The sequence below is a fragment of the Pecten maximus genome, chromosome 6, assembly GCF_902652985.1.
Source record: "Pecten maximus chromosome 6, xPecMax1.1, whole genome shotgun sequence".
In the NCBI taxonomy this organism is placed as follows: Eukaryota; Metazoa; Mollusca; class Bivalvia; order Pectinida; family Pectinidae; genus Pecten; species Pecten maximus.
The window spans coordinates 1,639,069-1,783,247 of record NC_047020.1 but is presented as its reverse complement, the minus strand read 5'-3'; the positions used below and the strand labels follow the sequence as shown (position 1 = coordinate 1,783,247).

The 144,179-nt window shown below is 38.2% G+C and overlaps 3 protein-coding genes across 4 annotated transcripts; all 3 read left to right on the top strand.

Moving 5' to 3' along the window:
- Window positions 1–55,157: 55,157 nt before the first annotated feature.
- On the top strand, window positions 55,158–68,672 carry LOC117328695. 2 transcript variants are annotated; one of them, XM_033886183.1, is made up of 5 exons: window positions 55,158–55,305; window positions 56,142–56,232; window positions 65,864–65,994; window positions 66,173–66,334; window positions 66,956–68,672. In XM_033886183.1, exons 1-5 carry the CDS (start codon window positions 55,230–55,232, stop codon window positions 67,174–67,176), a joined length of 681 nt encoding a protein of 226 aa, XP_033742074.1. In that variant the 5' UTR covers window positions 55,158–55,229; the 3' UTR covers window positions 67,177–68,672. The 2 variants fall into 2 exon arrangements, 1 of the variants encoding a protein (XP_033742074.1); XR_004533010.1 differs by lacking the exons at window positions 55,158–55,305; window positions 56,142–56,232 and adding an exon at window positions 58,804–58,826.
- Window positions 68,673–76,928: 8,256 nt separating this feature from the next.
- LOC117328693 (fibrillin-2-like) lies at window positions 76,929–143,850 on the top strand. Its single transcript, XM_033886181.1, has 24 exons — window positions 76,929–77,066; window positions 81,046–81,219; window positions 81,510–81,674; window positions 81,993–82,328; window positions 82,679–82,810; window positions 83,746–83,862; window positions 110,550–110,678; window positions 112,084–112,212; window positions 115,402–115,530; window positions 115,756–115,881; window positions 118,706–118,831; window positions 119,172–119,336; window positions 119,603–119,719; window positions 121,932–122,057; window positions 123,377–123,502; window positions 131,850–131,978; window positions 132,506–132,631; window positions 134,627–134,749; window positions 135,123–135,278; window positions 136,892–137,023; window positions 139,160–139,282; window positions 139,701–139,826; window positions 142,149–142,379; window positions 142,642–143,850. The coding sequence occupies exons 1-24, from the start codon at window positions 76,976–76,978 to the stop codon at window positions 143,157–143,159; spliced, it is 3,852 nt and encodes a 1,283-aa protein (XP_033742072.1). The 5' UTR covers window positions 76,929–76,975; the 3' UTR covers window positions 143,160–143,850.
- Window positions 87,251–107,527, top strand: LOC117328694 (gastrula zinc finger protein xFG20-1-like). Its single transcript, XM_033886182.1, is given in 4 exon segments — window positions 87,251–87,397; window positions 101,037–101,162; window positions 101,164–101,937; window positions 101,939–107,527. Coding segments are annotated over 3 exon segments (2,652 nt in total). The 5' UTR covers window positions 87,251–87,397; window positions 101,037–101,042; the 3' UTR covers window positions 103,697–107,527.
- Window positions 143,851–144,179: the final 329 nt, after the last annotated feature.

Sequence of the window (144,179 nt, the reverse complement as noted above, 5' to 3'; positions counted from 1 at the left end):
ACGTAATAGTAAAATAACAACGACTATGATAATTAGCATTGCCACGCCCCCTACCACTGATCCCACCACCGTTGGTACAGACAACTGCTCCGGGCTTGTTGATGGAGACAACTCGAGATTGTTCACACTTTCTTGAAATGTTGTCAAAAGCCCGCTATGAGTTGTTACTACATGTCCACGTCGAGTTGTTTGCTGCTTAGAACTGTTGTTGTCCTGAATAATGTTGTTTGTAATTTGTTGATTTGGTGTCATACCGTCAGTGGTAATTATAGATGTGGTATCTAGGATGTTGAGTTCCGTAGTAATTTGTGTAGATACAGAAGTGTTCACACATAACGCTGGAAGTAAAGTATCACAGGGTAACACAACAGGTATCAGGTGATTGTTGGTGAAGTTGACTGCTACACATCTGTCATTAGTATTCGGGGGATGGCCCCATAATGTGTACGTCACCGCAAACCCACCAACCCAATAGGTTGAACGGTCGCTATGTCTTTTGGAACTCATGGATTTATTTACAAACTGTAAGTTTTTTTTGTAGCATTCCGATAGGGAATGTAACCAATCAAAACAATCCAATATGATTTCAACGCTAGTAGTGTGCGATGACCAATAACACAGAGGCTGGTACCTTTCATTACAGCTCCTGGCAATAAACTGTTGTTGTGGTTTGTAAGTAACCGCCAGACAGTTACCGTAACCAGATATGTAGCTTGAATCATTTTCCACACTGAATTGACACATACAGTGATTAGTTACATTGATGGAATCTACAGCCGTTCCTCTCCCACAATAAGTGTACTTTGTATCGTAACATTCCCCCGCAATACAACCAGACGTTGTGACTGTAACATCATTGTAACAAACACACCTATCTCCTGTCAGGACGAATCTACTGTAATTACAATATCGTAAACATTCCTTAGCCGGGTCTCCAGGTGACGTCACTGTTATACCGCTGCCATTGTGTTTAAATGTTCCATAAAAGCAGCCCCCGAAATTAATCCAAACACGTTTAACGTGCGCCGCGATCCACGCCGTCTGATGCGTCCCCAAGACCGTGCTGCCAATATCTTTCTCAGCATCTCCTGTGAGGTCGAGGCCTAAAATTGAACACCTAAGGTCGCCTGAGGCATCGTTCCATGTTTGTTGTCTAGACAAATAGACCGTTTTGTGGATTTCACATTCACTTTCCACAGACAACAGTAATAAAACACACAGCAGTATCACCCTCATTTCTCTGTATTGTGTGTTTTACCTATGAAGTAGCGATTTATCTAAAGTCATTCTCTTGTTTTGTCAATCCAAAAAGTGAACACAGTTGGTGGAATGTTTAAAACACTATGCGGATCGGTTTGGCTGGTACAGGTAGACATCACGACCATGAAAAGTGAGTTTGTCTTATCACTGTGTGACAAACACATTGGACCAGGAAGTAGGAGAGCAAGAGCAACGTGTTGGTTTATAAACCACCTGATAACGGGTATTTATAAACATTAACAGATCAATAATTACAATAAACTTCAAACGCCGAAATTGTCGACATTTATGTTTCTCTCCGCAATAATATTTAGTGCGCTACAGCACGTGTGTTTGTATGTAGCAACTTATAATCATTCAAACAGAGTGTCACGTGATGTTTTGTCGTGGTATCTCCTTATCATCGTAAATTCACTGCGTGAGTAATTTCCTCCATAATGATAATAGAGGTGTTTACATATGCTGTAAAGAACATGTTGATTTATACATACTTATGTTGTTACGTACAGACCAAGTACGGTAAGGATCGAGATTACCACAGGTACTTTTTTATCGACACATTACTTACCTCACTATAGATAGTTTTATGGTTACATACATAATCTGTGTTTGTAGTTAAACTTGCTTTGTTTCGTTTGGCTCTTTTCTGTTAATTTTTTTTAACCCATATGTAAACAACCCACCCTAACCAGGACTGGAGTAGGGGGAAGACCTCGTTTTTGTAACCAGTCACTTACTGGGATATTTTTGTTGGTACCTTTTGTGTTAAGTCGTTGCGTACCATATCATGTTACTTATTGATTATTACCAATAGGAATACATATAGAAATTACAACCCGCAGTCCTTGGACGTTAAACAAAATAAACCAAACCAAACCTATTGGGATATGGTTAAATGCACAAGTGAAATTAATGTCCATTTTGAGAAATTCTAAAAATTTTGATTATCTTCTATCAAAACATTTGATTAGTCTTACTCTTTGCACCACTATTCATCATCCCAACGTTAAGGAACTCATTCGTCCTGTTGTGATGAGAGCATTGTTTTCCGTGAAAGGCAAACGTCGTTATAAGAAAATAGTTGTGAACTATATGGGAACATGTTCCATTTGATATACTGTTAGGATCTACAGAAATTACCTTAAAGATACAAGTGTGAGAATGATTGAAGTTCTGATCAAAACCGTTTTTGTTCTTATATCATACCAAACACCTGGTCTTATTCTGCTTACGCTTTTTTCGTATTTTGACTTGGTTATGTAAAGTTTGAGATATAATTCTCAGTGTTCTCTGTTCTGCGTTTGAGCTAGAACTACAGTTTCGTTATTGTAACGGTATTCTATTTTGTTTTTATATATTGAATGCTCGATGCTTTCTTGTGATTCATGACTATCCTTTACTATGACTGACCGAATACACATTTTATTATATTTTTTACTAGTGAAATATCCCAAAAATATTCATTCTTCTTTTTGCTAATTTTACCGAGCAAAACAAATAGCAAGCAGCATGGTCGCGTCCGGTTCTCTGCGTTCAAAGTCAGACTGAAGAGAAAAGAAACTTACTGTTATATGATTGATCATCACCAGGACCTCAAAGTAATCCGCACACATGTCCGGACTTTCCCTCCCTAGGTCTACTAGATACGCCAATTCCTTTTTTTGTAACTTATATTTATTGAATACAATGATGCATATACATGATAAACAGGGCACATTGTGACATCATTACACCTTCTATGTACTTACACACATCTACATAACACCACTCGTACATCTGCCAATACATTGGTAAAGCATGCGCACACATAAAGAAGAAATTATATCTAATGATCATTATACAACTACATAACACCACTCGTACATCTGCTCATACATTGGTACATAAGCACATAGATACACAGGAAATTCTGTATAATGATTATTACATCACTACATAACACTACACGTACATCTGCTCATACATTGGTACATAAGCACACAGATACATAGGAAATTCTGTATAATGGATATCACACACTCCAATTATGCAGTGAGTACTGGTAAATATGGTATAACAATACTCCAGGCATGCAAAGCGATCATTGTACACAAACACCAATATATACATTATGATTACTCACCATACAATAGAACATACATATTCTTGTTTCATACCAATGGAACATACATACCGTACACGCGACAATTTACGCGAGGGGGGAATTTCCGCTTATTACTAGGATTCCTTTTAATCGCGAAAATTTCCACCACGCGTATTATTGATATCAATTTGCGTAATCTCAAACTACAAACGAAGGTTGATCGATCGCGAAAATTACCCCAGCGCGTATAGTTTACACATTGAAATCGCGAAAATAACCACGTTTACAGTTTTCTTTTTGTATACCAAAAGAACATACTTGTTGTCTCATACCAATAGAACATACATATTCTCGCATACCAATATAGAACTTACATACTCTCGCATTCGAATATAAACATACATATTCTTGCACACCAATAGAACATACATGGTCTCACATACCAATAGATTATACATATTCTGGTGTACCAATATAAACTTACATATTCTCGCACACCAATTGAACACATATATATTCTCGCATATAAGGAATGATAATTATTTATACTTTTATTATAGCCTATAGAAGTTTTATGCACATTGTATTTTGTGTTTAGTGTGTTTAGAACTGAAAGGAAGAAAAAAAGGATGAGCAAAGCATCCAGTGGTGTTTCAAAACTTTGCAGTAACAATTAGAAATTCTGGACATTCCCATAAAATATGAGAAATTGTTTCTCTTTCATAGTATGCAAAAAGATGAGGTAACTACTCCAATTTTACACAAAAATGAGTTAGTTGTTAATATGTGATGTAAAACCATGTATTGGAACCACTGAAGCTCTGTGTAACTAGTTACAAGAAAGGATATTTTAAAATATTTCTCTAAAATTTGTTTATCTTTATTATCAAAATCATTCTTCCATTTGATAGCATCTTTGGGAAGCAAGTCAGATTAGATCAAATCATTATAGAACATTTTCGAACTTTTTTTGTTTCTTAAAAGACACCAATTTGGAATGAGCGCTCAACATGTGGTAACTGGGTTGTTTTGACGGGACTTTATCAACTAATGTATTTTGAGTATATAACGGCATCTTTTGAAAATTAGTCTATATATTACACCTAGAATTGTCTAGGCTTGAAAGTGGAAAACGGTAAAACCATGTTACAGTTTAATAGTAATCATAGTACTATTTTCTAACGCCTTGTACTATATAAACAGTCTGACATGTTCAATGCTCTTTGACACACAAAGCGATGTCACCACTTCAGTTCTCAGAGTCTACATCAATGTCATATTGCCTAAGTTTGATTGGTTTTGAGAGAAAACACATTATGCATTAATGCATTAACACATCGATATTTTGTTTATTTGACTCTCTTATTAGAAATTTATTTAATGTTCGTTTATTGCTTTTAATGAAAACGCTGATGTATCATATCTAGACGGGGACAGTACATTTCAAAATTTAAATTGTAGCATACCTATTTGTTTGACCAAACATATAAGATCAGTTATGAAAAACCTTTTACAGTAAGTTCGTATTTTCTCATGTATATGTTTCTACCTGTTTTGATACATCCAGACGTTATTACATCATGTATACTGATTTTTGTTTACATTAGATGAGGTTGATCCAGTTGTCCGTACTCGTGTTCATCCTTGGAGGGTTGAGCTAGTCCACAGTAATCACTTTCCTGAGTCTGTTTTTCAAATATCTCAAGTTGCAAGACAGAGCCGTTGACATAAACTGGGTCGTCGCCATTATCTAGTTCAGCATAATTGTGTGTTTCCGTACTACTAGAGCCTTCTGACCTGTCAGTCCCTCTGATGTTACAAATATGTGTGCTCTCATAAACGTTTTCGCCAGCTTTTACTTGTGATTTGGAAATAGTTATGTTCGTTCCGTCACTACCGTTGGCATAGAGAGACGAGGAGTTCCGATCTTCTGTTCCCGAAAGACAGATGCATATAATTGGGAGTTTTCTGATTTTTACATGGCGACGTAGATATATAACAAGAGCTACCGTGACAAAGACACCGACAACACTTCCTACGATGGACCCGACTATTACTGGTACCGGACTCTTGGTTTGTCCACCTGTTGTTATGTTTGTAAGGTCATTATACGCCTCTGAAGTACTCGTAACTGTGGAGTGGTTCTCTGATTTACTGGGAGCCGTTGTAGATATATCATAGACACTGGGTAGATACTCCGAGGACAAGACTGGGTTATGTTTAGTAGATGATGTAGTCGTCTGACTTAATACGGATGTATTGGTACATAGTGCCGGAAGTAAAGTATCACAAGACAACACAACAGGTATCAGGTGATTGTCGGTGATGTTGACTGCTACACATCCGTCATTAGTACTCGGGGGATGGCCCCATAACTTGTATGTCACCGCAAACCCACCAATCCAGTAGGTGACATTTACATGTCCTCCGAAACTGATGGATGTAGAAGCAAAATGTGAGTTATATTTGTAGCATTCTGATAGGGCGTGTAACCAATCAAACGAACTCAATGTTTCAAAAACTTTGATAGTGTTTGGTGGCTTATAACACAGTGACCGGTACCTTTCATTACAGCTCCTGGCAACGAACTGTTGTTGTGGTTTGTAAGTAACTGCCAGACAGTTACCGTAACCAGATATGTAGTTGGAATTGTTTTCCACACCAAATTGACACATACAGTGATTAGTTACATTGATGGAATTTAGAGCTGTTCCTCTCCCACAATAAGTGTACTTTGTATCGTAACATTCCCCCACAATACAACCAGACGTTGTGACTGTGACAGCATTGTAACAAACACACCTATCTCCTGTCAGAATGAATCTACTGTAATTACAATATCGTAAACATTCCTTAGCCGGGTCTCCAGGTGACGTCACTGCTATTCCGCTGTCATTGTGTTTAAATGTTCCATAAAAGCAACCCCCGAAATTAATCCAAACACGTTTAACGTACGCCCCGATCCACGCCGTCTGATGTGTCCCCAAGACCGTGCTGCCAAGATCTTTCTCAGCATCTCCTGTGAGGTCGAGGCCTAACATTGAACACCCAAGGTCGCCTGAGGCATCGTTCCATGTTTGTTGTCTGGACAAATAGACCGTTTTGTGGATTTCACATTCACTTTCCACAGACAACAGTAATAAAACACACAGCAGTATCACCCTCATTTCTCTGTATTGTGTGTTTTTACCTATGAAGTAGCGATTTATCTAAAGTCATTCTCTTGTTTTGTCAATCCAAAAAGTGAACACAGTTGGTGGAATGTTTAAAACACTATGCTGATCGTTTTGGCTGGTACAGGTAGACATCACGAACATGAAAAGTTAGTTTGTCTTATCCATATGTGACTAACACATTGGACCAGGAAGTAGGAGAGCAAAAGGCAACGTGTTGGTTTATAAACCACCTGATAACAGATATCTATAAACATTAACAGATCAATATTTACAATAAACTCATTATTTGAGTTTACGATGATAAGTCGCAGGAACCAACTATATGTGTCCGTTATATCAGAAGGAATTTCCGTCAAATCTTCTCCATTACGTCAATAATTCATAAGTGAAGTATGTAATAGACACCAAAAAATAGAACATGAAACAATCCTGCGCGCGCCCAGACGATAAACAGAAAAGCATTCGAGATCCCCAGTAATTAGTGGGGAGTTTCCCGGTTTTAATTGCAATCGTAAAGGACTACGGTATTGATTTTCAAATTTTATTATCATTAGGGTATATATTGTCATAATTTATATGTTATCAAAAAATAGAGAGTCTTTAATACATGATAAAATCCAAGGCACATGTTATATAATCAAGTAGTTTTCTTCAACTGATATTGTAATCTATTACTATACTGCTATCTGTATCGTTTCCTCTCCACTGACAAAGATTAGAAACATTGTGTTACTTGTATTCCTCAACTTTATAACCAAGCAGTCATCGTTATCCAAGGGTTATTGAAACGTTTAACTGTAAGTAGAATCTAGTTTAGATACTTAGAAGGAGGAAATGGCACATATTGGCCTGTTTCGACCTAAAGTTAATCGTTTTCAAAAAAAAAAAAAAAAAAGTGTTAAAAACTCAGTTTTTGAATACAAACCTAAATCTATATCATATAGGTAGTTTTATTGATGAAAAATGTGTTTTTAATTGCAATCAATATTTCATTAAATGACTGTAAAGTTGCATCATCGGGCTATTTGCAACTTTCGAGAGGGGTTTTCCGCATTCAAATCATCGGGGTCTCATAACTGGGAACACGGGGTTATCTATTTTGAAGCGGTAGAAAGTAGGTCAGCTAAGGAAATGTGTTTCTTGTGCTCCAAATACTATCTTCATTTATTTTTAATATAGCGCACGAACCGCAGCGATATTTCAATAATCTTTACCGTCCGTGAATGTGGCTGAATACTGCATGGTTATTTCAAACACCTCTGCACAGTCTGGGCAGTTGGAATAAATTTTCACATTTCACTTTGAAAATTGCCTTTTCTCTTTTCCAAAGCAATTTTCCCTGGCAAACTTATGTTGAAGAAGACGACTTTTATAAGTGAAAAATAGCAGATATTGTGTCGTATTTCTTCCGGTTGTATAATCGCAGAATGAGGAATGTTTCTTATCTGCAAATCATGTTGACACGCATAAACATGTATTTATATTTACCATACATAAGTATCCTATATATATCATGCATAAATATCCTCTATCTACCATACATAACTGTCCTCTATCTACCATACATAACTGTCCTCTATCTACCATACATAACTGTCCTCTATCTACAATACATAACTGTCCTCTATCTACCATACATAAATGTCATCTATCTACCATACAGAGATATCCTCTATCTACCATACATAACTGTCCTCTATCTACCATACATAACTGTCCTCTATCTACCATACATAACTGTTCTCTATCTACCATACAAAGCTGTCCTCTATCTACCAAACATAACTGTCCTCTATCTACCATACATAGATATCCTCTATCTACCATACATAAATGTCCTCTATCTACCATACATAACTGTCCCGTATCTACCATACATAGATATCATCTATCTACCATACATAGATGTCCTCTATCTACCATACATAACTGTCCTCTATCTACCATACATAACTGTCCTCTATCTACCATACATAACTGTCCTCTATCTACCATACATAACTGTCGTCTATCTACCATACATAGATATCCTCTATCTACCATACATATATATCCTTTATCTACCATACATAACTGTCCTCTATCTACCATACATAGATATCCTCTATATACCATACATAACTGTCCTCTATCTACCATACATAACTGTCCTCTATCTACCATACATAGATATCCTCTATCTACTATACACAACTGTCCTCTAACTACGATACATAGATATCCTCTATCTACTATACGCAACTGTCCTCTATCTACCATACATAACTGTCCCCTATCTACCATACATAGATATCCTCTATCTACTATACACAACTGTCCTCTATCTACCATACATAACTGTCCTCTATCTACCATACATAACTGTCCTCTATCTACCATACATACCCGTCCTCTATCTACCATACATAAATGTCCTCTATCTACCATACATAGATATCCTCTATCTACCATACATATATATCATCTATCTACCATACATAGATATCCTCTATCTACCATACATAACTGTCCTCTATCTACCATATATAGATATCCTCTATCTACTATACACAACTGTCCTCTATCTACCATACATAGATATCCTCTATCTACTATACATAGATATCCTCTATCTACCATACATAACTGTCCTCTATCTACAATACATAGATATCCTCTATCTACCATACATACCTGTCCTCTATCTACCATACATAACTGTCCCCTATCTACCATACATAGATATCATCTATCTACCATACATAGATGTCCTCTATCTACCATACATAACTGTCCTCTATCTACCATACATAACTGTCCTCTATCTACCATACATAACTGTCCTCTATCTACCATACATAGATATCCTCTATCTACCATACATATATATCCTTTATCTACCATACATAACTGTCCTCTATCTACCATACATAGATATCCTCTATATACCATACATAACTGTCCTCTATCTACCATACATAACTGTCCTCTATCTACGATACATAGATATCCTCTATCTACTATACACAACTGTCCTCTAACTACGATACATAGATATCCTCTATCTACTATACACAACTGTCCTCTATCTACCATACATAACTGTCCCCTATCTACCATACATAGATATCCTCTATCTACCATACATAACTGTCCTCTATCTACCATACATAGATATCCTCTATCTACTATACACAACTGTCCTCTATCTACCATACATAACTGTCCTCTATCTACCATACATAACTGTCCTCTATCTACCATACATACCCGTCCTCTATCTACCATACATAAATGTCCTCTATCTACCATACATAGATATCCTCTATCTACCATACATATATATCATCTATCTACCATACATAGATATCCTCTATCTACCATACATAACTGTCCTCTATCTACCATACATAGATATCCTCTATCTACTATACACAACTGTCCTCTATCTACCATACATAGATATCCTCTATCTACCATACATAACTGTCCTCTATCTACCATACATAGATATCCTCTATCTACCATACATACCTGTCCTCTATCTACCATACATAACTGTCCTCTATCTACCATACACAACTGTCCTCTATCTACCATACATAGATATCCTCTATCTACCATTCATAGATATCCTCTATCTACCATACATAGATATCCTCTATCTACCATACATAGATATCCTCTATCTACCATACATAACTGTCCTCTATCTACGATACATAGATATCCTCTATCTACCATACATAGATATCCTCTATCTACCATACATACCTGTCCTCTATCTACCATACATAACTGTCCCCTATCTACCATACATAGATATCATCTATCTACCATACATAGATGTCCTCTATCTACCATACATAACTGTCCTCTATCTACCATACATAACTGTCCTCTATCTACCATACATAACTGTCGTCTATCTACCATACATAGATATCCTGTATCTACCATACATATATATCCTTTATCTACCATACATAACTGTCCTCTATCTACCATACATAACTGTCCTCTATCTACGATACATAGATATCCTCTATCTACTATACACAACTGTCCTCTAACTACGATACATAGATATCCTCTATCTACTATACACAACTGTCCTCTATCTACCATACATAACTGTCCCCTATCTACCATACATAGATATCCTCTATCTACCATACATAACTGTCCTCTATCTACCATACATAGATATCCTCTATCTACTATACACACCTGTCCTCTATCTACCATACATAACTGTCCTCTATCTACCATACATAACTGTCCTCTATCTACCATACATACCCGTCCTCTATCTACCATACATAAATGTCCTCTATCTACCATACATAGATATCCTCTATCTACCATACATATATATCATCTATCTACCATACATAGATATCCTCTATCTACCATACATAACTGTCCTCTATCTACCATACATAGATATCCTCTATCTATAATACACAACTGTCCTCTATCTACCATACATAGATATCCTCTATCTACCATACATAGACATCCTCTATCTACCATACATAACTGTCCTCTATCTACCATATATAGATATCCTCTATCTACCATACATACCTGTCCTCTATCTACCATACATAACTGTCCTCTATCTACCATACACAACTGTCCTGTATCTACCATACATAGATATCCTCTATCTACCATTCATAGATATCCTCTATCTACCATACATAGATATCCTCTATCTACCATACATAGATATCCTCTATCTACCATACATAACTGTCCTCTATCTACCATACATAGATATCCTCTATCTACCATACATACCTGTCCTCTATCTACCATACATAACTGTCCTCTATCTACCATACACAACTGTCCTCTATCTACCATACATAGATATCCTCTATCTACCATTCATAGATATCCTCTATCTACCATACATAGATATCCTCTATCTACCATACATAGATATCCTCTATCTACCATACATAACTGTCCTCTATCTACCATACATAGATATCCTCCATCTACCATACATAACTGTCCTCTATCTACCATATATAACTGTCCTCTATCTACCATACATATATATCCTCTATCTACCATACATAAATGTCCTCTATCTACCATACATAACTGTCCCCTATCTACCATACATAACTGTCCTCTATCTACCATACACAACTGTCCTCTATCTACCATACATAGATATCCTCTATCTACCATTCATAGATATCCTCTATCTACCATACATAGATATCCTCTATCTACCATACATAGATATCCTCTATCTACCATACATAACTGTCCTCTATCTACGATACATAGATATCCTCTATCTACCATACATAGATATCCTCTATCTACCATACATACCTGTCCTCTATCTACCATACATAACTGTCCCCTATCTACCATACATAGATATCATCTATCTACCATACATAGATGTCCTCTATCTACCATACATAACTGTCCTCTATCTACCATACATAACTGTCCTCTATCTACCATACATAACTGTCGTCTATCTACCATACATAGATATCCTGTATCTACCATACATATATATCCTTTATCTACCATACATAACTGTCCTCTATCTACCATACATAACTGTCCTCTATCTACGATACATAGATATCCTCTATCTACTATACACAACTGTCCTCTAACTACGATACATAGATATCCTCTATCTACTATACACAACTGTCCTCTATCTACCATACATAACTGTCCCCTATCTACCATACATAGATATCCTCTATCTACCATACATAACTGTCCTCTATCTACCATACATAGATATCCTCTATCTACTATACACACCTGTCCTCTATCTACCATACATAACTGTCCTCTATCTACCATACATAACTGTCCTCTATCTACCATACATACCCGTCCTCTATCTACCATACATAAATGTCCTCTATCTACCATACATAGATATCCTCTATCTACCATACATATATATCATCTATCTACCATACATAGATATCCTCTATCTACCATACATAACTGTCCTCTATCTACCATACATAGATATCCTCTATCTATAATACACAACTGTCCTCTATCTACCATACATAGATATCCTCTATCTACCATACATAGACATCCTCTATCTACCATACATAACTGTCCTCTATCTACCATATATAGATATCCTCTATCTACCATACATACCTGTCCTCTATCTACCATACATAACTGTCCTCTATCTACCATACACAACTGTCCTGTATCTACCATACATAGATATCCTCTATCTACCATTCATAGATATCCTCTATCTACCATACATAGATATCCTCTATCTACCATACATAGATATCCTCTATCTACCATACATAACTGTCCTCTATCTACCATACATAGATATCCTCTATCTACCATACATACCTGTCCTCTATCTACCATACATAACTGTCCTCTATCTACCATACACAACTGTCCTCTATCTACCATACATAGATATCCTCTATCTACCATTCATAGATATCCTCTATCTACCATACATAGATATCCTCTATCTACCATACATAGATATCCTCTATCTACCATACATAACTGTCCTCTATCTACCATACATAGATATCCTCCATCTACCATACATAACTGTCCTCTATCTACCATATATAACTGTCCTCTATCTACCATACATATATATCCTCTATCTACCATACATAAATGTCCTCTATCTACCATACATAACTGTCCCCTATCTACCATACATAGATATCATCTATCTACCATACATAAATGTCCTCTATCTACCATACATAACTGTCCCCTATCTACCATACATAGATATCCTCTATCTACCATACATAAATATCCTCTATCTACTATACATAACTGTCCCCTATCTACCATACATAGATATCCTCTATCTACCATACATAACTGTCCTCTATCTACCATACATAGATATCCTCTATCTACCATACATAACTGTCCCCTATCTACCATATATAACTGTCCTCTATCTACCATACATATATATCCTCTATCTACCTTACATAAATGTCCTCTATCTACCATACATAACTGTCCCCTATCTACCATACATAGATATCATCTATCTACCATACATAAATGTCCTCTATCTACCATACATAACTGTCCCCTATCTACCATACATAGATATCCTCTATCTACCATACATAAATATCCTCTATCTACTATACATAACTGTCCTCTATCTACCATACATACCTGTCCTCTATCTACCATGCATAACTGTCCTCTATCTACCATACATAACTGTCCTCTATCTACCATACATACCTGTCCTCTATCTACCATACATAACTGTCCTCTATCTACCATACATAAATGTCCTCTATCTACCATACATAACTGTCCTCTATTTACCATACATAGATATCCTCTATCTACTATACACAACTGTCCTCTATCTACCATACATAGATATCCTCTATCTACTATACACAACTGTCCCCTTTCTACCATACATATATATCCTCTATCTACTATTTAACAACTGTCCTCTATCTACCATACATAACTGTCCTCTATCTACCATACATAGATATCCTCTATCTACCATACATACCCGTCCTCTATCTACCATACATAGATATCCTCTATCTACTATACACAACTGTCCTCTATCTACCATACATAGATATCCTCTATCTACCATACATAACTGTCCTCTATCTACCATACATAGATATCCTCTATCTACCATACACAAACATCCCAGTTGATCATTGTTGATATAGATACTGAGTAACAGTGATAAGATTACAAGATTGTTGTTCAAGTTGTGGTCAGGACCTAGTTGGAAATATGTATGTCGCGTAGAATGTCAGTGACATTATAATGCACAGTGGTCTTGTTGTCAGTACCCTGTTTTCAGTTAATTTCAATAATCAAAATTGATGAAATTTATACAATCAAAACACTATTGCACCTCCCCAATCTACATTTGGACATTACTGTCGACCAATTATGAGGTTTTATTTACCCGCTAGCGTCAACAGTTTAGGCCCTTGGCATTACTGACAAGTTCTTAATGACAAATCAGCTGTGGCGCATTCTAATTCATTGTCGATTGAAAAGTGCTGAAATATTGTATGTGATTTGTATGTTCTTGCTAAAGCATGACATTGCTTTCATTTAACATTACTTTAACAGTGTAGGTGTAACCGATGAAGCGGTTGACACTGCGGAACACCTGGTCCTATCCGTTTTGTAAGATTTGTGTTTCGTTTATAAGATATACATGGGCTACACACATGTATCTCGCACCCAAGGGATGTCGTCCTTTAATAACCGTAGGTAGTACTGTAGGACGACGTTATACAATACATACCTGATGTGTTGTTCAGTATTGCCTACACGGACAGTCCAGGTAGATATCAGCTTCTAAATGTACAGGTGATTTCCCTAACGATTTTATACCCTAAGTGTAATATATTAATCAACAGCCCATGATCTACTGAACAAATGTGTTTACAATGTTAACATCGCTCCTTTTCCTCAGAGGATCGAAATGAAAAATAACATAAATTATTTATTACTTCAAATCAAACAATCGCATATCACAAACAAACTTATTTTAAATCGATAACTTCAACCTTACTGCTAAATGTAGTCAAAAGCCCGCTATGTGTTGTTACTACATGTCCACGTCGAGTTGTTTGCTGCTTTGAACTGTTGTTGTCCTGGATAATGTTGTTAGTAATTTGTTGATTTGGTGTCATACCGTCAGTGGTAATTATAGATGTGGCATCTAGGATGCTGAGTTCCGTAGTAGTTTGTGTAGATACAGAAGTGTTCACACATAACACTGGGAGTGAAGTATCACAGGGTAAGACAACAGGTATCAGGTGATTGTTGGTTCTGTTGACTGCTACACATCCGTCATTGGTACTCGGGGGATGGCCCCATAATGTGTACGTCCCCGCAAACCCACCAACCCAGTAGGTACCGTTATGATTTCCCTCCAGCTGATTGTGCTGTTAGCGAACTGTTTGTTGTGATTATAACATTCTGACAGAGCTTGTGACCAGTTATTTGGATTTGCATCGACATAACCTTGATGAGTACTTGTATTATAACAAAGAGGCCTGTATTTATAATTACAGTTTGTGGCAATGAAATGTTCTTGTGGTGTGTACGTTACTGCCAGACAGTTGTCTTCACCAAATGCAGAACTTCTATTGTGATCTATACTGAATTGACACATACAATGATTTAATACATTGTCACTACTTACAGCGGTTCCATGGCCACAATACATGTACTTTGTATCGTAACATTCCCTTGCAATACAACCAGACGTTGTGACTGTAACATCGTTGTAACAAACACACCTATCTCCTGTAAGGACGAATCTACTGTAATTACAATATCGTAAGCATTCCTTAGCCGGGTCTCCAGGTGACGTAAATGGTCTACCGTTGTCATTGTGTTTGAATAGTCCAAAGTAACAACCCTGAAAATTAATCCAAACACGTTTAGCGTACGCCCCGATCCACGCCGTCTGATGTGTCCCCCAGACCGTGCTGCTGATATTGTCAATGTTATTCACGATGTCTTTGTCGTTGGTAAGTCGTAACAATGAACACGAGCTGTCAGTAGACGCGTCACTCCATGTTTGGTTCCCAGACAAATAGACAGTTTGAGAATTTCCGAAACCACTTTCAAAAGAGAGAAGTACTAGAACACACAACATAATTGCCCCCATCTGCCGGTACATCCTAGTTAGTATATGATGACCCTCGTGTTACATTCGTTATACCTGACGTATTGTACTTTATCTAAGGTTGTTCTCTTATCATTTCTAGTATAGAAGCTAAAAAAAACTTGGCGAACTGTTTAAAACACTAGGCTGGTCGTTTTGACTGTTGTCAGTAACCATCGACAACCATGAAAAGTTATGACTGGTGTCAGTAGCCATCGACAACCATGAAATGTTATAAGGCCATTTAGTCCCGCCGGTATGTACAATAGGCGAGAACCAGGAAGTAGGGAAATAAGAGCAAAGGGCGATTGGCCGATTTATATAGACGATAAAGTGAAATACATGTATCATAGAATAAAACAAGGCAATATATTGACATATAGATGATTAAAGATTAGAAAGATTGAAAAAAAAATTTGATTTATTTTCAAAGGGGCCTACATTTATCCACCACCCCGTCGTAAAAAAATTTCGGGTTGGGGGATTGGGGGTAAAATACTGATCCCCGTTTCAAATATGGCGGGTTTGGGTTTCTTTTTCGTCAATTGATAATTGTCCAAATTTTTTTTGTCAGATTTTTGAAATTGTTTTGTCATAGATGACATTGATTTTCGTTCAATAAAAAAAATGGGCCTATTTTTTTCTTTTAGGGCCCCTTTTTATGTAATTATCGTTTTTACTTAGAAACGCTTATTTTTTATTAAAAAGGCTAAAAAATATGAAATGTTTTTTGTTTGTTGGTTTTTGTTGTTGTTTTTGTTTTTCCTTCCTTTTCACACGAGGGGAAAAAAATTAAGGTTTTTACTTTTGGGGATAGCGATTTTGCACTCAATAAAATTAGGTTTGTTGCCAATGCCCGGGATACTTTCCCTATACGGCCCCCCAAAGGAAGAACACCTTTTATTTAATTAAACATACTTGGGAAAACATTGGCGGAAAATTTTATTTTTTTCATAAAAAAACCCTTAGCCTCACACAGTGTTTTAGTAAGTTTGGGGGCTGCGCTTACCACGGGGGAAATACTCTCCATCAGAATTTTCCCTTTTCGCTTCTTTGGTTTTTTTAAATAAACAGGTCCTGTAAAATTTACAAAAATCAAATTTTTTGTTTTTGGGCCCAAAATTTTTAAAAATAAGGAAACACTCCAAAAAATCTCACAGAAAAAGCTGTTCCCAGATGAAGCTTCATTTTATTGTGTTGTTTCATGTGGGGTTTTAAGACCGTGCCAAGAAATTGTCCCACCCCTTTCCCCCGAAAAAATGCCATCCTTTCCGACGTCACTCCCAGGGAAACCACAAGAAAAAGGGGTGTTTTTTTTTTTTAAAACGGAAATTTCTTTTTAAAAAGATCCCAAACAAACATCACAATAATAAAATGTTTAAAAATAAGGATTAACGAGAAGGTGCAAAATAAGGAATTTATTTCATTTTTTTAATATTTTATTTGGGGCATAACATTGGCTTTCATGGGAAAAAGTTAAAAATTTAAATGTCAAGAAGGGAAAAAAAAGATTTAAGGGCAAAATGTTTAAAAAAGTGAATGCGGTTTTTATACCCATGAAGTTGAAAAATAAACTTCATTCTTTAGAAACCCCAAGAAGAAAGAAAAGTGGGAGTGTTGTGAAGTTGGTAAAAATTTCACGTGGTTGCTGGAAACAACCCCAACATTTTTGTTTCAAAGTTTCAAGGACAAAACACGGTGGTTTTTTTATTACACATTTATGAGTGTTTCTTGTAGTATCCAAAAATTTGTGGTACAAAATGCCCTGCGATGAGGTTAATAGACGTGTAATCTTGTTTTTACCTTTCCCCCATTTATGTGTTTCGTCAATTTCCTTTAAGGGGCCAAAAAAATCCCAAAGATAAAACACAAAAACTCGTCAGTTTTAATTCTACAACTCCGTGTTTTAGACTTATGATTTTTCCCCATTTTTAACGGGCTTTTTGAAAAAAGTTCGGGGGAAAACGTGTTTAAACAACCCGTAAATTATTGTTTCCCCTGTTTTTTGAATTCCAAAATGGTTTTGTCTGTAAAAAATTTTTTTATAAGTAAAACACAAAACGCTTCCGCAAACTATAAATAAAACCCAAACAAAAACGTCCGTTTGGGTATTCTTGTAGGGGGCAGCATCGAGAAAAATGGTTTGGGAAAAGCTTCAAAAAGCCCCGGGAAAAAATTTGGGCATTTTTTTTTTTTTTGGGGGTTTTTTCGACACATTTCTTACCCCACCATAGATAGTTTTATGGTTAAAATTTATAACTGGCTTTTAGTTTTTAAAATTTCTTGTTTCGTTTCGCCCCTTTTTTGTTTTTTTGTGAACCCCAAAATTTAAACAAACCCCCCCTAAACCCCCACTGGTTTTGGGGGGGAAGACCTCCCCTTTTGGGAAAAAGTCAATTAGGGAATTTTTTTTGGTACTTTTGTGTTAAGTCGTTTGACCCTATCATGTTACTTATTGAGGTTTTTTCCCAAAAGGAACAAATGCCCAAAAATTAAAAACCCCCAAGGGCCCTTTGGGGTTTTAAAAGGAAGTTAAAAAAAAAAACCCAAACCCCAAAAAAAACCTATTGGGAAAATGGTTTAAAAGCACAAGTGAAATCAATTCCATTTTGGGAAAATTTTAAATATTTTATTTTTTCTATCAAAACATTTTATTTGTTTCTTTGGCAACACTATTTATTTATCCCAACCCTTTGGGAAACATTCGTCCGTTGTGATGGAAGGGATTTTTTTTCCTGGAAAGGGAAAGTCGTTATAAGGGAAAAAAGTTTTGGGGAAATATTTTGGGAAAAGTTCCATTTTAAAAATTTTTTTTTGGGTCTATAGAAAGTACCCCTAAAGAACAAGTGTGAGAGTGATTGAAGTTTGATCCAAAAACCCTTTTGTTTTATAAACATACCAAACACTGGTCTTATTCTGCTTTCGCTTTTTTTTGTATTTTGGGCTGGTTATGTTAAAATTTTTAGATATAATATCTGTGTTCTCGTTTTGCGTTTGAGCTAGAAATCCGTTTGTATTGTACGGGATTCTCTTTTTTTTTTTATATATTTAATGGAGTGCTTTTTGATTGAGGGCTATCCTTTTTCTATGGGGCGGGCCGAATAAACCTTTTATGATATTTTTTTCTAGTGAAATATCCCCAAAAAAATTTATTTTTCTTTTTGTAATTTTTTCCGAGCAAAAAAAATAGCAAAGCAGCATGGGCGGGGTCCGGGTCTTTTGCGTTCAAAGTAGACGGAAGAGAAAAGAATCTCCCAAGGGACAGTGAATAGAATTAAAATTACTGTTAAAGAGGATTCACCAGGGCCCCCAAAGTAAGCCCCGGGAAAATGTCCGGGCTTTCCCTCACTAGGGCTAAGTACGCCCAAATTTCCTTTTTTTTTAACTTATTTTTTATGAAAACAATGAGCAATACATTTATAAAAAAGGGGACATTGGACATCATTAACCTTTTATGACACCCACATTAATAAAACCCCTGTTAAAACTGGAATACATTGGTCAGGCCCTTTCGCACCAAAAAGAAGAAATTTTATTTTAATTTCAATTTTTTAAATAATAACACCCTCGTACATCTGCTTACATTGGGGAATTTTAAAACACAAAATTTCAGGGGAAATTTTTTGTATAATGGATACCACACTCCCCAAATTTTGCAGTGATTACTGGTAAATATGGTTAAAAAAAAAACCCAGGGGATGCAAAAACGATCATTTTACACAAACACCCCAAATATATACATTTTTTATACTCACCACAATAGGGAAAATACCATTTTGGTTTCCCTACCAATGGAAAACCCTTTCCGTACACGCGGGCAATTTACGAGGGGGGGGGAATTTCCGCTTTTCTAGGATTCCTTTTAACGCGAAAAAATTTTCCCCCACGCGTTTATTGTTAAACAATTTTTCGTAATTCGAATACAAAAACGAAAGGGTTTATTTGATTTGCGAAAATTTCCCCCGGCGTATAGTTTTTCACATTGACCAAGAAAAATTTTCGGCCCCCGAAAAAAAAACCCCGTTTACAGTTTTTTTGATACCAAAAAAAAAACATTTTTTGGGTCTCATACCCCAAAAGAAAAAAACATATTCTCGATACCCAAAAAAACTTACATACTTCCCCATTCGAAATAAAAAATAATATTTTCGCCAACAATAGAAAAATAAAAGGTTTTTCCCAACCAATAGATTAACCATTCTCGTTTTACCCAAAATAAAATGCATATTCTCGGCACCCAATTTAACACAAATTTTTTTCTGAAAACAAGGAATGATAATATTTTTACTTTTATCAAAGCCATAGAAGTTTTTTGCCCCCAAAATTTTTTTTTGTTTTTGTGTGTTTAAACTGAAAGGGAAAAAAAAAAGGGTGAGCAAAGACCAGGGGTGTTTAAAAAATTTGCAGTAACAATTGGAAATTTTTGGGAAATTCCCCAAAAAAATGAGAAATTGTTCTCTTTTAGGATGCCCAAAAAAAAGGGGTAACTTTCTCCAATTTTTCACAAAAAAAGAGTTTTTTTTTTAAAATGGATGAAAACCCGGGATTGGGGAACCCCTGAAGCTTGTGTAAATAGTTTCAAGAAAAAATATTTTAAAATTTTTTCTCTAAAAATTGGGTTTTCTTTATTTTTTAAAAAACATTCCCTTTCCCTTTTTATTTGGGTTCCCTTTTTGGGGGGCAAGTCCCGTTTGATCAAAAACATTTTAGAAAAATTTTTAAAAATTTTTTGTTTCTTTAAAAAACACCCCAATTTTGGAAAAGAGCGCTCAAAATGTGGTAAATGGGTTTTTTGAGGGAAATTTTTCAACCCAATGTATTTGAGTATATAACGGAACTTTTGTAAATTAGTTATATGTTTAAAACCCCTTTTTGTCTGGCTTTGAAAATGGGGAAAAAAAGGTTTTTAATTTTTAAAACCCTGTTACAGTTTAAATTTTAAGATTTTTTAAAGCCCCCTTTTTCTATATAAAAACCCCGTCCGACATGTTCAAAGCTCTTTGGGGCACACAAAGCGGGTGTCACCATTCAGTTCTCAGAGTTACCCAAGTTTTATATTGCCTAAAATTTGATTGGTTTTTAGAGAAAAAAAAAAAAGTTTCAATTAAAAACATCGATATTTTTTTTTTTGACTCTCTTTTTAGAAATTTTTTTAAATGTTCGTTTTTTGCTTTTAAAGAAAAAAGCGTGTATCCTATTAGCAGGGACAGTGCATTTTAAAAATTTAAAATTTTAGCTACCTATTTTTTTGGACCCCACATATTAAGATCGGTTATGAAAAAACCCCCTTTTAAAAAAAGGGGGTTTTTTTTCAGGGGATATGTTTCTACCTGTTTTGATAATCCAGACGGTTTTTAAATCAGGGATACTGATTTTTTGGGGCATTTGATGAGGTTGACCCGTTTTTTTTCCCTACTCCCGGGTTTATCCTTGGAGGGGGTTTAGCTGGGCCAAAAGTAAACTTTCCTGAGTTGTTTTTCAAATATCTCAAGGTGCAAACCCAGAGCCGTTGACCCTTTAAAAAGGGCGGGGCCAATTAGTTCAAGGGGAAAATTTTGTGTTTCCCTAAACTAGAAAATTCTGACCATCAGTCCCCCTGATGTTACAAAAAGGGTGCTCTTTAAAAAAGTTTTTTTTTTCCAGCCCTTTTTCTTGTGATTTGGAAATTTGTTTTGTTGTTCGTCATACCGGTTTGGGATAGAGAACGAGGATTCCGATTTCTGTTCCCCAAACAGAAGCAATAATTGGGAGTTTTTGATTTTCACATGGCGAAGTTTTGATATTAAAAAAAGAGTTTCGTGACACCGACACCGACAAACTTTCCACGATGGGGCCCGACTATTTCTGGTACCGGACTCTTTGGGTTTTTCCACCTGTTTTTATGTTTGTTTGGGCATTATTTCACGTCTGAAGTACTCGTAACTGGGGGAAGGTTACAGATTACGGGAGCCGCCCGTTGGTTTAAAAATAGACCCGGGTTTGGGTACTCCGGGTCCAGACTGGGTTTATATTTAGTAGATGATTTTGTGTTTTGACTTAATACGGAGTATTGGAAAAAAGTGGGAAAATAAAAATTTACATGGGAAAACCAAAAGGATAGGTTTTTGGGCGGTGATTTTTGACTGTACACATCCGCATTGGTACTGGGGGGGTGGCCCCAAAAATTTGTACGTAAACCCCAAACCCCCCAACCCTAGGTGACATTAAAAGTCCTCGAAAATGAGGGGGTAGAAGGAAAAATTTGAGTAATTTTAGAAATTTTGCTAGGGCGTGTAAACCCAAAAAAACGAACCAATGTTTCAAAAAATTTTATAGTGTTTTTTGGGGTTTTTTAACAAAAGTGACCGGTACCCCATTACCCGCTCCTTTTAAAGAACTGTGGTTTTGGGGGTTTTAAGTAACTGCCGACAGTTTCCGTAACCAGAATGTAGCTGGAATTTTTTTTCTCACTAAAATTTCACATTTCAGTGATTGTTTTCATTTTGGAATTATGCGTTCTTCTCCCCCCAAAAAAGTGGGCTTTTTTTTCGTAACATTCCCCCCCAAAAACAAACCGACGTTTTTTGGGCTGTAAAATCTTTTACACACACAAAACCTTTTTCCCGTAAGGGCGAAATTTCTGGGAATTTCAATATCGTAAAAAAATTCCCTTTTCCGGGGTTTCCCCCGGGACGTCATTTTATTCCCCTGTTTTATTGTTTTTAAATATTCCATAAAAAACCCTTTAAAAATTAAACCAAAAAAAAGTTTAACGTACCCACCCACCACGCGTTTATTTCGGGCCCCAAAACCGTTGTTATATTGTCAAGGGCTTTCCCCAGATCTCCTTTTGAGGGGCGTGCCTAACATTGAATATCCAAAGGGCACCGGGGGCATGTTCCAAAGTTTGTTGTCAGACAAAATAAAACCCTTTTTTTGATTTCACATTCCCCCTTTCCCCAGCCAAAAGTAATAAAAACACCAGCGGTTAACCCCCTTTCCTGGTGTGGTTTTTCCTATGAAGTAGAGATTTTTCTAAAGTCATTCTCTTGTTTTGTTAAAACCAAAAGTGAAACATTGGTGGAATGTTTTTAAAAAACCCCCATGCTGATCTTTTTGGGTGGTTTCAGGGGAGAATCCCGAAAATTTAAAAATTAGTTTTTTCTTATCACTATGTCGCCCCGGGCGAAAAAAGAAAAGCTGGGTATGTTTAACCCTGCCAAAAAAGATTTATTACCAATTTAAGGTTTTTTTTTAAACCCACCCAACTTTTTTTTCTAACACACTCACGTTTGGGGTTTAATTGTAGATTAATTTTCAATTTTTCCCCTTTTTTTTTTTTTTTTTCCCGGCAGGCAACCCGTACGCTGGGTCAATTTTTAAAGGGTTATGAGGGTGGACTTTGACCCCCGTCCTTTTTCAAAAAAAACCGGTTTTCGCATGCGTTTTTTGATAAGTTTTTTTTTGGCTCATTTGGAAAAGGGGGGGGGGCACCGCATTAGAGTCCTGTAAGCAGTGGGGGGGTTTCCCCGTTTTAAATTTCAAAACCAAAAAAGTACGGTTTTTTATTTTAAATTTTTATCATTAAAAAAATTTTTCGAAGTCAGTTTTTGGGTACGTAAACTCCTCAGGATTTTGGGGGACAAAAATTTTCTTTTTTTGGCGTTAATGGGTCCTTTTATATCAGAATCGGGGCAAATTTGAGAATGACAAAACATTCTGTGTTTTGACATCTTTCACCTGTCAAATTTCAACGGGGGCTAAAAAATTTGGGAAAACCGGGGTTTCTATTTGAATCGGTTTAAAAAATAGGTCAAACTAAGGGTATGTGGGTTTTTTTTGCCCAAATTTCTATTTCATTATTTTTAAATAGCTCACGGACCCCCAGCGATATTTCAGTGATCTTTTAAATCTTGAATGGGGCTTTTAATACGCCTGGTTTTTAAAAAACCTCGCCACGGTTTTTCCCCGTCGAAGCAAAAGTTCGCCTTTTTCGGTGAAAAAACGCCTTTTTGCTTTAAAAAAGCCCCTCTGATGTTACAAATATGTGTGCTCTCATAAACGTTTTCGCCAGCTTTTACTTGTGATTTGGAAATAGTTATGTTCGTTCCGTCACTACCGTTGGCATAGAGAGACGAGGAGTTCCGATCTTCTGTTCCCGAAAGACAGATGCATATAATTGGGAGTTTTCTGATTTTCACATGGCGACGTAGATATATAACAAGAGCTACAGTGACACCGACACCGACAACACTTCCTACGATGGACCCGACTATTACTGGTACCGGACTCTTGGTTTGTCCACCTGTTGTTATGTTTGTTTGGTCATTATACACGTCTGAAGTACTCGTAACTGTGGAATGGTTCACAGATTTACTGGGAGCCGATGTAGATACATCATAGACACCGGGTAGATACTCCGAGGTCCAGACTGGGTTATATTTAGTAGATGATGTAGTCGTCTGACTTAATACGGATGTATTGGTACATAGTGCTGGAAGTAAAGTATCACATGGTAAGACAACAGGTATCAGGTGATTGTCGGTGATGTTGACTGCTACACATCCGTCATTGGTACTCGGGGGATGGCCCCATAATGTGTACGTCACCGCAAACCCACCAATCCAGTAGGTGACATTTACAAGTCCTCCGAAACTGATGGATGTAGAAGCAAATTGTGAGTTATATTTGTAGCATTCTGATAGGGCGTGTAACCAATCAAACGAACTCAATGTTTCAAAAACTTTGATAGTGTTTGGTGGCTTATAACACAGTGACCGGTACCTTTCATTACAGCTCCTGGCAACGAACTGTTGTTGTGGTTTGTAAGTAACTGCCAGACAGTTACCGTAACCAGATATGTAGCTGGAATTGTTTTCTACACTAAATTGACACATACAGTGATTAGTTACATTGATGGAATCTATAGCCGTTCTTCTCCCACAATAAGTGTACTTTGTATCGTAACATTCCCCCGCAATACAACCAGACGTTGTGACTGTAACATCCTTGTGACACACACACACCTATCTCCTGTAAGGACGAATCTACTGCAATTACAATATCGTAAACATTCCTTAGCCGGGTCTCCAGGTGACGTCATTGCTATTCCGCTGTCATTGTTTTTAAATATTCCATAATAATAGCCCTGAAAATTAATCCAAACACGTTTAACGTACGCCCCGATCCACGCCGTCTGATGCGTCCCCAAGACCGTGCTGCTGATATTGTCAAGGTCTTTCTCAGCATCTCCTGTGAGGTCGATGCCTAACATTGAATATCCAAGGTCACCTGAGGCATCGTTCCATGTTTGTTGTCTAGACAGATAAACCGTTTTGTTGATTTCACATTCACTTTCCACAGACAACAGTAATAAAACACACAGCAGTATCACCCTCATTTCTCTGTATTGTGTGTTTTTACCTATGAAGTAGAGATTTATCTAAAGTCATTCTCTTGTTTTGTCAATCCAAAAAGTGAACACAGTTGGTGGAATGTTTAAAACACTATGCTGATCGTTTTGGCTGGTACAGGTAGACATCCCGAACATGAAAAGTTAGTTTGTCTTATCACTATGTCGCCCAGACGATAAAAAGAAAAGCATGGGTATGTTTACTCATGCCAAGAAGATTCATTACCAATTCAAGGTGGTTTTTCACCTATCTATACTTTTTGTCTAACACACTCACGTTGAGGCTTTAAGTTGTAGATGATATTACAATTTTACCCCTTTTTTTCTTTTTCTTCTGGCAGCAACCAGTACGTCTGATCAATTAAGGGCTTCTGATGCGTGACTTTGACCACCGTCATTTTTCAAAACAAACCGGTTTGCGCATGCGTTTTCGATAAGTTTTCTTTGGCTCATTTGGAAATAGGGGGTGGAGCACCGCATTAGAGATCCTCCGTAAGCAGTGGGGAGTTTCCCAGTTTTAATTGCAATCGCAAAGAAGTACGGTTTTGATTTTCAAATTTTATTATCATAAAAGATGTATCGAAGTCAGTTTGGATACGTATCTCATCAGGATATTGGCGGACAACTGTCTTTATTGACGTTAATGGCGTCCTTGATATCAGAATCGGACAATATCAGAGAATGACAAATCATTCTGTCGTCTGACATCTTACACCGTGTCAAATTTTCACATCGGGGACTCAAAACTTGGAACACGAGGGTTTCTATTCTGAATCGGTAAAAAGTAGGTCAGCTAAGGGTATGTGTTTCTTGTGCTCCAAATACTATCTTCATTTATTTTTAATATAGCTCACGGACCGCAGCGATATTTCAGTGATCTTTTACGTCTATGAATGTGGCTGAATACTGCATGGTTATTTCAAACACCTCTGCACAGTTTGGCCAGTCGAAGCAAATGTTCGCATTTCTCGTTGAAAATCGCCTTTTCGCTTTAACAAAGCAATTTTCAATGGCAAACCTATCTTGTATAAGATGACTTTTGTTCGTGAAAAGTAGCAGATTATGTGTCGTGTTTCTGGTGGCTGTATACTTTCAGATTAAAGAATATATATTATCTGCTTTTCATGTTGACATGAGGTCTCTTAACATGTACCACGGGGTCTCTAAACAAATAGGGTCTTGTACCAAAGGACTGGTCTCATTTGGTTACTTTAAATCGGCGAGGTAGCACTCGGAAGTAAACAAGACAAGCGGTATTTGCAAAACCCTAACATGCAGTGGATGAAGTTCTGAACAGTGGCATTGAGGCCCTTTAACACCGCTGGCAAAAGTATATAGATACTAAAAAGGATTATGTTGAAAAATAATATAATATGTCCGGCAAAATTGAAATTATTTAATATAGGGCTCACAACTTATCAACCACCCCTCGTACTACCACGATGGCTTGTTACGTAAATATTGTTTTGCCTCTATGGGACACTCAATGTGCCAAATATAAATTTCGTCGGTTTTAATTCTGACAGTTTGGTAGGCGCGTTACAGGGCTTTCACAACTAAATCATATACTATATATTATTTCTTATCATTTTAGCTAATAACTTTAGTATTTGAAGTTCAACACTTTTGAAAACTGCCTATATTCATAGATAAATACCTTGACAAGGCTACAAATTGACTTTTTTAATAGGTTTAATAGCATATTACAGTGTCACAGTCTCTAGAAGATGACAACCGGAATGTTTTAATGTAACAACTTATAACCATTCAAACAGAGTGTCACGTGATGTTTTGTCGTGGTATCTCCTTATCATCGTAAATTCACTGCGTGAGTAATTTCATCCATAATGATAATAGAGGTGTTTACTTATGCCGTAAAGAACATGTTGGTTTATACATACCTATGTTGTACAATTGTTAACATCGCTCTTTTTCGTCAGAAGATCGAAATCAAAAATAACATTAATTATTTATCATTTTAAAACAAGCAATCGCATGAATACACCACCTGTTATATCTAAACATCAAACACATTTATTTTAAATCGATAACTTCAATTTTTAAGTAATTTATTATTTCTATATTCCTCCATATCATCCTATGTTGTCTGGTTGTTTTTGTCCGTTATTAATAAAGATGTGTATGGTCGTAATCACTCTCAACTTCAGGTGGACGTTTAGAAATGTTTATGTGATCATACGTGTTGCCTGGTGCGCCAGTATGGTCATAAACATCGTCACCATCTCGACGTTTACCAGCATGAAGTCGACCGTATGTGTCCTCAGATATACCACTGAAGGTATGGTCATCATAAAGTAAATGAAGAATCTGGACAGGCTGAGGGAGCCGTTTGAAAAATGGCGTTCTGAGCGAGGAATTCGGCGATGTTTTCACGGATTATTGTGTTTTGGATATAACAATTCGTATTGAGTGATAGGGTAGGTTAAAGATGAATGTGTCCTGATGACGGTTGTATATAGTGTGCACCGTGTCAGTTTGAATAAATGAGTTTTTTAGTCGATTGAAGTAAGATGGGGTGCCGTTTCTCTCGTGGCAGAGTTTCCGGCCTTCTGTATTACACAGTACACATACCACTGATATCATATTTTTTTTTATTTCTCCTTTTTTATGCAAGCGCCTGTGACCACACGTACATCTGTTCATACATTGGTACAACATACGCACACACATACAGAATAAATTCTGTATAATGATTATTACACAACTACATAACACCACTCGTACATCTTCTCATTTATTATTGGTACAGTACATACGCATATACATAGGACATTCTGTATAACGGTTATCACCAACACTCAAATTATGTAGTGATTATTACCGGCATATATTGTATAACAATACTCCAGCATGCAAAGATATCATTGTACACTAGCAACAATATATACATTATGATTACACACCATAGAACACACATATTCTTTTTGCATAGCAATGGAATATGCATATGCTTCCTTACCAATATAAACATACATATTTTCCCACACCAATAGAATATACATGGTCTCACATACCAATAGATTATACATATTCTGGTGTACCAATATAAACTGACATATTCTCGCAAACCGATTGAACACATACATATTCTCGCATATAAGGAATTATATTTATTTATACTTTTACTAAAGCCTATAGATTTATTATGCACTTTGTATTTTGTGTTTGTTTTTAAAGAACAGAAAAAAACAGAGAAGCAAATAAAACAGACCCCCCTCCGCCCCCAAAGAAGAGAGAGAGAAGAGAGAGAAAAAATGATTGGGGTGATAAGGATGAATTGGAATTTTCACTACAACAAGATCTATCACCGCTATTATAAAAGAAACATAATAAATTACATGATTGTTGATAAATTATCTGTCCATGAATCGGTAAACTTTTTTGACCAAGATGATTCTGATATTTTATCATTTATGCTCGGTAATGTCAATGAAATTACAGAAAAAATTAACAGTCAGACGTGGCTGAATATAATACTTAATATAGCAAAGCTTATCATGCCGATGTATATCAAATCTACAAACACATTAAAAGCAAATAAGTATGTAAACTACAGTTGAAGTTCATTTCGCTTAATTATAGATTATGTTTGTAAATCATTGTCCATATATGTGAATTTCTTTATCTCTTAATATGTACTGATTTGTATATGTAAATGTTTTTGTAGAAAAGATTCATTCAAATACATAGTTAATAGAACTAATATGAACATTAATTAACTGTTATAGTTCAATAAGCCTGTTCCATGTCTTCCATTCCTTCTCAAATTTACATTTGGCCTTGTCACCCTTACTATAAGAAATAAACTTTTAAACTGTATAGTTGTCTTTAATTGTGTTTACTAGGGCATTTTAGATTTAATGAGCTATTCAGACATCTGGTTTCATTGTCTACTCTGTTACTTGGAAGATGGTTGTCAAAAATAAATCCAAATATAAAAGACATTTTGTTAAATAAAACAGGGATGAGCAAAGCATCCAGTAGTGTTTCAAAACTTTGCAGTAACAATTGCACTTCTGGACATTCCTATAAAACATGAGAAATGGTTTCTCTTTCAGAGTTACATAGTATACAAAAAGGGGAGGTAACTACTCTGATAATATATGATGTAAAACCCTATTTTGGAACCACTGAAGCTTTGTATTAGTAGATACAGGAAAAAGGTATTTTAAGATATTTCTCCAAAATTTGTTAATCGATATTATCAAAATCATTGTCTAGCGCCTGTGGGAAGCAAGTCAGATTTGATGAAAACATCATAGAACATTTCTGAACTTATGATATTTTGAGTATATAACGGCACCTTTTGCAAACTAGTCTATACCCCCACCACCACCACCACCACGGTAAAACTATGTGACAGTTTAATTGTTACAATTACAGTTGCATTAACACATCGATATTTTCTTTATTTGACTCTCTTATTAGAATTTTTTTTCGTTTATTGTTTTTGATGAAAACGCTGATTTATCATGCCTAGACAGGTACATTTCAAGATATGAATTGTAACACACCGATTTGTTTGACCACACATATATAAGATTAGTTATGAAAAACCTTTTAAAGTAAGGGCGCATTTCATCCGGTATATGTTTCTACCTGTTTTGATACATCCTTAATACAATATTACATCATGTATACCGATTTATATCTACATTAGACGAGGTTGATCCAGTTGTCCGTACTCGTGTTCATCCTTGGAGGGTTGAGCTAGTCCACAGTAATCACTTTCCTGAGTCTGTTTTTCAAATATCTCAAGTTGCAACACAGAGCCGTTGACATAAACTGGGTCGTTGCCATTATCTAGTTCAGCATAATTGTGTGTTTCCGTACTACTAGAACCTTCTGACCTATCAGTCCCTCTGATGTTACAAATATGTGTGCTCTCATAAACGTTTTCGCCAGCTTTTACTTGTGATTTGGAAATAGTTATGTTCGTTCCGTCACTACCGTTGGCATAGAGAGACGAGGAGTTCCGATCTTCTGTTCCCGAAAGACAGATGCATATAATTGGGAGTTTTCTGATTTTCACATGGCGACGTAGATATATAACAAGAGCTACAGTGACACCGACACCAACAACACTTCCTACGATGGACCCGACTATTACTGGTACCGGACTCTTGGTTTGTCCACCTGTTGTTATGTTTGTTTGGTCATTATACACGTCTGAAGTACTCGTAACTGTGGAATGGTTCACAGATTTACTGGGAGCCGATGTAGATACATCATAGACACCGGGTAGATACTCCGAGGTCCAGACTGGGTTATATTTAGTAGATGATGTAGTCGTCTGACTTAATACGGATGTATTGGTACATAGTGCTGGAAGTAAAGTATCACAAGACAACACAACAGGTATCAGGTGATTGTCGGTGATGTTGACTGCCATACATCCGCCATTGGTACTCGGGGGATGGCCCCATAATGTATACGTCACCGTAAACCCACCAACCCAATAGGTACTGTTATGATTTCCCGTCCAGGTGGTTGTGCTGTTAGCGAACTGTTTGTTGTGATTATAACATTCTGAAAGAGCTTGTGACCAGTTATTTGGATTTGCATCGACATAACCTTGATGAGTACTTGTATCATAACAAAGAGGCCTGTATTTATTATTACAGTTTGTGGCAATGAAATGTTCTTGTGGTGTGTACGTTACTGCCAGACAGTTGTCATCGCCAAATGGAGAACTTCTATTGTGTTCTACACTGAATTGACACATACAATGATTTAACACATTCTCGGCATTAACAGCGGTTCCATCACCACAATAAGTGTAATTTAGATTGTAACATTTCCGCGCTATGCAACCACCATATACATCCCGAACATCATCAAAACAAAGACACTTGTCATGTATGAGAAAGAATCTGTCATAGTTACAATGTCGTAGGCATTGTTTACCTGGATTTTCTGATGACGTCAACGCTTTCCCGCTGTCATTGTGCTTAATTATTCCATAGTAACAGCCCTCGAATTTAATCCAAACACTTTTAACGTACGCCCCGATCCACGCCGTCTGATGCGTTCCCAAGACCGTGCTGCTGATATTGTCAATGTCATTCGCGAGGTCCCCCGTGAGGTCGAGACCTAGCATTGCACATGTGCTGTCATGGGAAGCGTCGTTCCACGTTTCTTTCCCAGACAAATACACCGTTTTAGGGAATGCACAGCTACTCTTCTCAAGGAGAAGTAACAAAACGCAAAACAAAGCCACCTCCATGTCCACATCAGTATGTAACTATTCGTTTTACCTGTCAAATCACACTTCACCTGAATGTTGTTATCTCCAGTAAAGCAGTAAAAAATATTTGTGAAAAATATAAAGACTAAGCCGGTTACTAAGGATGGTATTTAGTAGGAAGCTATTTATCTCTCGCCGACATGTACAGGTGTACCAGGAAGTTAGGACATAAGAACACGGGTATTGTTTAATTTAGATTATACAAAAGAACGAGATAAAAATGTCATACAAAACAACCTGATAGATAATGCATATGATCAACAACAAACGCTGTCACATATACAGAAGGAAATGGCAATAGGCAGTTTTCAGGTTGGAAAGTCTTGGCATCGAGTGGCAAAGCATTCTAGTTGCAGTGTTATGAAAAATCGACACTCTATAAATCGTTTAAACAAAGTGGGTCAACACCCCTTTGTCTCAAAAGCGTCCGACCCCGCCAAACGACCACCAGGGATGACCATTTTACACAATCAATACACTTGCGCAATCGATTCGTAACCGCAGACGGCAAGTAAATAGTCCGCTTATGATCCACCGAGGCTTCGATACTGACACCGATTAGAAACGAAAGTATCGTTTTGGCTAGCGAAGAGGAGTGCATCCTTACACGAAGGTTGCTGGAGACAAGTACCTTTCTCGTATTAACCTACCGACATGGTTTGTTAGTTAGATACTGGACACTGTATAAAGTACCTTTCTCGTATTAACCTACCGACATGGTTTGTTAGTTAGATACTGGACACTGTATCAAGTACTTTTCTCGTATTAACCTACCGACATGGTTTGTTAGGTAAATACTGGACACTGTATAAAGTACCTTTCTCGTATAACCTACTGACATGGTTTGTTAGGTAAATACTGGACACTGTATCAAGTACCTTTCTCGTATTAACCTACCGACATGGTTTGTTAGGTAAATACTGGACACTGTATAAAGTACCTTTCTCGTATTAACCTACCGACACGGTTTGTACTTGACACTGTATACTGTAACGCAGTTGCGTTCCGCTCGTTTATTTTTGGACTCATTCCGGAAAATTGTAACATCCGGTTACGCAAGATATCATGTGAGAGAATGTTTTAAGTCATAATTATACAACTAATAGATTATTGGTTATTTACTTTCATGTAAAATCCTGTGTTGCTGGCACCCCCTCTGACCTGGGGGAGGGAACCACGGAAAAGGACCCAGGCCCCTTTGACCATATGGAGCTCCAACACGACTGCATGCAGTAGACCTGCCCAGACATAAACACTCAGCTTCCAGAGGTACCATGATCATGACCTTAGACAGCACATGGCGTTTGATCAACTGATGGTGCATGTGAAACAAAACCACAAAGGAACTGCATACAAACTTTTGCAAAATACCTTGTGCAGCCGCCAGGGTTGAGCTGTATGATGATGGATGTGAACACAGGACATTGGGGTAGTCAACTTCGCCCCTGGTTGACCGTGACCCCCAATCGCGCAGTGCTTTATATATATGTAACGGGAAAGTCCATCGGAGACGTCTGGAGGAACTTTCATAAAAATATAACAGGTACAGTTGTTCTAATACATGTGGTGGTTGAGTGAAGTTGTTCGCACGGGCAGGCAACATGGGCAGGGGCCTGGAGGACACTGGAGTCGACCCCTGGAATTCCTTCCCTTCCCCAGGAGGTGTGTCGGTGACATTTTAGTGACAGTAGTACCATGGACAGTAATTATAGTTGTATTACTTCAGTAATCTGGATGTGAGGAGTATGGTAATGTATTGAAGTGAATTTTGTTGCATTGTGTAGTAGGGGTTGAAAGCTTAGGTTTTAATGGGGGGGGTCTGAAGTAGGTACAATGGGGGGGGGGTGCTGCGAATGGTTTTAGATAAGTTGGATAGGTGGGGGGGTGGCCCGTGTTGCGGTCATGAGGGTATTCCCTCGCACCCGGTTTCGGGCAGTAACTGGGGCGGAATATGGGGCGCCGGGCGCGTCTCAACTTTGCCATGTCCCTAGAGCTCAGGGACCGTGGGCAAAGTTGGGTCGCCCAGAGGCGCCTCATGTCCCCTCGGTTACTGGCCGATGGGGTTCACCTGAACCCAACCGGCATGAGGAGATACTACCATGAGCTGCAGCACGTGGCCATCAGGGAGTTGAGAAAGATTTAGTTTGGGGGCGGGGGGGGGGGGGGGGGGGGTTCTGAAGTAGGTAGAATGGGAGTGGGGGGTAGACATAAACTGGATACTGGAGGGGGAAAGAATTTTTCAATAGTTGGTGTATGGAGTCACTTTATTTGTAGTAGTGTGTAAGTGATCACTAAATGTATTATTAACTAGATATTGGGGCTCAATCAGAGATGACCGGGGAGGGGGGGTGTTCAGTAAGGGTATTATAGATTAGGTTTTTTTCTTAGCTGGGAGGTCACCGGTTTGGGGTTGTCCCTTCGGTGGCTAGAGTTGATATGACCAACACTGAGAGGCAAACTCAACCAAGACACTCCCTCCCCTAAATTGTTCGGGTGGGTTTTCTTTGGCACATAGGTTAGTGTAACCGTTGCAGGAGCTCTGGTCCTTGTGGCTAGAGTTGATATGACCAACACAGGGTATGGGCGACTGCATGGTTATAGATAGGTTGGGTGGGTATAGTATGCTACTGCGTCAACTCTGATCGGGCAAGATATTTAGTTCAAGGAGGAAGTTAAGATTGTTTTAGAATGTCTATAGTGGTCAATTATATATAATGGGAGTGGCTTCCGCAAATTTAGTCAGGGTGGGGGGTTAAGTGCTGACACCGGACAAAATTCCATGTTTTTTCATTTTTCGGTTTTTATGTTTGTATTGTAGTGTGTAATTATTTTGGTGTAATATTTAGTTATGGAGGTGAACGAGCTAGCTAAACCCCTGCAAACTAACAGTTGTTGCTGGACCCCTGACCAATGTGCTTATATGATTACTCTACATGTGCGAAATTTATAAATAAATTACATCCTTGAGGTTTCTCTCCAGTTAAATTTAAGGTCATTAAATGTTCTATAAGGAACACCTAGTTCTCCTAAAATTGATATTTGGCCACAGGGTTCCTGTAAGATAAAGAAATTACCAGTTATACCTAGAATTTGATCTCTGCTAATGAATTAAGACACTTGTCTACATATTATTGAGTATAACCCAGCATCAACTGTGAAAGTCTAGGTTTTTTTTATTGTGTCGAGTTTTGTTGCACAGTGGAAAGTAACATGTGCAATTTGTTAATGTAATGTGTAACTAATTTTTTTTATTTGACTAGATGTTATATGGTTACTATATCCCTATTGAAGAACAGGCTGGAAAATAGAAAAGAAATGTCAATATTCATTTTTGGAATTTGAAATACTTATGTGCTCAGGAGTGAATCAAAATGCTCAAGGGTCAAATATTCAATGCTCAAAATGCTCAAGGCCCAAATATTGAATCTCAAAATGCTGAAAGCCAAATGTCAATGCTCAAGGCTTAAATACTAAACATATACTTTGTTTATACTTGAATCTCAATATGCTTGAGATCCAGAACTTGAATGGAAATGCTCAAGGTCTAAATATTCCATGCTCAGAGTGCTTGAGGCCTAATTATCAATGCTAAACACATTTATGCATTGTTTTATACTGGGCCAAAGAAATGCTGCCAGGAAAAAAACAAAACAAAAATATTGTTTTATATTAGGCATAAGAAATGCTGAATCATGTAAACGGGCAAATATAATGGGCGAGCATGGTTTATATTAGGCATAGGAAATGCTGAATCATGTAAACTGGCAACTATAATGGGCGAGCATCTCGGATGTAAAATCATAATTTGGAAGAAAATGTATGTGAAAACATACAAGGATGTTGAGTATGTCCACTATATAGAATTGTGTAATCCGAAATGACACCTTGAACTAGATTATTCCCATGACCAGGAGCTTGAAAGAAAGAACCACTCTGTATAAGAAGTAGTTGAACCTTTAAAATTTAACATTCTCTGAATAGACATTTTATGGAAAGTTTGTTATTTTGTACAATTTTTGATGATCATGACCTTAGGGTGCTATGATCACCCCTGTACTAATTGCCTGTAAAACTAACTTTGTCCTTGTAGATTGACAATACAAAGGAAATATAGGTATAAGTATTGATCATGATATGATATTGCATACAATGCAATGAATCTAATTTAAAATGATACAAATGTATATGTGTTGATATAACTAAAATTGTGCTATTGTAAAACCTGATTGCAGGGAGTCGCCTCCATTTATTTTTTCAATATGTTGTACCAGTTGTTACCTGGTGTATTCTTGTGGAAAATGAAATGTATCGTTGGCCAGTGAGGAACTTCTTCTCTTGTGAACTTATTTTTTTCTTCTGGTAAGCAGTTAGGTAACATGTTGATGTGGCAACTGATGTCCAGCGTCTTCACCTAGATTATCTCCCCTTTGGCTGTTTGTAAATTATCTCCCCTTTGACTGTTACCGGCTACGGGTCGTAGCCTATTCAGGTGGTTGGGGGGTATGTAACGCAGTTGCGTTCCGCTCGTTTATTTTTGGACTCATTCCGGAAAATTGTAACATCCGGTTACGCAAGATACCCGTGCTGCTTTGGGGTCAATCACTTTTCGTCCAGGTGTCAGCAGGGTAAGTGGTGTTGACTTTTAATCTGTGAAATTAATCAGATAACCGTCGCCCATCCTTTCCTAAATTTCATATTAATTTGTCTGCTGGATATTATTTGCCACTATCGTACATGTATTTTTATTTTCACGTGTAGTATTTTGATGTATTTTCGATGTATAGAACGTTGTTTAATTTGACTCTCGTGTGCCGGTGTCATGTCGTAAGTCAGGTTGTTGCTTGAAGGATTTATTCCATTTTGAGAGCACTCGCGGAGTGGCTAGTGAATATTTCCGCCTCTCGGGCTGTTTCTATACCGGTTAAGCGAGGGATGGTTGTTGGTAACCTCGTTAGTAGATACGGGAGTAAAGACGGGTGGTTAGCAAATGTTGTATTCTGACCGGACATGCCACGTGCTTGAAACTCGGGGTAAACTACATTTATTTCATTTATATGGTTAGTTGTGATTAAACGATGGTTGGCATGTGTTTTAGGCTAGACGTATATAATTGTGAATTCCTCACTGTGCCTCACGGGTATTATTTTGGTACTTTGTTATTTTTACACATGTTAATAAATTGTTGAACTTTATATGACGAGTCTATTTTCTTTCTCACCAGTTTACTAAATATTGTCTATTACTTGAAAATTCATTTGTATTTGGAATCTGCAAGCGAAAGCGGCAGTCGAACCCTGGGCAAAAACTTGGTAGCAGTCGGACACACGTGCCACCCCTGCGGTACACGTGCTGCGCGTTACAATACAGTACCTTTCTCGTATTAACCTACCGACATTGTTTATTAGGTAGATACTGGACACTGTATAAAGTACCTTTCTCGTATTAACCTACCGACATGGTTTGTTAGGTAAATACTGGACACTGTATCAAGTACCTTTCTCGTATTAACCTACCGACATGGTTTGTTAGGTAAATACTGGACACTGTATAAAGTACCTTTCTCGTATTAACCTACCGACATGGTTTGTTAAGTAGATACTGGACATTGTATAAAGTACCTTTCTCGTATTAACCTACCGACATGGTTTGATAGGTAAATACTGGACACTGTATCAAGTACCTTTCTCGTATTACCTACCGACATGGTTTGATAGGTAAATACTGGACACTGTATAAAGTACCTTTCTCGTATTAACCTACCGACATGGTTTGTTAGGTAAATACTGGACATTGTATAAAGTACCTTTCTCGTATTAACCTACCGACATGGTTTGTTAGGTAGATACTGGACACTGTATCAAGTACCTTTCTCGTATTAACCTACCGACATGGTTTGTTAGGTAAATACTGGACACTGTATCAAGTACCTTTCTCGTATTAACCTACCGACATGGTTTGTAAGGTAGATACTGGACACTGTATCAAGTACCTTTCTCGTATTACCTACTGACATGGTTTGTTAGGTAAATACTGGACACTGTATCAAGTACCTTTCTCGCATTAACCTACCGACATGGTTTGTTAGGTAGATACTGGACATTGTATAAAGTACCTTTCTCGTATTACCTACTGACATGGTTTGTTAGGTAAATACTGGACACTGTATAAAGTACCTTTCTCGTATTAACGTACTGACATGGTTTGTTAGGTAAATACTGGACATTGTATAAAGTACCTTTCTCGTATTACCTACCGACATGGTTTGTTAGGTAAATACTGGACACTGTATAAAGTACCTTTCTCGTATTAACCTACCGACATGGTTTGTTAGGTAAATACTGGACACTGTATCAAGTACCTTTCTCGTATTAACCTACCGACATGGTTTGTTAGGTAGATACTGGACATTGTATAAAGTACCTTTCTCGTATTACCTACTGACATGGTTTGTTAGGTAAATACTGGACACTGTATAAAGTACCTTTCTCGTATTAACGTACTGACATGGTTTGTTAGGTAAATACTGGACATTGTATAAAGTACCTTTCTCGTATTACCTACCGACATGGTTTGTTAGGTAAATACTGGACACTGTATAAAGTACCTTTCTCGTATTAACCTACCGACATGGTTTGTAAGGTAGATACTGGACATTGTATAAAGTACCTTTCTCGTATTAACCTACCGACATGGTTTGTTAGGTAAATACTGGACACTGTATAAAGTACCTTTCTCGTATTAACCTACCGACATGGTTTGTTAGGTAGATACCGGACATTGTATAAAGTACCTTTCTCGTATTAACCTACTGACATGGTTTGTTAGGTAAATACTGGACACTGTATAAAGTACCTTTCTCGTATTAACCTACTGACATGGTTTGTTAGGTAGATACCGGACATTGTATAAAGTACCTTTCTCGTATTACCTACCGACATGGTTTGTAAGGTAGATACTGGACACTATATAAAGTACCTTTCTCGTATTAACCTACCGACATGGTTTGTTAGGTAAATACTGGACACTGTATAAAGTACCTTTCTCGTATTAACCTACTGACATGGTTTGTTAGGTAAATACTGGACACTGTATAAAGTACCTTTCTCGTATTACCTACCGACATGGTTTGTTAGGTAAATACTGGACACTGTATCAAGTACCTTTCTCGTATTAACCTACCGACATGGTTTGTTAGGTAGATACTGGACATTGTATAAAGTACCTTTCTCGTATTAACCTACCGACATGGTTTGTTAGGTAAATACTGGACACTATATAAAGTACCTTTCTCGTATTAACGTACTGACATGGTTTGTTAGGTAGATACTGGACATTGTATAAAGTACCTTTCTCGTATTAACGTACCGACATGGTTTGTTAGGTAGATACTGGACACTGTATAAAGTACCTTTCTCGTATTACCTACCGACATGGTTTGTTAGGTAAATACTGGACACTGTATCAAGTACCTTTCTCGTATTAACCTACCGACATGGTTTGTTAGGTAGATACTGGACATTGTATAAAGTACCTTTCTCGTATTAACCTACCGACATGGTTTGTTAGGTAAATACTGGACACTATATAAAGTACCTTTCTCGTATTAACGTACTGACATGGTTTGTTAGGTAGATACTGGACATTGTATAAAGTACCTTTCTCGTATTAACGTACCGACATGGTTTGTTAGGTAGATACTGGACACTGTATAAAGTACCTTTCTCGTATTAACCTACCGACATGGTTTGTTAGGTAAATACTGGATACTGTATAAAGTACCTTTCTCGTATTAACCTACCGACATGGTTTGTTAGGTAAATACTGGACACTGTATCAAGTACCTTTCTCGTATTAACCTACCGACATGGTTTGTTAGGTAAATACTGGACACTGTATCAAGTACCTTTCTCGTATTAACCTACCGACATGGTTTGTTAGGTAAATACTGGACACTATATAAAGTACCTTTCTCGTATTAACCTACCGACATGGTTTGTTAGGTAAATACTGGACACTATATACAGTACCTTTCTCGTATTACCTACCGACATGGTTTGTACTGGACACTGTATAAAGTACCTTTCTCGTATTAACCTACCGACATGGTTTGTTAGGTAAATACTGGACACTGTATAAAGTACCTTTCTCGTATTACCTACCGACATGGTTTGTTAGGTAAATACTGGACACTGTATCAAGTACCTTTCTCGTATTAACCTACCGACATGGTTTGTTAGGTAAATACTGGACACTATATAAAGTACCTTTCTCGTATTACCTACCGACATGGTTTGTTAGGTAAATACTGGACACTGTATAAAGTACCTTTCTCGTATTACCTACCGACATGGTTTGTACTGGACACTGTATAAAGTACCTTTCTCGTATTAACCTACCGACATGGTTTGTTAGGTAAATACTGGACACTGTATAAAGTACCTTTCTCGTATTAACCTACTGACATGGTTTGTTAGGTAAATACTGGACACTGTATCAAGTACCTTTCTCGTATTAACCTACCGACATGGTTTGTTAGGTAAATACTGGACACTGTGTCAAGTACCTTTCTCGTATTAACCTTCCGACATGGTTTGTTAGGTAAATACTGGACACTGTATAAAGTACCTTTCTCGTATTACCTACCGACATGGTTTGTTAGGTAAATACTGGACACTGTATCAAGTACCTTTCTCGTATTAACCTACCGACATGGTTTGTTAGGTAGATACTGGACATTGTATAAAGTACCTTTCTCGTATTAACCTACCGACATGGTTTGTTAGGTAAATACTGGACACTATATAAAGTACCTTTCTCGTATTAACGTACTGACATGGTTTGTTAGGTAGATACTGGACATTGTATAAAGTACCTTTCTCGTATTAACGTACCGACATGGTTTGTTAGGTAGATACTGGACACTGTATAAAGTACCTTTCTCGTATTACCTACCGACATGGTTTGTTAGGTAAATACTGGACACTGTATCAAGTACCTTTCTCGTATTAACCTACCGACATGGTTTGTTAGGTAGATACTGGACATTGTATAAAGTACCTTTCTCGTATTAACCTACCGACATGGTTTGTTAGGTAAATACTGGACACTATATAAAGTACCTTTCTCGTATTAACGTACTGACATGGTTTGTTAGGTAGATACTGGACATTGTATAAAGTACCTTTCTCGTATTAACGTACCGACATGGTTTGTTAGGTAGATACTGGACACTGTATAAAGTACCTTTCTCGTATTAACCTACCGACATGGTTTGTTAGGTAAATACTGGATACTGTATAAAGTACCTTTCTCGTATTAACCTACCGACATGGTTTGTTAGGTAAATACTGGACACTGTATCAAGTACCTTTCTCGTATTAACCTACCGACATGGTTTGTTAGGTAAATACTGGACACTGTATCAAGTACCTTTCTCGTATTAACCTACCGACATGGTTTGTTAGGTAAATACTGGACACTATATAAAGTACCTTTCTCGTATTAACCTACCGACATGGTTTGTTAGGTAAATACTGGACACTATATACAGTACCTTTCTCGTATTACCTACCGACATGGTTTGTACTGGACACTGTATAAAGTACCTTTCTCGTATTAACCTACCGACATGGTTTGTTAGGTAAATACTGGACACTGTATAAAGTACCTTTCTCGTATTACCTACCGACATGGTTTGTTAGGTAAATACTGGACACTGTATAAAGTACCTTTCTCGTATTAACCTACCGACATGGTTTGTTAGGTAAATACTGGACACTATATAAAGTACCTTTCTCGTATTACCTACCGACATGGTTTGTTAGGTAAATACTGGACACTGTATAAAGTACCTTTCTCGTATTACCTACCGACATGGTTTGTACTGGACACTGTATAAAGTACCTTTCTCGTATTAACCTACCGACATGGTTTGTTAGGTAAATACTGGACACTGTATAAAGTACCTTTCTCGTATTAACCTACTGACATGGTTTGTTAGGTAAATACTGGACACTGTATCAAGTACCTTTCTCGTATTAACCTACCGACATGGTTTGTTAGGTAAATACTGGACACTGTGTCAAGTACCTTTCTCGTATTAACCTTCCGACATGGTTTGTTAGGTAAATACTGGACACAGTATAAAGTACCTTTCTCGTATTAACCTACCGACATGGTTTGTTAGGTAAATACTGGACACTGTATAAAGTACCTTTCTCGTATTAACGTACTGACATGGTTTGTTAGGTAGATACTGGACATTGTATAAAGTACCTTTCTCGTATTAACGTACCGACATGGTTTGTTAGGTAGATACTGGACACTGTATAAAGTACCTTTCTCGTATTAACCTACCGACATGGTTTGTTAGGTAAATACTGGATACTGTATAAAGTACCTTTCTCGTATTAACCTACCGACATGGTTTGTTAGGTAAATACTGGACACTGTATAAAGTACCTTTCTCGTATTAACCTACCGACATTGTTTGTTAGGTAAATACTGGACATTGTATAAAGTACCTTTCTCGTATTAACCTACCGACATGGTTTGTTAGGTAAATACTGGTCACTGTATAAAGTACCTTTCTCGTATTAACCTACCGACATGGTTTGTTAGGTAAATACTGGACACTGTATAAAGTACCTTTCTCGTATTAACCTACCGACATGGTTTGTTAGGTAAATACTGGACACTATATAAAGTACCTTTCTCGTATTAACCTACCGACATGGTTTGTTAGGTAAATACTGGACACTATATACAGTACCTTTCTCGTATTACCTACCGACATGGTTTGTACTGGACACTGTATAAAGTACCTTTCTCGTATTAACCTACCGACATGGTTTGTTAGGTAAATACTGGACACTGTATAAAGTACCTTTCTCGTATTACCTACCGACATGGTTTGTTAGGTAAATACTGGACACTGTATAAAGTACCTTTCTCGTATTAACCTACCGACATGGTTTGTTAGGTAAATACTGGACACTATATAAAGTACCTTTCTCGTATTACCTACCGACATGGTTTGTTAGGTAAATACTGGACACTGTATAAAGTACCTTTCTCGTATTACCTACCGACATGGTTTGTACTGGACACTGTATCAAGTACCTTTCTCGTATTAACCTACCGACATGGTTTGTTAGGTAAATACTGGACACTGTATAAAGTACCTTTCTCGTATTAACCTACTGACATGGTTTGTTAGGTAAATACTGGACACTGTATCAAGTACCTTTCTCGTATTAACCTACCGACATGGTTTGTTAGGCAAATACTGGACACTGTGTCAAGTACCTTTCTCGTATTAACCTACCGACATGGTTTGTTAGGTAAATACTGGACACAGTATAAAGTACCTTTCTCGTATTAACCTATCGACATGGTTTGTTAGGTAAATACTGTACACGGTATCAAGTACCTTTCTCGTATTAACCTACCGACAAACGTTGGTTGTGTAAAGGAACTTCATACGACAATGAGGCAATACCGTAGAGTGTGGATAGATGAGGGTCGCCCGCGTGGTATAGAATATATTTCATACAAGGATTATAAAAATTCAAAAGCCGCCTTTCGCAAAGCGCTACGTGAAGCGAAGGAGCTATACGACCAAGAGCAACTCGAGCGTCTCCAGGAAGCAGCTGAAATTGATGTCGGCACTTCCTATAAGACTGTTCGCGCAAGAAAGTCTAATGGGCATCAATGTTCAGTGTTGAAGGTTGGCAATCAAATCATTCGCGATTCAGATGAGTTAAGGAATGTTTGGTTTGAACACTACAGGAAGATAGCTCTCCCCTCTGATCAAAGTAACTTTGATGATAAACATCAGGCTAAGATAGCAGTGGATATTCAGGATATGTACATCAGTAGCTTCGGAAATAGTGATGGCATTTGCGATCAACCTATATCAGCAAATGAAACTGCTGCAGCGATCAAAGGTATGGACGACGGTAAAGCAGGCGGGCATGATGGCATAGTCATTGAACACATTCGGTATGGTGGCAATAGCCTACTCGACGCGATTGTTATACTTTTCAACCAAATACTTTCGAAGGAGGAATACCCAGTACATTTTAAGAAAGGCATAATAATAACGTTATTCAAGGGTGGTAATAAAGATAAACTAGATAAAAACAATTATAGAGACATCACGCTAACGCCTGTTCTTCAAAAGTTATTAGAAAAGGTTTTATATCAAAGATTGAAAGTTAGATGTGCTGAAATACAGTTTCCGCATAGACTCCAACAGGGATTTCGGGCAGAATCTGGAAGCATCATGGCGGCGTTTACTGTTAAGGAATCAATATGTCACTACATCGAAAATAAGTCAAAAGTATTCGCTGCGTTCTTAGATAATGCCAAAGCATTTAACAGTGTATGGATAGAGGGGCTATTACATAAGGTGTACAGACTCGGTTTTAATGGAAAATTCTGGAGAATATTAAAACATTCGTTCGAGAACGTGACTTCGTGTGTGCTTTACGAAGGCAAAACCAGCGGAAGCTATCCGGTCAAACAAGGGGTCGGTCAAGGGAGAACTTTGTCAGCATGGCTGTTCCTTGTGATGATAAACGATCTCGCAAACGCTCTGGATGACGCGGAACAGGGGTTACATATACAAAAATTACATATCCCCTGTGTGTTTTTAGCCGATGACACGCTACTATTAACGGGAAGCATCGCAAAGCTTCAAGCTCAATTAGACATTGTATTTGAGTATGCTAAAGAGTGGAGGCTAAACTACAACTCTGCTAAATCCTCACTGATGGAGTTTTCATATAAGAGACGATTTGCCAATAGCAAAACAGCCGTATGTTCTCTGGGAGACGCGATTATCCAATGGGCCGATACAAAGACTTAGGCGGGAATAACTTTTTGCCCGAACCTAAAAGCTGACGTAGGCATAGAAAGTGCGTGTAGTAAAGGTAGAAGGATCCTTAACAGTCTAATGAGTGTGGGTGTTCATCCTGGTGGATTAAATCCTCTTATAAGTGCGAAGCTCATAAAAACCATTATCCTACCTGGTGTCATATATGGATGCGAACTTTGGGCTAATGTCACGCAGAAATCAGCGGACATGTTGAATAGAACTATGCGGTATGCTGCACGAAGATGCCAAGGTTTTGAGGAAACTTCGGCATCGGCCATAACTACTAGAGCTATAGGCTTACCCGATGATTTATGGTCTGAGGTAGAAATAAGAAAACTGTACCTATGGAACAAGCTTTGTAACGCTAAATCGTCATTTGTGTGGAAATCTCTTTTTATCATTCGACTGTGCTCATTTATGTTCACCGCGCAAACTTTCCAAAACGTGAACTTCGTTGTAGACATTCTACGAACAATGGTAAAATATCAGATAGAGTCATTCTTTTTCGAATATATCCTTTCTGGTACGTGCTGTAGAGAGTTTCAGTGGAAATCGTTTGTTAAGAAAGTCGTGACAAACTATCATTTTGATGCATGGTGTCAAACGTGCGAAAGTCGTCCCGATTTGTTATACTATAGAGGTGTCCATCAAGATATTGGACCAAATCCACTATGGTTACTGACTTTGAAGTTCCCTAAAATGACATGAAAAATCTGTGAACTAATCACTTTCCTACAGAGTTGATCTCAAAAATGTGATGTGCAAACTGTGCAATAAAGCTGTTAACAACGACGTTAAGCACTTTCTATTACAATGTCCTGCACTGTTCCAAAGCAGAGACATGTTACTCGAACAAATTGTTAATTGTATAAGTGTTGACAAGTATGTGCAATACGATATGATAGGAGAAGACGAGAAGTGTTCATTCATACTCGGCGGAAGGCACGACATCATCTTGGGTGACGAGGAATGGGACAATTTAATTGTTGCTATTAGTGACAAACTTACTGAGATGTTTTCCGAAATGACCAAACTTCTTCAGAAGAGTTCTTGACTTTTTATAATCTGATCAGAACCATGATTATGTACATAAAATAATTCTTTGTTTAAATCGTTACACACAAAATGACATGATAATGTAATCTCTCAAGAGGAAATAAAGAATGTCTGTCTGTCTGTCATGGTTTGTTAGGTAAATACTGGACACTGTATAAAGTACCTTTCTCGTATTACCTACCGACATGGTTTGTTAGGTAAATACTGGACACTGTATCAAGTACCTTTCTCGTATTAACCTACCGACATGGTTTGTTAGGTAAATACTGGACACTGTATAAAGTACCTTTCTCGTATTAACCTACCGACATGGTTTGTTAGCTAAATACTGGACACTGTATCAAGTACCTTTCTCGTATTAACCTACCGACATGGTTTGTTAGGTAAATACTGGACACTGTATAAAGTACCTTTCTCGTATTACCTACCGACATGGTTTGTTAGGTAGATACCGGACGCAGTGATAAGATATGGACCCTTGCTGACGAGACACGGGTAGATAATAACGCTGTCGACATCGACAATGATGAACATCCGTTTGACAAAGTGAGACGAAGGGAGGTAACTCTGATAGATCAGAATGTTGTAGTTGAATATCAAACGACTTTTTGAGGTTAATACTTTAAAATTAATTCCCTTCGAACAACAATAACGTTTATCTGATACATTAGATAACCATACATGTATACCTGGGAAGTTATGATAAGCCCCTTACACGTGCTATCATTTCCCAAACAGGTAACTCGCTTTGTTTCACTATTCCTTAATTCTACAGGACTAAAGACACGTTTTAAATCCAAAAGATAATATCTAACATTTGTATATCAATTGCTGTTAATTACCAAATAGAGAACAGTTTTCACATGTGTACAGGATAGGATAGGCAGAGAGGTGTACAGTAAAATACGAACTATAAGGCAGAACGCTGATTATTTGTATTCTATTGCACCTCTACATACTTTAAATTAAAACACACCTCGATTGTCCTGCTGTAGAATACCTCAACATTACATCATCTCATCAAATCTGAAGAAGCCGTGCTATCTGTATGTTGGGTTAGGCGTCCTTATAACATCACTGATCTGAACCAGAAAGGGCAAGAGTTACTGATTAACTTCAATGCTTTTAATATTTCATCATTTGTGTTACAATGTAGGACACATTACAATGCCTCCACACTTAGGCGATTAATAATGAAATGTAACAAGCGTTCGGATGTTTATTTTTAAATCTGAAAGTAACCTCAGCAGTAAACCAACCTATAGTTCACTTACGAACTTTCGACAAAAGTTCCACAGGTCTATGCGAGTTGAGTCAATGTCACTAAACGGAATTTCTTTAAACTTTCCCAGAAAAAAATTCTTACCTGTCTTGATAAATTGATATATCTCCATTTCCTTATTTTATACAAATATACTGTTAACCAACTTCTTTTCGCGTGCGATACATTTTCGTGTATCTCGAAAAGGTGACAGTAGACCTTTTTAACTGTAAATCGCGAATATAAATCGCCGCAAGAAAAAGAATAGTTTACAGTACTTCATGTTATCTTTAAATCATCAAATATCCAGAAAGATTGATATACTGTACCTCGGTGTTTATATGTAAAGTATTTGTGAAGCTTCTTTTGAACATTGTCCTGACCCCACTGGGATTTCCACATTCTGGGTCTCTATCATAAACGTGTCCCAAACGACGTAACAACTGTAGTTTGGAGTTCTGTACACGTCTAGGTTGATATCGTTTGGTTGTTAATTACATGTGTGTTCAATCTGTTTAGCTTGTCCATCGGAAAATAGAAACATAAAATGTAAAACGCATTTCTCATACGTACATTGTATATTGTAGAGCTCGGTCTGAGGTATCCACGATCTGAGGTATCGTCGGTCTGAGGTATCGTCGGTCTGAGGTATCGTCGGTCTGAGGTGTCGTCGGTCTGAGGTGTCGTCGGTCTGAGGTGTCGTCGGTCTGAGGTATCGTCGGTCTGAGGTGTCGTCGGTCTGAGGTGTCGTCGGTCTGAGGTATCGTCGGTCTGAGGTATCCACGATCTGAGGTATTATTTGTGTATTTCGGTCGCTACATGTTTTCTCACGTAATAGTAATAAGTTGATGAGGTACCCTTTAATCAATGTTATATCACTTACACACATGTTCTTTCTTGTTCATCTTTTTTATGCGTAATTTAAAACAATAAAACACTTGAAATACTTTATTTTTTCTTTAATTTCTAACATATTAGCATAAAATAAATTAATTTTGAAATACGCAATTTTAAATTAAAACATCATTCATTATTACTTATCGGTTTCCTTTGGCTTCTTTTGATAACCTTGGCGTATACAGGTATTACACTGGCATTTTTTCTACTTACATCGTCATACTGATCATCAAAAATAAGGTTACTGCCACTGTTGTCAGTTTTTATTGTATCACGAGATGTATATTCTTCAGATACACTTCCGATCACGTGATCATATGTACTATTAACGTTCTCTCGGGGAGTAGTTCCCAGGCGTCCATAACCGGCATCTGTGTCTCCTGAGAAAGTGTGGTCATATTCATTGTCGGCGAACTGATAGTTACCTGCGTTCAGGTGTCCATACATTTCACCTGTCTCACCTGTAAAGGTGTGATCATACATATCTGTACCACTTACCATACGGTCACGGCGGAATTCGTTCAGTTCGTCATATATACTGTCCTGTGTGTCGACGTTTGGGATAATATCCCTTGTAGAACATTCAGCATTCGTCCCACCTGGTTTGGCTGTGTGTTCTACCTCAGAACTATTAAAATTATTTCTTCGTCGTAATTTACGCCGTTTTACACAAAGAAACATAATTACAAGGGACACAATCAACACCAGCAATACTGACCCTACAGCAATGGACGTTATAAGGCTAACGTTTTGGTCGCCAGAGTCTATCTGGTGATGTGAAACATCCATGTCTTCTGAGGCTGATCGTCCAGTTGTAGTGGTTGGATGTTTGTGCACTGGAACTGATGACGTGGCATTGATATCGACTATGACGTCAGTGTTTGAAGGAGGATAACACAATGAGGGGATGCGTGTATTGCATGGTAACTGTATGAATTTCACTGCCCCATCCCTTGCCACGGAAACAGCTGTACAACTACGTATAGTGTTATTGGACTGAACCTTTCCCCAACGAACTGAGTTCACAGAAAATGAACCTGTCCAATACGTACCAGTGTCCACGCGGTACGGTAACCTTCGGGTACCTAATATACTATAGTTGTTATGGTAACAGTTTTCTAAGGATTCATACCACGACGATTCCGTCTTTATGAATTGTGGAAATGACTTCCGGTTTGGGTCCTGACATACAGATAGATGTTTCTGGTTACATTGAACAGCACTATACAGCGTTGGTTGATTGTGTCTGTACGTAGCGATCATACAGCCACCGTCACCAGGAACAGTCTGTCTGTAGGTGTTCATACTGTAATGACAAAGACACTGTTTGGATATACCGGGCATGAACAGTCCCGAAAATGTCGTTTTCGTTCCACATAATAATCCACTATTATGTTGACAAGTTTCCGCATTACAGCTGGTGTACGTCAATTTACTTTGGTCACAAAAACATTTGTCTTGAGAAAGAAAGACATTTCTATTTTTGCATTGTGAAAACCACGATTCCATTGTGTGTGTAGATAAATCCAATCCTTCACTGTTTCGAACAATATCACTTGTATAACAACCTTCGAACTGTACCCAAACTCTTTCCACGGCGGCTCCAATCCATGCCATGGGTTGTGTTCCCAATTGCAAGTCTATGGCTAGATCCCGTTTGTTGGTTTCTGTTATTTCGCCTGTACGATCAAGTCCAGCCAGCTTACATTGCCGGTTATTTACAGCCTGTAAGAAGGTTTGGTCATGTGATAATGTCACGCGAGAAATCGCATCACAGTTACAGCAGTATGGTACACAGAGTATTCCAAACACGAGACTAATATACGGGATGTGTTGTGTAGTCATTACGATGCCAGTTTCAGTAGTATATATTACTGGCCTTTAGACTACCAGACGTACAGATACAGCTGCCTTCACCATGATACCACCATTCTACTAACCCGTTATATCTAAATATCTTGTGTTACACCTAAGTTACCCAAGAATCCCGTGGTATACCTACCGGTCAGGCAGAGTCATCGGGCCACATACCTGAATGGTGACGTACCAAACACGCTGATGGTGTTTAGGATGTAGGATTATCACATGTATATCACATGTATACATAACCACAATGTTACCTGTACGTGTCCAATGAACAAGTTACAGTCTATCTATTTTATGTCAGTAATTCCTGAAGACTTTACGACGGCCTGTATGTATTTGTGGACGTTAACTAAATATAGTATCAATTATAAATGTTTTAACCGCTGTACTATGTATGTCTATAGATTATGGATGTACATGTATATATTTACTCAGCAAGTCGACTTCACCAAGTTTAAGGGCTATGTTTACACTTTGTTGAGTAGATTGTTGGGGGAGAAGTATTCCTTAAGGGTAACTCTCATGATAGAGGATTATTTCGGGTAGCGTATGTTTTTCATGTTATATCTCTATAACATAGGATATAAAGATTTTTAAGTAATATCCACAACCTCTTAACATGTTCACGGTCAAAAGATATATGCAAAAGTGTTTCAAAGTCTTCTTTACAAAAGGTACGAATAGGATCATCAAGTATGTCAATTTTTCATGGTAATTATTTGTTGCTAATATTCTATTTATAAGTCTGTACTGGGGCCATCTCAAAGAGACATCATTATTTGCAGTGTTTTAAATTCAATTTCACTGTTTTCTAAGATATTGGGCTATTTTTCAGTGTACTCTGTATTAAATTGGAGAATAAGAAACAAAATTGTCATACATACACCTACAGCCTTTCTTATTTAAATAAATGATTTCAAATAAAATAAAATAAAAGGAAATAGATTTAAAATAAATTAGAATAAAAGGAAATAGATTTCAAATAAATTAAAATATTTAAGAAAATAGATTTAAAATAAATTAGAAGAAAAGGAAATAGATTTCAAATAGATTAGATTAAAAGGAAATAGATTTCAAATAGATTATATTAAAAGGAAATAGCTTTCAAATAGATTAGAATAAAAGGAAATAGATTTCAAATAGATTAGAATAAAAGGATGTACATTGTCGACTATGGTGTTGTTTCGTCTCAGCACATAAAAAAGGTGTATGAGGTGGGACAATCATATGTTCTACAAAAATCTTCATACGAATATAAACAGTTGTCAATTTTACAAATCAAGTATAACAGACGTCTTACTCCTTTATCAAACCAGGTTTGGTAAAATAAACTGGAGCAGTATCTACTTTGATACAGGATTGACATTTTCATTAAGTCACATGCCTTGACCTCAATGTGTCCAATATTCATGTGTAGTCCACATATGTTAAAAAGACTTCTTTCCAGAATGGATTTTTATATTTACGTGTGACCTCATTGTGTCCAATATGCATGTGTAGTCCACATATGTTAAAAAGACTTCTTTCCAGAATGGATTTTTATATTTACGTGTGACCTCATTGTGTCCAATATGCATGTGTAGTCCACATATGTTAAAAAGACTTCTTTCCAGAATGGATTTTTATATTTCCCTGAGAGATGTATATGATGTTTATCCCCGAAGACTAACATCTTGTTTATATCCCTGCCACACACATGTATCAATAATGTTCTCCACCTGGCATTAGAGTTGACAATTCGGTGTATCCAGGTTAATTTCAGGGATTAATATGTGTCATTCTACATCCACCATCTTTGTAGTCCTGTACAATTTGATTCCTGGTAACTCTATCTCTAAGAGTTCCATACAAATTTGAAAAAAAGTGTTCTCCAATTCTTTCAAAAACTTATCGTCTAGTGTGACTTTTTCACAGTAATTTTACCTAACACACTTTTCTTCGATTGTTTTAGAGAATTATTAATGTCATTGAGTTTGGCTCTGTAGTTTAATTCGCGCATATCTGCCAGGTTCTACGTCAAATTGACGGCGCCATTTTGAAAGGACTGATCAATTTAGGCGTTTTCTGCTGCTATTGGAGAATCTGTGCATGGATAGCTAACGTCATGTGAGTATTTTGTCAAAAACTAGTCAGAAATACAGAAAAATAACCAATATATCTATCTTCGCTTCGATTAGAAAAATTGTCAAGTTTCAAGAAGGATAATACAAAAGTTCGCTCTGATTGGTAAAAAATTTCACAGCAAAATCTTATATTCTAACTGTTCATCGATGCAATGAAAATATTAGTTTCAATAGTTTGATTTGATTTTATAATTTACGATATGTAGTGTGATATGGGTTTGTTTACGTTATATGGAGACTAAAGGTCAAAAGTTCGGGTCCCCATTGAATTCCTAGAAATACAGAATAATCCTACAATAGCAGCACCAGTTGTAGGATAAAGTTATTATCTCCCTTTAACCAGTAACTGCTTACTCAATACAAATGTGAACTCTCTGTATTGATCTTTGTACATATTTACATCATTAATATAATTATGTTTCAATTTGTTCTATTTAACAAAATTACAATTGTGTGACAGCATCTAAGTAATTATCAAAGCTATGAAGTAGGTGTCATACTTTGGAGACGTTATGTTAAGGTAAGTATACATGTAGATTGACATTAATGGTAAATATCGTAAACTGTTGTAGAAAAAGCAGAGGGGATGGCACATTTTAACATGAAATTAGTAATTTATAGAAATGTGCCGATTAATGAATATAGCCCTGGGTCATACAGCTATTTCGTCCATCTGGGACCAGTCAGTGATGCTAGGCTAAAGTGTAAACCTAGAATAAAAGTGGGGGGAATTGAAATGGACCTGAATCACGGTAAAACTATAGCAGAAGTGCTTTAATCTCGTAGCTTGATAATTACATTTTTAGGGATATTTGATCAGTTTGTTAAGATCGTCACAATACGTGTTTTACGTTGTTAACCGGCGCTACTATTTATAACAATATATTTACATTTGCGGTGTATTGCATAGGACTGTGAAACGGAATGAGTACGTATATACGAATGTGAGATAAATATAAACAAACAATACAAATCACACTTAACTCTCGTCTGAACGAGAAGTTAAAGAAACAGAATGGAATTAATCTGCTTGAGGGTAAAATAAAATCGCTAACTGCCAACCATGTAGAGGCCCTCCTGGTCAGTAGGCCTCTCGGGTCAGTAGGCCTCTCGGGTCAGTAGGCCTCTCGGGTCAGTAGGCCTATCGGTCAGTAGGCCTATCGGTCAGTAGGCCTATCGGGTCAGTAGGCCTATCGGTCAGTAGGCCTATCGGGTCAGTAGGCCTATCGGTCAGTAGGCCTATCGGGTCAGTAGGCCTATCGGTCAGTAGGCCTATCGGGTCAGTAGGCCTATCGGTCAGTAGGCCTCTCGGGTCAGTAGGCCTATCGGTCAGTAGGCCTATCGGTCAGTAGGCCTCTCGGGTCAGTAGGCCCTCCTGGTCAGTAGGCCTCTCGGGTCAGTAGGCCCTCCTGGCCAGTAGGCCTCTCGGGTCAGTAGGGCTATCGAGATGATGATATGAACTAATGTAATGTTAGGTATATTGTCACCACACCTAACACGCAGTGTAACACCCACCAGTCACGACGGAGTGTACAATATACCAGTCACGACGGGGTGTACAATATACCAGTCACGACGGGGTGTACAATATACCAGTCACGACGGGGTGTACAATATACCAGTCTCGACGGGGTGTAAAATATACCAGTCACGACGGGGTGTACAATATACCAGTCTCGACGGGGTGTACAATATACCAGTCTCGACGGGGTGTACAATATACCAGTCTCGACGGGATGTACAATATACCAGTCTCGACGGGGTGTACAATATACCAGTCTCGACGGGGTGTACAATATACCAGTCTCGACGGGATGTACAATATACCAGTCTCGACGGGGTGTACAATATACCAGTCACGACGGGGTGTACAATATACCAGTCACGACGGGGTGTACAATATACCAGTCTCGACGGGGTGTACAATATACCAGTCTCGACGGGGTGTACAATATACCAGTCTCGACGGGGTGTACAATATACCAGTCACGACGGGGTGTACAATATACCAGTCACGACGGAGTGTACAATATACCAGTCACGACGGGGTGTACAATATACCAGTCACGACGGGGTGTACAATATACTAGAGACGTACATATCAGATACACACATCTCTATTTATGATATTGAAATAATTATAAAATCATATTTGCAAATGAGTTACGATAAGATAGTACTAAATATATCGTTAGGTTACTGTAAAGCTTAGTCTTACCGTTGTTTGAGTTAAGAGACCATTTACATACAGAGCAAATATGAATTATAATAATTATAAACATATACCTGAATATATATACCTCTTCTAAAAATATAGATAGATTTATAATAAAAAATGTATTTGAAAAAAAGAGAGAGCGAGAAATAAATTTGGTCTACCGGTGGGAATTGAACCTGGCCCCATGTGTATGCCTGCGGATATTTTGTAAATAAGAGGCTATTCAGTCTAACATTAGTTTTCTTTTCTTTCAAAATTCATCTTTATATTATATTTTTATTGCAAAATGGCCTAAGTCAACAGAATGATGACAAGCCTTACAGTTTTGCATGTTTGTGCAAATCTGTCACCATAGACACCACAGTAGTGAATTAATTTAAAGCGTGTTAAAGCGGTGACAACCTATGGTTTTGACGCTAAAAGGGACTATAAGTCATGATTATCAAACTTACCAAGATTTAAAGTGACTGGCTGAAATGAAGAAAGGGCAGTTCTAGATGTCGAATCAAAATGTCGATTATAAACTGTTGAAAATTTATCTTGAGAGAGAATATTCAACAGTAATGCTTTGGTTAGATCAATCTGAACATTTAGGAACGGCCTTGCTGTACGTGACGTTTAAAAACAAATGATCAAATCACATTGTATGTTCGTACTAAGCTGTCGTATTTCCATTTACCTTTGTAAATAAATCTATTATCAGGTAAATTGCTGTTTATTTGTTTACCTATACCCCAACTCTGATTCCGTCGGCCATGGCTAATTAACTTTTCTCGTATATAAATCGTATTGCAAATGTTACTTTGTAGGATAAAGAATCGGTAATAAAGAAATGTCAACAATATAGAATTCATTACTAACACCTGGACGATAGGACGACTGCTAGGTGTGACGTGTTAATTACGTGGTACCTGTGTGGTGGACAGGTAAAAACAGGACACGGCACTGTCGATAATCCTTTGATCCGATTAACGGTTTTAATTACGAAGACTTTTTAGTGCAGGATTATAACGATAATCTGTTGGGTATATGTTGTATAAATAAAGTGTGGTTTACTGAGGTAAAATGTTACCTTTAGTGAGAAATATGGCGGATCTTCTGACCATTCTCCTGACTTGGTTTGGGATGATGCTGTCCTGTGGTAAGTCAGATATCAACCTTGGTAATGTCTGGAAATATTGACAAAACAGTTCCAAATACAGATCTGTTCCAAACGATTATTCGATAAACAAGATAACTTGTATTACGTATGAAGTAAAAATATGTTTGAATATTTATCTAAAATATGCACATATTTACCTCATACGTTTAATACTTAAAGTTTAGTTGAAATCTTAATAGTTATGGATTTTTCTCATTTTGGAAATCGGACAAATAAAACATATACACTGATGATATACATGTCATTGCGCATGACACTGACAGTATAAACTGTACGCCGAGTATTTTACTGAACTTTTTGTTTGATAAACATATGAGTATATATATATTATTATACATAATGTAGGTACAAATGTATCCAGTAATATTTCAGCATAATTTTCACACGGGAATGCGCGTGATACGGAGAACAATACTAATTAAGTTGTTGATGTTAGATAAAATAGGAATAAACAATTACCTGTCTGTGAATACAATCAATCAATCAATCAATCAATTTTGTGTATTTAAGTGTCATATATCACAATTACATCGTACAAGTATATACAGTAGTTACAAAGAATAACACATTTATATGAAACATCGTTTAATATCGGGGATAAATAATCTTAACCATGATAAAATATAAATGTTGATATTCTGAAAAAACACTGTTACAGTATTTTTTTTATACACAGTAGCTGGACATCGATAAAGATATACATGTATGTCAGATCAACCAAGAGGTACATACCATTCACTACTTAGCTGTGTTTATATAAACTTACATCATGTGATCTGATCTTTTGTCATCTAAATACACCCTATTTTTTATAGATGCTGGTCGTCAGACAGTCAAGTTTACCATAACGGTTGGAACCGAAAAACAGTATTTAACATCACCGAACTACCCACAGCCGTACGGAAAGTGAGTATCCTTGTCCGAGTTTAGGTACCAAACTACCCACAGCCATACGGAAAGTGAGTATCCTTGTCCGAGTTTAGGTACCAAACTACCCACAGCCGTACGGAAAGTGAGTATCCTTGTCCGAGTTTAGATACTAAACTACTCACAGCCGTACGGAAAGTGAGTATCCTTGTCCGAGTTTAGGTACCAAACTACCCACAGCCGTACGGAAAGTGAGTATCCTTGTCCGAGTTTAGATACCAAACTACCTACAGCCGTAAGGAAAGTGAGTATCCATGTCCGAGTTTAGATACCAATCTACCCACAGCCGTACGGAAGTGAGTATCCTTGTCCGAGTTTAGGTACCAAACTACCCACAGCCGTACAGAAAGTGAGTATCCTTGTCCGAGTTTAGGTACCAAACTACCCACAGCCGTACGGAAAGTGAGTATCCTTGTCCGAGTTTAGATACCAAACTACCCACAGCCGTACGGAAAGTGAGTATCCTTGTCCGTGTTTAGATACCAAACTACCCACAGCCGTACGGAAAGTGAGTATCCTTGTCCGTGTTTAGATACCAAACTACACACAGCCGTACGGAAAGTGAGTATCCTTGTCCGAGTTTAGATACCAAACTACACACAGCCGTACGGAAAGTGAGTATCCTTGTCCGTGTTTAGATACCAAACTACACACAGCCGTACGGAAAGTGAGTATCCTTGTCCGAGTTTAGATACCAAACTACCCACAGCCGTACGGAAAGTGAGTATCCTTGTCCGTGTTTAGATACCAAACTACCCACAGCCGTACGGAAAGTGAGTATCCTTGTCCGTGTTTAGATACCAAACTACCCACAGCCGTACGGAAAGTGAGTATCCTTGTCCGAGTTTAGATACCAAACTACACACAGCCGTACGGAAAGTGAGTATCCTTGTCCGTGTTTAGATACCAAACTACCCACAGCCGTACGGAAAGTGAGTATCCTTGTCCGTGTTTAGATACCAAACTACCCACAGCCGTACGGAAAGTGAGTATCCTTGTCCGAGTTTAGATACCAAACTACCCACAGCCGTACGGAAAATGAGTATCCTTGTCCGAGTTTAGATACCAAACTACCCACAGCCGTACGGAAAGTGAGTATCCTTGTCCGAGTTTAGATACAAAACTACCCTCAGTCGTACGGAAAGTGAGTATCCTTGTCCGAGTTTAGATACCAAACTACCCACAGCCGTACGGAAAGTGAATATCCTTGTCCGAGTTTAGGTACCAAACTACTCACAGCCGTACGGAAAGTGAGTATCCTTGTCCGAGTTTAGATACCAACACACCCACAGCCGTACGGAAAGTGAATATCCTTGTCCGAGTTTAGGTACCAAACTACTCACAGCCATACGGAAAGTGAGTATCCTTGTCCGAGTTTAGATACCAAACTACCCACAGCCGTACGGAAAGTGAGTATCCTTGTCCGAGTTTAGATACCAAACTACCCACAGCCGTACGGAAAGTGAGTATCCATGTCCGAGTTTAGATATCAAACTACCCACAGCCGTACGGAAAGTGAGTATCCTTGTCCGAGTTTAGATACCAAACTACCCACAGCCGTACGGAAAGTGAGTATCCTTGTCCAAGTTTAGATACCAAACTACCCACAGCCGTACGGAAAGTGTGTATCCTTGTCCGAGTTTAGATACCAAACTACCCACAGCCGTACGGAAAGTGAGTATCCTTGTCCGAGTTTAGATACCAAACTACCCACAGCCGTACGGAAAGTGAGTATCCTTGTCCGAGTTTAGGTACCAAACTACTCACAGCCGTACGGAAAGTGAGTATCCTTGTCCGAGTTTAGGTACCAAACTACCCACAGCCGTACGGAAAGTGAGTATCCTTGTCCGAGTTTAGATACCAAACTACTCACAGCCGTACGGAAAGTGAGTATCCTTGTCCGAGTTTAGATACCAAACTACCCACAGCCGTACGGAAAGTGAATATCCTTGTCCGAGTTTAGATACCAAACTACCCACAGCCGTACGGAAAGTGAGTATCCTTGTCCGAGCTTAGATACCAAACTACCCACAGCCGTACAGAAAGTGAGTATCCTTGTCCGAGTTTACATACCAAACTACCCACAGCCGTACGGAAAGTGGGTATCCATGTCCGAGTTTAGATACCAACTATCCACAACCGTACGGAAAGTGAGTATCCTTGTCCGAGTTTAGATACCAAACTACCCACAGCCGTACGGAAAGTGGGTATCCATGTCCGAGTTTAGATACCAACTATCCACAACCGTACGGAAAGTGAGTATCCTTGTCCGAGTTTAGATACCAAACTACCCACAGCCGTACGGAAAGTGAGTATCCTTGTCCGAGTTTAGATACCAAACTACCCACAGCCGTACGGAAAGTGAGTATCCTTGTCCGAGTTTAGATACCAAACTACCCACAGCCGTACGGAAAGTGAGTATCCTTGTCCGAGTTTAGGTACCAAACTACCCACAGCCGTACGGAAAGTGAGTATCCTTGTCCGAGTTTAGATACCAAACTACCCACAGCCGTACGGAAAGTGAGTATCCTTGTCCGAGTTTAGATACCAAACTACCCACAGCCGTACGGAAAGTGAGTATCCTTGTCCGAGTTTAGATACCAAACAGCCGTGCGAAACCACAATAAGGTCCTCCTTTATTTTGAAGATCACCGCGCGTAAGCGGAACACTGGGTATGCGCGGGACTTTAACACGTGCAAGAAAGCGTTGTTAAAAATCTAATTATTCTTGACGAAAAAAGTCATACTTTAAATTGTTCATTTATGGAAACTAGTTAATTGTAACAGATGATATAACGAAAGGACATCGGGTATAATCTCATACGAGAGTCATTACTGTAAACTATCGTAAACTCCTGTCTTAATGAAGGAAAAATGGACTCATCAATCCCGTAACCAATACCGTTTACAAACAGCAACTAAGTCTCCGGTAAAAGATCATGTGACAGTGTACTGACGTATGAGTCATGTGACAGTGTACTGACGTATGAGTCATGTGACAGTTACTGACGTATGAGTCATGTTACAGTGTACTGACGTACGAGTCATGTGACAGTGTACTGACGTATGAGTCATGTTACAATATTTCAATTTCTACTCAAGTTTGACTCAATGAAACTACCAAACTTAATCTGTTTCATTTGCTCATGAATTTGACCAGATTAACACTGATCAGTGCGTATGAATACTTGGTTAAAATCCTTCCGCGGAACGATTTAACTTTTTCTACATTGCTGTTATAAGCATCGAATAATTATTAAAATTATCAAATTTATAATGTATTCTTGTATTTTATGAAAGACCAGGTATGCTAAATACTTTTATTTTGACAAAGTTATACTGTTTTTCAATCCTAAAATAGCGTACTATTTTACTCGACCGACTAGACATGCACAATCCCGAACTCCTCGGGCTTTTCGCATTTAGAATTGCACAAGCTACAAGATATTAATATCTAGACCGACATTTTATTCGAAAAAAAAACAATTGAAATATAAGGATTGAATCTAGATTTGGTTGATTTCATGGGGTCATGAATTGAGTTGCTCTTGAGACAAATTCAACATGAGCTGCATCGCAGTTCATTAAAATTGTCTCAAGAGCAACTCAATTCATGACCCCATGAAATCGACCAAATCAAGATTCAATCCTTAAGTGTACTGACGTATAGGTTATGTTACGGTGTACTGACGTGTGATTCATGTTACGGTGTACTGACGTATGAGTCATAAAACAGTGTACTGACGTGTGAGTCATGTTACGGTATACTGACGTACGAGTCATGTTACAGTGTAATGACGTATGGGTCATATGACAGTGTACTGACGTATGAGTCATGTTACAGTGTACTGACGTATGAGTCATGTTACAGTGTACTGACGTATGAGTTATGTTACAGTGTACTGACGTGTGAGTCATGTTACGGTATACTAACGTATGAGTCATGTTACAGTGTACTGACATATGAGTCATGTTACAGTGTATTGACGTATGAGTCATGTTACAGTGTACTGACGTATGAGTCATGTTACAGTGTATTGACGTATGGGTCATATTACAGTGTACTGACGTATGAGTCATGTAACAGTGTACTGACGTATGAGTCATGTTACAGTGTACTGACATATGAGTCATGTTACAGTGTATTGACGTATGAGTCATGTTACAGTGTACTGACATATGAGTCATGTTACAGTGTACTGACATATGAGTCATGTTACAGTGTACTGACGTATGAGTTATGTTACAGTGTACTGACGTATGAGTCATGTTACAGTGTACTGACGTATGAGTCATGTTACAGTGTACTGAAGTATGAGTCATGTTACAGTGTACTGACGTATGAGTCATGTTTTCTTGTTACAGTGTACTGACGTACATGTGTATGAGACATGTTACAGTGTAATGACGTATGAGACATGTTACAGTGTAATGACGTATGAGTCATGTTACAGTGTACTGACGTATGAGACATGTTACAGTGTAATGACGTATGAGTCATGTGACAGTGTACTGATGTATGAGTCATGTTACAGTGTACTGACGTATGAGTCATGTGACAGTGTACTGATGTATGAGTCATGTTACAGTGTATTGATGTATCAGTCATGTTACAGTGTACTGACGTATGAGTCATGTTACAGTGTACTGACGTATGAGTCATGTTTTCTTGTTACAGTGTACTGACGTATGAGTTATGTTACAGTGTACTGACGTATGAGTTATGTTACAGTGTACTGACGTATGAGTCATGTGACAGTGTACTGACGTATGAGTCATGTTACAGTGTATTGATGTATGAGTCATGTTACAGTGTACTGACGTAAGAGTCATGTGACAGTGTACTGATGTATGAGTCATGTTACAGTGTACTGACGAATGAGTCATGTTTTCTTGTTACAGTGTACTGACGTATGAGACATGTTACAGTGTAATGACGTATGAGTCATGTGACAGTGTACTGACGTATGAGTCATGTTACAGTGTACTGACGTATGAGTCATGTTACAGTGTACTGACGTATGAGTCATGTTACAGTGTAATGACGTATGAGTCATGTCACAGTGTACTGACGTATCAGTTATGTCACAGTGTACTGACGTATGAGTCATGTTACAGTGTACTGACGTATGAGTCATGTTACAGTGTACTGACGTATCAGTTATGTCACAGTGTACTGACGTATGAGTCATGTTACGGTGTACTGACGTATGAGTCATGTTACAGTGTACTAACGTATGAGTCATGTTACAGTGTACTGACGTATGAGTCATGTGACAGTGTACTGACGTATGAGTCATGTTACAGTGTACTGACGTATGAGTCATGTTACAGTGTACTGACCTATGAGTCATGTTACAGTGTACTGACGTATGAGTTATGTTACAGTGTACTGACGTATGAGTCATGTTACAGTGTACTGACGTATGAGTCATGTTACAGTGTACTGACGTATGAGTCATGTTACAGTGTATTGATGTATGAGTCATGTTACAGTGTACTGACGTATGAGTCATGTTACAGTGTACTGACGTATGAGTCATGTTACAGTGTACTGACGTATGAGTCATGTTACAGTGTATTGACGTATGAGTCATGTTACAGTGTATTGATGTATGAGTCATGTTACAGTGTACTGACGTATGAGTCATGTTACAGTGTACTGACGTATGAGTCATGTTACAGTGTACTGACGTATGAGTCATGTTACAGTGTACTGACGTATGAGTCATGTTACAGTGTACTGATGTATGAGTTATGTTACAGTATACTGACGTATGAGTCATGTTACAGTGTACTGACGTATGAGTCATGTTACAGTGTACTGACGTATGAGTCATGTTACAGTGTATTGACGTTTGATTCATGTTTCATTGTTACATTGTACTGACATATGAGTCATGTTACAGTGTACTGACGTATGAGTCATGTTACAGTGTACTGACGTATGAGTTATGTTACAGTGTACTGACGTATGAGTCATGTTACAGTGTACTGACGTATGAGTCATGTTACAGTGTACTGACGTATGAGTTATGTTACAGTGTACTGACGTATGAGTCATGTTACAGTGTACTGACGTATGAGTCATGTTACAGTGTACTGACGTATGAGTCATGTTACAGTGTACTAACGTATGAGTTATGTTACAGTGTACTGACGTATGAGTTATGTTACAGTGTACTGACGTATGAGTCATGTTACAGTGTACTGACGTATGAGTCATGTTACAGTGTACTGACGTATGAGTTATGTTACAGTGTACTGACGTATGAGTCTGTTACAGTGTACTGACGTATGAGTCATGTTACAGTGTACTGACGTATGAGTCATGTTACAGTGTACTGACGTATGAGTCATGTTACAGTGTACTGACGTATGAGTTATGTAACAGTGTACTGACGTATGAGTCATATGACAGTGTACTGACGTATGAGTCATGTTACAGTGTACTGACGTTTGAGTCATGTTACAGTGTACTGACGTATGAGTCATGTTACAGTGTACTGACCTATGAGTTATGTTACAGTGTACTGATGTATGAGTCATGTGACAGTGTACTGACGTATGAGTCATGTGACAGTGTACTGACGTATGAGTCATGTTTTGTTGTTACAGTGTACTGACGTACATGTGTATGAGACATGTTACAGTGTAATGACGTATGAGTCATGTTACAGTGTACTGACGTATGAGTCATGTTACAGTGTACTGACGTATGAGTCATGTAACAGTGTACTGACGTATGAGTCATGTAACAGTGTACTGACTTATGAGTCATGTTGCAGTGTACTGACGTATGAGTCATGTTTTATTGTTACAGTTTACTGACGTATGAGTCATGTTACAGTGTACTGACGTATGAGTCATGTTACAGTGTACTGACGTATCAGTTATGTCACAGTGTACTGACGTATGAGTCATGTTACGGTGTACTGACGTATGAGTCATGTTACAGTGTACTAACGTATGAGTCATGTTACAGTGTACTGACGTATGAGTCATGTGACAGTGTACTGACGTATGAGTTATGTTACAGTGTATTGACGTATGAGTCATGTGACAGTGTACTGACGTATGAGTCATGTTACAGTGTACTGACGTATGAGTCATGTTACAGTGTACTGACGTATGAGTCATGTTACAGTGTACTGACGTATGAGTCATGTTACAGTGTACTGACCTATGAGTCATGTTACAGTGTACTGACCTATGAGTCATGTTACAGTGTACTGACGTATGAGTTATGTTACAGTGTACTGACGTATGAGTCATGTTACAGTGTACTAACGTATGAGTCATGTTACAGTGTACTGACGTATGAGTCATGTTACAGTGTACTGACGTATGAGTCATGTTACAGTGTATTGACGTTTGATTCATGTTTCATTGTTACATTGTACTGACATATGAGTCATGTTACAGTGTACTGGCGTATGAGTCATGTCACAGTGTACTGACGTATGAGTTATGTTACAGTGTACTGACGTATGAGTCATGTTACAGTGTACTGACGTATGAGTCATGTTACAGTGTACTAACGTATGAGTTATGTTACAGTATACTGACGTATGAGTCATGTGACAGTGTACTGACGTATGAGTCATGTTACAGTGTACTGACGTATGAGTCATGTTACAGTGTACTGACGTATGAGTTATGTTACAGTGTACTGACGTATGAGTCATATGACAGTGTACTGACGTATGAGTCATGTTACAGTGTACTGACGTTTGAGTCATGTTACAGTGTCCTGACGTATGAGTCATAATACAGTGTACTGACCTATGAGTTATGTTACAGTGTACTGATGTATGAGTCATGTGACAGTGTACTGACGTATGAGTCATGTGACAGTGTACTGACGTATGAGTCATGTTTTCTTGTTACAGTGTACTGACGTACATGTGTATGAGACATGTTACAGTGTACTGACGTATGAGTCATGTTACAGTGTACTGACGTATGAGTCATGTTACAGTGTACTGACGTATGAGTCATGTAACAGTGTACTGACGTATGAGTCATGTAACAGTGTACTGACTTATGAGTCATGTTACAGTGTACTGACGTATGAGTCATGTTTTATTGTTACAGTTTACTGACGTATGAGTCATGTTACAGTGTACTGACGTATGAGTCATGTTACAGTGTACTGACGTATCAGTTATGTCACAGTGTACTGACGTATGAGTCATGTTACGGTGTACTGACGTATGAGTCATGTTACAGTGTACTAACGTATGAGTCATGTTACAGTGTACTGACGTATGAGTCATGTGACAGTGTACTGACGTATGAGTTATGTTACAGTGTATTGACGTATGAGTCATGTGACAGTGTACTGACGTATGAGTCATGTTACAGTGTACTGACGTATGAGTCATGTTACAGTGTACTGACGTATGAGTCATGTTACAGTGTACTGACGTATGAGTCATGTTACAGTGTACTGACGTATGAGTCATGTTACAGTGTACTGACCTATGAGTCATGTTACAGTGTACTGACGTATGAGTTATGTTACAGTGTACTGACGTATGAGTCATGTTACAGTGTACTGACGTATGAGTCATGTTACAGTGTACTGACGTATGAGTCATGTTACAGTGTACTGACGTATGAGTCATGTTACTGTGTATTGACGTTTGATTCATGTTTCATTGTTACATTGTACTGACGTATGAGTCATGTTACAGTGTACTGACGTATGAGTCATGTTACAGTGTACTGACGTATGAGTTGTTACAGTGTACTGACGTATGAGTCATGTTACAGTGTACTGACGTATGAGTCATGTTACAGTGTACTGACGTATGAGTCATGTTACAGTGTACTGACGTTTGAGTCATGTTACAGTGTACTGACGTATGAGTTATGTTACAGTGTACTGACCTATGAGTTATGTTACAGTGTACTGATGTATGAGTCATGTGACAGTGTACTGACGTATGAGTCATGTTACAGTGTACTGATGTATGAGTCATGTGACAGTGTACTGACGTATGAGTCATGTTACAGTGTACTGATGTATGAGTCATGTGACAGTGTACTGACGTATGAGTCATGTGACAGTGTACTGATGTATGAGTCATGTGACAGTGTACTGACGTATGAGTCATGTGACAGTGTACTGATGTATGAGTCATGTGACAGTGTACTGACGTATGAGTCATGTTTCATTGTTACAGTGTATTGACGTATGAGTCATTTTTCTTTGTTACAGTGTACTGAGTCTATGAGTTATGTTACAGTGTACTGATGTATGAGTCATGTGACAGTGTACTGACGTATGAGTCATGTTTTCTTGTTACAGTGTACTGACGTATGAGTCATGTGACAGTGTACTGACGTATGAGTCATGTGACAGTGTACTGGCGTATGAGTCATGTGACAGTGTACTGATGTATGAGTCATGTGACAGTGTACTGATGTATGAGTCATGTGACAGTGTACTGACATATGAGTCATGTTACAGTGTATTGACGTATGAGTCATGTTTTATTGTTACAGTTTATTGACGTATGAGTCATGTTACAGTGTACTGACGTATGAGTCATGTTTCATTGTTACAGTGTATTGACGTATGAGTCATTTTTCATTGTTACAGTGTACTGACGTATGAGTGGTACCTTACTGCCAATACATCTATCCCTTACGGAGTGATTCAGTTTAAGGTGCTCGACTGTCGGATCAGGGATGCCACACCATGTTACGAAGAAGCTATTGTTATATATAACGGTAAGCCGATCATTTGAGTTATTGTTTTTCCGTTAATTGCATTTTTCGCTTGATTTTTATTTCATTATTTGAATGCCTGTTGTAAAAAGGGTTCTGTTTGAAATACGTGTCTGCAGGCTGCGACAGACCATGGTCAATATAGGTCACAAACATACACTCTCACTTCACTCCGTTACAGGTCCTAACGACTGGTTCCCGGAGTTAGACTCCTGGTGCGGATATAAGTTCCCTAGGAACATTCTTACAACTGTCCACCGGACATCTCACGTGGTCTTTACCTCGAGCGCCAGACATCACTCAAACCCTGGCTTCAGAATCGAGTACTGGGCTAAATCCAAACGTAAGTCATCGACAACGACTCTGGGACGTCACCAAGTCTCATCTCGGATCTAAATCTGCACTCAATAGCCGTTTATGATCTATTTGTCATGCGTTACATGATTGATTGATTGCTTGATTGATTGATTGGTTTTGATTGATTGATTAATTTTGATTGATTGATTGATTTATTTATTGATTAATTGATTGATTTTGATTGATTGATTGGTTTCGGTTGATTGATTGATTGATTGATTTTGATTGATTGATTGGTTTCGATTGATTGATTATTGATTGATTTTGATTGATTGATTGATTGATTGATTGGTTTCGATTGATTGATTGATTGATTGATTGATGGATTGATTTTGATTGATTGATTGATTGATTGGTTGATTTTGATTGATTGATTTTGATTGATTGATTGATTGATTAATTGATTGATTGATTGATTGATTGATTGATTGATTGATTGATTGTATTTGACTTCATTTTGCATCAAGAATGTAGAACACGAATATCTGTTTATTTTTTGAAGTGTTTATTCATGTTCATTTGATAGCGGAATACAAAGATAATAACGAATATTTATTTATTTTAATGTGTACACATATATATATACACGGTATATTGTCTGTTACAGCGCCGATACCAGTTAAACCTGTGGTCTTGACCTGGATCCACTTCACTTTGTTTGGACTTTTCGGATGTTCGATTATTTTACTCGCATCATATATAACAATCACCACTGCCTTGCGAAATATCGACAAGCTCATTCATCCAAGAAAAACTTCTTCATTACATGACGTAACAAACAGCGAGGTTCTGTTCATGTTGACAGTACAGATGACAGGTGATATTTGATATAAGGTCTAAAGTAAAATGATGAAAATATGGCAAAAATAGCTTAACCGCAAGAGTTTTTGGCAAAAAATGCGGATATCTGAAAATAGCCCTGAACTCCACAGTTAATCATTTGTCTTCAAAACATTCCTCTTACAATGTTAAGGCGCTTTTTTAAGCATTGTTACTCATTGAGACACCTAAAGTCACTTAATACTTGAGATTATGGAAGGACGTTGCACAGCGATCCAGAAACAGTGGGAATTCTCTGAAATTTTACCCCAACTAATATGCAGTAATGGAAAGCTTTTTGCTACGAGCTGCAGTTGTGTACAATAACTTACCAGAAGATGTGACGAGTATCCATAATTTGAACTGTTTCAAAATTGAACGAGATCAAGACCGGGAAAATGTTGGTTTGTTATATAGTTTTAGAACAGATATACGAGTGTTACATTAAACGTAGTGTGAACCAGATCCAAACGCATGTAAACAACAACACGTGGACGGCGGATGACTGCTGTGATAAAGCTGCAGCAGACGCTTTACTCCTTAAGATGTTGATTTCATACAATATATAGTTCCGATAAGCTTGTCAAAAAGAACACCAAACACTCGGTTAACTCTGATAATTAATTTCTTTTGTGAATAATACTGATATTTATCATTCAAAAAGAACAATTGACACTGGTAAACAAGCAGACGAACATATGCATATGTGTGACCTCGTAAAAGTAGTTCCGGGTCAGGTCATAGTGACGTAACCCTATCGAGAACAAGAGCACGTTCAAAGAGCACGTGTAGCTTGTCGTTTCCCTAGGGTGAAATTAATATAATCTTTCATCCCTTTTGGGGCAAGATAGGGGGATCTCAACCCAAAAAGGGTGAATGATTATTTTTCTCTTACCCAGTTTTCCAATCATAGTGTGAACGAAATCCAAACGTATATATTTACACATTTGCAAAGTTTTGTCACTATATAACAATACCAGACCGATTTGTTTACCATTCTTGCATGGAAACATTGACCTTTGAACTTGCGTATGAAAATATGACAGGGTACGGGAACTACTTTCGCCAAGTACATGACTTTGTTTACATTTACAATTTAAGTTACAACGGGTTATTTTTTAATTTGAAAACTTAACTGTATCATCGGTTGCCTGTACCAGTGGTCCACGAGTAGATAGCTGTCGTTCCGAGCCGCCGGCCCTTTGCCCTCCTGTAACTGTGTGCGATCAACCGTCAAAACATGCCGTTCCTTTCGGGAGTCTTTGGATGTTGGACTAACAACGGCATCACAGAGTCAAACATCCATATCTAACACTTCCAGCTATTTAAACTCTGGGTTGATGACAAACAGCGTATTCCACGGGTGCACATTTAACTTCGGAAAACTGTAAACTCCTCACTGATCACACGTGTCAGCGGCTGAGCGGGTAGCGAGTGCTTCGGTCGCGGTCTGTTTTCTGTTACTCTCGATGAACGCGTGATGAAATGTTTCTTAAAATAAAACAACACGCTTTGTTTACCATTGTTAAATGTATAAAAATAACATGTTTGACAATATTAAATATGATAATCTATCAAAATATTTTTGTTATTTATGTTAATATCATAATAAAAAACAGAACTATTTTTTACCGCGGAAAAAAAGTCTCAATTTGTTGTGAAGCGTCACCATTGGCTGTTCTAATAATTGACTCCTCCCACTGTGTCCGACTTTTATATGATTTTTTTTTATTTACAAAGAAAAAATATTGTAATCACAAAGACATAGAAACAACATCCGTAAGTGTAAATATAGGGATTGGATTTCACTTTTATGTTAACCATGCTTTTATGGAGCAATTCCTCTAAGAATATATTCTAAATGGGGCGCTAGTATATAGGTCTCTGCCTAGGGTGAGATAAGAAAATCTCACCCCGGTAAAACTGCGGATATCCCTGTCCAGGGTAAGAGAAAATGTAATCCTATACCAGAAAGCCGAACTTTCTTCTCACTAATTCATACTGTATCCTAAGATATTCTAATGCTATGTTATCTAATAACATTTTGAATTCTAGTTAAATTCAGAATTACTGGAAATGAAAAGTCACAAAGGCTGTCGTGACAATACACAATCTCAAACGGTCTGACTGTATACAACAACATTTTAAAACGAACTAGTGAAGCGACTGGTCTCAAGAAACAAATCATGCTAGTTTTACATGTCAACGTCATGTGGGGATACACAAATCTGTAGACTACATTTTTTTTTAGATAAAAGTTACATTTTCAGAATTACGTGACAAATAATAATATTCCATAAGTTTGATAAAATCTACCTTCTCCGTCATTAGTATCTGATCTACAATATAACGTTACAGTAGAATATTGATATTTTAACGTCAGTTCTGTTGCTATTAACATTTTTAGAGTATTCTTTACCCTAATACGAGGGCTGATTGATATGTTGTGAGCCTCATATTTAAGGATTTTAATTTTGCCGGACATATTTTATTATTTTCAACATAACCCCCTTCAGTATCTATACACTTTTTTCAGCGGTGTTTAAGGGCCCCAATGCCTCTTTTATAGAACTCTTTTTCTTGGCTGTTTAGAAAGTCACTCACTGCATGTATGACGTCAGTCATGACAATGACAGTTTATCGTAGTTTCCTGTAACTGCCGCAGAGGGGTAAAGTGATGGACCCTTGTTTTATCCATAGTGATGAATCTCTGAAGAAAGCTGGCAGGATCTTCCTCAAAAAGGTTAAGATTAGCACGCGATAATGTGCGCCTGGTGTGCTTCTGATCAACTGTCAGAAGTCTTGGTATCCATCGGGCCGAAAGCTTTGTCATTGCAAGATCCTAGGTCGGAATGGAATGTACTCTTTCCTATGAAATGCCAACTCTACTGGCTATATATCTTTCTGTGACTCGTATGTCAGTCATAACAATATCATGATCTTTATTGACCATTTCGGGAGTTGCAACCAGGACGGGGTCATCCTCAGGGCTATGTCGGCGCATAAATTCCGCCACCAACCGTTTCACTGTAGCATATGAAGGGCATCTTTCCCTAGTGTTGCTACCATATCATTATGGATATCCTTAGGTGTTAAACCTTTTTATGCAGATATTGAATCACTTCTCTTTCACCGATTTTGCCCATTTTTTAAAAGCCGCTTTTTTTCTTGTTTACTTAACTAATCAAATGAGACCAGTCCTTGGGTACACGGCCCTATATAGTCAGAGAATAGTAGGACTTAATTAGAACATCCTTGAGCACCTCCTTCAATACGAGGCTCACAACATATCAATCATCCCTCGTAAGTGGTCAGCTAACCCTTTAGCTGTATTTTGTTCGGTGAGTATTTTTCTGGTGTTCTTGTTACACAATACATTTATTCACATGCCCATGGTTAAAGCAATACCAGAATAAAAAGTCATTGTTACATGTAGTTCACGACATAAAACACGTGTATCTATGTTTACCGAATAGTCACTGGACTCTAACGTCTCAAGTATTGGTGACCTCAACAGGGTCACTGACCTGACGATCGCCGAGAAAGCTAACGGCTTTACAGCCCGACTAGATACCACAAGATCGCCGAGAGTGTTCTCAGCTGTACAGCTCGACTAGAGAGCTGACGATTGCCGAGGGGGCTCCGACATGAGGCCAGAGGATTGCCGATATCTGCTCTCAGTTTTACATCTTGACTAGACACCTGGTCTCGCTAAGAATAATTCCCTTGGTTCAGTAACAGTAAATGATAATGGCAGGTTAGATATATTGCGTCCCTTAAAAATAAACATTGTTATCGAACAGAATGTAACTGATATCGTAGTTATAGAATGTTACTGATATCGTAGTTTATAGAATGTAACTGATATCGTAGTTTATAGAATGTAACTGATATCTTAGTTTATAGAATGTTACTGATATCGTAGTTTACATACTATAACTGATGTCGTAGTTTATATAATGTAACTTATGTCGTAGTTTATAGAATGTAACTGATATCGTAGTTTATAGAATGTAACTGATATCGTAGTTTATATAATGTAACTGATGTCGTAGTTTATATAATGTAACTGATGTCGTAGTTTATATAATGTAACTGATGTCGTAGTTTATATAATGTAACTGATATCGTAGTTTACATACTATAACTGATATCGTAGTTTATATAATGTAACTGATATCGTAGTTTATATAATGTTACTGATATCGTAGTTTATAGAATGTAACTGATATCGTAGTTTATAGAATGTTACTGATATCGTAGTTTATAGAATATTGCTGATATCGTAGTTTATAGAATGTAACTTATATCGTTCTTTATAGAATGTTACTGATATCGTAGTTTATAGAATATTGCTGATATCGTAGTTTATAGAATGTTACTGTCGTAGTTTATAGAATGTTACTGATATCGTAGTTTATAGAATGTAACTGATATCGTAGTTTAGATAATGTAACTGATATCGTAGTTTATAGAATGTTACTGATATCGTAGTTTACATAATGTAACTGATATCGTAGTTTATAGAATGTTACTGATATCATAGTTTATAGAATGTTACTGATATCGTAGTTTATAGAATGTAACTGATATCGTAGTTTATATAATGTAACTGATATCGTAGTTTATATAATGTTACTGATATCATAGTTTATAGAATGTTACTGATATCGTAGTTTATAGAATGTTACTGATATCGTAGTTTACATAATGTAACTGATATCGTAGTTTATAGAATGTAACTGATATCGTAGTTTATAGAATGTTACTGATATCGTAGTTTATAGAATGTTACTGATATCATAGTTTATAGAATGTTACTGATATCGTAGGTTATAGAATGTTACTGATATCATAGTTTATAGAATGTTACTGATATCATAGTTTATAGAATGTTACTGATATCGTAGTTTATAGAATATTACTGATATCGTAGTTTACATAATGTAACTGATATCGTAGTTTATAGAATGTTACTGATATCGTAGTTTATAGAATGTTACTGATATCGTAGTTTACATAATGTAACTGATATCATAGTTTATATAATGTTACTGATATCATAGTTTATAGAATGTTACTGATATCGTAGTTTATAGAATGTTACTGATATCGTAGTTTACATAATGTAACTGATATCGTAGTTTATAGAATGTAACTGATATCGTAGTTTATAGAATGTTACTGATATCGTAGTTTATAGAATGTAACTGATATCGTAGTTTATAGAATGTTACTGATATCGTAGGTTATAGAATGTTACTGATATCGTAGTTTACAGAATGTTACTGATATCATAGTTTATAGAATGTTACTGATATCGTAGTTTACACAATGTAACTGATATCGTAGTTTATAGAATGTTACTGATATCGTAGTTTATAGAATATTGCTGATATCGTAGTTTATAGAATGTAACTTATATCGTAGTTTATAGAATGTAACTGATATCGTAGTTTATAGAATGTAACTGATATCGTAGTTTATAGAATGTTACTGATATCGTAGTTAATATAATGTTACTGATATCGTAGTTTATATAATGTAACTGATATCGCAGTTTATAGAATGTAACTGATATCGTAGTTTATAGAATGTAACTGATATCGTAGTTTATAGAATGTAACTGATATCGTAGTTTATAGAATGTTACTGATATTGTAGTTTATAGAATGTTACTGATATTGTAGTTTATAGAATGTTACTGATATCGTAGTTTATAGAATGTTACTGATATTGTAGTTTATAGAATGTAACTGATATTGTAGTTTATAGAATGTTACTGATATCGTAGTTTATAGAATGTTACTGATATCGTAGTTTATAGAATGTAACTGATATCGTAGTTTATAGAATGTTACTGATATTGTAGTTTATAGAATGTAACTTATATCGTAGTTTATAGAATGTTACTGATATCGTAGTTTATAGAATGTTACTGATATCGTAGTTTATAGAATGTAACTGATATCGTAGTTTATAGAATGTAACTGATATTGTAGTTTATAGAATGTTACCGATATCGTAGTTTATAGAATGTAACTGATATCGTAGTTTATAGAATGTTACTGATATCGTAGTTTATAGAATGTAACTGATATCGTAGTTTATAGAATGTAACTGATATCGTAGTTTATAGAATGTTACTGATATCGTAGTTTATAGAATGTTACTGATATTGTAGTTTATAGAATGTTACTGATATCGTAGTTTATAGAATGTTACTGATATTGTAGTTTATAGAATGTTACTGATATTGTAGTTTATAGAATGTTACTGATATTGTAGTTTATAGAATGTTACTGATATTGTAGTTTATAGAATGTTACTGATATCGTAGTTTATAGAATGTTACTGATATTGTAGTTTATAGAATGTAACTGATATTGTAGTTTATAGAATGTTACTGATATCGTAGTTTATAGAATGTTACTGATATCGTAGTTTATAGAATGTAACTGATATCGTAGTTTATAGAATGTTACTGATATTGTAGTTTATAGAATGTAACTGATATCGTAGTTTATATAATGTTACTGATATCGTAGTTTATAGAATGTTACTGATATCGTAGTTTATAGAATGTTACTGATATCGTAGTTTATATAACGTAACTGATATCGTAGTTTATAGAATGTTACTGATATCGTAGTTTATAGAATGTTACTGATATTGTAGTTTATAGAATGTTACTGATATCGTAGTTTATAGAATGTTACTGATATTGTAGTTTATAGAATGTTACTGATATTGTAGTTTATAGAATGTAACTGATATTGTAGTTTATAGAATGTTACTGATATTGTAGTTTATAGAATGTTACTGATATCGTAGTTTATATAATGTAACTGATATCGTAGTTTATATAATGTAACTGATATCGTAGTTTATAGAATGTAACTGATATCGTAGTTTACAGAATGTAACTGATATCGTAGTTTATATAATGTTACTGATGTCGTAGTTTACATAATGTTACTGATATCGTAGTTTATATAATGTAACTGATATCGTAGTTTATATAATGTAACTGATATCATAGTTTATAGAATGTTACTGATATCGTAGTTTATATAATGTTACTGATATCGTAGTTTATATAATGTAACTGATATCGTAGTTTATAGAATGTTACTGATATCATAGTTTATAGAATGTAACTGATATCGTAGTTTATATAATGTAACTGATATCGTAGTTTATAGAATGTAACTGATATCGTAGTTTATAGAAAGTAACTGTTATCGTAGTTTATAGAAGGTTACTGATATCGTAGTTTATAGAATGTAACTGATATCGTAGTTTATATAATGTAACTGATATCGTAGTTTATAGAATGTAACTGATAGCGTAGTTTATAGAATGTAACTGATATCGTAGTTTATAGAATGTAACTGATATCGTAGTTTATAGAATGTAACTGATATCGTAGTTTATAGAATGTAACTGATATCGTAGTTTATAGAATGTTGCTGATATCGTAGTTTATAGAATGTAACTTATATCGTAGTTTATAGAATGTAACTGATATCGTAGTTTATAGAATGTAACTGATATCGTAGTTTATAGAATGTAACTGATATCGTAGTTTATAGAATGTTACTGATATCGTAGTTATAGAATGTAACTGATATCGTAGTTTATAGAATATTGCTGATATCGTAGTTTATAGAATGTAACTTATATCGTAGTTTATATAATGTAACTGATATCGTAGTTTATAGAATGTAACTGATATCGTAGTTTATAGAATGTTACTGATATCGTAGTTTATAGAATGTTACTGATATTGTAGTTTATAGAATGTTACTGATATCGTAGTTATAGAATGTAACTGATATCGTAGTTTATAGAATGTAACTGATATCGTAGTTTATAGAATGTTACTGATATCGTAGGTAATAGAATGTAACTGATATCGTAGTTTATAAACTATAACTGATATCGTAGTTTATATAATGTAACTGATATCGTAGTTTATAGAATGTTGCTGATATCGTAGTTTATAGAATGTAACTGATATCGTAGTTTATAGAATGTAACTGATATCGTAGTTTATAGAATGTTACTGATATCGTAGTTTATTGAATGTAACTGATATCGTAGTTTATAGAATGTAACTGATATCGTAGTTTATAGAATGTAACTGATATCGTAGTTATAGAATGTAACTGATATCGTAGTTTATATAATGTAACTGCTATCGTAGTTTATAGAATGTTACTGATATCGTAGTTTATAGAATGTAACTGATATCGTAGTTTATATAATGTAACTGATATCGTAGTTTATAGAATGTTGCTGATATCGTAGTTTATATAATGTAACTGATATCGTAGTTTATATAATGTAACTGATATCGTAGTTATAGAATGTAACTGATATCGTAGTTTATATAATGTAACTGCTATCGTAGTTTATATAATGTAACTGATATCATAGTTTATAGAATGTTACTGATATCGTAGTTTATATAATGTAACTGATATCGTAGTTTACAGAATGTAACTGATATCGTAGTTTATATAATGTTACTGATATCGTAGTTTATATAATGTAACTGATATCGTAGTTTATATAATGTAACTGATATTGTAGTTTACAGAATGTAACTGATATCGTAGTTTACAGAATGTAACTGATATCGTAGTTTATATAATGTTACTGATATCGTAGTTTATATAATGTAACTGATATCGTAGTTTATATAATGTAACTGATATCGTAGTTTACAGAATGTAACTGATATCGTAGTTTATATAATGTAACTGATATCGTAGTTTATATAATGTTACTGATATCGTAGTTTATATAATGTTACTGATATCGTAGTTTATATAATGTAACTGATATCGTAGTTTACAGAATGTAACTGATATCGTAGTTTATAGAATGTTACTGATATCGTAGTTTATAGAATGTTACTGCTATCGTAGTTTATAGAATGTAACTAATATCGTAGTTTATATAATGTAACTGATATCGTAGTTTATATAATGTCACTGATATCGTAGTTTATAGAATGTTACTGATATCGTAGTTTATAGAATGTTACTGCTATCGTAGTTTATAGAATGTTACTGATATCGTAGTTTATAGAATGTAACTGATATCGTAGTTTATATAATGTTACTGATATCGTAGTTTATATAATGTTACTGATATCGTAGTTTATAGAATGTTACTGATATCGTAGTTTATATAATGTAACTGATATCGTAGTTTATAGAATGTAACTGATATCGTAGGTTATAGAATGTTACTGATATCGTAGTTTATAGAATGTTACTGATATCATAGTTTATATAATATAACTGATATCGTAGTTTATAGAATGTAACTGATATCGTAGGTTATAGAATGTTACTGATATCGTAGTTTATAGAATGTTACTGATATCATAGTTTATATAATATAACTGATATCGTAGTTTATAGAATGTAACTGATATCGTAGTTTACAGAATGTTACTGATATCGTAGTTTATAGAATTTAACTGATAAAATCAACATTTCACACACAGGCAGATTAAATGAGAAATTTTTACAGTGAATACTCCATGGTTAAGACAAAATATAATTCTATGAGAAACATCTTAAGCTGATTCCAACAAAAGAGTGGCCCTACACAATTGAAAACTCTGTACAAGATGAAGCTGACAATAACTTACACAAACGCACATGACTTCCTCACGTCACCCTACAGTAACCGGAAGTGGCCACTTAGTCCCCATTGAACTCTCCCCGTCGTACTGTACCTCTCACGGCCACTACAACTAGACATTTTTTTGTAAGTGGCTGGATTCAAAATGGCGATCTCCATGTTAGACATGATTTTATCCCATCTGCTAGCGACAGTCTATTATGTTTTCTCCACCTCCCCGGAAATGCAAGCGGCAGGTAAGTCAATAGGTCAAGACAGATTGGGAGGGGTCAAAAGGACAATACAAAATCATGGACATTTTATTTCATAACTTTCTTTTACATTCAAACAGCACATTATTGTATCCGGTAGCATTTCAATGTGTAATTTAACCCTGCAGAATAGGAGGCTGTTTATTTGACATCTGACACTCCGCATCCTTTCTCTCGACAGCATTGGAAACAAAACGAAGTTCGTGGTAAATACACAAATACACGAATACTTTGAATTCTATCTAAATGCGACAACAGCGTTTCTAATACGTCACTTTTATCGGATAACATCATCTATCGCATTGTTTGTAACCGGATATGGATACAAATATGCAGTTTTGTAAACGGATATACACATAAATATGTTGTTTCGTAACAGGATATGCACAAATATTAAGCTTTGTAACCGGATATACACAAATATGCTGTTTTGTAACGGATATATACAGTACATAGATATGGAGTTTTGAAACCGGATATGTTCACAGATATGTCACTTTGTAACCGGATATATACAATGTACACAAATACGTAGCTTTGTATCTGGATATACACAAATATGTAATTTTGTCACCGGTTATACACACAAATATGTAGCTTTGTAACCGGATAAATACAAATATGTCACTTTCTAACCGGATATTGCACAAATATATAGCTTTGTCACCGGATATACACACAAATATATCACATTGTAACCATTTGTTTATATATTAAACACAGTACCAATATGACAGAAATCTATAATCTTAATGTTCTGCAACATGTGTTTATAATTAGACATATAACATAGTAACAAAAATGCCGAAGGAAGACAATTGGAAAAGTGTTGCTCTGACCGGGCCTCGAACTCACTATCTATGGTGTGTAATCGTCTAGCCAGAAATATCCAGACCATATACCACTGCACCACATCCTAAAAATAACGTTTAAATGTTAACATGTATACACAGTTATGTAGATTCACATTCAATTGACATGACGACCGTTTCATGATAATAGTACGTTATGCTGCATGCGTTTTCTGTATTTAACGTAAGATATTGTAATCACGTGACATCATCAGCATGTGACATAGCAAAAAGATGTGAGCTATGAAGTGGCAGTGGTAAATGGCAATGTCGAGAGATGATTTATGATGATGGAACACGACATTCTCACGATATTAACTGTGTAACTGTGTGTATGTGTCCCTTATATAATCGTGTAGTAACCTCGGGTATATGTCACTTATAGAATTGTGTAGTAACCTCGGGTACATGTCCCTTGTAGAATTGTGTAGTAACCTCGGGTATATGTCCCTTCTATAATTGTATAGTAATCTCGGGGTATATGTCCCTTATAGAATTGTGTAGTAACCTCGGGTATATGTCCCTTATAGAATTGTGTAATAACCCCGGGTATATGTCCCTTATAGAATTGTGTAGTAACCCCGGGTATATGTCCCTTATAGAATTGTGTAGTAACCTCGGGTATATGTCCCTTATAGAATTGTGTAGTAACCTCGGGTATATGTCCCTTATAGAATTGTGTAGTAACCTCGGGTATATGTCCCTTATATAATTGTGTAGTAACCTCGGGTATATGTCCCTTATAGAATTGTGTAGTAACCTCGGGTATATGTCCCTTATATAATCGTGTAATAACCTCGGGTATATGTCCCTTATAGAATTGTGTAGTAACCTCGGGTATATGTCCCTTATATAATTGTGTAGTAACCTCGGGTATACGTCCCTTACAGAATTGTGTAGTAACCTCGGGTATATGTTCCTTATAGAATTGTGTAATAACCCCGGGTATATGTCCCTTATAGAATTGTGTAGTAACCTCGGGTATATGTCCCTTATATAATTGTGTAGTAACCTCGGGTTTATGTCCCTTATAGAATTGTGTAGTAACCTCGGGTATATGTCCCTTATAGAATTGTGTAGTAACCTCGGGTATATGTCCCTTATATAATTGTGTAGTAACCTCGGGTATATGTCCCTTATAGAATTGTGTAGTAACCTCGGGTATATGTCCCTTATAGAATTGTGTAGTAACCTCGGGTATATGTCCCTTATAGAATTGTGTAGTAACTTCGGGTATATGTCCCTTATATAATTGTATAGTAACCTCGGGTATATGTCCCTTATATAATTGTGTAGTAACCTCGGGTACATGTCCCTTATATAATTGTGTAGTAACCTCGGGTATATGTCCCTTATAGAATTGTGTAGTAACCTCGGGTATATGTCCCTTATATAATTGTGTAGTAACCTCGGGTATATGTCCCTTATATAATTGTGTAGTAACCTCGGGTATATGTCCCTTATATAATTGTGTAGTAACCCCGGGTATATGTCCCTTATAGAATTGTGTAATAACCTCGGGTATATGTCCCTTATAGAATTGTGTAGTAACCTCGGGTACATGTCCCTTATATAATTATGTAATAACCTCGGGTATATGTCCCTTATAGAATTTGTCTAGTAACCTCGGGTATATGTCCCTTATATAATTATGTAATAACCTCGGGTATATGTCCCTTATAGAATTGTGTAGTAACCTCGGGTATATGTCCCTTATAGAATTGTGTAGTAACCTCGGGTATATGTCCCTTATATAATTGTGTAATAACCTCGGGTATATGTCCCTTATAGAATTGTGTAATAACCTCGGGTATATGTCCCTTATATAATTGTGTAGTAACCTCGGGTATATGTCCCTTATATAATTGTGTAGTAACCTCGGGTACATGTGCCTTATATAATTGTGTAGTAACCTCGGGTACATGTGCCTTATATAATTGTGTAGTAACCACGGGTATAAGTCCCTTATAGAATTGTGTAGTAACCTCGGGTATATGTCCCTTATATAATTGTGTAATAACCTCGGGTATATGTCCCTTATAGAATTGTGTAGTAACCTCGGGTATATGTCTCTTATAGAATTGTGTAGTAACCTCGGGTATATGTCCCTTATAGAATTGTGTAGTAACCTCGGGTATATGTCCCTTATAGAATTGTGTAGTAACCTCGGGTATATGTCCCTTATAGAATTGTGTAATAACCTCGTTTATATGTCCCTTATATAATTGTAGAGTAACCCCGGGTGTATGTCCCTTATAGAATTGTGTAATAACCTCGGGTATATGTCCCTTATAGAATTGTGTAGTAACCTCGGGTATATGTCCCTTATAGAATTGTGTAGTAACCTCGGGTATATGTCCCTTATATAATTGTGTAATAACCTCGGGTATATGTCCCTTATAGAATTGTGTAATAACCTCGGGTATGTGTCCATTATAGAATTGTGTAGTAACCCCGGGTATATGTCCCTTATAGAATTGTGTAGTAACCTCGGGTATATGTCCCTTATAGAATTGTGTAGTAATCTCGGGGTATATGTCCCTTATAGAATTGTGTAATAACCTCGGGTATATGTCCCTTATAGAATTGTGTAGTAACCTCCGAATTGTGTAATAACCTCGGGTATATGTCCTTTATAGAATTGTGTAGTAACCCCGGGTATGTGTCCCTTATATAATTGTGTAGTAACCCCGGGTATATGTCCCTTATAGAATTGTGTAATAACCTCGGGTATATGTCCCTTATAGAATTGTGTAGTAACCTCGGGTACATGTCCCTTATATAATTATGTAATAACCTCGGGTATATGTCCCTTATAGAATTTGTCTAGTAACCTCGGGTATATGTCCCTTATATAATTATGTAATAACCTCGGGTATATGTCCCTTATAGAATTGTGTAGTAACCTCGGGTATATGTCCCTTATAGAATTGTGTAGTAACCTCGGGTATATGTCCCTTATATAATTGTGTAATAACCTCGGGTATATGTCCCTTATAGAATTGTGTAGTAACCTCGGGTATATGTCCCTTATAGAATTGTGTAGTAACATTTTGTATGTATCCTCCATAGACCTGTGTAGAATGTATCATTTTAAATCTTGTCTGCTTTAGAAATGGCTGTGTGCACGCCCCCTAGTGACCTCCAGTACGGACAAGTGGTGGTGTGGGGCCCCAATCTCCTTATCGAGTATATCTGTGAAGAAGGATTCTTCGCAAACGGAGAGACATTCGGCGCGTGCATTACAGAGGAGGGAAGATGGACCATCGAGAAACCTAAATGCGTAGGTAATCTCACAGCTCCTTTTTATCTGTCAAAGTAGTTCTAAATAGTTTAACCTTTTATATCTGTCACTCTAGTCAAAGTCGTTCAAATGTACATATCTAAACAGATACAGTAACGAATTTCATATTAAAACAGATACAGTAACGAATTACATATCAACTAGCAGTTTCGCACTATGTTTATGTTATATATATCAATTGTACCTTTTCTCACTGAGCAACCTTGTGTATACCCTAATGTCGACCAGTTTTATTTCGGTCATTCCCCTTACTTTAATATGTTGATCCTTTAGCCACCGGGTGCGATCCCCCAAGAGTGCCCCATAACATGCACGTGCGTCTGGAGATGGAGGGGGCGGTGGCACACTTCTCGTGTGGGCGTGGTCACTATCTGATTGGACAATCACAGGCTTATTGTAACGGTCAAAACTGGACAAAACCATTCCCGTCATGTGTAGGTGAGTCACGTGCAAAACACGTTATATCATATAGATGTAATTCTAATATGTCATGACTTGATATTTTACCATAACTTGACCTTTTAACTTGACTTGACCTTTTAACTTGACTTGACCTATTAACATAACTTGACCTTTTAACTTGACTTGACCTTTTAACATGACTTGACCTTTTACCTTAATGAGCACTTACTAACTGATAATGATAGTAATATTTAGATTTATTAGCAGTTTCCTGTACAAAAATACTTGGAATATGACTGTTTCTTCATAGATCGCTTTACTGTAATTCAAAACGAATTAAGTTTGTATTACCAGGGTCCTCTGTGCGGACACGAGCCGATCCTCAAAACCGGAACCTCCCTGGCAGACATGTACGAGATCCACTGGCCTTCAATGTCTCCGCCATTGACTTTGCAGCAAACCTACGTGTTAGTGACAACACGTGTTTCCGGTACCGCTACAAAGCTCCACCGGAAATAGAACATGGGACAGCGTCACCCCGATACCTTTATAACCAACAGAGGCGGAGTTACGTCCTCGTCACCAACTACACGTGTGATCCTGGTTACGTCATCGAAAACAACCTCACGCGCTACTATTTTTGTAAGAACTACCAGTGGGTAGCTCCTGTAGCTCCAAAATGTATAAAACGTAAGTGTTTGTTACAATGTATAAAACGTAAGTGTTTGTTACAATGTATAAAACGTAAGTGTTTGTTACAATGTATCAAACGTAAGTGTTTGTTACACATGCGTAGAGAGTAGTTTCGTACCCTATCAGTGTTAGCCCGAAATTTCAATATCTGTTTAATCAACACACTACAGATCTACACAAGCTCATATCAGATGTCCTACGCATCATTACATCATTACGGAGAATTGTTGTAGACTAAGTGAAGTTTGAAATATTTCTATACTTGTTTGGAGACAAACCGAAAAAACACTTGTCTGATAATTGTACTATTGTTAGTCTAAAACAGCCTAATGACTTTTGTCCTAAAGCGCTCGAGTCGACAGCGTGCCAGGGAAATCGTCGTCTGTGTCACCAGATCTGCGTGCCCGGGATAAGGAACAGGTTCGCGTGCGACTGTTTCCGGGGATTCCTTCTCCATAGTAACGGAAGGGACTGCTTCGGTAAGTCCACGGGGTCCATATGTCCTACACCTTTGTGTATCCTTCCCTCCTACATCTTTGTGTATCCTTCCCTCCTACACCTTTGTGTATCCTTCCCTCCTACACCTTTGTGTATCCTTCCCTCCTACACCTTTGTGTATCCTTCCCTCCTACACCTTTGTGTAACCTTCCCTCCTACACCTTTGTGTATCCTTCCCTCCTACATCTTTGTGTATCCTTCCCTCCTACACCTTTGTGTATCCTTCCCTCCTACACCTTTGTATATCCTTCCCTCCTACACCTTTGTATATCCTTCCCTCCTACACCTTCGTGTATCCTTCCCTCCTACACCTTTGTGTATCCTTCCCTCCTACACCTTTGTGTATCCTTCCCTCCTACACCTTAGTGTATCCTTCCCTCCTACACCTTTGTGTATCCTTCCCTCCTACACCTTTGTGTATCCTTCTCTCCTACACCTTTGTGTATCCTTCCCTCCTACACCGTTCTGTATCCTTCCCTCCTACACCTTTGTTAATCCTTCCCTCCTACACCTTCGTGTGTCCTTCCCTCCTACACCTTCGTGTATCCTTCCCTCCTACACCTTTGTTAATCCTTCCCTCCTACACCTTCGTGTGTCCTTCCCTCCTACATCTTTGTGTATCCTTCCCTCCTACACCTTTGTGTGAATCCTTCCCTCCTTCCCCGTTGTGTATCCTTCCCTCCTACACCTTTGTTAATCCTTCCCTCCTACACCTTCGTGTGTCCTTCCCTCCTACATCTTTGTGTATCCTTCCCTCCTACACCTTTGTGTATCCTTCCCTCCTACACCTTTGTGTATCCTTCCCTCCTACACCTTCGTGTATCCTTCCCCCCTTACACCTTTTGTGTGGTTTTTTTCTCGTTAATCTTGATGGTATTTCCCTAAGCTAATTAAATAATTACTGGTACCTTTTTAGACCATAACGAATGTCTGTTTGACAATGGTGGATGTGAACAGGAATGTCACAATACCTACGGATCTCGGATTTGTTCTTGTCGTGACGGTTACCGGAGAGCTGGCACACGCTGTATAGGTAAGTCAATATTTTTTAATTTCACGCAGGAGAATAGCGGGAAAGATTTCCTGTATGAATGTCTCATTCGTATAGGTTGGGAAGCACGTGCAGTTTAAAGTCGACCAATGAGATCGTCTTAAAGGCGTAAAACAAAAGGTTAGTTTAACATTTAACATTTGGTCACCTCAGGAACAGACCCTTTAAATTCAACATAATTCTATATAAAATAAGGAACTATAACTTATATAGGGATAAACTGTGGAATCCATGAAGATCATGTTTTATAATCGATGTTTATATATCCCAGCAATATAAACATGAAGCATTGGGTCTGTACATCTCCTGTATTTGGGTTTTCAGTTTGAGTGGCAGGCTTGGTTTATTAGGATTAACACGGTTCGAGAGGGGAAGATCGTCAAGTGTGGGTTATATGTTTATAAGCCGAACAGCTTATTGTGTATAAGGATTTTTTTTTTTTTGTTATATTGAGTATTAAGTATATAGAGGACAAGTATTGAGAAGCCCATTTTGAAACAAAGAGGTCCAAAACAAACGCCATGCATAACTTGATATGGATCTTGGATTCCCTCGTACTTCACTTGTGTTTACTAATACCAGGTCGGTGATTGCACTGGTTTGTGACTAGTTAATAAAGCCACAAACTCCCGAACCCAACACTCGTCACGTATATAAACATAGTACCCCTAAATATCGATGCATGTTAATCTTTTGTCGTATGACAATTTATTCAAAGATGAGAAGATGGATAAAAGTGATCGTAGCAGCCGAAGATGCATCGACTATGGTATGCAGGGGGGCAATCTGATTGGTTGACAACTCTATAAACAATACTAATTATAATTGTGGCCCAATCAAGTCTACTTCCGTTCCACAGTCGATGCATGGTGGATCTTCATGAGTAGAGTCTAATATTGTTTCTATTAATACTAACCAGAAGCAGACGTCCTGTGGTATAGAATACCCATTACCATATCTGTGGATCTTTGCACAAGATAGCGCTGAATACACAGGTAACTTCAGTAAGGAGGTGGGAGGGGCTAGGATATCTGTCGATATCAACCTCTCAGACTCCTAAACTGAGTGACTAACTCGGTATTATTATTGGTGCGAGTACTAGATTGTATGCACCACCAAAATAGGTCAGCTGTGGAACTCGGATAACTGACCAATGGACATCGTATTACTGACCACAATGGACGTAGGATAACTGACCACGATGGACATAGGATAACTGACCACAATGGACATAGGATTACTGACCACAATGGACATAGGATTACTGACCACAATGGACATAGGATAACTGTCCACAATGGACATAGGATAACTGTCCACAATGGACATAGGATAACTGACCACAATGGACATAAGATTACTGACCACAATGGACATATGATAACTGTCCACAATGGACATATGATTACTGACCACAATGGACATAGGATAACTGGCCACAATGGGCATAGGATAACTGACCACAATGGACATAGGATAAATGACCAAAATGGACATAGGATTACTGACCACAATGGACATTGGATACCTCACCACGGTGGAAATCGGATACCTCACCTCTGTGGATATCGGCAGCGCGTGCCCCCATGGCAACCTTCATATTCTGTTGCTCCAAGTTGTCTCCCTTCCAGTTGTTTAACAAATGACAGACGAACAGAGACGCGAACGTTTTCGTGCAGTTGAAGAATCAGCAATAGATAAATTCTGCAAAGCAAGATTGATCAGAACACGAAAATATTAATAAATGTATAAGCCAACTGTTTCTGAAAGAAACTGACAAAAATACGTGGACTTTGGGTCGTATCAATTGAACGACTTTGTAATAAAAATTACATTTCATATCTTCAGTTTATTTTTGAGTATCGTCATTACTGGCAATTTTTCGGTATAATAAACAATTTATGGTCATGGATGCGGGGTGATACTGCAGGTTATTTTCCCCTCAGCCCTCATATGTCCCTTCGGGTAAACAAACCATATCACCTTTCATCCACGGCCATAAATGTATATTACATTGTACATGTATGTAACAAAGAAAAATATCAAAATAAAAATTACATTAGGCACTTGTAGGTTTTGTTTCCCAACTTTCTTTAAACTCAGCGAACCCCCGCAGCATGGTTAGGTTGAACAAGCGTTAAGGTGAAAGGTTAAATTCCCACATTTGACAGAAAGTCTCCACGTCCAATAGACACAGCAACCAACCAACCCAAGAGAGATAACTCGTAACAAATAAATGGTCTGTATATCTTATAGTAAATAGAGCATTATACCAGGTATCACTATAGTATTACACGACTGTAGTATAAGATGTATCACTAGTATTACACGACTGTAGTATAAGATGTATCACTAGTATTACATGACTGTAGTATAAGATGTATCACTAGTATTACATTACTGTAGTATAAGATGTATCACTAGTATTACATTACTGTAGTATAAGATGTATCACTAGTATTACATCACTGTAGTATAAGATGTATCACTAGTATTACATTACTGTAGTATAAGATGTATCACTAGTATACATTACTGTAGTATAAGATGTATCACTAGTATTACACGACTGTAGTATAAGATGTATCACTAGTATTACATTACTGTAGTATAAGATGTATCACTAGTATTACAATACTGTAGTATAAGATGTATCACTAGTATTACACGACTGTAGTATAAGGTGTTTAACTAGTGTATAAGATGTATCACAAGTATTTGTATGACTTCGTTGTTTATCGAGCGTTTTTTTTTAACTTGTATCTTTATTGAGATTGTTTTAACTAGTACATTAAATTAGCGTTTGAACTAGTACCCTTAATTGAGTGTTTGAACTTGTACCCTTAATTGAGTGTTTGAACAAGTATCTTTATTGATAGTGTGAACCATCACTCAATTACGAGAGTGATTTGATTTTTTTTTCATTATTTATTTTTATTTATCCAATTATCCTAATATGTAAACTTGTGCCCGAAAAGTTTTTTTTTTTTTTTTATGTGAAACTTGCCGCTATTTCTTAAAACAAACAAAAGATACAAATTTTCTTGTTTCAATTCTAGATTTGTGGGTGTCATATTTTTAATTTTTTTCAATGTTTTATCTTCGTTTTATTTCACACAGACTTTTTGAACATTAACATATAACGACGATGACACCCCGATGAGTTATTCACATCCACATACACTCTACCAAGCCCCGGCGCGTGATTTCCCATCGTTTTTTCCTCTCCGCCTGGCACGTATCGGAGTTCGGTATAAACTCCCGATAACTTGACACATGTGTGTCCTGTTTATTCTGCCTCACGGTTTCGTTCCGTTTTTTTACCTCACACATACGCGGTAATTTATAGGAACCAAACGTGCCATGCGTCCGGGTCGGAAAAGGACACAGTTTGTCGGTCGGTTGGTGGGCTGACGTCTGCTCCAAAGTTTCCGAGTGTCAGTTCTGGATTGTTTACAGGACTTTAAAGTTGTCAACTGGAACAGAAGCTTATTGGAGGACATCCCGTCACTTTAAAGTAAGTATATTGTATGCTGGTGAAAGTTTGGAGCAGTTTGGGAGAGTTTTTACTTGTTAGCATTCCGATGGGATCAGATAACTGTACACAGCGAGGATAATCCGAGGTTAGGGGGCCCGCCAAGGGGTATTCGAGTGTATCACATTGTCGGTAACATTGTTTACACAGCTGTTACACGTAAAAATGGCTAAGAAATATAATGTTAATGTTGATTATGTAAATATGTCTGAATTATAACCGGTTTATGTACAGACGCGAGAGCCTTCGTCAAGTTAGTGTACTGGGTGAAAGTGAGAGCCGAGTGATGTGTACACGATATCGTCCTCGTGACGAAATGTTATAATGATTGATGTATGGTTCGTTAACACTCGATAGAGCTACTTACACGATTCCTCTTTGATATTTTATTATTATGATATTATTGCCGCCTGAGTCGTACAAGTATTAGGAATTCGGTCCTGTTATCTGTAGAGACCCCACGGTGGCCCCTTTGTCCCATATATCCGTGGTTGGGTGAGCGGTGTAGAGACGGATATAGGCTGCTCGGCTCATATTTACAGACGACGGAGTGTAAACTTTCCTGGGCTAAGTTCATGGCTAAACTTACAAATAGATTTTAAAAAACTACTTCCATATTAGCAGTTTAAGAAACCGTGAGAAGAGGTCTCCCCTTTCCGGACGGGAAGGGAGGGGTCCGGGATTTTTTACACAGTAGCGGAGGTCTGCAATTTATTAATCTCCAGATGTCGGTCCCGGCCACGTGGTGTCCGTATATGTGTACACACACAAACAGGATGCACACGGACTTGTCGAACATTCCTGTCTTGGTACAGCAGTAATTAGTGAGACCATCGTGTGCTGGCCGTGTGGGTGCATGTCCGGCATGCCAGGGGGGAGGGGTGGTCACGGGCCGGGAGGTTGGCGGATGGCACGCGACCCGCCAGCCATGCTCTAGTGATGTGTATACCAGCCCTGAGGTAACCTACTCCATTGACTTGACTTTGCTGCTAAGACGTACAACAGTATATCCGGTCCCTGGGGTGTTATTCAAATGATTCAGTCCAGGGACCTGAAAGTATTTCATTTTAAGTATGTTGGTGTGCTAAAGTTGTCTGTAACCACTAACACCTGTCCAAAGTAAACAGTGTACACTATATAGTCACGTCCCTGTGACGGTAATTATAGGTATTCTAGGAAATGTCCGTATCATGAATTCGAGGCCGGTCGGGACACGAAAACATTCTTCCTCCCTCATTTGTTCAAATAAAGTCAAACATGAATTGCAGAGAAACCAAACAGCTCGTGTCTCTTGTAACTTTTAAAAAATAACTTACGAGTGTGAAATGAATTCCATATTCAACAATCACTCGTTGTGTAACCTCTATATATACCATGTTGTTGTATAGGTGTCGGATATGTAATGTTAGTAAATAATGACGAAAAAGGTTGTCACAATTTTATCATCACAGCATAGTAGATGAGACAAACTAAGAATGAACAGCACAGTGTTGCTAAATCCGAAATTAAATACGGAATGAGGATGTGTTATGTACATACATGTTAATATAAAGGGTACTATATATACACTGGTGTAGTGCTCAATAGTCTAGTCATCAAATAAATACTCAAAATACAAAAATTGATAAAACAAAATCCAAAGATACATCACAGGTACTCGGCTCATTTGTCAATACATTAGTTGTGTATTGGATATATTTATATATGTATCTAAAATCTCACATGTATAACGTGTTATATCGGACTACAGTATGTGTGACATGTGTTGTGTCGGACTACTGTATGTGTGACATGTGTTGTGTCGGACTACTGTATGTGTGACATGTGTTGTGTCGGATTACTGTATGTGTGACATGTGTTGTGTCGGACTACTGTATGTGTGACTTGTGTTGTGTCGGACTACTGTATGTGTGACTTGTGTTGTGTCGGACTACGGTATGTGTGACGTGTGTTGTGTTGGATTACTGTATGTGTGACGTGTGTTGTGTCGGATTACTGTATGTGTGACATGTGTTGTGTCGGACTACTGTATGTGTGACTTGTGTTGTGTCGCACTACTGTATGTGTGACTTGTGTTGTGTCGGACTACGGTATGTGTGACGTGTGTTGTGTCGGATTACTGTATGTGTGACGTAAGTTGTGTCGGATTACTGTATGTGTGACTTGTGTTGTGTTGGACTACTGTATGTGTGACATGTGTTGTGTCGGACTACTGTATGTGTGACATGTGTTGTGTCGGACTACTGTATGTGTGACATGTGTTGTGTCGGACTACTGTATGTGTGACATGTGTTGTGTCGGACTACTGTATGTGTGACGTGTGTTGTGTCGGACTACTGTATGTGTGACTTGTGTTATATCGGACTACTGTATGTGTGACTTGTGTTGTGTCGGACTACTGTATGTGTGACCTGTGTTGTGTCGGACTACTGTATGTGTGACTTGTGTTGTGTCGGACTACTGTATGTGTGACTTGTGTTGTGTCGGACTACTGTATGTGTGACATGTGTTGTGTCGGACTACTGTATGTGTGACATGTGTTGTGTCGGACTACTGTATGTGTGACTTGTGTTGTGTCGGACTACTGTATGTGTGACATGTGTTGTGTCGGACTACTGTATGTGTAACTTGTGTTGTGTCGGACTACTGTATGTGTGACTTGTGTTGTGTCGGACTACTGTATGTGTGACATGTGTTGTGTCGGACTACTGTATGTGTGACATGTGTCGGACTACTGTATGTGTGACGTGTGTTGTGTCGGACTACTGTATGTGTGACGTGTGTTGTGTCGGACTACTGTATGTGTGACATGTGTTGTGTCGGACAACTGTATGTGTTACTTGTGTTGTGTCGTGCTACTGTATGTGTGACATGTGTCGGACTACTGTATGTGTGACATGTGTTGTGTCGGACTACTGTATGTGTGACTTGTGTTGTGTCGGACTACTGTATGTGTGACATGTGTTGTGTCGGACTACTGTATGTGTGACGTGTGTTGTGTCGGACTACTGTATGTGTGACTTGTGTTGTGTCGGACTACTGTATGTGTGACGTGTGTTGTGTCGGACTACTGTATGTGTGACATGTGTTGTGTCGGACTACTGTATGTGTGACTTGTGTTGTGTCGGACTACTGTATGTGTGACATGTGTTGTGTCGGACTACTGTATGTGTGACATGTGTTGTGTTGGACTACTGTATGTGTGACTTGTGTTGTGTCGGACTACTGTATGTGTGACGTGTGTTGTGTCGGACTACTGTATGTGTGACATGTGTCGGACTACGGTATGTGTGACTTGTGTTGTGTCGGACTACTGTATGTGTGACATGTGTTGTGTCAGACTACTGTATGTGTGACGTGTGTTGGGTCGGACTACTGTATGTGTGACGTGTGTTATATCGGACTACTGTATGTGTGACTTGTGTTGTGTCGGACTACTGTATGTGTGACATGTGTCGGACTACTGTATGTGTGACATGTGTTGTGTTGTGTCGGACTACTGTATGTGTGACTTGTGTTGTTTCGGACTACTGTATGTGTGACATGTGTTGGGTCGGACTACTGTATGTATGACATGTGTTGTGTCGGACTACTGTATGTGTGACATGTGTTGTGTCGGATTACTGTATGTGTGACATGTGTTGTGTCGGACTACTGTATGTGTGGCATGTGTTGTGTCAGACTACTGTATGTGTGACTTGTGTTGTGTCGGACTACTGTATGTGTGACTTGTGTTGTGTCGGACTACTGTATGTATGACATGTGTTGGGTCGGACTACTGTATGTGTGACGTGTGTTGTGTCGGATTACTGTATGTGTGACTTGTGTTGTGTCGGACTACTGTATGTGTGACGTGTGTTATATCGGACTACTGTATGTGTGACATGTGTCGGACTACTGTATGTGTGACGTGTGTTGTGTCGGACTACTGTATGTGTGACCTGTGTTGTGTCGGACTACTGTATGTGTTACATGTGTTGTGTCGGACTACTGTATGTGTGACATGTGTTGTGTTAGACTACTGTATGTGTGACATGTGTTGTGTTGGACTACTGTATGTGTGACGTGTGTTGTGTCGGACTACTGTATGTGTGACTTGTGTTGTGTCGGATTACTGTATGTGTGACATGTGTTGTGTCGGACTACTGTTTGTGTGACTTGTGTCGGACTACTGTATGTGTGACTTGTGTTGTGTCCGACTAATGTATGTGTGACATGTGTTGTGTCGGACTACTGTTTGTGTGACTTGTGTCGGACTACTGTATGTGTGACTTGTGTTGTGTCGGACTACTGTATGTGTGACTTGTGTTGTGTCCGACTAATGTATGTGTGACATGTGTTGTGTCGGGCTACTGTATGTGTGACGTGTGTTGTGTCGGACTACTGTATGTGTGACATGTGTTGTGTCGGACTACTGTTTGTGTGACTTGTGTCGGACTACTGTATGTGTGACTTGTGTTGTGTCCGACTAATGTATGTGTGACTTGTGTTGTGTCCGACTAATGTATGTGTGACATGTGTTGTGTCGGGCTACTGTATGTGTGACGTGTGTTGTGTCGGACTACTGTATGTGTGAGATGTGTTGTGTTGGACTACTGTATGTGTGACATGTGTTGTGTTGGACTACTGTATGTGTGACATGTGTTGTGTTGGACTACTGTATGTGTGACATGTGTTGTGTTGGACTACTGTATGTGTGACATGTGTCGGACTTCTGTATGTGTGACGTGTGTTGTGTCGGACTACTGTATGTGTGACTTGTGTCGTACTACTGTATGTGTGACTTGTGTTGTGTCGTACTACTGTATGTGTGACTTGTGTTGTGTCGGACTACTGTATGTGTGGCATGTGTTGTGTCGGACTACTGTATGTGTGACGTGTGTTGTGTCGGACTACTGTTTGTGTGACGTGTGTTATATCCGACTACTGTATGTGTGACGTGTGTTGTGTCGGACTACTGTTTGTGTGACTTGTGTCGGACTACTGTATGTGTGACGTGTGTCGGACTACTGTATGTCATTTTATTTATAAATCATTTAAGCAGGTTTCATAAGTCGTAACTTAAACCATGTAGAAGACAGGCCAACCTTTTTTTCTGTTCTAGTTGAGCAAAATGGAGAAAGGAAAACGGTAGTTATGAAGTTAAAAGTATTTGTTAACTTATACAGATCTCCCAAAGTCATGTCACGCGTCATAATCATCTTATAAATAGAAATATAATGTTCAAAGTCAAAGTACACGTACGCAAGCTTTAAGGTAACTCACCCCCAAATTAGTTTATTCTTTATTAGTTTATTCTTTAATTATGTGATGATTACACGCCGAGTTAATTCATCACGCGAACAAAACCACAAATATAATATAATTATATTAAGTATGTCGTTTTATCAGACATCTACCTGCGACACTTAGGACAGTGTAAGATAAGTTTAATCCCGTATTAGAAAGGCAAAAAGATCGTGGTCCAGTCCGACCAGCGTCTTTGTTGATCATTGCCGAGTTGCTGTGTTTACCAGGAGGGAGGGGTCCTTGTACTTCCTCGCCTGGTATCTCTGACCTGTTACACTGTACCTGTTTAGTCAGCCTGGTTTTACCGGTGTTGTGTATGTCCGGGTCTGGGATTTCCAACCTTTTCCAGAGCCGTCCTTGACAATGTTATGAACCAGTGCACATCTCCCGTAGTAATTAAAAATACTTGTCTTCCATATCGTTGATCCCTATAACAAATAATGCTAAGAGTAAGGATTGATATGTGTACAGCTTTTAACCTTGTACTTCCAGTTGATATTAATTAAGAAAGATACTGTCAAGTGTCAAACGGGAAGTAGATCACGTCTCGAGATCTGTTTTTGAATGGATCCAGGCGACACGCACGAGAGTATATATTTATAGATAAATGTCATTATAATGCAGGCGTGAGCAGCAGGAAGCTATACTCCATGTTCCTGTGTTTTAAGTGGGGTTTATATAATGAGTCCAAAACCTACGCGCGGGTAGGCTAAGTCTTGTACTTCCCACGGAACGTTGTGGGCGATATAACGGACCCCGGATTATTTGTAGGATATTAGGACGCCCTGTCTCTCCGTTTCCAGTCCTGCCAGGTAATGTCAGATTCTCAAATTACTGATTGTATAGACGGGATGAAAATATTTTAATTTTATAGCAAAAACAATGATAAACGAACTTTCAAAGCGTTGCTTCTATTTAAATCTCGTGACGTGTGTCGTCTTTTAGGAGACAATAGTAACACGTGATATGTGTGTCGTCTTTTAGGGGACAGTCGTCACACAACACCTGTGTGTCGTCTTTTAGGGGACAGTCTCGTCGTCTTTTAGGCGACAATCGTCACACAACACCTGTGTTGTCTTTTAGGGGACAGTCGTCATTCAACACCAGTGTGTTGTCTTTTAGGGGACAGTCGTCACACAACACCTGTGTGTCGTCTTTTAGGGGACAGTCGTCACACAACACCAGTGTGTTGTCTTTTAGGGGACAGTAGTCATTCAACACCAGTGTGTTGTCTTTTAGGGGACAGTCGTCACACAACACCTGTGTTGTCTTTTAGGGGACAGTCGTCATTCAACACCAGTGTGTTGTCTTTTAGGGGACAGTCGTCACACAACACCTGTGTGTCGTCTTTTAGGGGACAGTCGTCACACAACACCTGTGTGTCGTCTTTTAGGGGACAGTCTCGTCGTCTTTTAGGCGACAATCGTCACACAACACCTGTGTTGTCTTTTTGGGGACAGTCGTCATTCAACACCAGTGTGTTGTCTTTTAGGGGACAGTCGTCACACAACACCTGTGTGTCGTCTTTTAGGGGACAGTCGTCACACAACACCAGTGTGTTGTCTTTTAGGGGACAGTAGTCATTCAACACCAGTGTGTTGTCTTTTAGGGGACAGTCGTCACACAACACCTGTGTTGTCTTTTAGGGGACAGTCGTCATTCAACACCAGTGTGTTGTCTTTTAGGGGACAGTCGTCACACAACACCTGTGTGTCGTCTTTTAGGGGACAGTCGTCACACAACACCAGTGTGTTGTCTTTTAGGGGACAGTCGTCACACAACACCTGTGTGTCGTCTTTTAGGGGACAGTCGTCACACAACACCAGTGTGTTGTCTTTTAGGGGACAGTAGTCACACAACACCTGTGTTGTCTTTTAGGCGACAGTCGTCACACAACACCTGTGTTGTCTTTTAGGGGACAGTCGTCACTCAACACCTGTGTGTCGTCTTTTATGGGACAGTCGTCACACAACACCTGTGTGTTGTCTTTTAGGGGCCAGTCGTCACACAACACCAGTGTGTTGTCTTTTAGGGGACAGTCGTCACACAACACCAGTGTGTTGTCTTTTAGGGGACAGTCGTCACACAACACCTGTGTGTTGTCTTTTAGGGGACAGTCGTCACACAACACCTGTGTGTTGTCTTTTAGGGGACAGTAGTCACACAACACCTGTGTGTTGTCTTTTAGGGGACAGTCGTCACACAACACCTGTGTGTCGTCTTTTAGGGGACAGTAGTCATTCAACACCAGTGTGTTGTCTTTTAGGGGACAGTCGTCACACAACACCTGTGGGTCGTCTTTTAGGGGACAGTAGTCACACAACACCTGTGTGTCGTGTTTTACTGGACAGTCGTCACGCGTGACATATGTGCCACGTTATAGGATGAGAGAAGAGGAGTAGATGTTTCGTTTCTGTTGTTTTTTGGGGTTTTTTGCTGGGGGGGGGGGGGGGTTGTTTTGACAAATACAAACAACAACAAACGGACACTCTGGAAAAAGTCACAAAGAATTTAAATTTACATCTTTTTATTTCCACACTGTTGTGCGAGTTTTACCCGAATTGTGGAATACCCGGAAGAATGTAATATGGTCAGTGAATTTCCCTCTGTAAACCAGATCTAGCACGTGGTACGATTGCTTCGTGTCTCTGTTGTCGGCAGACCGACTCAGACCTCCGGCAGTCGTGTCGGATTTCCCACATTTAAACTTCCCGGAATCATTAGCATATTCATGTTATCTCCAGTGGTTGAGAATATCAATGCCATATTTTACAATTGTATAGATGTTACGGTTTGAATCGTAGACATGTTTAAACTATAACACAACTGGTTTATAGTAGTGAACTTATGCCGTGGGAGGTGATCAATGACTCTGTTTTCTTTTAACGACTTAACAAGGATATAAGCTAAGGTCGTGATATTTGGCAAATACCATGTTTGGACGAAGCGTACCAAATACCATGTTTGGATGAAGTGTACCAGATATCACGTTTGAACGAGGCATACCTTATTAGTGCTATGACCTTGATTCACTTTCTAGAGGTCAAATGTTTAAACACTAAAGAACAAAAAGATTGATGGTCGTGCCTTTTGGCTGCTTAATAAATTACCCTAAATATCACGTGATGTGGTGAGTTATCCTGAATATCACGTGATGTGGTGAGTTACACTAAATATCACGTGATGTGGTGAGTTACCCTGAATATCACGTGATGTGGTGAGTTACACTAAATATCACGTGGTGTGGTGAGTTACTCTAAATATCACGTGATGTGGTGAGTTACACTGAATATCACGTGATGTGGTGAGTTACACTAAATATCACGTGATGTGGTGAGTTACTCTGAATATCACGTGATGTGGTGAGTTACTCTGAATATCACGTGATGTGGTGAGTTACTCTGAATATCACGTGATGAGTAACCCGGAATATCACGTGATGTGGTGAGTTACCCGGAATATCACGTGATGTGGTGAGTTACCCTGAGTATCACGTGATGTGGCGAGTTACCATGAGTATCACGTGATGTGGCGAAGTACCACTGATTATCACGTGATGTGGTAAGTTACCGCCGGGAATGCGTGATGTGCTGAGTTACCCGGAATATCACGTGATGTGCTGAGTTACCCGGAATATCACGTGATGTGCTGAGTTACCCGGAATATCACGTGATGTGCTGAGTTACCATGAGTATTACGTGATGTCCTGAATTACCTCTTAGGAAAAGAAACCGGATTGCTGTGCCACTACCCGGATTTGTTGTACTCAGCATGTCCACAGAGTGGGTAATTCGTCGTCTGTTTCCTTGTTGTAGTGAACTACAACAAACATGTGTCCGTGATATACATTACTAATCTAGGGGTTTCCCAGGTGGGATCAATTTATAGGCAAATCTGTGTTCGAATGCATTTTAATGACACTCAGAAACGTAGGGTAATAGGAATATCCTACACACATCTTTACAGATCCACACATTATTACAGATCCACACATCATTACAGATCCACACATCATTAAAGATCCACACATCATTACAGATCCACACATCATTACAGATCCACACATCGTTACAGATCCACACATCATTACAGATCCACACATCATTACAGATCCACACATCGTTACATCATTACAGATCCACACATCATTACAGATCCACACATCATTACATCATTACAGATCCACACATTATTACATCATTACAGATCCACACATCATTACACATCCACACATCATTACAGATCCACACATCATTACACATCCACACATCATTACAGATCCACACATCATTACATCATTACAGATCCACACATCATTACATCATTACAGATCCACACATCATTACATCATTACACATCCACACATTATTACAGATCCACACATCATTACATCATTACACATCCACACATTATTACAGATCCACACATCATTACATCATTACAGATCCACACATCATTACATCGTTACAGATCCACACATCAATTACAGATCCACACATCATTACAGATCCACACATCATTACAGATCCACACATTATTACAGATCCACACATCATTACATCATTACAGATCCACACATCATTACAGATCCACACATCATTACAGATCCACACATCATTACATCATTACAGATCCACACATCATTACATCATTACAGATCCACACATCATTACAGATCCACACATCATTACAGATCCACACATCATTACAGATCCACACATCATTACAGATCCACACATCATTACAGATCCACACATCATTACAGATCCACACATCATTACAGATCCACACATTATTACAGATCCACACATTATTACATCATTACAGATCCACACATCATTACAGATCCAAACATCATTACAGATCCACACATCGTTACAGATCCACACATCATTACATCATTACAGATCCACACATCATTACAGATCCACACATCATTACAGATCCACACATCATTACAGATCCACACATCATTACAGATCCACACATCATTACATCATTACAGATCCATACATCATTACAGATCCACACATTGTTACAGATCCACACATTATTACAGATCCACACATTGTTACATCATTACAGATCCACACATCATTACAGATCCAAACATCATTACAGATCCACACATCATTACAGATCCACACATCATTACATCATTACAGATCCATACATCATTACAGATCCACACATTGTTACAGATCCACACATTATTACAGATCCACACATTGTTACATCATTACAGATCCACACATCATTACATCATTACAGATCCACACATCATTACATCATTACAGATCCACACAGCATTACAGATCCACATCATTACAGATCCACACATCATTACAGATCCACACATCATTACAGATCCACACATTATTACAGATCCACACATTATTACAGATCCACACATCATTACAGATCCACACATCATTACAGATCCACACATTGTTACAGATCCACACATCATTACAGATCCACACATCATTACAGATCCACACATCATTACATCATTACAGATCCACACATCATTACATATCCACACATAATTACAGATCCACACATCATTACAGATCCACACATCATTACAGATCCACATCATTACAGATCCACACATCATTACAGATCCACACATCATTACAGATCCACACATCATTACAGATCCACACATCATTACAGATCCACACATCATTACAGATCCACACATCATTACAGATCCACACATCATTACAGATCCACACATATTACAGATCCACACATCATTACATCATTACAGATCCACACATCATTACAGATCCACACATCATTACAGATCCACACATTATTACAGATCCACACATTATTACAGATCCACACATCATTACATCATTACAGATCCACACATCATTACAGATCCACACATTATTACAGATCCACACATCATTACATCATTACACATCCACACATTATTACAGATCCACACATCATTACATCATTACAGACCCACACATCATTACAGATCCACACACCATTACATCATTACATATCCACACATCATTACATATCCACACATTATTACAGATCCACACATTATTACAGATCCATACATCATTACATCATTACAGATCCACACATCATTACAGATCCACACATCATTACAGATCCACACATTATTACAGATCCACACATCATTACAGATCCACACATCATTACATCATTACAGATCCACACATCATTACAGATCCACACATCATTACAGATCCACACATCATTACAGATCCACACATCATTACATCATTACAGATCCACACATCATTACAGATCCACACATCATTACAGATCCACACATCATTACATCATTACACATCCACACATCATTACAGATCCACACATCATTACATCATTACAGATCCACACATCATTACAGATCCACACATCATTACAGATCCACACATCATTAAAGATCCACACATCATTACATCATTACAGACCCACACATCATTACAGATCCACACATCATTACAGATCCACACATCATTACATCATTACAGATCCACACATCATTACAGATCCACACATCATTACATCATTACAGATCCACACATCATTACAGATCCACACATCGTTACAGATCCTCACATCATTATGTTTTGTTGTGTGGATAGTCATGAGGTCACTGGACACATTTGACCGGACGATTCCTGGGTGTAAATGTTAACTTTATTACTGACAAGCAAGTGTGAAATAGGTTCTATCAACTTATTGTTGACCCACATGGAAGCGCGCGAGAGGTTTTATTGTGGAAGGAAACCGGAGTAGCCGGAGAAAACCTTCGTGATTGGTCAGATGATCCCTTACCTTTACACGTCTGATCGGATAATCGAACCGCAGCGGCCTCAGTGAAAGGCAAGTGCGTTACCACTGTGCCACCCGACCATAATTCCTAGGTGGATGCTTGATAGTAAATCTATCAACTGGTGTTGGATCTAACGTAGCGTAAAGGTGGGGTAAACATTTGGCCCCGACTTCAAATTCTTTTATTAATGAACCATAACCACATAAGCCCGACATCTCACGTTTAAGTTAAAGGGCACTACATCTCACGTTAGGTACAGGGTCCGATATATCACGTGTTAGGTACAGGGTCCGATATCTCACGTTAGGTACAGGGTCCGATATCTCACGTGTTAGGTACAGGGCCCGACATTTCACGTTAGGTACAGTTCCCGATATCTCACGTTAGGTACAGGGCCCGATATCTCACGTTAGGTACAGGGTCCGACATCTCACGTTAGGTACAGGGTCCGATATCTCACGTTAGGTACAGAGTCCGATATCTCACGTTAGGTAGAGGGCCCGATATCTCACGTTATGTACAGGGTCCGACATCTCACGTTATGTGCAGGGTCCGACATCTCACGTTAGGTACAGGGTCCGATATCTCACGTTAGGTAGAGGGCCCGATATCTCACGTTAGGTACAGGGTCCGATATCTCACGTTAGGTACAGGGTCCGATATCTCACGTGTTAGGTACAGGGCCCGATATCTCACGTTAGGTACAGGGTCCGATATCTCACGTGTTAGGTACAGGGTCCGATATCTCACGTTAGGTACAGGGTCCGACATCTCACGTGTTAGGTACAGGGCCCGATATCTCACGTTAGGTACAGGGTCCGATATCTCACGTGTTAGGTACAGGGTCCGACATCTCACGTGTTAGGTACAGGGTCCGACATCTCACGTTAGGTACAGGGTCCGACATCTCACGTTAGGAACAGGGTCCGATATCTCACGTTAGATATAGAGCCCGATATCTCACGTTAGATACAGGGTCCGACATCTCACGTTAGATACAGGGTCCGACATCTCACGTTAGGTACAGGGTCCGATATCTCACGTTAGATACAGGGTCCGACATCTCACGTTAGGTACAGGGTCCGACATCTCACGTTAGGTACAGGGTCCGACATCTCACGTTAGGTACAGGGTCCGACATCTCACGTTAGGTACAGGGTCCGACATCTCACGTTAGGTACAGGGTCCGATATCTCACGTGTTAGGTACAGAGCCCGACATCTCACGTTTAAGGTACAGAGCCCGACATCTCACGTTAGGTACAGAACCCGATATCTCACGTTAGGTACAGAACCCGATATCTCACGTTAGGTACAGAACCCGACATCTCACGTTTAAGGTACAGAGCCCGACATCTCACGTTAGGTACAGGGTCCGATATCTCACGTTAGGTACAGGGTCCGATATCTCACGTTAGGTACAGGGCCCGATATCTCACGTTGCTTTACGACATTTTGATATGACGTGGTTTAACTTGTTATATTGTTTATGTTGTAGGTCGAGATGTCGAGTAAGGAGAAGGACCTGGTAGCCCGCCTGCTGAAACAGTCTATCCTATCACTATGTAAAGAGACGGTGTCCTTCCGTCACAACCTCGAGGTGGACGGAATTATCAGCATCACACTTGGAAAACGAGTCCCAACAAATCGTCATTAAAGTCCACGAGTACTTCCAGAAGATTCGGGACGAGTCGACTCTGCCGAACAATGATAGTTTGTGCGACGACGATAGCTCTATAGAACGATACGAGAAACAACCCCGCGTCACCAATATCGTACAAAGAAAGAGCTATTCCGAGACGTTTCGACCCCAGCCGCTGCCAACTGGCGATCCTAGCAACAGGCTTCGTAGTCCAAACTCGGGCAAGTTCACAAAGACTGTACAAAAGACGTGGCCTGATGATTTACCTGCTGTTGCCGACTCTAGTATCCCGCCGTCAGCAGAGGACGACCTCTCGCCACAGGAAGCAACATCAAGCATGTCGTCCAGCAATGACTTCGGGAGTGCACCTGTCGACTCAGAAATAGACGATATGGACGACGATTACGACGAGGATGACAAGAAATGTGATCTACGACAGCAGGCTGGAAGTAGATCTCAAAACTCCGGACACAATGTTCCGATGAGGAAACCAATTGTGCATCGGCTCATGGCACAGAAGCTAGTGGCCAACGCTAGACGGAATCCCAAGATAAATACGACATCGCGGTCGTTAACAAGTGATAACACGAAATCGGCAAATGCCAATATTACGGCGAGTACAACGTCAGTGTCGTCTTTACCGGCCAAAAACATCCGCTGTAAACGGTGTGGGGAAGTGGCATCCGACGGACCGGCGTTCGTCCATCATAATCTCAATGTACACAATGTGTTCACGTGCCAAATTTGCTACAACACCTTTCACATGCAGAAACAACATGAAACGCCACATCCGTTTGCACACGGGTTACAAGCCATACCAATGTTCTCTGTGTTCCGAAAGCTTCACCCGAAAGGACGATATCAAACGGCATCTTATTCGTCACAACTATAGTAAACCTTTCCGCTGTAATCTGTGCGGTAAAGGATACATGGACCGGAAGACAATTAAAACACACATGAGGAAGGAACACTTAAGGAAACTTGTACACGTGTGTCCAACTTGCGGTGAGAGTTTTGACGACGATCAGAAATTCCAGATTCATAAGAAGGACCATCCTGAACTGAAGGTGTTTCAATGTTCTGCGTGTCACTTCACTGGCTCCAATTCTCTCATGTACAACAAACATCTTCTGACCCACGACCCGGCCAGGACCTTCACCTGCTCGGCTTGTGATCTTGACTTCAACGATCCGTTCAAGTACACTAACCACGTGAAGAAACATCGCTATGAAACCAACTTTACATCTTACCATTGCTGTTTCTGTCATCAGATCTGTTCCACCTATGACCAATTCATAAAGCACGAGCATACGCACGCTCAAGCTAAGCGCCACACGTGCACGATTTGTCTGAAACAGTTTAGATATCCTTCAAATCTTCGCGAACATATGGTCACTCACAGTAACTATTTTATGCACGGAGTAAAGGAGGAGATTGGCGCCATCAGCCGCCGCAGTCAGTCACCGGAAGAGGAAAATATTGTACCGAAACAGGAAGTAGGCGCCATGTGCATTGATCAGACGGATGTTGGGTACACGACGGAATTTATGAAGGGAGAGGAAGGCCTCGCTGGTGATAGTTCCAGTCAGTACTGGTGTACGGAGTGTCAGCAGGGCTTCGAGACCGAGGACATACTGACGGAACACATTACGAGAACACATGAGATGTCAATGGACGACACGTCGCCAAATTCTGACGATGGTGAATCGAAATCACACGCAAAGGTCGAGACATGCATATCCGGGGAAACTTACGCGCCAAATTCTGCTCCAACTGATTCGGTGGCATCATCAGGTCATTCAGTTATCCCTGTGGTAGCAACAGATTCGATGCCATTGTTGAACACTATGACCAAACCGTCATCTCGTAAAACGACTGTCAGAGTCAAACTCGGCGATAGCTCGTACCGCAATGTGGTCGTCAAACAGGAGCCTGACTCGGACTCTGACGGGGCGACAGGTGACCTGCGTCGGTCGCCTGATAACATTAGTTCAAGTGTCAGTATCGCGTCGCCACACTCATCCGTGACGTCACCACCCGAACAAATGGACAATGGTCCCGTTTTCCCACAGAACGGCGACCTTGAAAAGAAATTGGTCGTACAGCCATCGCCTATAAAGCTGAACGTACGCTCTCCTGGGTTTGAACGAGTTGTTACGCCTGTTTCTCTCTTCAAAGACGAGGAGTCGTTTACATGCGACGTCTGTAACGACGTGTCGGCTGATTTTGAATCCTACGATAAACATAACAACACGATGCACCGACGCTTCTTGTGCGAGTACTGTGGTAAAACGTTTACGTCCAAACCTAACAGGGACCGACACGTGCGCTACCATACGGGCGAAAGACCTTTCAAGTGTGAACTGTGCACCAAATCCTTCTTCCGGGGTGACGACCTCAAATACCACCGTACCACCAGGCATGCAGAAATCAAGCCTTTCTCTTGTACAAAGTGCGCCATGACCTTCGCTTGGCACAACGACCTTGAGCGCCACCTAAAGACACACAGAAAATAACAAGGAACTTTTTAATGTATAGGAGATTCAAACGAACTTTTCAACTGTGTTCACGCTTGTCCTGATTAATTCCCGATATAAATTAACAGGTGTATATATAAATTAACAGGTGTATATATAAATTAACAGGTGTATATATAAATTAACAGTGATAGCGTTTGTTCCGTGCAATGTCATATAGCGATTGAAGCTCCTTTTTATCGCCGCAATATTCCAGTTTATTTTCGTTATTCAGAGTTGTCTTGTGCTTTCCGGAATTTACTCGCGATGTTCAAAGTTTATTCGCAATATCTACAATTTACTTGTGATTTTCATTATTCGGAGTTAATTCGGAATGTTCATAATTTACTTGCGATGTTTAGAATTATTAGCTATATACAAATTTCACTCCCGATGCTTAGAGTTGACTTGCAATGTTCAGTTTTAACTCGCGCTGTTTATACTGTACTCCGATACAGTTGAGTTACGGTTGGTACAGATGTTTGCGATGTCAAGAATTCACTTACAATATTGAGAGTTTCCTTACGCTGTCAATTTTGTTTTCTTTACCTGAAGTTTGAATTTTTGATTTTATTGTTCATTGTAATATGTTTCAGATAGCGTTTGATCATTTCAGTCCAAAATGTATCGGAGAAAAATCGAGATTTCGAGAAATGCCTTGTAAACCTACACTTCTTGATTCTACCATCCTTTTTATGTGACGTATCCAAAACCTAGAAATTTGCTTCGTAAATAAGAAATACCAAACACATTCATTTAAATACTGACAGCGTCATGTGACATCTAGATACTGACAGCGTCATGTGACATCTAGATTCTGACAGCGTCATGTGACATCTAGATACTGACAGCGTCATGTGACATCTAGATACTGACAGCGTCATGTGACATCTAGATACTGACAGCGTCATGTGACATCTAGATACTGACACCGTCATGTGACATCTAGATACTGACACCGTCATGTGACATCTAGATACTGACACCGTCATGTGACATCTAGATACTGACAGCGTCATGTGGCATCTAGATACTGACAGCGTCATGTGACATCTAGATACTGACAGCGTCATGTGACATCTAGATACTGACAGCGTCATGTGACATCTAGATACTGACACCGTCATGTGACATCTAGATAATGACAGCGTCATGTGACATCTAGATACTGACAGCGTCATGTGACATCTAAATACTGACACCGTCATGTGACATCTAAATACTGACAGCGTCATGTGACATCCAGACACTGACAGTGTCATGTGACATCTAGATACTGACACCGTCATGTGACATTTAGATACTGACAGCGTCATGTGGCATCTAGATACAGCGTCATGTGACATCTAGATACTGACAATGTCATGTGACATCTAAATACTGACAGCGTCATGTGACATCTAGACACTGACAGCGCCATGTGACATCTAAATACTGACACCGTCATGTGACATCTAGACACTGACAGCGCCATGTGACATCCAGACACTGACAGCGCCATGTGACATCTAAATACTGACACCGTCATGTGACATCTAGATACAACGTCATGTGACATCTAGATACTGACAGGGTCATGTGACATCCAGACACTGACAGCGTCATGTGACATCTAGATACTGACAGCGTCATGTGACATCTAGATACAGCGTCATGTGACATCTATATACTGACACCGTCATATAATTTGATTTTGTCTGTAACAAGCATTATAACGTAAAAATGACATCGCCATTCATTTACATTACACTCCGGTATTATTACTGTTATACATAACATAAAAATGTATTCAAGTTAATCCTGAAGTTACATTTTGTTGAACTATTTAGTACCTGTATCGTATTAACGGTGGATTTCCTCTGACGTCTTTATATTCCACTATCATCTGATGGTTGGCTATTCGTCCGTGGTCCGTTCGTCTGTCGCGTGTCTGTAAGCGATCCTTGTTTTTCCTATATCTGTATTTCGTAGATCTTTATTCATATTTCATATGATTTAAGAGTAATCGGACTTTGACTGGTCGGGAAACAATATGGCCGACATGTGGCCATTTTGACAACTGAAGTTTTTGGATCGCAATTTCTTGGATCTCTCTAAGTGGGTTCCTTTTGTATGAGTTAAAGTTTGTTATTTCCCAGAGAACTCTTAATGGATCTCTCAACTTCCGCATTGCTTACCTTGATTTCAATTAAGAGGAAAAGAGTAACTCGACAAAAACATAGAAAAAGATCAGACTTACAAAAATATAGATCATTCAATGGTGGGCGACAAGAACTCTCTGGGATCTCTTGTTGAGGATTTTGTTGAATCGGTTATACGTCTATTTGATGATTTGAATGACTTCTGCAGGTGTCTTATAGAAATGTGAATAATCCGATCGTACGTTTCTTGTTGCTCTATTATTCACGTTTGGGTTGTAGTGTGTTTATAGTTGTCGTGCCTTCCCAATATGTAAACTTTATCAAACTGATATATTCCAGCGTGCCTTACAGAGATGTCACTGACCGATATATATATTGTATATCCACAGTGCCCGGTCTGATATATTCCAGCGTGCCTTACAGAGATGTCCACAATCCGATATATATATTGTATTTCCACAGTGCCCGGAGTTTTTGTAATCAGCCTTGTTTTTCCTGTTTAAGATTTCATTTATACGTATGAACATTTCCATTGTTGACGTGATATACTGACATTGTTGACGTGATATGCTGACATTGTTGACGTGATATACTGACATTCTTGACGTGTATTACTGAGATTGTTTACGTGTATTACTGACATTGTTGACGTGATATACTGACATTGTTGACGTGATATACTGACATTGTTGACGTGATATACTGACATTGTTGACGTGATATACTGACATTGTTGACGGGATATACTGACATTGTTGACGGGATATACTGACATTGTTGACGTGATATACTGACATTGTTGACGTGATATACTGACATTGTTGACGTGATATACTGACATTGTTGACGTGATATACTGACATTGTTGACGTGATCTGCTGACATTGTTGACGTGATATACTGACATTGTTGACGTGATATACCGACATTGTTGACGCGATGTACTGACATTGTTGACGTGATATACCGACATTGTTGACGTGATATACTGACATTGTTGACGTAATATACTGACATTGTTGACGTGATATACTGACATTGTTGACGTGATATACCGAAATTGTTGACGTGATATGCCGACATTGTCGACGTGATATGCTGACATTGCTTGCAGCCAAATAAAATAATGCTTTGGACGATCATACACCATGTTGAGGTTGAGGCAGACTCCCATAGCATACCTAATTTGGAGTATGAATTTGTTACTAAAGATAGCTTTAACCGTGAATATTGCAATATATTATTTACCGGCTATCAATTTACGACAAGGTAAATAATATTTTACTAAAAGATGTTTACTGGAAACGTTGTCTATTTAGAAACTTGATGTTACTCTACCGGAAGTATTGCATGAAATTTTGGTACTTTCCAATGTGAAATTCTTTGCATTTATATGATGTTTCATGACTAAATAGAGGTGACTTGAACGAATGTTATTTAAAAGTTAAGTGTAAAGTGATTTTGGCTATTTTTAGTAACAAAGCTATACCTCAATTGTCGTAAAATTCGGCAAGTTTGCGAACTCTACGCAAGTTGGCGGTTTTTCCCAAACCTGTACCCTTGCAGAGAGTACCCAACAAATTGTTATCAGGGTGATGTGTGCCAACAATAATTGTTTGTATTATGCACGGTTTTCCTTTGCTTGTTGAAGTTTAACATTATATATTAAAATAAAGAACAATTTACCTTACGTTTGTCACTTGTTAGCTCACCTGCTCCGAAGGACCTGTGTGGTTATACTATGGCACTGCGTCTGTCGTCCGTCAACTTTTCATACAAATCGCTACTACATGTTGTCATAAACAACTCAATAGATTTTGACCAAATTTGGTCTGAAGGATCCTTGGGTGAAGGGGAATCAATTTGGCATAAACGACGGGGCTGGTCCGCAGGGGCCTGAGGGGCGGGATCTAATAGGTGAAATACAATATGTTCTTCAGTGTCCTTTTGTAGGAATCTTAGGATTTGGTCGTAATTTGGTCTAAAGCATCCTTGGGTGAAGGGGAACCAATTTTGTGTAAATCAGCTGACAAGAGGTCAAGGTCGATGGTCAAGTTCAGGGTCAAATGTTTCTTTACTCTGGTAAACATTTTTTATTAGTTTGTTATGACACAAAGTGAGTCGGAATAAACATTTAGTCAAGGTCAAATATAGAATAGTTGCTTTTATGAGCTTGAAATTATGAAGAAAAGTTAGTTGGAATTAAACAATGTGTCAACGAAAGAAAAGTAAAGATCTATGGGTCAAAGGTCGGGGGGGGGGGGGGGGGGCTAATTGTTTGTCTTGTCGATAATGAACAATTTGTGATGATATTACATATGTCGAGGTTAAAGGTCAAGGTTACAGAGTCCAAAGGTTGCAGTCATAGGCACTTGTATCTGGTAATTAACACTCCGATCTGCAATCCAATACATCCGCGATATGTACTATACACAGAAGGGTATTCAACTGCCGTTCGAGATCCTCGGAAAACCGTTCGAACACCCTCTGTTAGCCAATCAGACAGCTCCTATTACATGTATAATGTATAGTTTCCTTCCTACTTCCTATCGATTTTTAAATAATAATTTCAAAAATCAACCTAAGCTATGTGAGCAGATAGCGTGTGGATGATTGTGATGGGTGTCGGGGCCTTACCTACCGGTGTTCTAGTTTACTTTGCTTTTTAGCGCTCAAGTCACGAAGTGAGAGTGAGCTTGTGGTTTGGTGCAGAAGTCTCTGTCCGGCATCCGTCGTCCGTCCTTCATTTAATTGTCCTCAAATAAATGACATTGACCGTTCCCAATGGTAACGGGGGTCAAGTATGATAAAACCAAGACTCTTCCTCCCACACGTTCCAGAAGACCAAGAGGCCTGGTATTCTGCCATCTGATACCTAGGACAGGGTGGTATATAGTTTCCTCATACAAATGACCAAGACCAATTTGCAAGGTCATAGGGGCCAAAGGGTTCCGGTTCTTTGGACATATACTGTTCATGTGCTAAATGACCCAGGATACTCATGTCTTAGGCCAGTAAGTAACTGCTATGGATTGCTATGAAATTTCGTCATGCCAATAACCTTGATCTATTTTCAAAATCACAGCGGTCTACTACATCGTAAGTTAAAAACTTCAAAAAATCTTCTTCTCAAGTTCTAGAGACCTGATATTTTGTCCAACAGGTTCCTGTGACAGAGTGGTATACTGTTTCCTCACATAAATGGCCTTGACCTATTTCCAAGGTCACTGGTACCAAATAGTTACAAATTATTTGTTAATCATCATCTCAAATCTTAAAAGTCTCACTACATCCATCATTGTTAAATATAACATAAAACTTCAAGAATCTTCTTCTAAGGTTTCAGAAGGCCCATAGGTCAGGAACTTTGTCAGTAGGTACCTATGATAGAGGGAGGTAACGTTTCCTCATATCAAGGTGCTTAACCTATCTTCAAGGCCACAAAGTCAAATTCTTCTAATCTTCTAAAAGCCCACGGGAACTCATCTTTCGCCAGTAGGTATCTGCCATGGAAATTATTGAAAACATTTCTCATACCAATGAACTAATCAACCTATTTCCAAGGGAAACGGAGTCAAAATATGTTTTTAAAAGATCCATAATCTTCTCATGTTTGAGAAGACCCAGAGGGTTTAATCTTCCGCCAGCAGTTACAAAGTGGTATGGCGCTTCCTCATATAAATGACATTGGCCTATTTTAAGGTGACAGAGGTCAGATATGTTAAAAGCTCCAGGGGCCTTTTTCAAGGTACTGAACACCTATTTTCCTGGTGTTTTGCCAGCAGGTAACGAGAATTACGTACTCTAAAAATTCGGCATTCAGGTGACCTTGGCCTATTTTCAAGGTCATTATCGTGAAATATGAAATATATGACCACGTGCTGCATGTATACTTTACAGGATCAACAACATGTTTCTCAATTTTACAAGCAATTGGGTTTCGTATGGGCTATGTAATGTAAACTTGGTAACATCGTGGACTCGTATAACACGGTAAGCGTGGTCGTGATGAAAGCGGAAGTCATTTAACTAAAAGTTAAGTTTATAGGTCTAACGTTAAATCGTACTTGCTTAACATTTCTTTACGTCTTCAAAACAAGAGCTTGGAGGGAATATAACAATGTCAATTTTCAACCGGGTCAAAAGTCGATGTCAGATTTTGTTGAACATCTTTTAAAACATGGAGATATGTTTTTATAATATTGTGAAGCAAATTTAGTTGACATTTTGCAGAAGACATATAAACAATTCTTAAATCCATAAGGGGAAGGTCAAGGTGGTTGTCACCTTGCATTTTTACCCCAAAGCCAAGAGATCCCACATTGGGATAGTAAGATATAGTGTAACTGTTGTCGACGTCGGTGTTTTAGTTAAAACAGACATTTGCGGTTATGAATTACCTTGCATTTGAAATGTGTATAGTAATGAGATTACGAATTTAATGAGCTCACTGAGGGTGTATAAAAATATTTCAATTAGATTTTGAAAAAGGAAATACTTAGCCAATGTTAGCAGCATTATTACTTTACAATTATATTTCCTATTCTTACATTCTTCAATAATACACTGAACATTAACATACTGTGTAACAGAGGGGTGCATGTTTAGGTCCTCTGTAACCAAATCTAGTCCACAGGAAACCAACATCTCTATACAAAATCATCTAGTGCGTTAAGTATTCAACCAACCGGAAGTAACGTGTATTCTTACAGATGTGAATGAGTGTGACGACGACAGTGTGAACGAGTGTCCCGGGGAGTGTGACAATACGGAGGGTTCATACAGATGTAACTGTACCATACCAGGATACATGGACAGCTGGGACGGAAGATCATGTTACGGTACGTCTTCCGCTAGTGACGTAATCAATGTTTATCATATGTCACTCAATACAGGTTCATCTGGGTATCGAGTAGAATTACCTACATCATTATAAACTGTTATTGGGGACATTGTTGGATATCTACCTTTATGTGAAGGCTAGACCAGCGATGTCAATAGTAGATTTGAAGGCGTGCAATCAGTTTGGTAAATCGGTATTATCGTGTAGAAGTGAGGCGACTCATGTGAAATATCTGTGTCATCGTGTAGAAAGGAGGTGACCAATGTGGGATATTTACGTTTTCGTGTAGATGGGAGGTGACTAATGTGGGATATCTATGTTATCGTGTAGATGGGAGGTGACTAATGTGGGATATATATGTTATCGTGTAGATGGGAGGCGAACTAATGTGGGATATCTATGTTATCGTGTAGATGGGAGGCAATTAATGTGGGATATCTATGTTATCGTGTAGATGGGAGTCGACTAATGTGGGATATCTATGTTATCGTGTAGATGGGAGGCAACTAATGTGGGATATCTATGTTATCGTGTAGATGGGAGGTGACTAATGTGGTATATTTACGTTTTCGTGTAGATGGGAGGCAACTAATGTGGGATATCTATGTTATCGTATAGGTGGGAGGTAACTAATGTGGGATATCTATGTTATCGTGTAGATGGGAGGCGATTAATGTGGGATATTTACGTTTCGTGTAGATGGGAGGCAACTAATGTGGGGTATCTATGTTAACGTGTAGATGGGAGGCAAGTAATGTTGGGTATCTGTGTCATCGTGTAGGTGGAAGGCGACCAATGTGGGATATATGTGATATCGTTTAGAGGTGAAACAATGGATTATGTTTTAACCTGTATATGGGAGGCGGCTTATGTGGGATATCTGTGTAATCGTGTTGGTGGGAGGCGACATATGTGGGCTATCTGTGTAATCGTGTTGGTGGAAGGTGACTTATGTGGGCTATCTGTGTTGCGTGTTGGTGGGAGGCGACTTATGTGGGATATCTGTGTAATCGTGTTGGTGGGAGGCGACTTATGTGGGCTATCTGTGTTGTCGTGTTGGTGGGAGGTGACCTATGTGGGCTTTCTGTGTAATCGTGTTTGTGGGAGGCGACTTATGTGGGATATCTGTGTAATCGTGTTGGTGGGAGGCGACTTATGTGGGCTATCTGTGTTGTCGTGTTTGGCGGAGGCGATCAGTTAGATATATTGTATTTGCGAGGCGATCAATTTAGTATAACAATATCATCGTGTAGAGGTGAGATGACCAATTTGGTTATTTTGTCATACTTTGCAGAGGCGAGGCAACAAAACTCTTCACTACTATTGGTATGGCTTTTATTTTCCGTTGAGAATACCATTTACAATAACAAATGACTCAATAACTTTGTGTTTTTTATACTTAGATGATAATGAGTGTACGCTGGATTACGGAGGCTGTGAGGATATTTGTATCAATGTGATTGGTTCTTATTACTGCAAGTGTACCACAAAAGAGGGCTACCAGCTGTCTAGTGACATGCACAACTGTACAGGTATGTTAATTCTGTATATAAAAATATTATGTAACAAAATAATCAACAGTTTATTGATTTGATCACATACGGATTCAGTAAGGCCTTCACTGTTATGTGTTCTAACCTGGTCCACTTGAACTTGTTTTGAGCCTCGATGACGCGTGCACACTTCGGAATTGGAGTATGTCGAGTGCATGGTAACCCTTGGCAACCAAAGTGGTGCTTCCCGGATGTACTGGTGGTTATTAATTGTGGGAAGGACCGATATTCATTAGGCGTTTCTCCGCCGGAAGTCTAAGAAGTCTAACTAGACCAACTTACAATAATCACGTCCTATACGTTTATAGACAACAGTTAAGGGGAACAAGTTATTTTGAGGGGGCGCCGTTCCCTGATTCTCGCTGTCCAATAAAATACTATGTATGCGGACAAACGTTACAGTTCAACAGTGAAAACGTTAATAACCGGAGTACCACAAATGAATATACATTTTATATCATCACTATATTATTATTATCATATACAATATACAATGAAGAGGTATTTGGTTCTGTCGTGTGGTGCGACGTCCGTCGACCGTCAACGTTTTAATCAACTCAAAACCAAAAGGACTAGAATCATTTAGCTGTTAGGTTCTTGGAATAGAGCACCACAAAGTTCGCAACAAGAAATCACCTTGACCCCTGTATTCAATGTCACAGGAATCAAATTTGCTGAATCATTCAATCCACTCCTCCTGTTTGTCAAAAGGCAGAATACCATCAGAGGTGAATGTCCATAGCGTAAAATGTTTATCATACATCTGATATATACAATGTTTATCATACATCTGATATATACAATGTTTACCATACATCTGATATATACAATGTTTACCATACACCTGATATATACAATGTTTATCATACATCTGATATATACAATGTTTACCTTACATCTGATATATACAATGTTTACCATACACCTGATATATACAATGTTTATCATACATCTGATATATAAAATGTTTACCATACATCTGATATATACAATGTTTACCATACACCTGATATATACAATGTTTATCATACATCTGATATATAAAATGTTTACCATACATCTGATATATACAATGTTTATTATACACCTGATATACATGTATACAATGTTTACCTTACATCTGATATATACAATGTTTACCATACACCTGATATATACAATGTTTACCATACATCTGATATATACAATGTTTATCATACACCTGATATATACAATGTTTACCATACACCTGATATATACAATGTTTATCATATATCTGATATATACAATGTTTATCATACATCTGATATATACAATGTTTACCATACACCTGATATATACAATGTTTACCATACATCTGATATATACAATGTTTATCATACACCTGATATATACAATGTTTACCATACACCTGATATATACAATGTTTATCATACATCTGATATATACAATGTTTACCATACATCTGATATATACAATGTTTACCATACACCTGATATATACAATGTTTATCATACATCTGATATATACAATGTTTATCATACACCTGATATATACAATGTTTATCATACACCTGATATATACAATGTTTATCATACATCTGATATATACAATGTTTATCATACATCTGATATATACAATGTTTATCATACATCTGATATATACAATGTTTACCATACATCTGATATATACAATGTTTATCATACACCTGATATATACCATGTTTATCATACATCTGATATATACAATGTTTACCATACATCTGATATATACAATGTTTATCATACATCTGATATATACAATGTTTATCATACATCTGATATATACAATGTTTACCATACATCTGATATATACAATGTTTACCATACACCTGATGTATACAATGTTTACCATATACCTGATATATACAATGTTTACCATACATCTGATATATACAATGTTTACCATACATCTGATATATACAATGTTTACCATATACCTGATATATACAATGTTTATCATACATCTGATATATACAATGTTTACCATACACCTGATATATACAATGTTTACCATACACCTGATATATACAATGTTTATCATACACCTGATATATACAATGTTTATCATACATCTGATATATACAATGTTTACCATACATCTGATATATACAATGTTTACCATACATCTGATATACACAATGTTTATCATACATCTGATATATACAATGTTTATCATACATCTGATATATACAATGTTTACCATACATCTGATATATACAATGTTTATCATACACCTGATATATACAATGTTTATCATACACCTGATATATACAATGTTTATCATACATCTGATATATACAATGTTTACCATACACCTGATATATACAATGTTTACCATACACCTGATATATACAATGTTTATCATACACCTGATATACACAATGTTTACCATACATCTGATATATACAATGTTTACCATACATCTGATATATACAATGTTTACCATACATCTGATATATACAATGTTAACCATGCACCTGATATATACAATGTTTATCATACATCTGATATATACAATGTTTACCATACATCTGATATATACAATGTTTACCGTACATCTGATATATACAATGTTTATCATACATCTGATATATACAATGTTTATCATACACCTGATATACACAATGTTTATCATACATCTGATATATACAATGTTTATCATACATCTGATATATACAATGTTTACCATACATCTGATATATACAATGTTTACCATACATCTGATATATACAATGTTTATCATACATCTGATATATACAATGTTTATCATACACCTGATATATACAATGTTTACCATACATATGATATATACAGTGTTTACCATACATATGATATATCCAGTGTTTACCATACATACAACTTCAAGGTTATGGTCATCCTCATAGACTGATAGTCCGCAAACCACAAGGTCATGACCTTCCTCATAGACTGATAGTCCACAAACTACAAGGTCATGACCTTCCTCATAGACTGATAGTCCACAAACTGCAAGGTCTCGACCAACCACAAGTACTGACAGACTGATAGTTTAAGTAAGACCTGTCCCCGGGGTTGGGCCTACCTTGTAGCTAGTATTTATCTTTTCGAGATTTACAGGTAATAGTGGTTAACAATATTTTCCGGTGTTGTATTTTTTTGTCCAATACAGATTTAGACGAGTGTGAAGTGTACGGGAAGAAGATCTGCGATAACGGCCGATGTGTGAACACAGTCGGGTCCTACGTGTGTGAGTGTGACGATGGCTTCCTTCCGGTCAAGGACCGCACCAAATGTGAAGGTGAGTGTATCCCACACTGAAAGTGAAACTAATGTCCAAATAATCAAGTTTCATGAACAAATTGATATTTTTGGTTGGGGATGATGTTCGGGTTGATTTTAATACTCTTTGGAATTGAACGTTCATTGTAAAAAATTGGCCATTGAAATCAAAATATATCGTTTTAGTCAAGATGTGTGAATATCAGAGTGTAAAGTGGTTGTGTTTAATTAATATCTTATTCAGACATAGACGAATGTAAAACCCAAAACGGAGAATGCGAGGACTTGTGCGTGAACAGCATTGGCTCATTTAACTGCGATTGTCAGGAAACTGGATTTCAAATCGACTCTGGTGGCAAGAACTGTACAGGTAGGTGGACTATTATTACTATCCCGGATGTGTACAAAGGAGCATGCAGAAAACAAAGAAGAAAATTATCATACACAACACACAAAGTGTTTGTTCGATTAGCCCCATTGTGGGTAGGTAATACCTGACAGGAAATGTTCATTAAAAAAAAATGGGTGAAGGATTGTAAAACAGACCCACAAGATAAGCTGTTGTTTCGTCCTTGAAGGACTCTTCAGTGATACAAAGAGCCCTAAGAGGTCAGATGAGGCGACCATGAAACCGAAATAGGTCAAAAGAAATGCCAAATTCTGAATGGGGAAGTGCATAAGATCTATATTTCAGTAAAGGACGTCTGTCACGAACAGTAGAATTTTGACCAGGAACCAATTTGAACAAAAAAAAAACTATTTTTCGTACACAAGAACCAGAAGATGGTGTCCGTAATAAGTTAAAACAGCTAAAAAAAATCGCCTAATAATGTGTGCTTAATAAGAGCATTTGACCAGATAAAATATTGTTTTAATAGCGTTTTGGATGGAAAAGTTAACCCAGTCATACACCTTTGATGGACAAGTTTATTTTGATCATAGCACAGGCCCCGGGACCTTTTGAATTTTTCGTGAAGGAGGTCCTTTCATTGTTTTCAATATCGGATTTTAAAACAACGCTTAGTACATATGTACCTTCTGACACGTGTCACGATTCAAATGAATAAAATGGCGGGAGGGGAGGTAACTATTTATGGAAAGGGAGGGAAGGTAACTATGTACGGAAAGGGAGGGGAGGTAACTATGTACTGAAAGGGAGGGGAGGTAACTATGTACTGAAAGGGAGGGTAGGTCACTGTGTGCGGAAAGGGAGGGGAAGTAACTATGTACTGAAAGGGAGGGGAGTTAACTATGTACTGAAAGGGAGGGTAGGTCACTGTGTACGGAAAGGGAGGGGAGGTCACTGTGTGCGGAAAGGGAGGGGAAGTAACTATGTACTGAAAGGGAGGGGAGTTAACTATGCACGGAAAGGGAGGGGAGTTAACTATGTACTGAAAGGGAGGGGAGTTAACTATGCACGGAAAGGGAGGGGAGGTAACTATGTACGGAAAGGGAGGGGAGGTCACTGTGTACGGATAGTAAGCGGAAGCAACTTTATGTAGAAAATTAGAGGGAGGTAACTTTGCATGGAAACTGTGGGAATGATCTTTGTACAAAAAAGAAGGGGAGGTAACTTTGTACAGAAGTAAGGAATTTAACTTACTCCGGAAAAGAGGGGAGGTTACTCTGTAAAAATATTGAGGGATTAAACTTTGTAAGGAAAAGATGGGCGATAACTGTGAAAGGGATGTCAACAGCTCTGTTGACGAAGGGACAGTGATAATGATATTTTGTTGACGAAGGGACAGTGATAATGATATTTTGTTGACGAAGGGACAGTGATAATGATATTTTGTTGACGAAGGGACAGTGATAATGATATTTGTTGACGAAGGGACAGTGATAATGATGTTTTGTTGACGAAGGGACAGCGATAATGATATTTCATTGACGAAGGGACAGTGATAATGATATTTTGTTTACGAAGGGACAGTGATAATGATATTCTATTGACGAAGGGACAGTGATAATGATATTTTGTTGACGAAGGGACAGTGATAATGATATTCTGTTTACGAAGGGACAGTGATAATGATATTTTATTGACGAAGGGACAGTGATAATGATATTTTGTTGATGAAGGGACAGTGATAATGATATTTTGTTGACGAAGGGACAGTGATAATGATATTTGTTGACGAAGGGACAGTGATAATGATGTTTTGTTGACGAAGGGACAGCGATAATGATATTTCATTGACGAAGGGACAGTGATAATGATATTTTGTTTACGAAGGGACAGTGATAATGATATTCTATTGACGAAGGGACAGTGATAATGATATTTTGTTGACGAAGGGACAGTGATAATGATATTCTGTTTACGAAGGGACAGTGATAATGATATTTTATTGACGAAGGGACAGTGATAATGATATTTTGCTGACGAAGGGACAGTGATAATGATATTTTATTGACGAAGGGACAGTGATAATGATATTCTGTTTACGAAGGGACAGTGATAATGATATTCTATTGACGAAGGGACAGTGATAATGATATTTTGTTGACGAAGGGACAGTGATAATGATATTTTGTTGACGGAGGGACAGTGATAATGATATTTTGTTGACGAAGGGACAGAGATAATGATATTCTGTTTACGAAGGGACAGTGATAATGATATTTTGTTGACGAAGGGACAGTGATAATGATATTTTGTTGACGAAGGGACAGTGATAATGATATTTTGTTGACGAAGGGACAGTGATAATGATATTTTGTTGACGAAGGGACAGTGATAATGATATTTTGTTGACGAAGGGACAGTGATAATGATATTGTGTTGACGGAGGGACAGTGATAATGATATTTTGTTGACGAAGGGACAGTGATAATGATATTCTGTTTACGAAGGGACAGTGATAATGATATTCTGTTGACGAAGGGACAGTGATTATGATATTTTGTTGACGAAGGGACGGTGATAATGATATTTTGTTGACGAAGGGACAGTGATTATGATATTTTGTTGACGAAGGGACGGTGATAATGATATTCTGTTGACGAAGGGACGGTGATAATGAATTCTGTTGACGAAGGGACAGTGATAATGATATTTTGTTGACGAAGGGACAGTGATAATGATATTTTGTTGACGAAGGGACAGTGATAATGATATTTTGTTGACGAAGGAACAGTGATAATGATATTCTGTTGACGAAGGGACAGTGATAATGATATTTTGTTTGTAGACATTGATGAGTGTATTGACAACGCCCCAAAGTGTGAGAACGACTGTGTGAATACTGTAGGATCGTTCTACTGCTGGTGTCACTGGCACGGATACGTGGTCCACGAAAACCAGCGTAACTGTACACGTACGTATATATCATAGTCCTTTCTAGACACGGACATTCTCTTTTTAGGATTATTGTTACATTTAAACTGACATGACCAAATAGATTTCAATGAAAAAAAGTTTGTGAATTTTCTGGCTTATTAAGAAAATCTCTTTTCAAAAGTTCTGTGTATTTGGTAGGGAAGGAATAGAAAAAAACCTTTAGAGATTAGAGCATTGGTTATAGCCTCGTTTTGAAACATTCAAAATCAAAATCTGAATGTCTATGTCGTATGTCGTATGTTGAGCTAACTTCACACAGCCTCGTTTTGAGTATATATATTTCTACCTCTGTAACTAATACCTTCGTGCCACCCCAGACTGCCGAGATGACCAGTATATTATTGAGCACGATAAACTCTGTGTGGACTGTCCGAACAACTCCTACATCGTCCGGACCTTACCAGGGGCAGCTAACTCCCTGGAGGACTGTCAGTGTTTACCAGGCTACGTCGGCAGTCCGGCCGAGAAAATTCCCTGCCAAGGTGTGTGGAATCGTTCCGTTCACCAAAATAAATGAAATATTTAAGTTTTGACAAGTGTCAAGTGTATATGAGGCGGCATATATTGCTGAAAATAGCTGTTTACGTAAATTTTCGTCAATGTTCTTAGAGTGGCAATGTTTTTGGCCCATGTCAGTGCCTTCAATGGTGAAAATTTACTTAAAAGAGTCTCTGGTCAATGATGGCGCGCAGTTAATATTTAATCAGTGACATCCAATGTATTGCCTAGGATTAATCTTCTGCTCCAGATGTGGACGAATGTTTGGTAGCTGACTGTGAGTACGAGTGCCAGAATGATGAAGGCAGCTTCTCGTGTCAATGTCCTGAAGGATTTGTTCTAATGGAGGACGGTCGAACCTGTACAGGTATTATGTCCGAGAAAGATTCGCTAGGTTTCTGTAGATCTATGTTTAATACATCCCAGTGTGTTAGAGAGATTCTTACACAAGTGTGTCTTGGTGACATCCATGTCAACTCTGGTTTCCAACTATAACCATCCTATATTAATTTTGTATTTGTCACATTTGTATCGTCTTATTCAACTAGCCGTCTTCCTGACAAGGTAAGCACTATCTCTGATTTAACTAGTCGTCTTCCAGGGAGGGTAAGCACTATCTCTGTATTAACTAGCCGTCTTCCTGACAAGGTAAGCACTATTTATGATTTAACTAGCCGTTTTCCTGACAAGGTAAGCACTATATCTGATTTAACTAGTCGTCTTCCTGACAAGGTAACCACTATATCATATTTAACCAGCCGTTTTCCTGACAAGGTAAGCACTATTTATGATTTAACTAGCCGTTTTCCTGACAAGGTAAGCACTATTTATGATTTAACTAGTCGTCTTCCTGACAAGGTACATGTAAGCACTATCTCTGATTTAACTAGCCGTCTTCCTGAGTAGGTAAGCACTATATCTGATTTAACTAGCCGTCTTCCTGAGTAGGTAAGCACTTTATCTGATTTAACTAGCCGTCTTCCTGAGTAGGTAAGCACTATATCTGATTTAACTAGCCGTCTTCATGAGTAGGTAAGCACTATTTATGATTTAACTAGCCGTCTTCCTGACAAGGTAAGCACTATATCTGATTTAACTAGTCGTCTTCCTGAGTAGGTAAGCACTATTTATGATTTAACTAGCCGTCTTCCTGACAAGGTAAGCATTTTCTCTGATTTAACTAGTCGTCTTCCTGAGTAGGTAAGCACTATCTCTGATTTAACTAGCCGTCTTCCTGACAAGGTAAGCATTATCTCTGATTTAACTAGTCGTCTTCCTGAGTAGGTAAGCACTATCTCTGATTTAACTAGCCGTCTTCCTGACAAGGTAAGCACTATATCTTATTTAACTAGCCGTTTTCCTGACAAGGTAAGCACTATTTATGATTTAACTAGCCGTTTTCCTGACAAGGTAAGCACTATTTATGATTTAACTAGTCGTCTTCCTGACAAGGTACATGTAAGCACTATCTCTGATTTAACTAGCCGTCTTCCTGAGTAGGTAAGCACTATATCTGATTTAACTAGCCGTCTTCCTGAGTAGGTAAGCACTATATCTGATTTAACTAGCCGTCTTCCTGAGTAGGTAAGCACTATTTATGATTTAACTAGCCGTCTTCCTGACAAGGTAAGCACTATATCTGATTTAACTAGTCGTCTTCCTGAGTAGGTAAGCACTATCTCTGATTTAACTAGCCGTCTTCCTGACAAGGTAAGCATTATCTCTGATTTAACTAGTCGTCTTCCTGAGTAGGTAAGCACTATATCTGATTTAACTAGCCGTCTTCCTGACAAGGTAAGCACTATCTCTGATTTAACTAGTCGTCTTCCTGACAAGGTAAGCACTATATATGATTTAACTAGTCGTCTTCCTGACAAGGTAAACACTATATATGATTTAACTGGCCGTCTTCCAGGGATGGTAAGCACTATCTCTGATTTAACCAGCCGTTTTCCTGACAAGGTAAGCATTATCTCTGATTTAACGAGCCGTCTTCCTTGGAAGGTAAGCACTATATCTGATTTAACTAGCCGTCTTCCTGACAAGGTAAGCACTATTTATGATTTAACTAGCCGTCTTCCTGAGTAGGTAAGCACTATTTATGATTTAACTAGTCGTCTTCCTGACAAGGTAACCACTATATCATATTTAACCAGCCGTTTTCCTGACAAGGTAAGCACTATTTATGATTTAACTAGCCGTCTTCCTGACAAGGTAAGCACTATTTATGATTTAACTAGCCGTCTTCCTGAGTAGGTAAGCACTATTTATGATTTAACTAGCCGTTTTCCTGACAAGGTAAACACTATATCTGTTTTAACTAGCCGTCTTCCTGAGTAGGTAAGCACTATCTCTTATTTAACTAGCCATCTTCCTGACAAGGTAAGCACTATATCATATTAAACCAGCCGTTTTCCTGACAAGGTAAGCATTATTTATGATTTAACTAGCCGTTTTCCTGAGAAGGTAAACACTATATCTGTTTTAACTAGCCGTCTTGCAGGAAGGGTAAGCACTATTGCACGCACCAATGGTTATAACTGGATTGCTGTGAAAACTTGTTAATCAACTCTTCTTAGATATTGACGAATGTGAAACTGACGACGGCGGCTGTAATGTCACATGTGTCAACACGCTTGGTTCATTTCACTGCGCATGTCCATACCCAGGATTCCTGCTTAGCAACGACAGCATCTCCTGCGATGGTAGGTCAGCAATGTATTCGTCCGTATATAAGTAATTCGTATTTTCACAAATTGCATTTCAATAAATGATATTGCTCAAATATAAGTACAAATGTACGAGATAACAGCCGTAGTCTCCAATCTATATCCAGTGAGCTATCGGATTATTTTAAACTGTGACCAGATAAGAGACACAGGTGTGGTTTATTTCACAGAAAAACTGTAGTCAGTTGTAAATTCTATATATAAGTCTAAGTTGATGTGGATATATTTTGGAGAACGAAAATTGTGGGAATGACCGTTCTGTTCCAACCTTTATACTTCACCCTCCTGAACACATGTGAAGTCAGTTTCTACTTCTATGTGTTTTGACGTATCTATCTTATACAAGCTACATCTTAGTATAACATTTGTGTATAGTTGATGGGTATAAAATTACGTCTCCCGTCTATAAAATGTATCCTCGTGTTGTCAGTCCCGTCTATAAAATGTATCCTCGTGTTGTCAGCCCGTCTATAAAATGTATCCTCGTGTTGTCAGTCCCCTCTATAAAATGTATCCTCGTGTTGTCAGTCCCGTCTATAAAATGTATCCTCGTGTTGTCAGTCCCGTCTATAAAATGTATTCCTCGTGTTGTCAGTCCCGTCTATAAAATGTACCCTCGTGTTGTCAGTCCCGTCTATAAAATGTATCCTCGTGTTGTCAGTCCCGTCTATAAAATGTACCCTCGTGTTGTCAGTCCCGTCTATAAAATGTACTCTCGTGTTGTCAGTCCCCTCTATAAAATGTATCCTCGTGTTGTCAGTCCCGTCTATAAAATGTATCCTCGTGTTGTCAGTCCCGTCTATAAAATGTATCCTCGTGTTGTCAGTCCCCTCTATAAAATGTATCCTCGTGTTGTCAGTCCCCTCTATAAAATGTATCCTCGTGTTGTCAGTCCCGTCTATAAAATGTATCCCCGTGTTGTCAGCCCGTCTATAAAATGTATCCTCGTGTTGTCAGTCCCCTCTATAAAATGTATCCTCGTGTTGTCAGTCCCCTCTATAAAATGTATCCTCGTGTTGTCAGTCCCGTCTATAAAATGTATTCGTCGTGTTGTCAGTCCCGTCTATAAAATGTATCCTCGTGTTGTCAGTCCCGTCTATAAAATGTATCCTCGTGTTGTCAGTCCCCTCTATAAAATGTACCCTCGTGTTGTCAGTCCCGTCTATAAAATGTACTCTCCTGTTGTCAGTCCCGTCTATAAAATGTACTCTCGTGTTGTCAGTCCCCTCTATAAAATGTATCCTCGTGTTGTCAGTCACTTCTGATGTATTTATCTTTTTGTTTTCTGTGTACAGACGTGAATGAGTGTCTAATGGATGATAACTATAACTGTAGCCAGCTGTGTTATAACACGGAGGGAGGAGCTGAATGTAGTTGTCATCCCGGTTACGTCCTCTCAACTGACAACCATACTTGTGAGGGTAGGTAGCAATGAATACTACAATAAATGTATTCCAGGTCCGGAATACTCCAATAATGTGTATCCTATGGCCGGAATACTCCAATAATGTATATCCTATGTCCGGAATACTCACATAGTGTGTATCCTATGTCCGGAATACTACAATAATGTGTATCCTATGTCCGGAATACTACAATAATATGTATCCTATGTCCGGAATACTACAATAATATGTATCCTATGTCCGGAATACTACAATAATGTGTATCCTATGTCCGGAATACTACAATAATATGTATCCTATGTCCGGAATACTACAATAATGTATATCCTATGTCCGGAATACTCCAATAATATGTATCCCATGTCCGGAATACTACAATAATGTGTATCATATGTCCGGAATACTACAATAATGTGTATCCTATGTCCGGAATACTACAATAATATGTATCCCAGGTCCGGAATACTACAATAATGTGTATCCTATGTCCGGAATACTACAATAATGTGTATCCTATGTCCGGAATACTCCAATAATGTGTATCCTATGTCCGGAATACTACAATAATATGTATCCTATGTCCGGAATACTACAATAATGTGTATCCTATGTCCGGAATACTACAATAATGTGTATCCTATGTCCGGAATACTACAATAATGTGTACCCTATGTCCGGAATACTCCAATAATGTGTATCCTATGTCCGGAATACTACAATAACGTGTATCCTATGTCCGGAATACTACAATAATATGTATCCTATGTCCGGAATACTACAATAATGTTTATCCTATGTCCGGAATACTACAATAATGTGTATCCTATGTCCGGAATACTACAATAATGTGTATTCTATGTCCGGAATACTACAATAATGTGTATCCTATGTCCGGAATACTACAATAATGTGTATCCTATGTCCGGAATACTACAATAATGTATATCCTATGTCCGGAATACTACAATAATGTGTATCCTATGTCCGGAATACTACAATAATATGTATCCTATGTCCGGAATACTCCAATAATGTGTATCCTATGTCCGGAATACTACAATAATGTGTATCCTATGTCCGGAATACTCCAATAGTGTGTATCCCATGTCCGGAATACTACAATAATGTGTATCCTATGTCCGGAATACTCCAATAATGTGTATCCTATGTCCGGAATACTACAATAATGTGTATCCTATGTCCGGAATACTCCAATAGTGTGTATCCCATGTCCGGAATACTACAATAATGTGTATCCTATGTCCGGAATACTACAATAATGTGCATCATATGTCCGGAATACTACAATAATGTGTATCCTATGTCCGGAATACTACAATAATCTGTATCCTATGTCCGGAATACTCCAATAATGTGTATCCTATGTCCGGAATACTATAATAATGTGTATCCTATGTCCGGAATACTACAATAATGTGTATCCTATGTCCGGAATACTACAATAATGTGTATCCTATGTCCGGAATACTACAATAATGTGTATCCTATGTCCGGAATACTACAATAATATGTTTCCTATGTCCGGAATACTACAATAATGTGTATCCTATGTCCGGAATACTACAATAATGTGTATCCTATGTCCGGAATACTACAATAATGTGTATCCTATGTCCGGAATACTACAATAATATGTAACCTATGTCCGGAATACTACAATAATATGTATCCTACGTCCGGAATACTACAATAATATGTATCCTATGTCCGGAATACTACAATAATGTGTATCCTATGTCCGGAATACTACAATAATGTGTATCCTATGTCCGGAATACTACAATAATATGTATCCTACGTCCGGAATACTACAATAATGTGTATCCTATGTCCGGAATACTACAATAATGTGTATCCTATGTCCGGAATACTACAATAATATGTATCCTATGTCCGGAATACTACAATAATGTGTATCCTATGTCCGGAATACTACAATAATGTGTATCCTATGTCCGGAATACTACAATAATGTGTATCCTATGTCCGGAATACTACAATAATGTGTATCCTATGTCCGGACTACTACAATAATGTGTATCCTATGTCCGGAATACTACAATAATGTGTATCCTATGTACGGAATACTACAATAATGTGTATCATATGTCCGGAATACTCCAATAATGTGTATCCTATGTCCGGAATACTACAATAATGTGTATCCTATGTCCGGAATACACCAATAGTGTGTATCCTATGTCCGGAATACTACAATAATATGTATCCTATGTCCGGAATACTACAATAATGTGTATCCTATGTCCGGAATACTACAATAATGTGTATCCTATGTCCGGAATACTACAATAATGTGTATCCTATGTCCGGACTACTACAATAATGTGTATCCTATGTCCGGAATACTACAATAATGTGTATCCTATTTCCGGAATACTACAATAGTCTGTATCCTATGTCCGGAATACTACAATAATGTGTATCCTATGTCCGGAATACTACAATAATGTGTATCCTATGTCCGGAATACTACAATAATGTGTATCCTATGTCCGGAATACTACAATAATGTGTATCCTATGTCCGGAATACTACAATAATGTGTATCCTATGTCCGGAAAACTATAATAATGTATATCCTATGTCCGGAATACTCCAATAATGTGTATCCCATGTCCGGAATACTACAATAATGTGTATCTTATGTCCGGAATACTACAATAATGTGTATCTTATGTCCGGAATACTACAATAATGTGTATCCTATGTCCGGAATACTACAATAATGTGTATCCTATGTCCGGAATACTACAATAATGTGTATCCTCTGTCCGGAATACTACAATAATGTATATCCCATGTCCGGAATACTCCAATAATGTATATCCCATGGCCGGAATACTACAATAATGTATATCTTATGTCCGGAATACTACAATAATGTGTATCCTATGTCCGGAATACTACAATGATGTGTATCCTATGTCCGGAATACTACAATAATGTGTATCTTATGTCCGGAATACTACAATAATGTATATCCCATGTCCGGAATACTCCAATAATGTGTATCTTATGTCCGGAATACTACAATAATGTATATCCCATGTCCGGAATACTCCAATAATGTGTATCCTTTGTCCGGAATACTCCAATAATGTGTATCCTTTGTCCGGAATACTACAATAATGTGTATCTTATGTCCGGAATACTACAATAATGTGTATCCTATGTCCGGAATACTCCAATAATGTGTATCCTTTGTCCGGAATACTACAATAATGTGTATCTTATGTCCGGAATACTACAATAATGTGTATCTTATGTCCGGAATACTACAATAATGTGTATCCTATGTCCGGAATACTACAATAATGTGTATCCTATGTCCGGAATACTACAATAATGTGTATCCTATGTCCGGAATACTACAATAATGTGTATCCCAGGTCCGGAATACTACAATAATGTGTATCCTATGTCCGGAATACTCCAATAATGTGTATCCTTTGTCCGGAATACTACAATAATGTGTATCTTATGTCCGGAATACTACAATAATGTGTATCCTATGTCCGGAATACTACAATAATGTGTATCCTATGTTCGGAATACTACAATAGTGTGTATCCTATGTCCGGAATACTCCAATAATGTGTATCCCATGTCCGGAATACTACAATAATGTGTATCCTATGTCCGGAATACTACAATAATGTGTATCCTATGTCCGGAATACTACAATAGTGTGTATCCTATGTCCGGAATACTCCAATAATGTGTATCCCATGTCCGGAATACTACAATAATGTGTATCCTATGTCCGGAATACTACAATAATGTGTATCCTATGTCCGGAATACTACAATAATGTGTACCCTATGTCCGGAATACTCCAATAGTGTGTATCCTATGTCCGGAATACTACAATAATATGTATCCTATGTCCGGAATACTACAATAATGTGTATCCTATGTCCGGAATACTACAATAATGTGTATCCTATGTCCGGAATACTACAATAATGTGTACCCTATGTCCGGAATACTACAATAATGTGTACCCTATGTCCGGAATACTACAATAATGTGTATCCTATGTCCGAAATACTCAAATAATATGTATCATATGTTCGGAATACTACAATAATGTGAATCCCATGTCCGGAATACTACAATAATATGTATCCTATGTCCGGAATACTACAATAATGTGTATCCTATGTCCGGAATACTACAATAATATGTATCCTATGTCCGGAATACTACAATAATGTGTATCCTATGTCCGGAATACTACAATAATGTGTATCCTATGTCCGGAATACTACAATAATGTGTATCCTATGTCCGGAATACTCCAATAATGTGTATCCTTTGTCCGGAATACTACAATAATGTGTATCCTATGTCCGGAATACTACAATAATGTGTATCCTATGTCCGGAATACTACAATAGTCTGTATCCCATGTCCGGAATACTCCAATAATGTGTATCCTTTGTCCGGAATACTACAATAATGTGTATCCTATGTCCGGAATACTACAATAATGTGTATCCTATGACTGGAATACTCCAATAATGTGTATCCTTTGTCCGGAATACTACAATAATGTGTATCCTATGTCCGGAATACTACAATAATGTGTATCCTATGTCCGGAATACTCCAATAATGTATATCTTATGTCCGGAATACTACAATAATGTGTATCATATGTCCGGAATACTACAATAATGTGTATCATATGTCCGGAATACTACAATAATGTGTATCTTATGTCCGGAATACTACAATAGTCTGTATCCCATGTCCGGAATACTACAATAATGTGTATCCTATGTCCGGAATACTATAATAATATATATCCTATGTCCGGAATACTACAATAATGTGTATCCTTTGTCCGGAATACTACCATAATGTGTATCCTTTGTCCGGAATACTACAATAATGTGTATCCTATGTCCGGAATACTATAATAATATGTATCCTATGTCCGGAATACTACAATAATGTGTATCCTATGTCCGGAATACTACAATAATGTGTATCCTATGTCCGGAATACTACAATAATGTTAATCCCATGGTTACGACTTTCAGAGCAATCATCTTCGGGAAACTATAGTCGATATTTATTAGTGCCACAATCAGTACACTTCAACAGGCCATTTTTTGTGATATTAAGATTTAGTCATGTTGAATGACAGCGTCCGTTAACATTTTCCAGTTAAGTCAATCATTGAGGTTTGTTTTTAACTGGTGTAGTTTGGATAGATTCAAGTTTCTTTTTTAAATGTAACAGAAAACGTTGTCTGTGCCTCCATACTGTCCACGGTTTTGGTCAGCTGTTGACCAGTAGATATTAATGGACACATTCCGTGGTAATTGATGAAGTTATGTTAATTCAGCAGACTTGTTATCATCCATACCAAGCTTCCCACTGTCAGATAAAGCCCTAGTCCACTTCTGTTCCAATATCACAGCCGATGTTACTACGAGTTATCCCCCCTTGACCACCTGAATGATATCCGATCTATTACACATTCCGCGACTTCCTCTTTTGGATTTTTATCCTTAGAAGCTACCTTTTTATGGGTTTGTCATTTTATTTTCATTTTAGACTCAGACTCTCGCACATCTTTGACCATATTATAAAAAAGCGTAGCCGACTCGACAACACCTCAGTGAATATATAGATGATAGAGAAAGAGAAGTCGATTTGTTTACAATCTCGTTCACTTTAAAGACCTCAATCTACGCATTCGCTATAGAGGAACCAACATATGCAATTAACATTTTCGGCATTTATTGCGTTTAAATCCGGCTAGAATTTCCATTTGGCCTTACAAAGTTTTAGTTAAAATCTGGTTTCAATGAATTTGAACGCGGAATAGACCTTTTATGGGAAACCTCGGGAACCAAATATTCCATAAAATGAGCTTACCACCCACGAACATCAAAATACTTTTTATACATTCCGAAAAACGCGCAGATCAATACGAGGAGTAGAGACAAAATGAATGAGTCCTTCTAGGACTTGTCAGTGACATTAGGGACATCATACAACTGTTGTCCTTCTAGGACTTGTCAGTGACATTAGGGACATCATACAGCTGTTGTCCTTCTAGGACTTGTCAGTGACATTAGGGACATCATACAGCTGTTGTCCTTCTAGGACTTGTCAGTGACATTAGGGACATCATACAGCTGTTGTCCTTCTAGGACTCGTCCGTGATGTTAGGGACATCATACAGCTGTTTTGTTGTTCTAGGACTTGTCAGTAATGGTAGGTACATTATACAGCTGTTTTGTTGTTCTAGGACTTGTCAGTAATGGTAGGTACATTATACAGCTGTTTTGTTGTTCTAGGACTTGTCAGTAATGTTAGTGACAACATACAGCTGTTCTTTTTCTAGGACTCGTCAGTAATGTTAGTGACAACATACAGCTGTTCCGTCCTTCTATGACTCGTCGGTAATGTTAGTGACAACATGCAGCTGTTGTCCTTCTAGGACTCGTCAGTAATGTTAGTGACAGCATACAGCTGTTGTTCTTCTAGGACTCGTCAGTAATGTTAGTGACAACATACAGCTGTTGTTCTTCTAGGACTTGTCAGTAATGTTAGTGACAACATACAGCTGTTGTTCTTCTAGGACTCGTCAGTAATGTTAGTGACAACATACAGCTGTTCTTTTTCTAGGACTCGTCAGTAATGTTAGTGACAACATACAGCTGTTCCGTCCTTCTATGACTCGTCGGTAATGTTAGTGACAACATGCAGCTGTTGTCCTTCTAGGACTCGTCAGTAATGTTAGTGACAGCATACAGCTGTTGTTCTTCTAGGACTCGTCAGTAATGTTAGTGACAACATACAACTGTTGTCTTTCTAGGACTCGTCGGTAATGTTAGTGACAACATGCAGCTGTTCCGTCCTTCTATGACTCGTCGGTAATGTTAGTGACAACATACAGCTGTTGTCCTTCTAGGACTCGTCAGTAATGTTAGTGACAACATACAGCTGTTGTTCTTCTAGGACTCGTCAGTAATGTTAGTGACAACATACAGCTGTTGTTCTTCTAGGACTCGTCAGTAATGTTAGTGACAACATACATCTGTTGGTCGTTCTAGGACTCCTCGGTGATGTTAGTGACAACATACAGCTGTTGTTCTTCTAGGACTCGTCAGTAATGTTAGTGACAACATACAGCTGTTGTTCTTCTAGGACTCGTCAGTAATGTTAGTGACAACATACAGCTGTTGTTCTTCTAGGACTCGTCAGTAATGTTAGTGACAACATACATCTGTTGGTCGTTCTAGGACTCGTCGGTAATGTTAGTGACAACATACAGCTGTTGTTCTTCTAGGACTCGTCAGTAATGTTAGTGACAACATACAGCTGTTGTTCTTCTAGGACTCGTCAGTAATGTTAGTGACAACATACAGCTGTTGTTCTTCTAGGACTCTTCAGTAATGTTAGTGACAACATACAGCTGTTGTTCTTCTAGGACTCGTCTGTGATAGTAGGGGCATCATACAGCTTGTGTTTATTTAGTGTGTTACTTATATAAATGCATAAGGATTCAAGCATACGAGGCTTGATTGATATGTTGTGAGCCTCGTATCGAAGGAGGTACTCAAGGATGTTCTTTTAAATGGACAAAATCGGTTAGGGTTAGGGTGAAAGAGTCTGTCATTGGCTGCCATTCACGATTGTGGCTTTAAATTGATTGAGCATTCGCCTTATTCACCTGATTTCCCTTCATCAGACTTTCATCTATTTCCAAAACTGAAAACAGCTATTTCAGGCACCCTAACCTAACACGCAGTGGATGACTGTCTGAATCAGCCGATGAAAAGAGTTCTATAAAAGTGGCATTGAGGCCCTTAAACACCGCTGACAAAAATAGATACTGAAGGGGATTACATAACGGAAGCTTAAACAGCAACCCGTCCGTATCGTATAACTACACCATTCAGACAAAAGTAGTTCCTTAATTACATAACGGAAGCTTAAACAGCAACCCGTCCGCATCATATAACTACACCATTCAGACAAAAGTAGTTCCCTAATTACATAACGGAAGCTTAAACAGCAACCCGTCCGTATCGTATAACTACACCATTCAGACAAAAGTAGTTCCTTAATTACATAACGGAAGCTTAAACAGCAACCCGTCCGTATCGTATAACTTCACCATTAAGACAAAAGTAGTTCCCTAATTACATAAAGGAAGCTTAAACAACAACCCGTCTATATCGTATTAATACACCATTCAGACAAAAGTAGTTCCCTAATTACATAAGCTTACTCATTGACGGGCTTACCAACTTGTCCCTGTGGTATGTATACAGTTTGTATTATGTCTCCAACAGATATTGATGAATGTGCAAACTCGTCCCTTTCTATGTGTGAAGACATATGCATCAACACCAATGGCTCCTTCTACTGTGACTGTGAGGGGACGGCACTGAAGCTGTCCTGGGACCGCAGATCATGCTCAGGTATCGATATTCTTATTTGTGAATAAATAGGACTGGAAATTTGTAGACATGGAAATAAGTACGATGAAGAGGTGAACGTATTTAATTGGTTGTTGACAAATATAAATGACTGTATATATGGAGTAAACGCTGATTGATAGCACATTTTTATGACTGTGTGGAGGGAGTGAACACTGATTGATAGCACATATATTTACGACTGTGTGGAGGGAGTGAACACTGATTGATGGCACAGATATTTATGACTGTGTGGAGGGAGTGAACACTGATTGATGGCACAGATGTTTACGACTGTGTGGAGGGAGTGAACACTGATTGATAGCACATATATTTACGGCTGTGTGGAGGGAGTGAACACTGATTGATAGCACAGATATTTACGACTGTGTGGAGGGAGTGCACACTGATTGATAGCACAGATATTAACGACTGTGTAGAGGGATTGAACGTATGTGTGGTTGACATTGGTGAACTCTAATTTGAATGGCTATTAATAGATATATGTTAATTTAATTGGCTGTTGACAGATATTAACGAGTGTATGGAAGGAGTGAATCACTGTGAAGATTTGTGTGTAAACACATATGGCTCCTACTATTGTGACTGTAACACGACAGGGTTTGTCCTGGCAACAGATCAGCGCACATGTGAAGGTACCATTTGATTTATTATTAATACCTGAAGCATGTAACGTCCCAAACAACAATTTGACTCATCCAACCTCAGGCAACGTCCCAAGCAAACATTTGTCTCATCCGCTCTCAGGTAACGTCCAAAACCACCATTTGTCTCATCCGCCCTCAGGTAACGTCCCAAACCAACATTTGTCTCATCCGCTCTAAGGTAACGTCCAAAACCACCATTTGTCTCATCCGCCCCCAGGTAACGTCCCAAACCAACATTTGTCTCATCCGCCCTCAGGTAACGTCCCAAACCAACAATTTGTCTCATCCGCCCTCAGGTAACGTCCCAAACCAACATTTGTCTCATCCGCCCTCAGGTAACGTCCCAAACCAACATTTGTCTCATTCGCTCTCAGGTAACGTCCCAAACCAACATTTGTCTCATCCGCCCTTAGATAACGTCCCAAACCAACATTTGTCAGATCCGCCCTCAGGTAACGTCCCAAAACAACAGTTGTCACATCCGCCCTCAGGTAACGTCCCAAACAAACATTTGTCTCATCCGCCCTCCGGTAACGTCCCAAACCAACATTTGTCTCATCCGCCCTCAGGTAACGTCCCAAACCAACATTTGTCTCATCCGCCCTCCGGTAACGTCTCAAACAAACATTTGTCTCATCCGCCCTCAGGTAACGTCCCAAACCAACATTTGTCTCATCCGCTCTCAGGTAACGTCCCAAACCACCATTTGACTCATCCGCCCTCAGGTAACGTCCCAAACAAAAATTTGTCTCATCCGTCCTCAGGTAACGTCCCAAACCAACATTTGACTCATCCGCCCTCAGGTAACGTCCCAAACCACCATTTGACTCATCCGCTCTCAGGTAACGTCCGAAACCAACATTTGTCTCATCCAACCTCAGGTAACGTCCCAAACCAACATTTGTCTCATCCGCCCTCAGGTAACGTACCAAACCAGCATTTGTCTCATCCGCTCTCAGGTAACGTCCCAAACCAACATTTGACTCATCCGCTCTCAGGTAACGTCCCAAACCAACATTTGTCTCATCCAACCTCAGGTAACGTCCCAAACCAACATTTGTCTCATCCAACCTCAGGTAACGTCCAAAACAACAATTTGTCTCATCCGCCCTCAGGTAACGTCCAAAACAACCATTTACCTCATCCGCTCTCAGAAAACCTCCCAAACCAACATTTGTCTCATCCGCTCTCAGGTAACGTCCAAAACCACCATTTGTCTCATCCGCCCCCAGGTAACGTCCCAAACCAACATTTGTCTCATCCAACCTCAGGTAACGTCCCAAACCAACATTTGTCTCATCCAACCTCAGGTAACGTCCAAAACAACAATTTGTCTCATCCGCCCTCAGGTACCGTCCCAAACCAACATTTGTCTCATCCGCCCTCAGGTAACGTCCCAAACCACCATTTGTCTCATCCGACCTCAGGTAACGTCCCAAACCAACATTTGTCTCATCCGCCCTCAGGTAACGTCCCAAACCAGCATTTGTCTCATCCGCTCTCAGGTAACGTCCAAAACAACCATTTACCTCATCCGCTCTCAGAAAGCCTCCCAAACCAACATTTGTCTCATCTGCCCTCAGGTAACGTCCCAAACCAACATTTGTCTCATCCGCCCTCAGGTAACGTCCCAAACCAACAGTTGTCTCATCCGACCTCAGGTAACGTCCCAAACCAACATTTGTCTCATCCGCCCTCAGGTAACGTCCCAAACCAACATTTGTCTCATCCGCTCTCGGGTAACGTCCCAAACCAACAATTTATCAATCCGCCCTCAAGTGACGTTCCAAACTAACACTTGACTCATCTGCCTGTGTATGTATTTTACCTTGGGGTTATAGGCCTCGACAGTAACATCCTGTGATAGTGGAGGGTCGCACTTCAAAACTAGGTCATTGTAACCTATATTTTTACTTTTTAGACCTGATAGAATGTAACTACGTATGTATACCTTGTCATGAATATTCATTCGATATGCTTCAGATCTGGATGAATGTCTCTCCAACACTACAAATCAGTGCGACCAAGTGTGTGTGAACCGGCTACAGGGCTATGACTGTAGCTGTTACCAGGGTTACGTCAAGGAAGACCTGTATGGATGTCGGGGTATGTAATGTTATCGCTCCTTACCGCCACCATTCCTTTAATCTTCATTGTAACCGATATAACACAGCATTAAACACAGGTTACTGCGATCAATTCTAATTTGTTACAGTAAATGATAACAATGTCATGTTTCTATGTTCACCAATTTCGCCAAGCGAGAAAGCTGAACCAGGAAACGTTTTGGAATTTTCCGTGATTTGAATTTGACATTAAATTAAAATCGGTTGCCGATTATTCCTACGATTTGATCCACAGAACTGAAGAGTTTCCTATTAAAACATTCTTAATTATTGCATGCGTTATTATTGTTTACGTCTACTGATCTAAATAAATTTTGTTTTAAGTTGTCTGCTTTCTAACTTATTTTACAAAGGGTGTGATATAGGCCAGTATCATGACAATGACACGGACAGCTGTGTGGAGTGTCCGCCGATGTCAACCACCAACGGCACCGGCAAAGTCAACCGTACTGACTGTATATGTATACCAGGCTATACTGAAGATACAACCGGAAGAAGCTATTGTAGAGGTACGTGTCTGTATATACCACGCTATACTGAAGATGAAACCGGAAGAAGCTATTGTAGATGTACGTGTCTGTATATACCACGCTATACTGAAGATACAACCGGAAGTAGGTAGTGTAGAGGTACGTGTCTGTATATACCACGCGATACTAAAGATACAACCGGAAGTAGCTATTCTAGAGGTACGTGTCTGTATATACCACGCTATACTGAAGATACAACCGGAAGTAGATATTGTAGAGGTACGTGTCTGTATATACCACGCTATACAGAAGATACAACCGGAAGTAGATATTGTAGAGGTACGTGTCTGTATATACCACGCTATACTGAAGATACAACCGGAAGTAGATATTGTAGATGTACGTGTCTGTATATACCACGCTATACAGAAGATACAACCGGAAGTAGATATTGTAGAGGTACGTGTCTGTATACACCACGCTGTACTGAAGATACAACCGGAAGTAGCTATTGTAGAGGTACGTGTCTGTATATACCACACTGTACTGAAGATACAACCGGAAGTAGATATTGTAGAGGTACGTGTCTGTATAAACCACGCTGTACTGAAGATACAACCGGAAGTAGATATTGTAGAGGTACGTGTCTGTATATGCCACACTATACTGAAGATGAAACCGGAAGTAGCTATTGTAGAGGTACGTGTCTGTATAAACCACGCGATACTGAAGATACAACCGGAAGTAGCTATTGTAGATGTACGTGTCTGTATAAACCACGCGATACTGAAGATACAACCGGAAGTAGCTATTGTAGATGTACGTGTCTGTATAAACCACGCGATACTGAAGATACAACCGGAAGTAGCTATTGTAGATGTACGTGTCTGTATAAACCACGCGATACTGAAGATACAACCGGAAGTAGCTATTGTAGAGGTACGTGTCTGTATTAACCACGCGATACTGAAGATACAACCGGAAGTAGCTATTGTAGATGTACGTGTCTGTATAAACCACGCGATACTGAAGATACAACCGGAAGTAGCTATTGTAGATGTACGTGTCTGTATAAACCACGCGATACTGAAGATACAACCGGAAGTAGCTATTGTAGATGTACGTGTCTGTATAAACCACGCGATACTGAAGATACAACCGGAAGTAGCTATTGTAGATGTACGTGTCTGTATAAACCACGCGATACTGAAGATACAACCGGAAGTAGCTATTGTAGAGGTACGTGTCTGTATATATCACGCTATACTGAAGATGAAACCGGAAGTAGCTTTTGTAGTGATCCGTGTTTGTTTATACCAGGCTATGCTGAAAATACAATCGGAAATAGCAATTGTAGAGATACGTATCTGCATATATCAGGCTTTACTGACGATTCCACCGGAAGCAGCTACGTGTCTATATATATATATTACGCTATATTGAAAATACAACCGGAAGTAGATGTTGTAGAGGTACATGTCTGTATATGTCAGGCTTTACTATAGATACAACCGGATGTACTTACCCAAGATGTATGCATATTTATTTTAGAAATAACTTCAGATAAAACCAGAAGTTATTTGAGTGGTATCTATAACCTACCAACAGTGGTGATATTTTGTGATGCAAATAATCCATTGTTTTCTTTGTAGATATTGACGAATGTGACGAGGGTGAAGATGAGAACTTTGGATGCGGCCAGATCTGTGTAAATACTAAAGGATCAGCCTACTGCGCATGTCAGAAAGGCTTCAATCTCCACAAAAATAGAAAGAATTGTACAGGTAAAGCTATACTATCATGCAATAAAAATATTGTTCCGGGTAAAACCATTATGTAACGCAGAAAGTACTGTTGTGAATGAAAGTGACGAACTGACTTTTCTAAGCGAAGGTGTTTATGTCACCTCGTCCCGAAGGTGATGTCCGGCCGTGCTTGACTACAATCGGCGTAGTCTACACTTGGTCAAGCTCGTATTTGAATTGGCATACTATGATCAAGTTTAATTCTTAGATCGGTTAATCCGTGATGTCCGTCAAATTTCTTGATAAACCACATCCCGATTTCCTATATATTAGATTCCTGTGTATTACTCTCCCGGTTTATTTTGGTTCCTAAGTTTTTATATTGTACTCAATTGACTGCTTTTTTTTCTTTTCGTGTAGTAACTTATATGTATCCCATTTAGAGATCTGACAACTTTCGTAAGAAGAAACTCGTCTCGGAAATTTAATTTGTTCCCGATGAATTGGCCTACCTTATCTGTTCTTGTGACATGTTGAATCGCACGTTCATGTTATATACTTTGTACAAGCATTTCACTATCGACTAATTTAAAACATGCAACCTTTTTATTGCTATCGGAATCTCTGTTGCGGAAACAAGCTAACGTTAGGTTTCGCCTCATAATTACTTCAACCAACTCAACCAGCATGGCCATTTTTGTGTGGCCTACTTCTCGGAGATTTCACTTATCGATTTCCAATTGGAAAATCCGAGACTAAAAACAGTACTCGACGGACGAGGGCCATTTTTATCAACCCAAGAGTACGAGGTGACTTTTCCAATGTCGCATCAACTGGGGTGTATACGAGTTATCTCCCCTCGTACAAACCAGGAAGCAAGCGTAATAATTGCACAGAAATTAGTTCGGAGTATTTAGGGATAAAACATGTCCTTGTGTACGATTCAAGCTGTTTTTCTATAATTTATTCAAATTCAAGAAATGTCTTCAAACATATAAAAGCGTGAATCATATTACTTAATCACAAACATCCTGAACTAATCGAGATTTATCATTGAAATAAGCGACATTTTGATTCCCCAGAGAGTTCCGAATGATATTGTCTTGCGAAATTTGGCGATGACCTAATAATACCATGTACAGGTACAACAAAACAATATACACTTACAATGTCAATGAAAACAATGTACACTTACAGTGTGTCAATGTAAACAATGTACACTTACAATGTGTCAATGTAAACAATGTACACTTACAATGTGTCAATGTAAACAATGTACACTTACAATGTGTCAATGAAAACAATGTACACTTACAATGTGTCAATGTAAACAATTTACACTTATAATGTGTCAATGTAAACAATGTACACTTACAGTGTGTCAATGTAAACAATGTACACTTACAGTGTGTCAATGTAAACAATGTACACTTACAATGTCAATGAAAACAATGTACACTTACAATGTGTCAATGTAAACAATTTACACTTACAATAACAATGAAAACAATGTACAGTTACACTGTCAATGAAAACAATGTACTCTTACAATGTGTCAATGTAAACAATGTACACTTACAATATCAATGAAAACAATGTACACTTACCATGTCAATGAAAACAATGTACTCTTACAATGTGTCAATGAAAACAACGCACACTTACAATGTGTCAATGAAAACAACGCACTCTTACAATGTGTCAATGTAAACAACGCACTCTTACAATGTGTAAATGTAAACAATGTACACTTACAATGTGTCAATGTAAACAATGTACACTTACAGTTTGTCAACGGTTTCACAGTTTAAAGGTAGATGATGCCGGAAGTACAGCAAAGCTTTCGTATATTGTCGTAATATTCAGGTAAACAAATTAGCCGATAACCCAATAAATGTCATTATAGAAGTCTATTGGTAAATACTGCAGTATACAGATTAAAGAATCCGCGATTTATAAGCTTCATGGCAAAATAGTTTTGTAGTTTGTAACGTCACAACACTTGATGGATTGATATAAGAAAATCTATTGGACATTAGGAGCCCTAATTATATCAAAACCTTGTTGATGTAACAAAATATGACATTGGATAGATTAGAACCCGAATGATATAACGAGATGTATCATTGGACAGTTTGGCACCCGGATGATATAACGATATATTTCATTGGACAGATATAGACGAATGCCTGTACAGTAACCACTACTGTGCTGAGATATGCATCAACCTGGAGGGCTCTTATAAATGTGCTTGTAGGGAAGGATTCAAACTTCACTGGGACAACAAATACTGTACAGGTACCGTCCTATCTAATTACGGCTTTAATCAGCTCTCATATATCTAATGTACACTTTGACCAATCAAATTATCTGTTGTTTTCTCTCTTCAAAACATGTTAAACCTATGCACTCTAGATTAACAGATTTCATAACGATCGGTTTGTTTAATTATACATGTAGGTTATACAATTTGTATTTCATATTCATACTTGTATCATGAATGGCGAGTTGCGTGTTCATTATGATTATTGAATTGACTTGATGTGATGAACCATACTAATTAAATCATTGTGAGATGGTTGACCCAGTTCACTATGTGGTTAAGATACCATAGTACACTTTGATAGTGAGCCCTGGCCCTAGTCACTGTTAGACTCTGATAGCTAAGTCCCCCCGAATTCCCCAGAAATGATGCGTTTGTTATGTGTGACATTAGATATCAACGAGTGTTACACGGGAGCGCACGAGTGTGAAGATCAGTGTGAGAACACGTGGGGATCCTACATATGTGGCTGTACAAAACCAGGGACACGACTGACAGCGGACAGACACACGTGTATCGGTAAGTAGGGTGTCATATTGTCTTGGTTCTCTTATGCTACTATATAACCGATGTAGTGGTGTTCATGTTACTATATAACCAATGTGTTCATGTTACTATATAACCAATGTGTTCATGTTACTATATAACCAATGTGTTCATGTTACTATATAACCAATGTGTTCATGTTACTATATAACCAATGTGTTCATGTTACTATATAACCAATGTAGTGGTGTTACTATATAACCAATGTGTTCATGTTACTATATAACCAATGTGTTCATGTTACTATATAACCAATGTGTTCATGTTACTATATAACCAATGTGTTCATGTTACTATATAACCAATGTGTTCATGTTACTATATAACCAATGTGTTCATGTTACTATATAACCAATGTGTTCATGTTACTATATAACCAATGTAGTGGTGTTACTATATAACCAATGTGTTCATGTTACTATATAACCAATGTAGTGGTGTTACTATATAACCAATGTGTTGGTGTTACTATATAACCAATGTAGTGGTGTTACTATATAACCAATGTGTTCATGTTACTATATAACCAATGTGTTCATGTTACTATATAACCAATGTGTTCATGTTACTATATAACCAATGTGTTCATGTTACTATATAACCAATGTGTTCATGTTACTATATAACCAATGTGTTCATGTTACTATATAACCAATGTGTTCATGTTACTATATAACCAATGTGTCCATGTTACTATATAACCAATGTGTTCATGTTACTATATAACCAATGTGTTCATGTTACTATATAACCAATGTGTTCATATTACTATATAACCAATGTAGCTTCCGTCTGAGGTAGATTTATCAACGGGACACGTTAAAATTTTGAACGATGTCACATGATGAGAACAATGTCACATTAGAACAAAGTTATATGAGAGCAATGTCACATTAGAACAAAGTTATATGAGAGCAATGTCACATTAGAACAAAGTTATATGAGAGCAATGTCACATTAGAACAATGTTATATGAGAACAATGTCACATTAGAACAAAGTTATATGAGAACAATGTCACATTAGAACAATGTTATATGAGAACAATGTCATAATAGAACAATGTCACATGATGAGAGCAATGTCACATGAGAACAATGTCACATGAGAATGATGTCATATTAGAACAATGTCCTATTTAAACAATGTCACATTAGAACAATGTCACATGATGAGAACAATGTCATATTAGACAATGTCCTATTAAAACAATGTCATATTAGAACAATTTGACATGAGAACAATGTCATGTAAGAACAATGTCACATTAGAATAATGTCATATTAGAACAATGTCACATGAGAACAATGTCACATTAGGAAAACTAAAAAATGACGCGGTTTTAAACAAGCTCAAACTATACATTGAATATGTAACCTTGTCAGTCATAAGGTACGTACATGTATATCTATATGACAGTGTTAACATACCCTCTGGTCAGTCATAAGACACGTATATCTATATGACAGTGTTAACATACCCTCTGGTCAGTCATAAGACACGTATATCTATATGGCAGTGTTAACATACCCTCTGGTCAGTCTTAAGACACGTATATCTATATGACAGTGTTAACATACCCTCTGGTCAGTCATAAGGCCTGTATATCTATATGACAGTGTTAACATACCCTCTGGTCAGTCATAAGGCCTGTATATCTGTCTGACAGTGTTAACATACCCTCTGGTCAGTCATAAGGTACGTATATCTATATGACGGTGTTAACATACCCTCTGGTCAGTCATAAGGTACGTATATCTATATGACAGTGTTAACATACCCTCTGGTCAGTCATAAGGTACGTATATCTATATGACGGTGTTAACATACCCTCTGGTCAGTCATAAGACACGTATATCTATATGACAGTGTTAACATACCCTCTGGTCAGTCATACGGCCTGTATATCTATATGACAGTGTTAACATACCCTCTGGTCAGTCATAAGGTACGTATATCTATATGACAGTGTTAACATACCCTCTGGTCAGTCATAAGGTACGTATATCTATATGGCAGTGTTAACATACCCTCTGGTCAGTCATAAGACACGTATATCTATATGGTAGTGTTAACATACCCTCTGGTCAGTCATAAGGTACGTATATCTATATGACAGTGTTAACATACCCTCTGGTCAGTCATAAGGCCTGTATATCTGTCTGACAGTGTTAACATACCCTCTGGTCAGTCATAAGGCCTGTATATCTATATGGCAGTGTTAACATACCCTCTGGTCAGTCATGAGGCCTGTATATCTATATGGCAGTGTTAACATACCGTCTGTCTTTCCCAGCGCTTGTACCTACATGTCCCGATGAAATCCACGTCGAGGTCCCAGATGGCGTCCCACTGGTACAGGTGGTGCTCCCGTCCATAGTGTATAATGGCCAGTGGCGCATTGAGCCTGACTGGGTGGCGGAAACCCAGGGTGTCCTCTTCCCGGTGGGCAACAGTAGCATCCAGGTCATCAGCTACAACACAGAGGCGGGCCAGGTCAGCTGTACCTTCCATGTTGTGGTAACAGGTAAGTCAAGGCCATTGTTGACAAGTCTTATGAAGTATTAGATAACTATGTATTAATAAGATGAATTTATAAAACATGTTCATTTACCCGAATGTCTTGGCTAGCTATATCATTGGTTCTGTCATGGTCACGTGTTCACCCAATTTTCTTTTTACCTTGTTAACAAGACAGGCCGGACTATCCGGTATCATTTCGATGACGTATTATTGACGTCGTTAAAGATTGTTTGATCTGATGTCCTTTCTTTTGACTCCTGCCATAGTATCGTGTGCCAGAGGGACTTTCCGGTCCTCGGATGACGTGTACGCCGGGTGTACGCAGTGTCCGCCAGGAACCTACCAGGACGATCAGAACAAGAGAAGCTGTAAGCCTTGTATACCTGGTACATACCAAGACGAATATGGTCAACTTCAGTGTAAATACTGCAAAATCGGGATGTACCAGGACCGCCTTAACCAGTCCGAGTGTATCCCGTGCCCGCCGGGAACTTACCTGGACGAGAGCGGAAGTGCTGGATGCAAACCGTGCCGGGTCGGGCAGTACAATTCCCTGGGCTCACAGTCGTCGTGTAACTACTGTACCGCGGGGACGTACCAGGACCAGGCGGGACAAACGGAATGTCAGGAATGCGAAACAGGACACTACCAACTACAAATGGGACAACCCACCTGTAAACTCTGTCCAGAGGATTTGACCCCATATATGGCTGACGTCGCCATGGTACAACAGTGTCAAAGGTCAACTGATACCTTGGTTACAGATCTGGAGCCTAGACGGTGAAAACACTATTGATTGTAACGATGTTTCCAGTAATGTAAGATGTAGTAATACTATGCTGAAAAACAAGTAACACATATTATATACCTATGTGTTTGGCTAATGAAGTCATACAACAATGAAATTGGACACAAAACCATCATCACGTGCAGTAGTTAAGAACAGTCCTAGTTTGGGCAAGACTGATAAACTATTACATACATCATAGATGGACTCTTACCCAACAAGGATGAATAATACATATAACGAGGCTGAACTAGTATACCCAACAAGGACGACCCTTCCCGGCGACCGTCTGGAGACATGGAGTCACAACGCGTATCTGTACTAAGACTGTATATTTTAAGTAAATTTTTACGTGACATTAACATTTTGTCCGGTCTGTATTTAATATCAGACTGGTGTGTTGTTTATAAATTGATCCATATTTTTACATTTCCAATATTTCATAACTGTAGAAATATGATTTCCGTATTTCTCTGATACGTTTTCCGTTACTGTAAGTTGTTGTTACTTGTTCTATGGCAGTCCGTGACCTCGATGATGAGTATATACTTCTCTCACTCATTTTCCTTCCATTTCTCATTCGTGTCTTGTTCAGTCGTTATGTGTCCGATGTACTTCATGTCTTGGATTTCCCATGTGGGAGATCACGTGTGTTACACATTAAATACATTTTTCAAGACAAATGAAATGCATTCCCTTGTATATTCCCTCATTTTGACAATTGGACAGAAATTAATATATGTAAACAGCACATTGTATACAATTTTAAAGAACTATGAACTATAGAGAAATTTTACAAATAATTCGGGTATAATATGTATTAAGGTATTCCGTCCAAATAGTGGAGTATACCAGTATAACATACCCAGTATGTTATTTGTCCATATACTGTACACCAGTATAACATACCCAGTATGATATTTGTCCATATACTGTACACCAGTATGACATACCCAGTATGTTATTTGTACATATATTGTACGCCTGTATGAAATATCCAGTATGTTATTTGTCGAT

What these genes read in the sequence shown, in the direction of transcription:
- LOC117328695 (XM_033886183.1), top strand. Translation starts at nt 55,230, where the DNA reads ATGTTACCTTTAGTGAGAAATATGGCGGATCTTCTGACCATTCTCCTG. An exon ending in TACCCACAGCCGTACGGAAA is followed by an intron (nt 56,233 to 65,863) that starts GTGAGTATCCTT and finishes TCATTGTTACAG; the next exon opens with TGTACTGACGTATGAGTGGT. An exon ending in AGCTATTGTTATATATAACG is followed by an intron (nt 65,995 to 66,172) that starts GTAAGCCGATCA and finishes ACTCCGTTACAG; the next exon opens with GTCCTAACGACTGGTTCCCG.
- LOC117328693 (XM_033886181.1), top strand. Translation starts at nt 76,976, where the DNA reads ATGGCGATCTCCATGTTAGACATGATTTTATCCCATCTGCTAGCGACA. An exon ending in CGAGAAACCTAAATGCGTAG is followed by an intron (nt 81,220 to 81,509) that starts GTAATCTCACAG and finishes TTGATCCTTTAG; the next exon opens with CCACCGGGTGCGATCCCCCA. An exon ending in CTTCCATGTTGTGGTAACAG is followed by an intron (nt 142,380 to 142,641) that starts GTAAGTCAAGGC and finishes CTCCTGCCATAG; the next exon opens with TATCGTGTGCCAGAGGGACT.